The sequence below is a fragment of the Leptodactylus fuscus genome, chromosome 6, assembly GCF_031893055.1.
Source record: "Leptodactylus fuscus isolate aLepFus1 chromosome 6, aLepFus1.hap2, whole genome shotgun sequence".
In the NCBI taxonomy this organism is placed as follows: domain Eukaryota; kingdom Metazoa; phylum Chordata; class Amphibia; order Anura; family Leptodactylidae; genus Leptodactylus; species Leptodactylus fuscus.
The window spans coordinates 179,688,020-179,832,198 of record NC_134270.1 but is presented as its reverse complement, the minus strand read 5'-3'; the positions used below and the strand labels follow the sequence as shown (position 1 = coordinate 179,832,198).

Here is a 144,179-nt window from a genome sequence, read left to right as displayed (position 1 = left end):
CTATAGCTGGGGACTAGGATTGAGCTATCAGGATCGGAAAAGATCACAATCGCGATCAGAATTCCAATCCCGATCTTTTCCAGCGGGATCGAGGTCGGAGGTTATCTCAAGATCGGCCCAACCCTAAAAGTGACTTTTCCCTTAGAGAAGCATTGACTAGGGTTGAGAGATTGGTAAAGATCGGATTCCGATCGGCGATCGAGCAAATTTCACGATCGGGATCGGCTGGAAAATGATCAGAAATTGGATTTTAAAATCGATCCTGAAATCTCAAGATCGGCTCAACCCTACTGGGGACACAGAGACACTTTCCTTCTTGGTGCAGGATCAGACCAGATTAACAAGTATCGCCAATACAAGATCAAGGCTGAACAGAAATGTCCGTAATGATCAATAAAGTTTTATTTTACAATAATTCATCTCGCTGTTGAGTTGATCGGTAGATCTTGGGTTCTTTGATATCTGTCATCTTAGAGATACAAGAAATAGCCAAATCTACAATGTGTAGACCCAAGATGTAGATCCTACAGGGTGAACGTCCATGTGTGTGACCGGGCGTCTATATGTGCATTGGGATGAAGGTCCATATCAGTATGTAATAGTGTGCGCAGGTGTCCATGGGCTTCAGTGATGGGGATCTGAGATTGACATGGCGGGTCATATTCTGCACCGATTGCCCATGGACTGGTTTATGCAGCGATGGACGGAGCTGGTAACTCTCTATTACTACAGTAAATGTGGTGGATTCTCCGTTCGCCATGCTACAGTGTAAATTCTGCAAAGTACAGGTCCTGTATGGGGATACCTTATAGTTATAGGCTCTGGAGGGAGAGATGATCATGTGCAGTTATATGGGGCCACACGTGTCCACAACATGATCCGTCACACGACATGAATATGGTAAATAGACTGATCATAGAATTGTGTGTTTTTACAGAATGCAAAAAAACCCTTTTTTGCAACATTTACATTTACACTGTTTCCTTTTGTTGCAAAAAAATCCGACTTTACAGAATCCTAAAATAAAATAAAAAATAAAAAATAAAATTAAGGTATAAAAAAACACAAAAAAATATAAAAATTCTAATCACCCCCCTTTTCCAATTTTCATATAAAAATAAATAGACTGAAAAGTTTACACATTCAAACACTTTTAAAAAAATTTAAAAAATTATCTTAGGGAAAAAAAATTAAATGGCCAAATCACCATTTTTTCAACATTTCACCTCCTGAAAATGTGATAAAGTTGTCAAATATTCTACAAAATGGTAAATAGGAACTGCACCCCACATAGAAAGACGCCCTATGCAAGCTCTATACACAAAAATATGGAAAAAAGTGTCAAAATATACCAATGACTCTACTATATCTTGTAGGATAAGGCTCTGTACACTGTAAGTAAGGTATTTCTTTCGACTGTACTATATCTTGTAGATAAGGCTCTGTATACTGTAAGTGAGGGAACTCTTTTGACTCTACTATATCTTGTAGGATAAGGCTCTGTACACTGTAAGTGAAGATACTCTTTTGACTCTACTATATCTTGTAGGATAAGGCTCTGTATACTGTAAGTGAGGGAACTCTTTGGACTCTACTATACCTTGTAGGATAAGGCTCTGTACACTAAGTGAAGATACTCTTTTGACTCTACTGTATCTTGTCGGATAAGGCTCTGTACACTGTAAGTGAGGGAATTCTTTTAACTCTGCTATATCATGTAGGATAAGGCTCTGCATACTGTAAGTGAGGGAACTCTTTTGACTCTACTATATCTTGTAGGATAAGGCTCTGTATACTGTAAGTAAGGTATCTCTTTTGACTCTACTATATCTTGTAGGACAAGGCTCTGTATACTGTAAGTGAGGGAACTCTTTTGACTCTACTATATCTTGTAGGATAAGGCTCTGTACACTGTAAGTAAGGTATCTCTTTTGACTCTACTATATCTTGTAGATAAGGCTCTGTATACTGTAAGTGAGGGAGTTCTTTTGACTCTACTATATCTTGTAGGATAAGGCTCTGTACACTGTAAGTGAAGATAGGTCAGTGAAAACCACATGCGTGCCATTTGTATGCAGGAGGCGTAAGGCTGAGGCCCCACATTGCAGAAACGCAGCGTTTTTGTTGCAGATTTTGATGCGGTTTATTTCAACCAAAGCTAAAAATGGCTACAGAAGGAATGGGAAATATATAGGAAGCTTCTTATACGTCTCCCTTCTGCTCAATCCACTCCTGGCTTAGGCTCAGAAAAACACAGCAAAATATGTAACAAAAAAAGCTGTGTTCCAACAACGTGGGGGCCTTAGGCTAAAGCCCCACGTTGCAGAAACAGCTTTTTTTCTTTGCAGATTTTGCTGGGGTTTTTTAGCCGAAGCCAGGAGTAGATTGAGCAGGAGGGAGACATATAAGAAGCTTCCTATATATTTCCCATTCGTTTTCTAGCCATTCTTGGCTTTGACGGAAAGAAAAACGCAGCCAAATCTGCAATAAAAAAGCTGCATTTTTGTAATGTGGGGCCTCAGCCTTAGTGTGATTCTATTGGGTGGTGACACTGTAACTAGATGCAATTAAAGCCAAATCCAGTCCCTGGGCACCAGTGCGGCCACTTTGTTGTAAGTGTGACACCCGTTAATTCCTGGCTGGGGTTTTGCTGTTACTGCACCACCAGGAACTAAAAGTGACAAGTTAATCTGCGTTTCACTTAGGGAGCGTTCACACTACCGTCGCTGTCCGACAGCTAGTGTCCACTGCTAATGTCTGTTCAAAATCTTGTGCGGATATTAGTATCGGACACTCGCTGTGTCTGTGACATTTTGCATTGATTTAAATGGACATTGGGTGCGTTCGTGGGTGTCCTTAAGTGTCCATTCCCAAAGATGTCCGACTTTTCAAGCGGACAGAAAAACCTACATGTCGGGTTTTGCTGTCCGCTTGAAAAGTCGGACATGTTATGTCAGTCCAGGTAGCTGCAACGGGGCTAAGGGATAGCAGTAGGGAATCTCGCCCTGCACTACTCCCACTAGCTATCCCGGTCCCTGCCTCACGGGTGTAGGTCGGCTGTTCTCAGGCTAAACCTGACCCCGACAGCTCCTCTCTCACTGACACCGTAGGCCTAGAGGGAAGTGGGAGAAGGAATGCCCTATAAGATCTCTAGGGACTGGAGACTAAAGGGGGTCACCCCTAACGAACAAGTGAAGCTGCAACTGACAGGGACTGACAAGGGTGTGCGCTGACTAACAACACAAGCAGCACACAGGAAACATGTAGGAAAGGAATTCCCCAAACCAATATGGGAAGGAACCGTACACTAGGAAACAAACACAGGGAAACTGAGTAGAAATCAAAGGATAAGGCAATTCACTCACACAGTCAATTATACACAGAGGGAGGATTGGTGAACACAGAAGGGAAAACACACAAACCAACTCGTTCACCCAAACCTCCCAAAAACCAACCACGGAACTTCCTCTATCCAAGATAACCACCTACTCCTCCTGCTAAGGCCTAGCTCTGTAAAAGCGACACTCAGCACAGAACCATGGGAGGCATGGGTTTATATACAGAGTAGAGACCACTCCTCCCAGGTGCAAATGGGAGGACAGACTAATGAACCAGGAAATCAAGCTGCCTACCAACAGTGCGTGCGAGCAAGTCAGAAGGTGTGCACCAATACCCACGACACAAAATACTCCTAACAGGATCCTCCCCTCAAGGAGAAGACTCCGGATTCTCTAGGAGCATCCTTCTTCGGGAACTCCTTGTGGAATTTCTCCACGAGTCTGGGGGCTGACATATCCGACTCCAGAACCCAAGAATTATCTTCAGGACCGTATCCCTTCCATGCCACCAGATACCGTAGCTTCCCCCGAACATATTTGCTATCCAGAACTCGGGATATCTCATACTCCCCGGACTCAGAAACTGGTGGAACTTTAACTGGAGACGTTCCCTTCTTGGCCTTCTTTAACAAGGAGACATGAAACACCCGGTTTATCTTCCACCTTTTAGGTAGTTGCAGCTGCGCCGCCACTTCATTTACCATCTTGATGATCTTAAAAGGACCCACAAACCTGGGACTCAGCTTCTTGCTAGGAACCTTCAACCTGATATTCTTGGTGGACAACCAAACCATCTCACCAGGGAAGAACTGCAACTCCCCTCTCTTCCTATCCGCCTGGACCTTAGCCTGGTGCGACGCCCGCACCAGATTCTCTCGGATACGGGACCATACCCCTTGCAGCTTTTTAGAAAATAGCTCCTCCTCCGGAACTGGGGACGAAATGGAAGAAAATACTCCGAAAACAGGATGTCTACCACCGGAGCAAAAAAAAGGTGTGGTACCTGTGGCGTTGGAATCATGGTTGTTTAAGGAAAATTCTGCCAGGGGAAGAAAGTCAGCCCAATTATTCTGATTCTCTCGAACAAAACACCTCAAAAACTGTTCCACATCCTGATTCTTCCTCTCTGTTTGCCCGTTAGACTCCGGGTGAAACCCGGAGGAAAACGACAGTGTAACTCCCAACCTGCTGCAAAAAGCCCGCCAGAATTTAGCCACAAATTGCGGACCCCTGTCCGAAACGATCTCCTCAGGAAGACCATGCAACCTTACAATTTCTTTAATAAATGACCCTGATAGTGTCTTGGCACATGGCAGCCTGGAAAACGGGATCAAATGGCACATTTTCGTGAAGCGGTCAACGACTACCCAAATGACCGTGAAACCCTTAGACACTGGAAGGCCCGTGATGAAATCCATAGACAGATGAGTCCAAGGTGCCTTAGGAGGTTCTAACGGATGTAGAAGACCGTGGGGACGGGTATGCGACGCCTTGGCTCTTGCACAGACCGAACAATTTTGAACAAACTGCAAGACATCCTTACTCCACCCTGGCCACCAAAAATTCCTAGACACCAATCTCATGGTCTCTGAAACCCCCGGGTGACCAGCAAGAACCGACTCGTGACACTCCCTCAGTAGACTTTGTCGGAGAGTAGTTGGGACAAACAGCTTGTTTCTAGGTATCTTGGAAGGTGCAGCGTGTTGCGCTTCGATCAAGGCTTTCTCCAATTTCGTGCCCAATACTGCTACCACCACTCCATCCCCAAGAATAGTGGCCGGCGCCTCTCGTTCCTCCTCAGTCGACATATACCGGGATAACGCATCAGCCTTAACATTCTTTGAACCCGGCACATAAGTCACGGTAAAATGGAACCGCGCAAAAAAATAGAGCCCATCTGGCCTGCCGTGCATTTAATCTCTTCGCCGACCCAAGATAAACCAAATTCTTGTGGTCAGTAAATACCTGGACTGGCCTTCTGGCCCCCTCCAGGAAATGACGCCAATGTTCGAACGCTAGTTTTATTGCCAGTAGTTCTCTATCTCCGATGTCATAATTCCGTTCAGAGGCAGAGAATTTCTTAGAAAAGAAGGCACAGGGATGCGTACCCTCCTCGAACTCCTGAGAAAGTACTGCACCCACCCCCACCGAGGAGGCATCCACCTCCACTCGGAAGGCCAACCTCTCATCCGGCTGTCTCAAAATGGGAGCGGAGGAGAATCGCTTCTTCAATTCTTCAAACGCGGCTAGCGCCTCTGGCGACCACTTCGCACAGTCAGCCCCCTTCTTAGTCAAGTCCGAGATGGGTTTCACAACCTCAGAAAATCCCTTGATAAACTGGCGATAATAGTTGGAGAACCCCAAGAACCGTTGGACCGCCTTTAGTTTCTCGGGTCGCGGCCACTCCAAGACTGCCCTGACCTTCTCAGGGTCCATCTCAAACCCCTTGTCTGATAGGATATAGCCAAGGAAACATAATTTATTGACCGCGAACACACATTTCTCCAGCTTAGCACTTAATTGGTTAACCCTCAGGAGATCTAAAACCTCTCTCACTCTCTCCCAATGAGTCTCCAAATCCGGGGTGTAAATGAGTATATCGTCCAGATAGACCACAACCCCCCTCCCTATGACGGCACTTAGTACATCATTAATAAAATTCTGAAAAAACGCGGGCGCATTGGTTAGACCGAAAGGCATCACCAGATTCTCAAAGTGTCCTAGGGGTGTGTTAAACGCTGTTTTCCACTCATCCCCCTTCTTGATTCTCAGCAAGTTATACGCCCCACGTAAATCTATTTTACTAAACCAGCGAGCTCCCGTAATCTGGCTGAATAGATCCGAGATCAACGGAATGGGATAGGGATTCCGCACCGTGATTTTATTAATCTCCCTAAAATCCAAACAAGGGCGCAACCCTCCATCTTTCTTCTTTACAAAGAAAAACCCCACTGCTACTGGGGACTTAGATGGGCGAATATGCCCCACCTCTAGACTCCCCTCAATATACTCTTTGAGCGCCTCCCTCTCCGGAATAGTGAGATTGTACAACCTTGTCTTGGGTAGCACAGCATTTGGTATAAATTTAATCGAGCAATCATAGGTGCGATGTGGTGGTAATGTCTTGGCTGCCCTTTCCTCAAAGACCTCCCTGAACTCACATATTTCTTGAGGCAAATTATCTATAGACAAAGACATCACGGATATGGGCAGACATCGACCATTACACCCCTGCCCCCAAGAAACTACTGTCTCGGTCTCCCAGTTGATAATAGGGTTATGCTGCTTCAGCCAGGGCCACCCCAACACTACTTGTGCTGGTAATTTAGACAACAAGAACAAGTCAATCTCTTCCCTGTGGCCACCCACAATAAACTCCAAACCCTCCACCTGTTTGGAGATGACAGATTGCTGTAGAGGGGTCTTATCAATAGCCCACACCGGTATCTGAGACTTCAAGACCAAAGGACTCACCCTTAGTTGCTCGCAAAACTCTGAGTCAATAAGGTTGACTGCCGAACCACAGTCAACCAAAATCCGGCACTTCTGCCCATTTACCCATCCATCAAGGGTCAACCCGGCAGTCTGAGTACAGGAAATATGCACACCTCCCTCCTTAGTAGGTTTTCTCCCCTTACTCTCAATAGACCTGGGGTTATTACCCTCCTTGGCGAACCATTCTCTAGAGGGGCATACCCTTGCTAAATGTCCCATTCCTCCACACACAAAACAGCGTACTGTGCGGGACCCTTCACTCTTGGGTCTAGCACTTCGCACAGTGGCCCCAATCTGCATGGGTTGGTCCCCCGGGTCCTCTCCAAAAACAGAGAATTGAGGAGGGCTAACCCCCCCAGGACTCTTGTCTCCACGCTCCCGGAGGCGCCGTCCAACTCTAATTGCCAGCTGCATGGCCTCATCTAGATCTCCAGGAACAGGGTGAGAAACTAGATGATCTTTAACCTGGTCCGAGAGCCCTGTCTCAAACTGACTAAGTAGAGCGGGGTCATTCCAGTGTACTTCTGCTGCCCACCTACGAAACTCTGTGCAATATTTCTCTATAGCGTGATCCCCTTGCACCACACGTCGTAGGTTATACTCAGCCGTGCGTACCCTGTCTGGGTCGTCATACAGTAACCACATTGTGGAGAAAAACGCCTCTACAGTTAGTAAGCAAGCTGAGTTGGCTGGTAACGAATGTGCCCAGATGAGGGGATCATCTCTCAATAAAGTAATAATAATCCCAACTCTCTGTACCTCAGAACCGGAGGAAAACGGCCGTAGCCGGAAATACAAAAGACAGTCCTTTTGAAATCGGAAAAAATCTGACCTCTTACCTCGGAAGGGTTCAGGTAAGCTGACTTTTGGCTCCAGAGGCCGACCCACAGGGGCGCTACTCACCTGCCTCTGTATGCCCTCCACCTGAGAGGCTGTGTGTTGAGCCAACTGCTGTACTTGAGATACGCCAGAAGCTTGGATGGCATCCATTCGTAGCTTGATCCCCTCCATCTCAGTGGAGATCTGCTGCACCGCCTGGTACAACTGTTTCAGGTCCGTCATAATGCAAACGAACCTTTTTTTTTTTTACCGGCTGAGTGTACTGTTATGTCAGTCCAGGTAGCTGCAACGGGGCTAAGGGATTGCAGTAGGGAATCTCGCCCTGCACTACTCCCACTAGCTAACCCGGTCCCTGCCTCACGGGTGTAGGTCGGCTGTTCTCAGCCTAAACCTGACCCCGACAGCTCCTCTCTCACTGATACCGTAGGCCTAGAGGGAAGTGGGAGAAGGAATGCCCTATAAGATCTCTAGGGACTGGAGACTAAAGGGGGTCACCCCTAACGAACAAGTGAAGCTGCAACTGACAGGGACTGACAAGGGTGTGCGCTGACTAACAACACAAGCAGCACACAGGAAACATGTAGGAAAGGAATTCCCCAAACCAATATGGGAAGGAACCGTACACTAGGAAACAAACACAGGGAAACTGAGTAGAAATCAAAGGATAAGGCAATTCACTCACACAGTCAATTATACACAGAGGGAGGATTGGTGAACACAGAAGGGAAAACACACAAACCAACTTGTTCACCCAAAACCTCCCAAAAACCAACCACGGAACTTCCTCTATCCAAGATAACCACCTACTCCTCCTGCTAAGGCCTAGCTCTGTAAAAGCGACACTCAGCACAGAACCATGGGAGGCATGGGTTTAAATACAGAGTAGAGACCACTCCTCCCAGGTGCAAATGGGAGGACAGACTAATGAACCAGGAAATCAAGCTGCCTACCAACAGTGCGTGCGTGCAAGTCAGAAGGTGTGCACCAATACCCACGACACAAAATACTCCTAACAGGACATCTTTGTGAACGGACACCAGCTAGTGTCCGATACTAATATCCGCACAAGATTTTGAACAGACATTAGTAGCGGACACTAGCTGTCGGACACCGACGGTAGTGTGAACGCTCCCTTACAGAAAACTGAAGTTACTAACGGCCAAGGACTGGATGGAGCATACAGGTACATTGTGTGTCAGCTCTTTACAGGTATGACCTTACTCTGCTCCCAGTCACATACATTACCACTAATTGTGGGTTACGCATGTACTTACATTGCTTCTAAAGGAAAAGAACATGTGTATCCAGGCAAATAGTGGTAAGCGCATGTGGCTGGGAGCGCAGTATGACAGCACCCCTATATTGTGGTTTGTGCTATATGACTTTAGTGTAGGTGTCGTCAGCTTTACAATTATTGACCGGCACTCCGAGGACCTCATCTTTGATTTTTTAATTTAAATCGGCACACCGAACAGAAAAGGTTGCCTACCCCTGCTCTATATTATAAAATTGAATTCTCGTCTATCTGTCTGTCTGTCCTTCTGTCTGTCTGTCTGTCTGTTCTCTAATGCAAACCAAACGACTGGACCGATCTTCACCAAATTTGGTACAGAGATACTTCAGATATTCGGGAAGGTTTAAGATGAGACTCCAACTCGCTCGGATGTACCGTTGCTGAGATACAGCATTCCAAACACAATGCCCCCCCCCTTAGCCAATACAAACCTGCAAGTCTTTCACTCATATTCCAACTGCAATACACACGGTCACTCCACATGCACAATACAACACTGATATCCAAACTGAGATACATGCATCAGAGGATTAGATACACAGATCAGCACACAGTATCACACGCCAGAGGATTAGATACACGCATCTGCACACAGTCCCACACACCACAGGGGAGGATTAGATACGTGTGTCTGCACACAGTACCACAAGCCAGAGAATTAGATACGCATCTCAGCACACAGTACCACAGTCTATGCAGAGGAACAATGACAATGTTCTTTAATGGCCATCCCAGTCCCCAGACCTGAATATCATTGAACATCTGTGGGATGATTGGAAGCGGGCTGTCCATGCTCGGCCACCATCAAACTGAACTGAACTTGAATTGTTTTGTAAAGAGGAATGGTCCAAAATCCCTTCATCCAGGATCCAGGAACTGATTAAAAGCTACAGGAAGCGACTAGAGGCAAAAGGAGGAGCTACTAAATATTACTGGCACTTTTCTGTTGAGGTGCCCAGACTTTTGCACCGGTCAAATTTTGGTGTAATGCATATTGCACATTCTCTGTTAGTACAATAAACCTCATTCCAATCCTGAAATATTACTGTGTCCATCAGTTATTAGATAGATCAGACTGACATGGCAAACACCAAAATATTTACAACTAACAATGATTAAGATTAATAGGGGGGCAGTAACTTTTTCATAGGACTGTATATATACACCTTTATCCAGTGTCTGAGAATGTGACTATTATATTTTGGGTGGTTATGTGGCGATCCCATTGTGAGTCTCCACTGCTCCACTTTTTAATATCTTTATAAATGATCTGGACGATTGAATTATTGGGGAACTCATAAAATTTGCAGATGATACGAAGATAGGAGGAATAGCCAACACTAGAGAGGAGAGAGAGTGTATTCAAAAGGACTTAGACACACTGGAACAATGGGCTGAGGCAAACAAAATGGGATTTAACAGGGACAAATGCAAAGTTCTACATCTGGGTAACAGAAATGTAAAAAACATATATAGTATGGGAGGAATAGAACTAAGTGATAGCATAGGGGAAAAGGACTTGGGCATAATAGTAGATCACAAATTCAACATGAGCCAACAGTGCGGTGCTGCTGCAAAAAAGGCTAATAAAATTCTGGGATGTATTAAGACAAGCATTGAATCTAGATGAAGAGAGGTCATTATTCCGCTGTACTCTTCCCTGGTCAGACCACACCTGGAATACTGTGTACAGTTCTGGGCGCCTCAATTCAAGAAAGACATCGATATATTGGAGCAAGTCCAGAGAAGAGCAACCAAAATGGTGGAAGGTCTGCAAACCATGTCCTATGAGGAGCGGCTAAAAGAACTGGGATTGTTTAGTTTGCAGAAGAGAAGGCTGAGGGGAGATTTAATAGCAGTCTACAAATATCTGAAAGGTAGTCACAGTGCAGAGGGATCTCCCCTATTCTCATTAGCACAAGGAAGTACAAGAAGCAATGGGATGAAACTAAAGGGAAAGAGATACAGATTAGACATTAGGAAAAACTTTCTGACAGTGAGGGGAGTGAGAGAGTGGAATAGGCTGCCACGGGAGGTGGTGGGCGCTCCATCAATGGAAATCTGCAAGCGGAATCTGGATAAACATATAGCTGGGATGATTTAGGGAAACCTGCACTCGCAGGGGGTTGGACCCGATGGCCCTTGAGGTCCCTTCCAACTCTACCATAAGATAAGATAGCTTGTATGCGGTAGTACGATTACTGTTGCCACGCCACTTTACTTCATATTTGTCAACATTAAATTTCATTTGCCACGTTCTTGCTTATACTCAGGGCCGGCATCAGCACCCAGCCAACCTGGGTAAGTTCTGGGGCCCCAAGCTCCTGAGGGGCCCACTTGGCTGCTGGGTGCTGACTGCTTCACTCCCTTCCCCTACTTTACTTACCTTTGATGTTCATCTGTGTTCCCTCCTCCTGCTCTTCCTCCTTCTTTCCCAGTACAGATCATTGTGGTCTCAACTGCTTTCCATACAGCACCTTATGGTCCTTATTGCTCCCAGTACAGATTATTGGGGTCTCCAGTGTTCCCAGTACAGATCCTTGTGGTCTCCACTGCTCCCAGTACATATCCTTGGGGTCTCCAGTGTTCCCAGTACAGATCATTGTGGTGTCTACTCTTCCTAGTACATATCCTTGGGGTCTCCAGTGTTCCCAGTACAGATCATTGTGGTGTCTACTCTTCCTAGTACATATCCTTGGGGTCTCCAGTGTTCCCAGTACAGATCATTGTGGTGTCTACTCTTCCTAGTACATATCCTTGGGGTCTTCAGTGTTCCCAGCACAGATCCTTGTGGTCTCCACTGCTACCAGTACAGATCCTTGTGGTCTCCACTGCTCCCAGTACATATCCTTGGGGTCTCCAGTGTTCCCAGTACAGATCATTGTGGTGTCTACTCTTCCTAGTACATATCCTTGGGGTCTTCAGTGTTCCCAGCACAGATTCTTGTGGTCTCCACTGCTACCAGTACAGATCCTTGTGGTCTCCACTGTTCCCAGTACATATCCTTCGGGTCTTCAGTGTTCCCAGTACAGATCCTTATGGTCTCCACTGCTCCCAGTACAAAGTCTTATGGTACCCTACTATTGACTTTTGTCCATTCTGAAAAGGGACCATTCAGAAAGCCTCTATACTCTCCTGAGCAATTCCTTTCCTATCCCCTTGTCTTGCAACTGTAATTTTAGGACATGGCTGTTGCATATTATTAAATACTTTTGCTCAGCCGCAGTCCCAGCTCCTTCGCTTGCTATTCTCGTTCTGATTTCTTACCATGTCAGCTTGGCAAGAGACGACCAGAGCGCCGCTCTCCACATATATAGGAAATGCTCGCAGTGTCTGATGGGTGGAGGTCAGCCGCTAGGACCCTTGTTGATCTTTATGTAAATGGCAATATAATCTGATCTCTCTACCCGTCTTCACACTGAAGACATATCTGTCACTGAACCAAGCAGTTTACCAGGCAGGAGAAAAAACAGATTTATTTACAAAACATCATTGAAACACCCGATCCACTTTACTAGAAACTTATTAGACAATTTTTTTCTATCGCAGTCTACCTGATCTTTGTTCTCACCAGTTCTTATCTTTCTACAAGCAAAGCGTTCACCAAAGAAAAAGTACAAAAAATGACATCAACTAAAAGACCCACTGAGTCCAACGAGGAAATGAAAGAAGATTTTGCCCTTAATTTAGAAGAAGAGGGAGAAGTCAAGTCAAGTAACCTCAATAAAGCAGCTGAAGCAATCAAAAAGTCCCTTAAGGAAATGGAGAATATCCCATTAAACATTGCCATCACGGGAGAGTCAGGAACAGGGAAGTCCTCCTTTGTTAATGCCATCCGTAGCATGGGTGATGAAGAAGAAGGATCTGCCGCAACTGGGGTGGTGGAGACAACGGAGGAGCCAATGCGATACCCCCATCCAAAGTATCCCAATGTGACTATTTGGGATCTTCCAGGAATAGGAACTCCAAATTTTAAAGCAGACCGTTATCTTCAATCTGTTAAATTCAGTCAATATGACTTCTTCATCATTATGTCATCAGGTCGTTTCAAGCAGAATGACATTGAGCTAGCGAAGGCGATTCAAGCTATGGGCAAGAAATTCTACTTTGTAAGGTCCAAGGTTGACTCTGACCTGCATGCCTCCAAGAAACGAAGGAAGAAGACGTACAATGAAGAGAACATACTTAATGAAATCCGACAGAACTGCATTCAGAGTCTAGAAAAAGAGGGAATCTCCGATCCCAAAGTGTTTCTCCTCTCATGTATGGAGCTGGAGAAGTACGACTTCAACAAAATGCTTGACACTCTAAAAAAGGAGCTTCCGAAACATAAAAGACATGCATTCCTGCTCTCTCTACCTAACCTTTCCAGGCCAATTCTTGAGAAGAAGCGTGAGGCTTTGAAGAAGGATATCTGGAAGCGAGCTCTTACATCTTGTGGAGTCGCGGCAGTCCCCATTCCAGGACTGTGTATAGCTTGTGATGTAGGAATCCTAATAGATGCCATGATAGATTACCAGAAAGCTTTTGGTTTGGATGAACAATCCCTACAACAGTTGGCCAACAAGACTGGTATAGACGTCAGTGAGCTGAAATCTGTGATCAAGTCTCCTTTAGTTTTACGAGAGATAAATAAGGAGTTTGTCATCTCTTTACTGGGTAGAGGGGCCGCGGGGGCGCTCAGGGTAGCAGAGTTAGCTCTCAACTGGATCCCAATATTGGGCAGTATAGCAGCAGAGGCCCTTTCATATTCCACCACTTCCCAGATGCTCAATGAATTTCTCGAAGACATTGCTGAAGATGCAGTGCAAGTTCTTAATAGGGTCTTACAGTCATCTGTATAAGTAGGAAAAACCTCCAGATATGGGATACAAAAAAAAAATATATATATCGTAGACAGTAATAAATAATTCAATGATTTTACAGTATCTAGATTTTTATTGTGTTTTTGACATTTTTTAATGTCCTCCTTTTCTTCACGTAGAAATATATAATATAATGGATTTCTATAGTCAAAGCTAAAAATGAGACATGACCGGTGTGACCTGCATCGCATCCTTCTCTCTCCCGCTTATAGTCCCGGGGTGCAGAGATATAGTCTGCTGTACGCTGTATCCGCTCACAATGGTGAGGGGAAAAAATATCTGTGTAAAGAGAGATATTAGTTTTAACCATGTGTTAACTCATGTATTGCTTATGCACGTATTTATCATTTGTGAATGCCCATTTTGTACTCTGACCAATGCTAATTCATATTTCTATAGGATGCAGTTTGTTATGCCTAAATTAGCATACAGCCATTATTCCTCTATATAAGCTAACCACTATAAGATAAGATAAGATGCTTCCCCAGGAGCTATAGGATGCAGGGGTGAACTGGGTCTTTCTGCCGCCTGAAGCGGCATCAGAAAGCCACGCCCCCCCCTGGATGATGGGTGGAGCTGAGGGGGTGGGGTCACAAGAAAGGGGTGGGGCCGAGTTGAAAGGGGGCGGGGTCGATCTGAAAGGGAGCGTGGCCGCTCGGAGCGAGCAGCGTTCACAGGCAGGGAGAGGACCTGCTCTGTGCCTGAGTGTGAGGGGCCGCCGCTAGCGGGAAAAAAAAGCCCAGCGGTCTACATAGACCGCCATTGTAAAGGGGCGGATTTTGAAGCGAAATCCACTGTCAAAATCCACCCCTTTGCCCACGTGTGAACTAGCCCTTAAAGGGAATCTGTCACCAAGAACCTTGCTATAAAACCAGACACGGTGCTTTATAAGGGACATCATACTGAGCGCCATCATACCTTTCAGTAGTCCAATAGCCTTCCTATTGGGCTCGGGTGCAATGCAAGGGGCCGATGGCATTATGAAAAGAGCCCTCAGCCCCCTCACCTCATAAACCACTTATAAGTCATGGTCAAGTGGTCAAGACTGCAGCATCCAAAGGGTTAACCAAGGGAGAACAGATTAATGTATTTCATGGCTATTACATAGGGAACCTGGATATCAGGGACATGGGGGGATCCCAGGGTGATCACCAGAGATTGGTGAACCTCACAACACTCGTTCCATCAATACTTGTGGTTCATCTGTCAGTTCTGTTTTCGGTCCAGACCAGTTTATAACCAGGATTCATTATGAACTTCCCAAACTTTTTGGTTTTGCGTGAACTACCAATTTTTGAGGTTTGTTGTGTCACTGACATTGCAGAAGTGGCTTCCCTATATCTGAAGTGGAGTCTTCTCCCTTCTCTGGTGTGACCATAGACCAGGAGCCTCAGGGTAAGAGGGGACACATCTGCCTTGGCTTTACGCAGTAGACAACCGGCTGAAATGTCTCCGATTGGTCCCCGAACCGATCAGAGGCATTAACTCCTCTGGTGCCGCGGTCAAAGGCGCCGGAGGTGCCAGTTTCCCGGCGGCGCATGGGTGCCACCATTTTGCCGGTGATCGCCGGCACCTGGAGCAAGCTCCAGGGCCAACATGTTGCCATGACCGGCCGGTCTGCAGCCTCTTTCTTTTGCAGGCTGGTCTATGCAGTCTGCAAAAGAAATGATGATTTTTTGCAATGCATTGTAATGCATTAGCATTGTAATGGATTGCATTAGTGATCAGACCCCCTGGGGTTCAACACCCCTAGGGGGTCTAATAAATGCAAAAAAAAAAATATTAAAAGTATTAAAAATTCAAATCACCCCCCTTTCCCTAGAACACATATAAAAGTAGTTAAATCCTGTGAAACACATACATGTTAGGTATCCCCGTGTCCGAAATCGCCCGCTCTACAAATCTATAAAAATATTTTTCCTGTTTGGTAAACGCTGTAATGGGAAAAATAGTCAAAAGTGTCAAACCGCCGTTTTTTCACTGTTTTGATTCCGATAAAAATTTTAATAAAAAGCGATCAAAGCAAGAACATTTCCCAAAAATGGTAGAACTACAAAGTACACCCGGCCCCGCAAAAACAGACGCCCTATGCATCCCCGTACACGGACGTATAAAAAAGTTACGGCTGTCAGAATATGGCGACTTGTAGAAAAAAAATTTTTAACACAATTTTGGATTTTTTTTAAGGGGTCAAAATGTAAATAAAACCATATAAATTTGGTATCCCCAGAACTGTACCGAAACACAGAATACAGGGGACATGTCATTTTGGCTGAACAGTGAACGCCGTAAAACCGAAGCCCGTAAGAAAGTCGCAGAAATGCATTTTTTCTTCAAATCCCCCCCATTCTGAATTTTTTTCCAGCTTCCCAGGACATTATACAGAATAATTAATGGCGGCATCATGAAGAAAAATTTGTCCCGCAAAGATTAAGACCTCATATGGCTCTGAGAGCGGAGAAATAAAAAAAGTTATGGGGTTTAGAAGGAGGGGAGTCAAAAAACGAAGAACGAAAATCAAAAATTAATAAAAACCAAATCTCTCCCCATCTCACTGGTTTATGGTCACCAGGTAAACCAATAGAACAACACAAAATATAGCTGTAATGTCCCATATGGCCATTATTTCTGTGTACGTTGGGTCTTTGTGTGCCACTGGCCAATGCTCTGCAGAGGGATATTAGTCAGCGCTGTCACCTTATATAATAGAGTGTAATGGCTTCCTATTCTCATTACATTACACCACATTACCTCACATTAGGTTTATTGTGTTGCTGCCACCTACTGACCAAAATGACACATTGATCTGTCTGCATAAGTATTGGTTTATTCCTTGCTTGTAATGGTACGTGCCAAAAGTCTGTCACATGATCCTTTCAGCCAATGGCATCTGCTGATGCCTCTGAAGGTTCTAGAATCTGCTAGATTTTCACCCCTCCGTCCTGAGGAGAGGATGCGGTTCCTTCAGTAGTGAGTGGGGGCCTGTGCTAAGACAGAGCAGCATCACCTCATCGTGTCTCCCCCTCAGACGTCTCCTCTGCTCCTCCATTACATTGTTCAGCTGCCAAGTCTCCTCCAGTAGCCCCGGCTGAGGTGTTTATGAAGAGGTTGTATCCAGGGGTCAGGCCTAGCCAAATCTGCTGACCAGGGCCGGCGTCAGTGCACGGCATAGTCAGGCAAGTGCTGGGGCCCACAGAGCCTACAGGGGGCCCCCCGGCACTTGCCCGCCCCAGCACTTGCCTGTCCCGAGGAGGTTTATACTGTGTGGGAGCACATGATAAATGAATAAGACTGGGCGGAGTCAACATAAAAGTGGGTGGAGCCAAAATTGCCGCGGCGTGCAGAGCACATTTTGCTCCTCTTTCTGCTCTTTAAAAATTGGGAGGTATGGCGTTGGTGACACCACACTCCTGCGTGATGTCACTTGCTTCATCTGCGACGCACAGTGTCTCGACTCCCCCGCCTCCTCCACAAGGGGGCCCACTGAGGCTCTGTCGCCCAAGGGCCCATAAAAACCTGGAGCCGGCCCTGCTGCTGACCCCTGATCCTTAGGACAACCTGTGCTGGATTACTGCTGTGTACAGAAATCCCTTGTGATTCCTTGTAAGACTTGGCCAAGCTTCTCTCCTGTCATCCAGTCCTCACCAGAAGAGCATCTTCCTGGTATCTCAGAGTCAGAGGGGATAATCCTATGTCCAGGGCCCCTTTGAATGTTCCAGGCCTGTAATGGTTCCTCCAGCCCGGACTCCATACAGTCTACATCCACATATATGTAACTACTGTACATTTACACGCTGAGCCAAGGCGTGAAGGTTCTTCATAGGCAGAAACCTTGTTACTTGGACTGTGTATTTCTTAAGTCATCACCCCTAGCAAACAAGTATATTGCCTGCTCCAAGCAGAAGTTACTATAGGAGAGTGTGTACAGACTATTGCATGTACCTTCCATTTTTGGTACCACGGACTGTACTTACATCTAAAGCGATTTTTCCTCTGCACATCTATGTCTGGATTACAGTTGTGTTATGCACAATCCTTCAGTAAAGAACTGTTACCTGGATTACTCCAACCTTGTGTGCAGAAGTCAATGGCCTGCACATTGCACACGGGTATTCCAGAAGAATCTAGGGTTGTGGAACACCAGAAACACGAGGGCTGCATATAATCTGCCACGTGACCTTACATACCCAGCCAGCCTAAACAGTGTTGCCCCTGATTACCACATAGAAAAAAAACATTTCTGACAAAAACTCAGTGACCTATATAGCCACCTTTATGATGACACAAGCCTTCCATCCATAGATTGTGTCAGTTGCTTGATCTGTTTCCGTTGTGTGCAGCAGCCATCACAGCCGCCCAGACACTGCTTTATCTCCCTGTAGATTTCACATTTTATGAGGGACCACAGGTTCTCCATGGGGTTCAGATCAGGTGAACAAGGGGACCATGCCATTATAATTTCTTCTTTTAGACCTTTACTGGCCAGCCACGCTGTGGAGTATTCGGACACATGTGACGGAGCATTGTCCTGCATGAAAATCATGTTTTTCTTGAACGATACTGACTTCTTCCTGTACCTCTGCTTCGAGAAGGCGTCTTCCAGAAACTGGCAGTAGGTCTGGGAGTTGAGCTTCACTCCATCCTCAACCCGAAAAGGTCCCACAAGTTCATCTTTGATGATACCAGTACCCCACCTCCGCCTTGCTGGAGCTCTCTGCCCTTTACTGATCCAGCCTCGGTCCCATCAAGAGCCGCTCTCATTTCATTAGTCCATAAAACCTTAAAAAATCAGTATTAAGATATTTCTTGGTCCAGTCTTGACGTTTTATCTTATGTTTCTGGTTTTTCAGCCTTCCTTACCTTGGTCGTGTCCCTGAGTATCGCACACCTTGTGCTTTTTGATACTCCAGTAACGTTGCAGCTCTGAAATATGGTAAAACTGGTGGCAAATGGCATCTTGGCAGCTTCACGCTTGATTTTCCTCAATTCATGGGCAATTATTTTGTGCCTTTTTTATCAATATGTTTCTTGCGACCCTGTTGACTATTTGCCATGAAACGCTTGATTGTGATCACGCTTCAAAAGTTTTGCAATTTCAAGACTGCTGCCTCCCTCTGCAAGACATCCCACCATTTGTGACTTTTCAGACTCCGTCACATCTCTCTTCTGACCCATTTTGCCAAAGGAAAGGAAGTTGCCTAATAATTAAGCACACCTTATATAGGGTGTTGATGTCATTAGACCACACCCCTCCTCATTACGGAGATGCAAATCACCTGATTTACATAATTGGTAGTTGGTTTTCAAGCCTATACAGCTTGGAGTAGGAAAACATGTATAACAAGGAGGATGTGATCAAAATACTCATGTGCCTAATACGGTGCATCCAGTCTCTAGATGCGGACTCCAAAGGAAACTGAAGCCCTCATCATGAGAAACACTGAAACTATCGGACCTGAAGGAGAACTGTAACCGCAAATAGCGGACCTAAAAGAGAACAGTCTAGAATAAGCGAACCTAAAGAAAAACTAAAGGCATCGCTACAAATACCTGTCTGTCTCAGCAACCTCGGAGAGCGATACACCGCGTAACACAAGATCAAATGAGTTATTATGTAACCCAAAAATAAAAGATGGTAAATACATGAACCACTCCGGCGCCATCTTACTTTATATAACTTATATAGATAAAAGGACCAGGAACTTGGATCAGCAGATACAAAGTCACAACGAGTAGCCGAGCCTTTTGCATGGGAAGAAGCAAGAACCAATACTTATCCTTATAATACTCCTAGAAATACGTTCTAACCATTTAGTGGAAGCCCTTTCAGTCTTGAGACACCAAGAGGGAACATATCAAAGTATCCCAATGGTAAGACTCTATATTAATCCCTGCATCCTTATATACTAAAGGAAGACACTCATGTCACTTTTATCATTTAGCCCCAAGGGTCTCGTAGCATTTGCTTTAATAATACATCTTGTTTCTTTTTGAAGAAGCCAGTTGTTTTTCTATCACCACCTTGAGGAGGCAGTAAACCTTGTAGAATAGCGAGAAATCTCATACAGTCTGTGTCACCGTCATGTTCTTCAATTATGAACCTTTTCCAGAACTGATTGATTTAAAATTCTCACAAAACCTTCCATAATGGCGTCCGATGTAGAAAAACCCCGCAGGGTTAGGTCTCAGTAATGTCACCTTTATTTTTTGTCTTTTTCAATGTATAATAATATCAATATTACCACTAATAATAACTACTATAACTAATAATATGAATATATTATAGTATGTCTTAGTGGGGCATTATACTGTGTGGGGGCCAGGAAAGGTGACTTTATGTCATGGGGGTGGACCCCAAGTCAAAAGTTTGCTATGGGGTCCAGTCTTTTCTAGTTAGGCCCCTGAATAGCAGTACACACAGATGTCCAGAAGCCTCTGGGGCAGCACTTCTGTGTTATGGACTGTACTATATGACTTTAGTATAGGGGTCGTCAGCCTTACAATCATTGCCCGACACTCCGAGGACCTCATCTTTGATCTTTCAATTGAAATTGGCACACTGAACAAAAATGGGTTCCCTAGCCCAGTACTAAAGCTTCTACTAGGACTACTGGGATACATCACTACCTATATAACTGTTGTAAGATTGTATTACACTTAATATTGTAATCAGATATAGTTACATAGTAGATGAGGTTGGATGAAGACATCAGTCCATCAAGTCCATCCTATAACCCTGCACTACACCACAGTGGGTCTGCCATGTATGGTCTGGTTTGTTATATGCAGGGATGGATCGGTGCACTTGCGCTGTTTCTGCTGTCACACTCTTTACAGGCGTCTTAGACTAAATAAAACCCAGAAACTTCCTGTTTTGCAACATATACAAAGAAGCGTATCCTGTAGATCCTGACACTGTGTTATATAACACTAATGTTAGGGATTGCTAGGACAGCAGTTCCCAAGTGCTGATGAACCCTGGAGGAAGGGGCACAAGAGACAGTGAGCCCTAAGCTGCAGCCCCCCACTGTCCCCTCCTGCTTGCCGATCCTATCCTAGGTAATAGGCGACAACTTGGAGACGGGCCCTTCCTATATACGTGACACACAAAACACAGATAAGACAAACAATGACAAGGGAGGTCAGCTATCCAGGGGTCAGTAACAGTCGAGCAATGCATTGCCAAATCGAAGTGCAAAAGAATAGACAATAGGGAAAGCCAGAGGTCAAGAATCAGAATACAAGAACAAACAGCAAGAGGAAAGCCAGCACGCACAAGGCAATAGCAAGCACCAGTGTGAATGTGAGCCAAGAATAAATAGGGAGGAAAAACCCGCCCTGGAGTTGATAGGCGGACTGGCTGTCAATCACACGGCAAGACTAGAATTAACCACTTAATGACCAGAGGCAAACAAGGGCAGAAGACGGGTGTGGTGGAAATTCAATTACAGAACTAGAGCCGTGTACACACAGCAAAACCAAAAACTCTAAACAAGGAATTAAACTGCACACGCCTCCTGCTTCGCCAACATGTGAGCAGAGGGTGGCGCAGTGACCCGAACAGGCAGAGACATTACAACTACGCTATATATTCGAGTTTACCCCTTATACAACCACAAACATCTGAATCACATCCAGGAAAGTAACAAATTATAAGACAGCAGAGAACTTGTCTCCGAGACAGATCTTGTCTCCTTATTAATCTAATTACCTTGGTTTTAGCTGACCTGCGATGTGACCCATAGATAAGTGATCTATGCCGTGTCCTCTCTAGCCCTGGCCCGGCTACTACACAAGCCCTCACTAATACATCGAGCTCAGTAAATGTTGTTTTTCATTTTTGCTCTCATTTCTTATTTCTGGCTGACAAAACGCGGTTTCTCTTCCTATTTTTTCCTCCTTTGTGAATGTCGGTGTAACAGGACGCTTCCTCATGTAGTGTTACGTGATCTTCTGGTTCTTGTCCTTGATCTTCCCCAACAATCTACTAAGATCTATTCTCAATGGTGCTGAAAATATCTTCTCTTAATATCTTCTAAATGGAGTCTCCTATGGGGCGAAGCTGAGACATTGGGATGTGGCCTCTTCTTGGTATAAGAGATATAGTTGAGGGTCGGGTAGCCCTCAGGAGGGTCCATGTTCACGGAGGGGCTGACCACTTACCCCACATGGCTCACGTCGCCTGGACCCTGCCATACCACACAGCTAACCTGTATGATCCAAGGAAGTAGCCCCTTACTCTCACGTTGAGCGTCCTCTTTCTTGGCTATGACCTTCAGCCTTGTCCTCTGCTCCTTATCGGTTTTGGACTCCTTGCTCTCTTCTCTCCACCATGATAAGTTTAGGCCTCACTACTCCCCTTCCACCATTGGAGTAACCCTTTCTCTTCCATTTTCCCCACATGGCCCTGTTTCCGTTCCTTTGCCCTCCCTATGACTATGACCTTTATCCCATAATTCTTCTCTCCATGACTATATATCCTGTCTCTCTGCCGTACTTACAGTTTATTTTCTATCAGCATCAGACCGGATCACTTGACCTTTGGGACACTCTCCTGACTGTTACACATCCGGTTAACCAGACATGTCAAGCAGTTTTGGACGTACCATGTATTATTGTCCTTGTGCCAATGGGCGGAACCTATGAGACTGATTTACAGGAACTCCGCTTCCTTGTAAAGACCGCGCCACAATCACTGGATCCTCACGGTTTTGGCTCAGTTGCTGATTCTCAGAAGTGTTGATCCTTTTATAGTAATGCAGCGGTTCCTGTCTCTTGTTTATATGATGTATATGAGGCGGTTATATCACATGTACACATAATGTATCAATCAGTTAATGGGTGTGTTTTTTAATGGGATGGGGGTTTTCAAAGGACTAGGACTAAAGAACGGAAAGCTTCCGAAACGCGTCGGTCTAACCCATGGACTTTTTTTTGATCATGGTTGTTTGTATCCTTGTTTTTTTTAATGTATCAAAATTAAAAGTTAAGTTTTAATTGTTATTAGATTCCTTCTCAATTGCTGGACCCAGTTTTTGCTTCTTCTTTCCTTACAACGTTGCCCCATGCCGAGGACGTCAAGATCCATGCACAGGAGTGTCTATATATGAGTTGGTTCATATTTCATATTTGGCTTATTCTTATGTTTCATAGGCCTCTTAAACATCCCGGAGCCCGGCCGGAGGATGGTGGGCCACATTATTATTGGTGGCACGTCTGCTCTTGGCTCGGTCCTGGAAATCACCGGCACCACTTACTCTTAGAGCGCTCATCTCGTTGTTACAATTGGATTATTCCATGGAGGGAATGTCTTGGAATGGATTGGATGTCGTGGGGACAGAAATATTTCATGACCCCTACAATCGCCTCCTCTGCTCACCATGTAACGTTCCACACACATTACACCATGGGGCGCCAGTTACCTTATTCTAGTGGAGACGTTGTACCTTTCTGTGTTCCTCGGACTGGATGTAACTTTCTATACTTCGTCTAGATCTCGGTGTAATTTTGCATTTGCATCGTCTGTTGCTATTTACTGATATAATATCATTGGATTGGGTAATTCTTTTATAAATATTTGTATTCTATGAAAATCGTAAATGAAACTGGAAATTGAAGAAACAAACAAACCTGAGAAGTGCAACGCTCCTTCCCTCCTGAGCCCTGCCGTCTGCCCAAACATCAGTATAAATCCTCATGGGGGGAATTTTTGTAAAATAGGCAACCATTTCTAGTACATTCCCCCACTAGTCTGCACTGTCTTGGGCTTGGCACAGGATTAGCGAATGAACGTGACCCACCACCACAATTAGACTGTGAGACAGTTTCGAATAGTATTCGCTCATCTCTACCCAAGACTAATCCCAAATTGTTTGTTTTTGGTAAAAACTGAACAATTTGGAATATTCAGGATAAACCTCTCTCATTGTGAGACGATTCGCCAACTCTACTAGTTAGTAGGACTGGGTTCACTTCTGTGTAGGAGACTCTGCTACAGATTTCAGAGAGGAAAGTCCTGCAAGTCGATATACAAATGGTGGAAACCAAGTGGACCCTATTATAGTCTACGGGGTCCGCGGGAGTCTGTGGGTATCTGTTTTTTATGCAGAGAGGCTTTCCGTCTTTCAGGTAGACCCCAATGACGGAGAGACGAATGCTAGTGTGATCCCAGCAATCGTACTACTCTAGACTAGGGTTGAGCCAATCTTGAGATTTCAGGATCGATTTTAAAATCCGATTTCCGATCATTTTCCAGCCGATCGCGATCATGAAATTTGCTTGATTGCTGATCGGGATCCGATCTTTCCTGATACCGATCTCTCAACCCTAGTCAATGCTTCTCTATGGGTAAAGTCACTTTTGGGGCTGAGCCGATCTTGAGATTTCAATATCTGATTTCCGATCATTTTCCAGCCGATCACGATCGTGAAATTTGCTCGATTGCCGATCGGGATCTGATCTCTTCCGATCCTGATCACTCAACCCTACTCAAGACTGAAGAGACCGAGTCCTGAGTAGTCATGATTTACAGGATTTACAATTCCCGGGCCATGGCAGCAGAGAAGCCACCATTGTGTGCAGATTAGACTAGGTGTGTTTTGGGTCGTGGCCAGTAAATTTTTAATAGATTGTTTTGAGCACAAGGCTCCTCCTGTGACACATCCCGTTGCCCTGAGAGTCAAGTACAAGCAGTGAGAGATGCAACAAACATAAAGGTACAGTTCATACCCGACATCTTTATTACACACCAGCGGATGTGGGGCACAGCCCATGGCCGGAAATGGGTGAAGTACACCGTACCCTCGTGCAGGATATAAAATAAGAGGAAGATATCTGTGTGCAGAGAGCGAGAGAGGAAGAGACAGAGGTAAGAACATTGCACAGAAACTTCTCCTGTATTACGGTATTATTTCTTACACCTAGTGCAGTTTTTGGATATAAAATCTTCTGCTCTCTAGAATCCCCTACATTTATATACCTGCCATTGACAGATCCCATTCTGGGTGTATTTGCAGTCTCCGCACATTACTATGAATGTCCAGGGCTCTGATGATGTTTCAGGTGATCACCACAGATTTGCACCCAGGGCCACAATCTAGTGCAGGAGGAGCAGTGGCCGGCCAAGCAATCTTACCTGCTCATAAATGGGAGTCTTCTATGACATGTATAAGTCTTCATGAGACCACCACAAGAACACACAAAATCTGAGTACTATGTAACGCTGGATTGGAACACATCGGGCTGACCATGGACTCTGTCTGTGCCGGCTCTTCCACCATAGACTTGAATGGCCTCATATAGATTGCACTGAAGGGTCAGGTCATCTATAAGGAGCTATAGGTTACTGACGGTAACGTGTAATAGACCCTCACTAGCAGATAGGAGGTCTCTGGAGGCAGCGGGTCCCATCTGCCTTATATTTAGGTGGAGACAATAAATGCAGAATCCCCCACCCATGAAGAACCCAATTCTTATCCAAGAAGACAATGGCTGAAGACTTTACAGTTACTGACTATATAACCCAAGTTACACGGAGGTCGAGCCTCTCCACTATGGAATGGACTGGAATCCATGTCCAGGTTTTGGGTTTGATTATAGACCCGGGCTCAGAGCTCTACTCCTGGGTTTGGTTAAAGCCAAAATGGAAGCCTTAACCCTGCCCAGATAGGAGGTCAGGGCTCACTCTCCTTCTGGCTGCTGACAGTGGAACCCGAGCACCAAACACTGTGACTGTGTGGAGAACCAAAAGTGGAGGCAAAGTGCCAACCCGGTGAGCGTGTGGGACTGCTTTGTGCTATCGGTGTCCTCGCCACTTGGCTGCCCTATTGTTTGAGTTGCCTTTTTGCTGCTGGAAGCTATTTTGTGTTTGGAGTTTGTAAAATGCACCCAATAAAAGCACTGGTGTGAATTTGCAGAAGCCCTCTACGCTAGTACGGCAGATGCCGGAAGTTTAAACATGGCGGCCGCCATAGTGGCCAGGTGTCCGCCAATCGCGGGCATTAACCCCTACGGCACCTCGGTCAACATCCTCCATTCACTTCCATAGGAGTTCTAAGAACAGCAGAGACAGTATGCATGCTGGGAGTTGTATTTTGCAACAGCTAGTACGTTCCCTACCCCTGTGTTAGAGGAAAGTTTCAGCCATTACCCACAAGGCTTGGTGTCCATACAATTTCTGTGAGCACACCATGCTTCCGATGTAATAGTGCGGAGATTTGTGGGAAATCCTTCCCGGCTGTGCTGTAGTAATATGGCGGATGTCAGGAAGGGGTTAATAAGCGGTGACGAAAACAGATCTCTATACGCTATCTCTATATTGTAAAATGTCTTATATGTACCTGTACTATTCATCCCAACAGTAAACACAAGACCCCAATATAACTTCCCTGGACAGGACAAACACAGGACCCCAATATAACCCCCCTGGACAGGACAAACACAAGACCCCAATATAACCCCCTCCACTCCTGGCCAGGACAAACACAAGACCCCAATACACCCCCCCCCCTGGACCGGACAAACACAAGACCCCAATATAAACCCCCCTGGACCGGACAAACACAAGACCCCAATATAACCCCCTCCCCTCCTGGCCAGGACAAACACAAGACCCCAATACACCCCCCCCTCCCCCCTGGACCGGACGAACACAAGACCCCAATATAAACCCCCCTGGACCGGACAAACACAAGACCCCAATATAAACCCCCCTGGACCGGACAAACACAAGACCCCAATATAACCCCCCCTGGACAGGACAAACACAAGACCCCAATATAAACCCCCCTGGACCGGACAAACACAAGACCCCAATATAACCCCCTCCCCTCCTGGCCAGGACAAACACAAGACCCCAATACACACACCCCCCCCCCCCTCCCCCCTGGACCGGACGAACACAAGACCCCAATATAAACCCCCCTGGACAGGACAAACACAAGACCCCAATATAAACCCCCCTGGACCGGACAAACACAAGACCCCAATATAACCCCCCCTGGACAGGACAAACACAAGACCCCAATATAAACCCTGCACAGGAGACCTTGTTAGATTTCTAATTCCTGTGATATTTATCTATTTCTCTTTTAGGTAAGGCTCAGGATGGATTTGGCCGATATCACTTGACCTTCTACAGCTCTGGATGACGATAACCGGTAGGTCCATATTCTTCGTTCTTCACTAAGTCAGAATCATCCAGGTAAGGGTTAATGATGGGTGACCGTCGCGAGATTTGTTTCACGAATATCTGCAAGAGTCGCACAGGCGTTCTGGAGAGCCCGGGACATAACCCGCAGATCCCCGGGTAGGTGGGCACATAATAATATCACATGGGTACTCACCTCACCCCCTCTCTCTGGTTTCTTAATCATTGTCCAGTCTTCGCTGCAGGCTCTTGTTGGGGGTGCAGGGAGCGCTGACATCATCATGATCGGGTCAATGTGCCATAAATTAGGATTCTTATAATCCTGGATATTGTAATCCAGACTCAGGCATGGTAACCCATTAAAGGGGGTCTCCAGACAATAATATCGGTGACCTTTCCTTAGTACAGGTCACATCTATGGCTGAACACGGCCCAGCTTTTGTATTCGATGCAACGATAACCAGAGATTGGTCTGTGGGCAATGATATTATAAGGCCGTCACAATGTAACCGGACCCAGGGGTGGTCAAACTAGGACACCCCAGAGAATATTTCGGGGCGTTCATGGGGAGGTGAGTAAATATAACAGGCCTATATTTTCCTAATGGCGCTTGAGTGGCCCAGCTGACCACTGAGGCCTAATAACAATACTATTGACTATAGAATACTATGTATAATATGCAGAATATGAAGCTTCTCTATTTCCTCCAGCTCAGAAGATTCATGGCAAGTCCCAGGAGAGACGTCTTCCTCCTCGTCTTGTGTCTTCTGCTCAGGAATGGTGAGTGTGACCCTAGGCCTTGGTGTTAGAGGACATACATAGGGGTCCTGTAATGGGGGCTCTATGGGTGCTATTACTTCTAGTGTCTCCAATAGGGGTACGAGGACAACCTATACCCATACCAGAGAAGGGAGACTCTCCTCAAATCCAGGGATTATTACAGTTATATCGGCTCATATTCAGGGTATTACGGGGTTAAATCTTGGGGCTAAAATAGGATTGAACAACACCAGGGGCCAGCGGCACAGCTAAGGGGTCAGGACAGAGAGGAAGGGGCACATGTCTTGTACTGACTGCCATGACCACTCCATTCACCCGTGTCTTGTATCTATAAAGTTTGTAACACGCACGCCTTTGATGATCTCCTAGCCCTCGTTTCCCAAATCTACACAAAGTCCCCCATTCTGCTGCTAAAATATATCATAGGAAAATTCCCTGGAAATAATAATCTTTTCAGACCCCCGAGTATTACTGTTACTTACCACTCCTGGCAGGCTTCGGGCCTACTTGTGTGACATCCCTGACGTCACATGACCGGGGCCCACGTCCTTATGCGTTGCCACTATGGGACATAATACTGTGTGCAGGGGCCACTATGGGGTATAATACTGTGTGCAGGGGCCACTATGGGACATAATACTGTGTGCAGGGGCCACTATGGGGCATAATACTGTGTGCAGAGGACACTATGGGACATAATACTGTGTGCAGGGGCCACTATGGGACATAATACTGTGTGCAGGGGTCACTATGGGGTATAATACTGTGTGCAGGGGTCACTATGGGACATAATACTGTGTGCAGGGGTCACTATGGGGGATAATACTGTATGCAGGGGCCACTATGGGACATAATACTGTGTGCAGGGGCCACTATGGGGGATAATACTGTATGCAGGGGTCACTATGGGGGATAATACTGTGTGCAGGGGCCACTATGGGACATAATACTGTGTGCAGGGGACACTATGGGGTATAATACTGTATGCAGGGGTCACTATGGGGGATAATACTGTGTTCAGGGGCCACTATGGGACATAATACTGTGTGCAGGGGTCACTATGGGACATAATACTGTGTGCAGGGGTCACTATGGGACATAATACTGTGTGCAGGGGCCACTATGGGACATAATACTGTGTGCAGGGGTCACTATGGGGTATAATACTGTGTGCAGGGGCCACTATGGGACATAATACTGTGTGCAGGGGCCACTATGGGGTATAATACTGTGTGCAGGGGCCACTATGGGACATAATACTGTGTGCAGGGGCCACTATGGGACATAATACTGTGTGCAGGGGCCACTATGGGACATAATACTGTGTGCAGGGGCCACTATGGGACATAATACTGTGTGCAGGGGCCACTATGGGGCATAATACTGTGTGCAGGGGCCACTATGGGGCATAATACTGTGTGCAGGGGCCACTATGGGACATAATACTGTGTGCAGGGGCCACTATGGGGGATAATACTGTGTGCAGGGGCCACTATGGGACATAATACTGTGTGCAGGGGCCACTATGGGGTATAATACTGTGTGCAGGGGCCACTATGGGACATAATACTGTGTGCAGGGGCCACTATGGGGGATACTACTGTGTGCAGGGGCCACTATGGGACATAATACTGTGTGCAGGGGCCACTATGGGACATAATACTGTGTGCAGGGGCCACTATGGGACATAATACTGTGTGCAGGGGCCACTATGGGACATAATACTGTGTGCAGGGGCCACTATGGGACATAATACTGTGTGCAGGGGCCACTATGGGACATAATACTGTGTGCAGGGGCCACTATGGGGTATAATACTGTGTGCAGGGGCCACTATGGGACATAATACTGTGTGCAGGGGCCACTATGGGACATAATACTGTGTGCAGGGGCCACTATGGGGGATAATACTGTGTGCAGGGGCCACTATGGGACATAATACTGTGTGCAGGGGCCACTATGGGGGATAATACTGTGTGCAGGGGCCACCATGGGGCATAATACTGTGTGCAGGGGCCACTATGGGGGATAATACTGTGTGCAGGGGCCACTATGGGGCATAATACTGTGTGCAGGGGCCACTATGGGGCATAATACTGTGTGCAGGGGCCACTATGGGACATAATACTGTGTGCAGGGGCCACTATGGGGGATAATACTGTGTGCAGGGGCCACTATGGGGGATAATACTGTGTGCAGGGGCCACTATGGGGCATAATACTGTGTGCAGGGGCCACTATGGGACATAATACTGTGTGCAGGGGCCACTATGGGACATAATACTGTGTGCAGGGGCCACTATGGGGTATAATACTGTGTGCAGGGGCCACTATGGGACATAATACTGTGTGCAGGGGCCACTATGGGACATAATACTGTGTGCAGGGGCCACTATGGGACATAATACTGTGTGCAGGGGCCACTATGGGGGATACTACTGTGTGCAGGGGCCACTATGGGGGATAATACTGTGTGCAGGGGCCACCATGGGGCATAATACTGTGTGCAGGGGCCACCATGGGACATAATACTGTGTGCAGGGGCCACTATGGGGCATAATACTGTGTGCAGGGGCCACTATGGGGGATAATACTGTGTGCAGGGGCCACTATGGGGGATACTACTGTGTGCAGGGGCCACTATGGGGGATAATACTGTGTGCAGGGGCCACCATGGGGCATAATACTGTGTGCAGGGGCCACCATGGGACATAATACTGTGTGCAGGGGCCACTATGGGACATAATACTGTGTGCAGGGGCCACTATGGGACATAATACTGTGTGCAGGGGCCACTATGGGACATAATACTGTGTGCAGGGGCCACTATGGGGGATAATACTGTGTGCAGGGGCCACTATGGGGGATAATACTGTGTGCAGGGGCCACTATGGGGGATACTACTGTGTGCAGGGGCCACTATGGGGGATAATACTGTGTGCAGGGGCCACCATGGGGCATAATACTGTGTGCAGGGGCCACCATGGGACATAATACTGTGTGCAGGGGCCACTATGGGACATAATACTGTGTGCAGGGGCCACTATGGGGTATAATACTGTGTGCAGGGGCCACTATGGGACATAATACTGTGTGCAGGGGCCACTATGGGACATAATACTGTGTGCAGGGGCCACTATGGGGGATAATACTGTGTGCAGGGGCCACTATGGGACATAATACTGTGTGCAGGGGCCACTATGGGGGATAATACTGTGTGCAGGGGCCACCATGGGGCATAATACTGTGTGCAGGGGCCACTATGGGGGATAATACTGTGTGCAGGGGCCACTATGGGACATAATACTGTGTGCAGGGGCCACTATGGGACATAATACTGTGTGCAGGGGCCACTATGGGGTATAATACTGTGTGCAGGGGCCACTATGGGACATAATACTGTGTGCAGGGGCCACTATGGGACATAATACTGTGTGCAGGGGCCACTATGGGACATAATACTGTGTGCAGGGGCCACTATGGGGGATACTACTGTGTGCAGGGGCCACTATGGGGGATAATACTGTGTGCAGGGGCCACCATGGGGCATAATACTGTGTGCAGGGGCCACCATGGGACATAATACTGTGTGCAGGGGCCACTATGGGGCATAATACTGTGTGCAGGGGCCACTATGGGGGATAATACTGTGTGCAGGGGCCACTATGGGGGATACTACTGTGTGCAGGGGCCACTATGGGGGATAATACTGTGTGCAGGGGCCACCATGGGGCATAATACTGTGTGCAGGGGCCACCATGGGACATAATACTGTGTGCAGGGGCCACTATGGGACATAATACTGTGTGCAGGGGCCACTATGGGACATAATACTGTGTGCAGGGGCCACTATGGGGGATAATACTGTGTGCAGGGGCCACTATGGGGGATAATACTGTGTGCAGGGGCCACTATGGGGGATAATACTGTGTGCAGGGGCCACTATGGGACATAATACTATGTGCAGGGGCCACTATGGGGGATAATACTGTGTGCAGGGGCCACTATGGGACATAATACTGTGTGCAGGGGCCACTATGGGACATAATACTATGTGCAGGGGCCACTATGGGGGATAATACTGTGTGCAGGGGCCACTATGGTACATAATACTGTGTGCAGGGGCCTCTATGGGGGATAATACTGTGTGCAGGGGCCACTATGGGACATAATACTGTGTGCAGGGGCCACTATGGGACATAATACTGTGTGCAGGGACCACTATGGGACATAATAATGTGTGCAGGGGCCACTATGGGACATAATACTGTGTGCAGGGGCCACTATGGGACATAATACTGTGTGCAGGGGCCACTATGGGGGATAATACTGTGTGCAGGGGTCACTATGGGACATAATACTGTGTGCAGGGGCCACTATGGGACATAATACTGTGTGCAGGGGCCACTATGGGGGATAATACTGTGTGCAGGGGCCACTATGGGGCATAATAGTGTGCAGAGGACACTATGGGACATAATACTGTGTGCAGGGGTCACTATGAGACATAATACTGTGTGCAGGGGCCACTATGGGACATAATACTGTGTGCAGGGGCAACTATGGGACATAATACTGTGTGCAGGGGCCACTATGGGACATAATACTGTGTCAAAGGTTCGCCATAGAGCCCCGTCATTCCTAGTTAGGCCACTGATTGTAGGTTTGCCCCGTTATAGTTACTATCTATCAATCACAGACATATACAGCAACTCTGAGGTAACATGATGGTATCAGCTTGGAGAGAAAGTGACTATGATATCCAATACTTATGGCGTTATATTGGACCCCCCCTCCCATAGGATGTTGTACAATCTGCCCCATCACCACCAGCATAGAGAAGCGTCCATCCTTGTGTTACATCCTTCAGTCCTTCCCCTCCTGACATCAGTGGTTTTGTGATTTATTGCTATGATGTTGTGGTCCATTGATGGCCGCTCTCTCCAACCCCATACGCACATGACTCTGCCTCCAGCAATGGCCGTACCGTCACTCATTGAGTCTTTCTCTTCCAGTTCACAACCAGGTTGCGATGGGCGATATCTATACTGTGGACGGAGTGCTGTACCAGAGCGCCAAGTTACCGTGCGCCATCTCCATACCAAGCAACTGGAAGTACGACCAACTTCACGTTATGTGGTTCAAAAATTTTACTGAGAAGTTATTGGATTGCGAAATGAAAATCGACAAGGTGCCAGATTGTCGCTCATCTCGGAACTCATCCTGGGGTCACATCTCATGGAAATACTTTGGTCATGCCGATTTAGAGATTTCTGCTCTACAAGAATCAGATGGTGGAGAGTATCAGTGCTGGATCATCCTCTCAGACACCTACCGCAGAAGAGACATCCGCCTCACAATCCAGGGTAACCCAAATCTCTCACCATTAGTTTCCAGTATGGTGGATACATAGTATTGGATGTTCTGGGTTTGCCATGATCAGATCCTTATAGAGCCAAAGTCTAGTGTCCTATGGGATACTCGGCTTCTAATGGGTGGTGAGGGCAAAGGCATCACATTTTAGGTTATTGGGAGTCTTGTCAGAGGTCCTCTGCTCATACCTATCTATCTTCTCTTGTCTACAGGGGTCCACAGCGATGGTGAAGGGAAGGACACCAGTGGTCAGAGGTTTGGACTGGCAGAGACACTATCTTCCTGGACCATCTTTCTACTCAGCGGCTGGCCAGTTGCCATGTTCTTGGCTGGACTACTCCTGGCCCGAAGACTATGTGTTATTAGGAGACAGAGGAAGTGTCGTCTCATTAACATGACATAAGGGGATGGATGTGTGCGACCTTGAGAGGCTGGAACATGAGATGGACTGGGACATCCATGGAGGAGATCAATGGAGGAGTTACGTAGTAGATGAGGTTGGATGAAGACATCAGTCCATCAAGTCCAACCTATAACCCTACAGTCCCGTTTGTCTAGTTTCTTTTATTTTTTAAGGTAGGTCCTCCACACTTGGGTACACGCACTTTTGTTTACGGTGGTGTACGTTGTCTTGGGGGGGGACAGACATAGAACAACTCTTTAAGGGTTAATTGATTGGTAAATACACATTATCATGTATATGTATTAGTAACAGAAGTCATGATGCCTTAAAACCAGATATCGTTCAGATATTGATTAGCATTCATATGAATCATGATATGGTTCGGCTTGGGATCGCAAGATAACTGTCAGCATGGAGTCTCACTATCTTTATGAACATCTGGATTTCTGCCTTTTAAGAGCGGATTCATGATGTAGAGAAATAGGGAGGGTGTTACTTTGCATCATAGAGATTAGTTCACACCCTGCGTTGTTTATACCTAATAGCAGTAATTGGTTATATTGCCTGGATAGTGGATTATTCACACCCTGCGTTTCTATACATCTGCGGGTGAGGCTGACAGTTTCCCACAATGATCCTGCAGTTTGGCTCTAGTATAGAGATGATAATGCCATATGGATGATAAACATGAACGATACTTTCCGTATCAATATTCTGACCAGGGGCTCGTTTAGATACAGGGTGCATATTCATGATTCTGTGAGCCTGGAGATTTTCACTATACTTACCTATTGAGATCCCTTTTTCCGATGAACGAACGCGATCTTCATCTAGCCGTGCTGAAAGTACGCCCATGGACACTCCCCTCTAGTCACGTGACAGTTAGGAGCCGCCTCGTAATACGCGATTGGACGCTCCAGTGAGGGGGCGGGCACTTACTCCGCTCAAGGACTATATAAGAGCGGGGTAGTAGTAACGAAGTGTCAGACCTTATGAAAGTAGCGGCACCCACCACAAGGGTCCCACGAACTGCGGTTATGACCGCACACCAATATCTAGGTGGCAAAATTTGAACCTGAACTTAATAGGCAGGGATTGTGAAGTCTCCTGATGAGTTTTATAAGAAAACGAAACGCGTAGAGACTAGACTTCTTGCAATAACAGGAGTGAATTGCTGCTAATTATCAAGGCAGTAACTCCGTGTACCGGTCAGGTGCCCTTTGAACCTAGGGACAGCGCTATTACTGACAGGGAGAGTTGTTTCTAGATGACTGTTGGAAACAATTTTTCCAGGATTTAGGTGTGCTGTCATAAGGTGTTTAAGAGCTGTTAGGTATCGGTAACAGCAGAATTAACCCCATAGTGCTTTGTATGGTTTAGTGTGGAAACGAATATTGATATACTTGACCAGTTAGCACTAGTGTGGAGTTCTTTTTGGATCGGTGCTCTCTTTTATAGGGAACAACACAGTATTTTAAGACAATTTTAATATACCAATAAAAGTTATATTTTATTTATTTTTTGCTTTGGGAGGGACACAATTTGGTTGGATATATACTCTAGTCACCTCTGATCCTATAGAGTGAATCCCTACAGTGTTAAAGGACTTATCCAGGATTAGAAGACATGGCTGCCTACTTCCAGAAAGACCTCCTTGTCCTCTTCTCAGGCACTGGTCACAGCTCGGTCATATTCAAAGACAAAGGGAAAACAGTCTTATTAGGTTATAGAGCTACAGGGAACGTGTCATAGTTTTAGGTTTCTAGTGATGTTTTCTTCTTTATCTCACCCTCCCCGGCGTCCTCGCCAAAATTGGGTGATCCTGGACCGCTCCTTTAATGGAAATAATTATTTATTTATTTTTATTTATTTTTAAAGTAAGATCCTGAATTGAGGTGGGGTACGGAGGGGAGGTTTGGGTAGCCGTATAGGGGTGAATTTCTATTTTTTTTTTAATGGAATTCATTGATTTTGTCTTTATATGATATTGATGTATTTATTACAAAATGAAAGAAAAAAAAAAACATTGTTTTCGTACCTGGAATTTCAGTATTTGCTACAAATAACAAAAACCTCAGCGATGTCTGATAACTTATAGAAAGACATTGAGCCCCCTGGAATATGCAGGTGTCACCTAGTACCAGAATCTCATCCCATTTCAGTGTTCGCCTCCAGTTCTAAATGTATTTGTCAGAATTACACGATTATGAAGTGATACATTCCTCATGAACATTCTGCTGCATCACATCTGGGTAGTCTATAGGACTTGGCTAAAAGCTTGTGATCTGCTCACACCAGTATTGCTGTAATTTACTTCACTTATTCTGCCATCTATTGGCCAAAACATGTATTGCAGTTAGTAAACCTTTGCTTCACTGTTGTGTAATATAACAATACAAAGATTTAATAAGTTACTATCCAAACACACCAGGGATCATAGTAATAGCGGTTGTGTGTGTAGGTCTACGACCTTCTGTAAGAGAACTAGGGATATGCTTAGGTGCCTAGGAGCCCTAAGAGTATTCTACACTATGTATTATAGATAGGTCCCTAGGAGTCCTAAGAGTATTCTACACTATGTATTATAGATAGGTTCCTAGGAGTCCTAAGAGTATTCTACACTATGTTTTATAGATAGGTTCCTAGGAGCCCTAAGAGTATTCTACACTATGTATTATAGATAGGTTCCTAGGAGTCCTAAGAGTATTCTACACTATGTATTATAGATAGGTTCCTATTAGTCCTAAGAGTATTCTACACTATATATTATAGAGAGATTACTAGGAGTCCTAAGAGTATTCTACACTATGTTTATAGATAGGTTCCTATTAGTCCTAAGAGTATTCTACACTATGTTTATAGATAGGTTCCTAGGAGTCCTAAGAGTATTCTACACTATGTATTATAGATAGGTTCCTAGGAGCCCTAAGAGTATTCTACACTATGTATTATAGATAGGTTCCTAGGAGTCCTAAGAGTATTCTACACTATGGTTTATATATAGGTTCCTAGGAGTCCTAAGAGTATTCTACACTATATATTATAGATAGGTTCCTATTAGTCCTAAGAGTATTCTACACTATGTTTTATAGATAGGTTGCTAGGAGTCCTAAGAGTATTCTACACTATGGTTTATAGATAGGTTCCTAGGAGTCCTAAGAGTATTCTACACTATGTTTTATAGATAGGTTCCTAGGAGCCCTAAGAGTATTCTACACTATGTATTATAGATAGGTTCCTAGGAGCCCTAAGAGTATTCTACACTATGTATTATAGATAGGTTCCTAGGAGCCCTAAGAGTATTCTACACTATGTATTATAGATAGGTTCCTAGGAGTCCTAAGAGTATTCTACACTATGTATTATAGATAGGTTCCTCGGTGTCCTAAGAGTATTCTACACTATGTATTATAGATAGGTTCCTAGGAGCCCTAAGAGTATTCTACACTATGTATTATAGATAGGTTCCTAGAAGTCCTAAGAGTATTCTACACTATGTTTTATAGATAGGTTCCTAGAAGCTCTAAGAGTATTCTACACTATGTATTATAGATAGGTTCCTAGGAGTCCTAAGAGTATTCTACACTATGTATTATAGATAGGTTCCTAGGAGTCCTAAGAGTATTCTACACTATGTATTATAGATAGGTTCCTCATAGTGTTCTATATTATGTTCTAAGCCAATTCTATGTCCGGGTCCCTGAAACATAACATGGACTTGAGCCGCTGAATCCAAAATGAAATGAATCCTGAGCGTTTCAACCATCTCTAGTTTTTACTTTATTTCTTATCCCCCAGGCATTTAACAGAAAGTGATGAAAACAATTTCCAAAATGTTACAAATAAAAACTACACATATTTATACGGTGAGTAAAATAATTTTTTCTTCTCCACTTTCGCTCCCTCAGGACTGGCTGAGCTTATATAAGGGATCATCGTACATCACACCTGGGTCGTAGGTCATGTTTTCACTTGGTGTTGACCATTTGGGGTTTCGGAGGATGCCACTTGTGGTTAGAGAAGACTCCAATGACAGGCGTTTAACCTTTCACGTGCTGTGGTGAGATGCGGCCATGACATCTGACAGGCTGTCTTACTTCCATTATTATTTGGGGGACTGGGCAGCTCCCATGTATCGAGATCATGGGATTAGTTTGGTGGCCATAGCTAGGAGACTTCTAAGGACTCCCAAGCCACATGAGATCGATGATGTCACTTACATATGTCACTGACCCTTCTCCAGCGACTGCGGATTGGTCTCAGCGGTCACATGGGGTGCAAGGGTCCCAAGGATCGAAGCACAGAGAGCGACCAAACAAACTGCAGCAGTGGACACCAGAGCGCCCGGGAATTTGTTGGGGGTTTTTTATGTTACATTTGCCCCGGGCCTCTCCGGAGTTTGTCCAAATCCTGATGGCCTATAGGCTGAGGAGTCAGTGGCTTGTGAGTGTGATGGCGGCTCTCTGCTTGTGTATTACAATTTCTGATTATGAGAGATTTTTGCAGATTTCTGTGTTGACCATGTGCACAGTGAGCAGACAGCGCCCCTTACAGTCCATATAGTCCATGGCGTCGTAATGATCTGTATGGTACAGGGTGATCCTCTGGCAGCTATCTATGACAGAGTAGTGTCCGGGTGCAGCTGAGTTTGGTGCTGGAATCCCCGGGGCCCGGTGCAGGGGCTGCCTGTTGCATGTTAGAGATGTATAACATTTGCACATCCCCTTTCCTTCCATGGAGCAGGCACCGCACACATTGCAGTCTAGACTTTGCTTTGCAGTAGCCTCTCCCGCCCCGTCCCCCTCCTCTTTCACATAACTTCTGTCACTGACATCACGTACAAGCACCGCCCTGCCATGTCACATCCACAACTCGAATAGAAGGAAGAAGGAGCAGAGAGTAGGGTAAGTACAATGAGGTCGTCCATCTTTAAGACCCCGGGCATCGAAGGAAGGGGGAAAAGGATTATCTTATCTTATCTTAAATAACTAAAATCAGGGAAGCCACAGAAAACGTGCGGGGTCAAGGCTTATAAGACACAACCGGGCAAGACTAGGAAGATCTCTGAACGTCTGCACTTTCAGTTTCGTTACAAAACAGGAACCTGACACATTGCATTTTTGCAATACTATTGTTTATAGTGCAGATTCCTTGAAGAAGTCTATGGGATCTTAAAGCGCTGTCCAAAAACTTGCACACCCTGCGCTCGCTTTGCTGCATGTATACTAAAGTTGGAACGATATTAGATTAACATGGACGCTGCGCAACGACAACATGCAAATCCCAAAAAACAGGCCTGAGCTAGAATGAATGTGTCGGGCTCGGCAGGTTCCAACTACCTAAGTGACCATGTACGGGCGCTCCCTATGAAATCAGATGCGATTCATGGTTAAGGGTGTGTAAACTTCTGCAAAATGTGTCCTTATTGTATCAATAATAATAGTAAGAAGAAAAACGTAGCGACTTTGTAAGTAGTCTTGTGCAGTCCTGTGCAAAAGATTTAGGTGTGTCCTTGTAATAATGCATTTCCTTTGTAATACAAATCTATAGCCAGAAGACGTGTCCCGGGGGTGACTAGGACGAGGGAAGTTGTTATATTCGGCGAAACCCCGTTATAGCAACTGATGAGGAAGTCGTCTGGCGGTAATTTCTGTATAGACATGGACAGAGATGTTCCCTTTGTTCGCTGTCTGCACTGAAGGTCAACCACAATGTGGAGTTCTTGACTATTGTCTCTTACCTTCCTTCTTCTCACATCCTATTGTTCTTCTTTCCCACAGCCCATAAGATTGAAGAATTATCCGGATATGGATTACAAATATTCCATTTCGGAAGATGAACTTCAGGAGATGAAAAACTTTTTTGCAAACAGAGATTTTGCAGAAGCCATTGAAGGTGTGAAAAAATGTCTTGAAGACATTGACCGAGTCCCGTTGAACATTGCCGTCACTGGAGAATCGGGATCGGGGAAGTCAACTTTTATCAACGTTCTACGTGGTGTGGGCGATGAAGAAGAAGGTTCGGCCAAGACCGGAGTGGTGGAGACGACCAAGGTCCCAACTTCTTACTTCCACCCATATCACAGAAACGTGAGGTACTGGGACCTTCCCGGGATTGGAACTCCGGGGTTTAAGGCAACGGATTATCTCAAGTTGGTAAATTTTGACCAATACGACTTCTTTTTGATCATCACCACCGAGCGCTTCAAAGAATGTCACATCCTCCTGGCCCAAGCTATCAAGGCCATGGGGAAGAAGTTCTACTTTCTCAGGTCCAAAATAGACTCGGTGTTGAACGGATACAGACGAGGAAAGACGAGGAACTACGAGGAGGAAGACGTGTTGAAGGAAATCCGTGAGGACTGTATAAAGGGTCTACGAGCTGGAGGTATTCAAAGCCCTCAAGTGTTTCTCCTCTCCTGCCTGGAGCCAGAAAAATATGACTTCTACCTCGTCCAGAAGACCATAGAGGAAGATCTTCCACGTCAGAAGAGACACGTCTTCCTTTTGTCTCAACCCAATTTTTTCCAGCAGGCCCTGGATCAGAAAAGACGGACGTTTGCGTTGCAGATATGGAAGTGGTCCATTGTCTCGGTGATGAACATTACCACGTGGTCGGGGGCAAATACGACATCGGTTGTGCCATACTTATCTGCCAACGGTGATCTCACCCTCATGGTCAACGTACTGGAAGAATACAAGAAGGCTTTCGGACTGGATACAAGATCCCTTCAACTATTGGCAGACACCTTTGGTAAAGATCTTGAAGATCTGAGATCGGTGATGAGATCCCCCGCCGCTTCTCAGGAGATCACTCAACAACTGGTTTACCATCACATCAAGGGCCAAGGAGTGACAGATATGGGCCGAATAGTCACAGCTTGTGTAAGCCAATGTTTCCCAAAGATAAGCATGCTGGCAAGTGGAGGTGTTGCCTTCGGGACAACTTTTTGGATTCTCCGGAGCTTCCTACAGGATATGGCAGAAGATGCGACAAGGGTGTTGTCTAAGGCGTTAGAGACTTCGGATTAAAGTGCAAATATCGGAATTTTCGGTCCTCGTTCTGAATGGAGCCCTGGCCGGGCAGCGCATGCGCCGCTCAATTGGTTTCAATGGGAGTGGTGGGACAGCCAAAGACATGCGCATGCGCCACCCGACCACCAATTCATTCAGAATGGGGGATATTGGTCCCCCGTTCTCCTGATCAGTGGGGGCCCGAGCGGTCGGACTGATCTATGGACACAGGATAACTTGTCTTGGTGTAAATCCTCTTTAACCATATCATCGCAGGTTATACCAAAAATGACCAATAGGGTAATCGGCATCACATGACCCACTTGGGTAAATTCTGTAACATATTTTACATTTTCTGTCTCCTTTCTGTGACATCTTGTTGTCCAAGAGATGGGTCATTAGTATAAGATTGGTCTGGATCCAACACCCAGCCCCCGCACTGATCAGCTGGAAGCAGCCCTGCTCGTATTCAGTTGTGGGCACCACCACTGCAGGGCTGGAAGCTGTATAGTGTATGGTGCTCTGTATACTGTGTTGTTGGTCGTTTCTGGCTAACATGCAGCTTCTAGTGCCCAAAACAGCTGATCAGCGCAGGTTGTCAGATCTCGACTGGTCTAATACTGTGGATACATCATCAGTATCACTTGTGCGTCTTGTGTCCTTTATATCCAGTTCTGTCCCTTGTTTATTCCTCTCTCCTGTAATCTATATCCTGCTAGAGTACAGGTATACGGCTCTTGTGTAATGCAGGGAAGCTGAGTTTTGGGGATATGAAGGTCTCTATAACTGGATGTCCACATGGCGGACTGGCCGTATTACTGAGCCGTAGGCCCTTGTACTGCTGCTATCGGGGCCTTCTCCATTACAAGGGGGGAAAAGTTTCCAAACAAAGACATGGCATGATCCAAACCTCATGCCTCTCTGTATGTGTGCCAATGTCTGCCTATGCACCGCCGGGGGTTTTCTGGGACCCAGGTGGTCTATCTTATACTTAGGTCATCAGTATCCAGTCAGTGGAGTCCGACATCCTGACCCTTCTCCAGTAATAGGAGCGGAGTTGCAGCCCCATCCTCTGTCTAGTGGTGGCCGCGGGTACTGCAGCGCTGTGACTATTACTTGAATAGTGTCAGGAGGCAGCTGTATCAGCTGATCGGTGTAGGGTCTGGGTGTCTGTGTCACTCCAATCAGTATAAAGATAAGAACATCTGGGGACCGGAAAATTCCTTTAAGTGAAAAAATGTAAATGTTTATTTAGAGTTGGATGATCAAAAAGATGTTAAAACAAAAAAATTGTATTTTTCTGCATTCACTGATATAAAATTTTACACATCTCAATGCAGTACGACGTTACCTGCGGCCACCAGATAGACTGCAGGGCGAGGAACCATTTTGGGGACAACTGAGTGCCCCTCCTTTAATGTCTCCTGCACTGCGGGTGGCGGGGTGCGGCTGCGCAGGAGACATTCATTCACAGAGGGTGGCCAGGGTGCAGCTGCGCAGGAGACATTCATTCACTCCATTCACAGAGGGTGGCCAGGGTGCAGCTGCGCAGGAGGCATTCATTCACTCCATTCACAGAGGGTGGCCAGGGTGCAGCTGCGCAGGAAACATTCATTCACTCCATTCACAGAGGGTGGCCAGGGTGCAGCTGCGCAGGAGGCATTCATTCACTCCATTCACAGAGGGTGGCCAGGGTGCAGCTGCGCATGAGACATTCATTCACTCCATTCACAGCGGGTGGCCAGGGTGCGGCTGCACAGGAAACATTCATTCACTGCATTCACAGCGGGTGGCCAGGGTGCAGCTGCGCAGAATCCATTCATTCACAGCGGGTGGCCAGGGTGCAGCTGCGCAGGATCCATTCATTCACAGCGGGTGGCCAGGGTGCAGTGGTGTAAGGACAGACAGGGGCCCGTAGTACTGATTCAGCATTGCAGCCCTTTCACTTTCAGGACTGGTGGGGGCCCGGGGGCCATCACTTTATGAGATTAGAACAGGACACATCTCCCTCCACCTATATGGAGCCTGCACATCCTCAGGTCTATATCTTCTTGCTGGAAAAAGGGGTCTTGGTCTAGCGCCACCTAGGTTTCAGGAAAGCCACTAATTTACAGAGAGCTTCTTCCAAAAGGAGGCGCTAGAACAAGATCTTTTTTTAATTCCAATGTCTTATTTGCATATTCCTTACCCAGCATTCCCAGCAGGCCTTCCCAGGATGCACTGAGGTATAGATGGCGGCCATAGCGGTATAAACCACGGGATCGTGTTGTTGCATTCATTTTATTGTAATTCATTTCCTGACGTCAGCGCTGCCTGTAGCGCCCCCTGCCAGATCTGGTCATTGGTATTTACAAAGTCTCATGATCAGTACACATGAAATACTCCTCAGTCATCAGAGATCTACCATGAGCGGACGGTACCGTCATCTGCAGCCGAAAGGAGACTCTTACCCCCCTCTGCCTGGTACAGAAGGGTAAGACGGCCATGACAGGGCTCCTCCTGGAAGGCATAAGGTGCCCTGTGTACCCCGGACTCCTTATAACGTGACCTCTCGTCCTGTCTACCGAGCAGAGCGCAGGTCACCAGTGCCGTAGTGACCGCGAGCCTCGCCTAGCCCAGTAACCTGCTGTACTCAGACAGTGCCGACGACTTCTTCACCCCGTCCCAGATACGCGCGGCGTAGTGAAACCTGAGCGACAGAACAAGGGTCAGTCAGTGATTCCTCCCGCCCCGGCCTCTAGAGGGCGTCACCCTCTGTTACCCACATAATCCCCTTACCAGTTCTTCTCCGTCAGGATGGTATGTGAAAGCTGCGGCCGCGGCATGGACATCATCTGGCTCCGGAGCTTGCTGATCATGGTGTGGAAAGTGGGGTGGCCCTTGTAAGCGGGCATGAGGGGGAAGACGGGGTTACTTGCTGAGCCTGCCCAAATAGAACAACATTCATATAATATATACAGTATTCAGTACATGGAGAAAAGATACTGAGCCCCCAATAGTCCCTTGAGCCCCCCAACAAGGAGGTGACAAACAAAAAATAATATGGCGGGTCTAACAGGACCGGTCTGTGACTACCCCATATACACAAGCTGTGATGTCCTGACACCTTATATCATAGTCAGGGGTCAGCATGGACGCTCGGTCATTTCTCACCCCTGGCAGACATGTTATGTCGTAGTCAATGGTATCTCAGCTGCAGATTTGGGAGTGTATAGTGCCGCACCTGTTCTGGCCTCATCCACATCATTCTCCATGGTTGGTATTAGAAATAAATTCACCTCCGACTCCAGGAAGTCATAGGGCAACCCCGGAAATATATTACAGTCCAACATGGAGACTGTGCCTAAAAGAAAACAGGATATAGCAGGGGTTAAATTACGGCAAATGAACATAGACGTAGCTGAGGGCTCTGTGCGCCTGTACCACCGGCTGAGGCCTCTGTGCGCCTGTACCTCCGGCTGAGGCCACTGTGCGCCTGTACCTCCGGCTGAGGCCTCTGTGCGCCTGTACCCCCGGCTGAGGCCTCTGTGCGCCTGTACCCCCGGCTGAGGCCTCTGTGCGCCTGTACCCCCGGCTGAGGCCTCTGCGCGCCTGTACCCCCGGCTGAGGCCTCTGCGCCCCTGTACCCCCGGCTGAGGCCTCTGCGCCCCTGTACCCCCGGCTGAGGCCTCTGCCCCCTGTACCCCCGGCTGAGGCCTCTGTGCCCCTGTACCCCCGGCTGAGGCCTCTGTGCCCCTGTACCCCCGGCTGAGGCCTCTGTGCGCCTGTACCCCCGGCTGAGGCCTCTGTGCGCCTGTACCCCCGGCTGAGGCCTCTGCGCCCCTGTACCCCCGGCTGAGGCCTCTGCGCCCCTGTACCCCCGGCTGAGGCCTCTGCGCGCCTGTACCCCCGGCTGAGGCCTCTGTGCCCCTGTACCCCCGGCTGAGGCCTCTGCCCCCTGTACCCCCGGCTGAGGCCTCTGTGCGCCTGTACCCCCGGCTGAGGCCTCTGTGCCCCTGTACCCCCGGCTGAGGCCTCTGTGCCCCTGTACCCCCGGCTGAGGCCTCTGTGCCCCTGTACCCCCGGCTGAGGCCTCTGTGCCCCTGTACCCCCGGCTGAGGCCTCTGTGCCCCTGTACCCCCGGCTGAGGCCTCTGTGCCCCTGTACCCCCGGCTGATGCCTCTGTGCGCCTGTACCCCCAGCCGATTCCTCTGTGCGCCTGTACCCCCGGCTGAGGGTGTCCGTACCTTTATAGCGCAGGCGGGAGTGGAGCATGAGCTTGTCGATCACCATGTTCATCTGCTTCAGGGTGCGGGGACAGAAATCTTCTCTTTTGGCTTTATTCTGTAGGAACACTGCAGGAGAGAAGAATAATGCACGGGAAACAGGCAGTGGAAGGGTTAATATATACCACCAACCAGAGCCCCGCCCAGTATGACATCACATGTACCTGTCAGGTGTTATACAGGGGTCTGGGCAAATGTCCCAACCAGTGTGCAGGTACATCCCATCATACAGTAATGCCCGCTGTCCCTGGCAGCCCATTATAATGACAGTATACCTGGCAGCCCAGTGTAATGCCCACTATCCCCGGCGGCCCAGTGTAATGCCCGCTATCTGTGGTGGCCCAGTGTAATGCCCTCTATCCCGATGGCACAGTGTAATGCCCACTATCCCCGGCGGCCCAGTGTAATGCCCGCTATCTGTGGTGGCCCAGTGTAATGCCCTCTATCCCGATGGCACAGTGTAATGCCCACTATCCCCGGCGGCCCAGTGTAATACCCGCTATCTGTGGTGGCCCAGTGTAATGCCCACTATCCCCGGCGGCCCAGTGTAATGCCCGCTGTCCCCGGCGGCCCAGTGTAATGCCCGCTGTCCCCGGCGGCCCAGTGTAATGCCCGCTGTCCCCGGCGGCCCAGTGTAATGCCCGCTATCCCCGGCGGCCCAGTGTAATGCCCGCTGTCTCCGGTGGCCCAGTGTAATGCCCGCTATCTCTGGCGGCCCAGTGTAATGCCCCCTATCCCCGGCGGCCCAGTGTAATGCCCTCTATCCTGGTGGCACAGTGTAATGCCCCCTATCCTCGGCGGCCCAGTGTAATGCCCCCTATCCCCAGCGGCCCAGTGTAATGCCCCCTATCCCTGGCGGCCCAGTGTAATGCCCCCTATCCCTGGCGGCCCAGTGTAATGCCCTCTATCCCGGTGGCACAGTGTAATGCTATCCCTGGTGGGCTAGTTATAGATGTCATGTAGCCGGTGGTCTGTTATTTGGTTGGAGCCCCCTGACACAATAGTCCTGCGCTCTGTAGTCACTACAACATTCCTTTAGCTAGTAGTCAGAGCCCTGTGATCCCAAGATTAACCCCTTCTATACAGCACGTCAGGACTCACCTATGTGGGGGTAATACTCAATGCCTTCATCTCCTCCGGATGAGCCGCTGGACTCATGGCTAGGAGATGGGGTGGACGGCTTCAGCATCTCAGCCGTCTGCAGGAACCTGGCAATGAAGGGAAGTGACCTGGGTGAGGGTAAGCACACATACATAGAGGTCTATGAGGCCGTACAGAGACATCTCCAAACCGGCTGAGGGGGTAAATGTCTACCCCTTGGGATAGGTCACCAGTATGTGATCGATGGGGCCCGACGCCTGGACCCCACACTGATCAGCTGACCACTCGGCTTCCATGTTCAGAGCGATCACAGTGAGCACATATTGACAGGATGATTAAAGTTGTTTGTATTGAAGGGGCTGCGCCCAGGGGAATGCTGCAGCCTGCACGACGTCCTTGGCGTGGCCCCGGGCTCTCCACTCCTCATCCTCATCCTGTTCTCAGTAAATGGAGATTCTCCTCTCACGGTGATGGGGGGCCAATCTAGGACAGAGATCATTCTGGAACAAGTGACGCCTTTAGGGCAACTTACCGGTACAAGTTAAAGTCCGTGAACCAGTCCTGGACCACGACGACCACGTGACACACCGTGAACAAGAAGGCCGCGATCTGCAAAGACTGACAATAAGAACGGAAGGAAAGTTAAAGATTATCCGCGGGGTGGGAGGAGTTTCTGACACTTCAGCCCGCTGGTGGCGCGGAGGCTCTGAGGTCACCGCTCTCACCCTGCCGGGGTCACTGGCTTCACTCTGGGTGTGAGGATTGGGTATTTGTTTCTAGTTACACCAAAATCCTTGAATCTCTGCAGTAAAGGGTTAATCCCCATTTCGGGGCCTCATCCCAGCACCCACATGACCTGCACGCTTGCACCATCTAGTGGCCTGAAGCAGTCAGTACATGCCCATATCATACAGTTACTCTGTGCTGCCACCTGGTGGCTCCCCCACTCACCTGCATCTCCACATAGGTGTGCGGCAGGTTGTACTCCGGGGGCAGCTTACGGTCATTATTGATGAGATGGTCCAATATGGCCGGACTCAGAATGGGCTGAAACACAGAAGTGGATGTGAATTTATCGCCCCCTAGAGGGACGTAACACTACGCTTACCGAACAGCAGGCGGCGCTCTTTACGTATCGGGATCGAGGCTCCGCCATTTACCTGCGTATCCAGGAAGATGATCCTCTCCTGACTGATGAAGAAATCGATGCCGCTGGTCTGGTTCCCGGCTCGCTCCCGCACCTCCTGACTCTGCATCCTGAAGACGTACGACCTGGAGTGCACAGGGAGGAGGTAAGTGGGGGGGCAAGGGGGTCGGGGCCTGGCAGTGACCCAGCAAATATGGAGATCCATCCGCTGAGATCTCAACAACTGGGTGTGCAAACAGCCCAGGAGAACAGAGCTGTAGTGGGCATGCTCAGCAGTCAATACTAAGCCCATAGAAGTGAGCGCTCGCCGAGCATGCCCACTACAGCTCTGCTCACATGTACTAACCACACCTCAAATAAAAGACTTAAAGGGGCATGCCCCTTATTTGTGATCCTGCACCATCCTCTAGAACGGGGGATGGGGGGAATCTCTAACCCTCGTCCCTCCATTTGCCCGGGTCACATCCCAGATCCCGCCATGTTCCTGTGCTGTGAATAGGATTGGAGGGAAATTTGCTCCTGTACAAGTGAAAGGCACAGGGCTGCAGTACTCCGGCGCCACCAGTGGAGGGGGCTGCAGCTCTGCGTCTATTACACAAACAGGACCCGAGCTGCCTCCTGCCCTGTCCACTGCTGTAGCTTCAGGCGTCAGGTCAGCTGATGTGTGAGGGGTCCGGGTGTTAGGCCATCACATATCGGGTACTAATCCCTTTAAGAGAAGGACAGTTTCCGGTTTTTGCCGCACACCGGGGGGCGCTCACCTCTGGTCGTCGTCTGGAGAGTTGGCGGATAGAAGAGACATCATGGTGGACTTGCCGGTGCCCTGAGAGCCGAGGATGCCGACAACCAGGACGTCTGTCTGATCCAGCAGAAACTGAAAGAAGATTGTAGTAAGTACAAGAGGCCAGAAGAGGGCGACACCAACACCCTACAGTGTGAACTGGACCAAAGGGGCTCATCTATGGCTGCCTGATTAATAGACAACCTGCAACTGCACTGTGAGGTCAACAGGGGGCAGTGGGGGCCCAGAACCCACCAGTGCAGGAAGAGGGACAAATTACTGGGAGGTATACAGGAATATACAGAGAGTACAGGAATATACAGAGAGTACAGGAATATACAGAGAGTAGAGGTATATACAGAGAGTAGAGGTATACAGAACAGGAGTCACCTACCTCTATAGCGCTGTCACACCAGTTCATGTACTCATCTACCAGCTTAATACTGTGCTTCATCTTCTGAGGGGGCAACAACTTGGCCTGACCGACCACAGCTGTAAGGAATATATATACAGCAGAATAGTGAGCGCAGCTCTGGAGTATAATACAGGATAAGTAATGTAATGTATGTACACAGTGACTGTACCAGCAGAATAGTGAGCGCAGCTCTGGAGTATAATACAGGATAAGTAATGTAATGTATGTACACAGTGACTGCACCAGCAGAATAGTGAGCGCAGCTCTGGAGTATAATACAGGATAAGTAATGTAATGTATGTACACAGTGACTGCACCAGCAGAATAGTGAGCGCAGCTCTGGAGTATAACACCGGATAAGTAATGTAATTATGTACACAGTGACTGTACCAGCAGAATAGTGAGCGCAGCTCTGGAGTATAATACAGGATAAGTAATGTAATGTATGTACACAGTGACTGTACCAGCAGAATAGTGAGCGCAGCTCTGGGGTATAATACAGGATAAGTAATGTATGTACACAGTGACTGCACCAGCAGAATAGTGAGCGCAGCTCTGGAGTGTAATACAGGATAAGTAATGTAATGTATGTACACAGTGACTGTACCAGCAGAATAGTGAGCGCAGCTCTGGAGTGTAATACAGGATAAGTAATGTAATGTACACAGTGACTGCACCAGCAGAATAGTGAGCGCAGCTCTGGAGTATAATACAGGATAAGTAATGTAATGTATGTACACAGTGACTGTACCAGCAGAATAGTGAGCGCAGCTCTGGAGTGTAATACAGGATAAGTAATGTAATGTATGTACACAGTGACTGTACCAGCAGAATAGTGAGCGCAGCTCTGGAGTGTAATACAGGATAAGTAATGTAATGTATGTACACAGTGACTGCACCAGCAGAATAGTGAGTGCAGCTCTGGAGTATAATACAGGATAAGTAATGTAATGTATGTACACAGTGACTGTACCAGCAGAATAGTGAGCGCAGCTCTGGAGTATAATACAGGATAAGTAATGTAATGTATGTACACAGTGACTGTACCAGCAGAATAGTGAGCGCAGCTCTGGAGTATAATACAGGATAAGTAATGTAACGTATGTACACAGTGACTGTACCAGCAGAATAGTGAGCGCAGCTCTGGAGTATAATACAGGATAAGTAATGTAACGTATGTACACAGTGACTGTACCAGCAGAATAGTGAGCGCAGCTCTGGAGTATAATACAGGAGAAGTAATGTAACGTATGTACACAGTGACTGTACCAGCAGAATAGTGAGCGCAGCTCTGGAGTATAATACAGGAGAAGTAATGTAATGTATGTACACAGTGACTGCACCAGCAGAATAGTGAGCGCAGCTCTGGAGTATAATACAGGATAAGTAATGTAATGTATGTACACAGTGACTGCACCAGCAGAATAGTGAGTGCAGCTCTGGAGTATAATACAGGATAAGTAATGTAATGTATGTACACAGTGACTGTACCAGCAGAATAGTGAGCGCAGCTCTGGAGTATAATACAGGATAAGTAATGTAATGTATGTACACAGTGACTGCACCAGCAGAATAGTGAGCGCAGCTCTGGAGTATAATACAGGATAAGTAATGTAATGTATGTACACAGTGACTGCACCAGCAGAATAGTGAGTGCAGCTCTGGAGTATAATACAGGATAAGTAATGTAATGTAATGTATGTACACAGTGACTGTACCAGCAGAATAGTGAGCGCAGCTCTGGAGTATAATACATGATAAGTAATGTAATGTATGTACACAGTGACTGCACCAGCAGAATAGTGAGCGCAGCTCTGGAGTATAATACAGGATAAGTAATTTAATGTATGTACACAGTGACTGCACCAGCAGAATAGTGAGCGCAGCTCTGGAGTATAATACAGGATAAGTAATGTAATGTATGTACACAGTGACTGCACCAGCAGAATAGTGAGCGCAGCTCTGGAGTATAATACAGGATAAGTAATGTAATGTATGTACACAGTGACTGTACCAGCAGAATAGTGAGCGCAGCTCTGGAGTATAACACATGAATGCAGTGGAGTACAGTAGATAATAAGTACTTACGATCCACGTTACCGCTGGCATTTGCCGCTGCGGCTGCCATGCCCCTGTTCTGTATCTGATACACGGGCTGTGTCGGGCGCTGTCCCTCCTTCTCCACCTTTGCTGTGGCGGCAGTAGGGGGCAGGTTAGCGCCCTCTGCTGTCGGTGGCGGCTTCCCCTCTTCTCTGGCCTTCATTAGTACAATGGGTTTCTCCAGCACAGGCGGAGCGGACGACGGCTTTGGCTGAAATAGTAAAGAGAAAGAGATTAACGACATGACGCTCCCCTATACTGGGCCATAGACGCCCCCTGTGCGAGGGCTCTGGGGCTGCTCCTGACCCTCTGGTGAATTTGGTCACGTAACCTGGCAGAGAGAGACCCCACATTATTAACCAATTGAGATTAGGGGCATTTACTAATCCAGACATGACACTCCTACCTCCCCCACTTACCCGCTCGGCCGCAGGCTTGGCCAGGATGATGGGGGTTTTCTGCATGGTGTAGCCCGAGGGGTCGTCATTTCCATCCTGAAATAATACAAAAATTATCTCATATTCATATACAGCAAAAGCGAGTGAAAGAGGAGTAAGTACATAACAACTGTGCAGACCTGCAGGAAAGCTGGGTGACAGCCCCTACTACACAGCGTCACACATAATATGCATTATAGGCCTCCATGTGACCCTCTCTCTGTACTCACCCATCGGTCCTGCTCCCGATCCCGCACCATGGGGTCTCGCTCCCGGCCTGGCTCAGACAGGTTGAGATTCCCGGAGGGGCCCTGGTCCATCCAGCGACGCCTCCTGTTGCGCCCGGGGACGTACATACTGGGCTGGCTGTGTCCAGAGTCCGACATGATTCTGTCCAGGGGGGTCTCCCGTTTCTTCTGCAAGTTCCTAATTTCTGTATTTATCCAAGATGGCTGACGGTCACTGACTGCCGGCGGAGGGCCTGGAAAGGATGAGACACAAAGCATGACAGAAATATGCAGGGGTATAAAGCTTCCCCTAAAATAAGATAAAATGCTTCTTGAGTACTCAGCTTTCCCAGACTCCTGAAAGTCAGATCTACAGTGTACAGGGACATGAGAGATGGTTGTAGCTATAAAGGAAGATTTCCCTGCCCCGGACTCTCATCCAGCACTGATGAGGAAGGTGCTGCAGCCAGGTCTGTTGTGGGGGTGCACCGGTGCAGGGGTCACTGTGTCCTGCACCAGTGCAGGGGGCGCTGTCGGTGATGTAAATGGAAACTCCTGAGCCCCAGTGCAAAATCTGAAAAAGGGCCCCCACCTATCTTAGAATAGTAGTATATTTTGGGTGGCAAAGGAACCTCTAGGGCCCGTTTAGGATCCTGCGCCCAATAGTGACTGCGACCTCTGCACCAGCAATAGCAGCAATCCGGGGTGCAGGGTCCCGCACAAGGTTGCTGGCAGGACCACTTTAACTATAGGACAAATGCTGGGGGCGGTGTTGCACCTGGCACTGTTGCTGGGGGCGGTGTTGCACCTGGCACTGTTGCTGGGGGCGGTGTTGCACCTGGCACTGTTGCTGGGGGCGGTGTTGCACCTGGCACGGTTGCTGGGGGCGGTGTTGCACCTGGCACGGTTGCTGGGGGCGGTGTTGCACCTGGCACGGTTGCTGGGGGCGGTGTTGCACCTGGCACTGCTGATGGGGGCGGTGCCGTGTCTGGCACTGTTGCAGGGGGAGTGGTGTTGCACCTGGCACTGTTGCTGGGGGCGGTGTTGTGTCTGACACTGTTGCTGGGGGTGGTGTTGCACCTGGCACTGTTGCTGGGGGTGGTGTTGCACCTGGCACGGTTGCTGGGGGCGGTGTTGCACCTGGCACGGTTGCTGGGGGTGGTGCCGTGTCTGGCACTGTTGCAGGGGGAGCGGTGTTGCACCTGGCACGGTTGCTGGGGGCGGTGTTGCACCTGGCACTGCTGATGGGGGCGGTGCCGTGTCTGGCACTGTTGCAGGGGGAGCGGTGTTGCACCTGGATCTGTCCCCTTCCCTATCAGCGCAGGATTCTTTCTACACATGATCAGACCCCTCTGAAGATCTTTCTCTGCCAGTGACACTATCCAGGGGAAGACATTCTCAGGGCACACCATGCCAGTGTCTTACCAGGAGCAGGTCCGGTACTTCCGGTGTGTTACCGCGGTTATTCCCCCAGTTCTGCCCCATCCTCTCCTCCTGTATCTGCCCCCCGAGCCCCCCGGTCCCCCCTGTGTCACTCACCAGCTCTCTCCTCTCATCCGCTCCTCACTGAAATCAGTCGCTGCCCAAACCGGAAACACCGGACGCGCAGAAGGTTCCGGGACAGAAAGGTTCCTATCAGAGCGCGAGGTCGCCATAACGACAGAGCCGCAGCGCCTGAGGAGGGCGCACTGACCCCTGGCGGCCGCGGGTGGGAACTGCAATGTGGAACTTTCTATGACTTAGAATCGCGTCAAAATCAGAAAAACGCAACCATGAAATGTAAAATATCTGAAGGCCACGAAATGGCGAGAAATCTGCTGATGACTGATAGACAGTCACGTGACCGCAGTGTCGGAGAGGGGCGGGGTTTACATGAGACGTTCTGGTCGGTGTTCACACTGTGCAGTCCCTGCTCCGGCACTTTGCAGATAGTAGAAGTGTGTCCCCTGCCAGCCCCTGTACACCCGCGGTGCGCAGTACAAGGCATGCTGGGAGATGTAGTCCCGCCGCCCTGTGTCAGGTTTCCGGACTACAGCTCCCAGCATGCTCTGTGATAACTTCCAGGTCACGTGTCTCTCTTCTCTGACACTTTCTTGGAGTGTTTGCGATGTTTTAGGGGCGAAAACCGCGCTGTGATTGGTCAGGGGGCGGCGTCACGTGACTGAGCGCTGAGGTGAGTGCCTGCTGGGACTTGTGGTCCATCAGTGGTGGTGTGAAGGAGGCTGTATATAGGAGTATACAGGAGTGTATAGCAGTATATAGGAGTATACAGGAGTGTCAGCTACTGCCCCCTGTTATCAGCCAGGAGGGGTCTGGGGTGGTGACCAGAGAGTGCCCCAAATCACTGACATAGACTGTCACCGTATGTATGGTGGGGTCTGACCCTGACAACCCTTCTAGTCCTGAATCCTGACCCTGACTACTACATAGCCGGTGTCAGGAGGGGCCGCAGAGCTGACTACTAGGTGTCCTCCATAGCCGGTGTCAGGAGGGGCCGCAGTGCTGACTACTAGGTGTCCTCCATAGCCGGTGTCAGGAGGGGCCGCAGAGCTGACTACTAGGTGTCCTCCATAGCCGGTGTCAGGAGAGGCCGCAGTGCTGACTACTAGGTGTCCTCCATAGCCGGTGTCAGGAGGGGCCGCAGAGCTGACTACTAGGTGTCCTCCATAGCCGGTGTCAGGAGAGGCCGCAGTGTGACTACTAGGTGTCCTCCATAGCCGGTGTCAGGAGGGGCCGCAGCGCTGACTACTAGGTGTCCTCCATAGCCGGTGTCAGGAGAGGCCGCAGTGCTGACTACTAGGTGTCCTCCATAGCCGGTGTCAGGAGGGGCCGCAGCGCTGACTACTAGGTGTCCTCCATAGCCGGTGTCAGGAGGGGCCGCAGAGCTGACTACTAGGTGTCCTCCATAGCCGGTGTCAGGAGGGGCCGCAGAGCTGACTACTAGGTGTCCTCCATAGCCGGTGTCAGGAGAGGCCGCAGTGTGACTACTAGGTGTCCTCCATAGCCGGTGTCAGGAGGGGCCGCAGTGCTGACTACTAGGTGTCCTCCATAGCCGGTGTCAGGAGGGGCCGCAGCGCTGACTACTAGGTGTCCTCCATAGCCGGTGTCAGGAGGGGCCGCAGCGCTGACTACTAGGTGTCCTCCATAGCCGGTGTCAGGAGGGGCCGCAGAGCTGACTACTAGGTGTCCTCCATAGCCGGTGTCAGGAGGGGCCGCAGTGTGACTACTAGGTGTCCTCCATAGCCGGTGTCAGGAGGGGCCGCAGTGCTGACTACTAGGTGTCCTCCATAGCCGGTGTCAGGAGGGGCCGCAGCGCTGACTACTAGGTGTCCTCCATAGCCGGTGTCAGGAGGGGCCGCAGTGCTGACTACTAGGTGTCCTCCATAGCCGGTGTCAGGAGGGGCCGCAGCGCTGACTACTAGGTGTCCTCCATAGCCGGTGTCAGGAGGGGCCGCAGTGCTGACTACTAGGTGTCCTCCATAGCCGGTGTCAGGAGAGGCCGCAGTGCTGACTACTAGGTGTCCTCCATAGCCGGTGTCAGGAGGGGCCGCAGCGCTGACTACTAGGTGTCCTCCATAGCCGGTGTCAGGAGGGGCCGCAGTGCTGACTACTAGGTGTCCTCCATACCCGGTGTCAGGAGGGGCCGCAGTGTGACTACTAGGTGTCCTCCATAGCCGGTGTCAGGAGAGGCCGCAGTGCTGACTACTAGGTGTCCTCCATAGCCGGTGTCAGGAGGGGCCGCAGTGTGACTACTAGGTGTCCTCCATAGCCGGTGTCGGGAGGGGCCGCAGTGCTGACTACTAGGTGTCCTCCATAGCCGGTGTCGGGAGAGGCCGCAGTGCTGACTACTAGGTGTCCTCCATAGCCGGTGTCAGGAGGGGCCGCAGCGCTGACTACTAGGTGTCCTCCATAGCCGGTGTCAGGAGGGGCCGCAGCGCTGACTACTAGGTGTCCTCCATAGCCGGTGTCAGGAGGGGCCGCAGCGCTGACTACTAGGTGTCCTCCATAGCCGGTGTCAGGAGGGGCCGCAGCGCTGACTACTAGGTGTCCTCCATAGCCGGTGTCAGGAGAGGCCGCAGTGTGACTACTAGGTGTCCTCCATAGCCGGTGTCAGGAGAGGCCGCAGTGCTGACTACTAGGTGTCCTCCATAGCCGGTGTCAGGAGAGGCCGCAGAGCTGACTACTAGGTGTCCTCCATAGCCGGTGTCAGGAGAGGCCGCAGTGCTGACTACTAGGTGTCCTCCATAGCCGGTGTCAGGAGGGGCCGCAGTGCTGACTACTAGGTGTCCTCCATAGCCGGTGTCAGGAGGGGCCGCAGCGCTGACTACTAGGTGTCCTCCATAGCCGGTGTCAGGAGGGGCCGCAGCGCTGACTACTAGGTGTCCTCCATAGCCGGTGTCAGGAGGGGCCGCAGCGCTGACTACTAGGTGTCCTCCATAGCCGGTGTCAGGAGGGGCCACAGCGCTGACTACTAGGTGTCCTCCATAGCCGGTGTCAGGAGGGGCCGCAGCGCTGACTACTAGGTGTCCTCCATAGCCGGTGTCAGGAGGGGCCGCAGCGCTGACTACTAGGTGTCCTCCATAGCCGGTGTCAAGAGGGGCCGCAGCGCTGACTACTAGGTGTCCTCCATAGCCGGTGTCAGGAGGGGCCGCAGCGCTGACTACTAGGTGTCCTCCATAGCCGGTGTCAGGAGGGGCCGCAGCGCTGACTACTAGGTGTCCTCCATAGCCGGTGTCAGGAGGGGCCACAGCGCTGACTACTAGGTGTCCTCCATAGCCGGTGTCAGGAGGGGCCGCAGAGCTGACTACTAGGTGTCCTCCATAGCCGGTGTCAGGAGGGGTCGCAGAGCTGACTACTAGGTGTCCTCCATAGCCGGTGTCAGGAGGGGCCGCAGCGCTGACTACTAGGTGTCCTCCATAGCCGGTGTCAGGAGGGGCCGCATCGCTGACTACTAGGTGTCCTCCATAGCCGGTGTCAGGAGGGGCCGCAGCGCTGACTACTAGGTGTCCTCCATAGCCGGTGTCAGGAGGGGCCGCAGAGCTGACTACTAGGTGTCCTCCATAGCCGGTGTCAGGAGGGGCCGCAGCGCTGACTACTAGGTGTCCTCCATAGCCGGTGTCAGGAGAGGCCGCAGCGCTGACTACTAGGTGTCCTCCATAGCCGGTGTCAGGAGGGGCCGCAGCGCTGACTACTAGGTGTCCTCCATAGCCGGTGTCAGGAGGGGCCGCAGCGCTGACTACTAGGTGTCCTCCATAGCCGGTGTCAGGAGGGGCCGCAGCGCTGACTACTAGGTGTCCTCCATAGCCGGTGTCAGGAGGGGCCGCAGCGCTGACTACTAGGTGTCCTCCATAGCCGGTGTCAGGAGGGGCCGCAGAGCTGACTACTAGGTGTCCTCCATAGCCGGTGTCAGGAGGGGCCGCAGCGCTGACTACTAGGTGTCCTCCATAGCCGGTGTCAGGAGGGGCCGCAGCGCTGACTACTAGGTGTCCTCCATAGCCGGTGTCAGGAGGGGCCGCAGTTCTGACTACTAGGTGTCCTCCATACCCGGTGTCAGGAGGGGCCGCAGTGCTGACTACTAGGTGTCCTCCATAGCCGGTGTCAAGAGGGGCCGCAGCGCTGACTACTAGGTGTCCTCCATAGCCGGTGTCAAGAGGGGCCGCAGCGCTGACTACTAGGTGTCCTCCATAGCCGGTGTCAGGAGAGGCCGCAGTGCTGACTACTAGGTGTCCTCCATAGCCGGTGTCAGGAGGGGCCGCAGTGCTGACTACTAGGTGTCCTCCATAGCCGGTGTCAGGAGGGGCCGCAGTGCTGACTACTAGGTGTCCTCCATAGCCGGTGTCAAGAGGGGCCGCAGCGCTGACTGCTAGGTGTCCTCCATAGCCGGTGTCAGGAGGGGCCGCAGCGCTGACTGCTAGGTGTCCTCCATAGCCGGTGTCAGGAGAGGCCGCAGTGCTGACTACTAGGTGTCCTCCATAGCAGGTGACTGTACCAGCAGAATAGTGAGCGCAGCTCTGGGGTATAATACAGGATAAGTAATGTAATATATGTACACAGTGACTGTACCAGCAGAATAGTGAGCGCAGCTCTGGAGTATAATACAGGATAAGTAATGTAATGTATGTACACAGTGACTGTACCAGCAGAATAGTGAGCGCAGCTCTGGAGTATAATACAGGATAAGTAATGTAATGTATGTACACAGTGACTGTACCAGCAGAATAGTGAGCGCAGCTCTGGAGTATAATACAGGATAAGTAATGTAATGTATGTACACAGTGACTGTACCAGCAGAATAGTGAGCGCAGCTCTGGAGTATAATACAGGATAAGTAATGTATGTACACAGTGACTGTACCAGCAGAATAGTGAGCACAGCTCTGGTATATAATACAGGATAAGTAATGTAATGTATGTACACAGTGACTGTACCAGCAGAATAGTGAGCGCAGCTCTGGAGTATAATACAGGATAAGTAATGTAATGTATGTACACAGTGACTGTACCAGCAGAATAGTGAGCGCAGCTCTGGAGTATAATACAGGATAAGTAATGTAATGTATGTACACAGTGACTGTACCAGCAGAATAGTGAGCGCAGCTCTGGAGTATAATACAGGATAAGTAATGTAATGTATGTACACAGTGACTGTACCAGCAGAATAATGAGCGCAGCTCTGGAGTATAATACAGGATAAGTAATGTAATGTATGTACACAGTGACTGCACCAGCAGAATAGTGAGCGCAGCTCTGGAGTGTAATACAGGATACTTAATGTAATGTATGTACACAGTGACTGTACCAGCAGAATAATGAGCGCAGCTCTGGGGTATAATACAGGATAAGTAATGTAATGTATGTACACAGTGACTGCACCAGCAGAATAGTTATCGCAGCTCAGGAATATAATACAGGATGTTACTCCTATATATACCATCCGTGTGTGTGTATACATTGAGTGCCCTCTTCTCCTCCTCCAGGTTGTCTTCTCCAGTGTTTCTCCTTTGGTTATGGATTCTTATCAGGGATTTGAAGTTGGTGCTGAAGTAGAATTAAATGACAGCGCTCCGGTGCTGGAGGACTCGCCCACCGTTATAGTGGTACGTCCGGTGCTCTGTGCAGTATTGTGCACTGCCTCTGTCCCCCCCAGCCTACTTTGTACCATTCCCCTTCTGCCCTCTTCTGTCCCGTCCCCCTTCTTTCTGGCCTCCTCTGTCCCGTCCCCCTTCTTTCTGGCCTCCTCTGTCCCGTCCCCCTTCTTTCTGGCCTCCTCTGTCCCGTCCCCCTTCTTTCTGGCCTCCTCTGTCTTGGTCCCCTTCTTTCTGGCCTCCTCTGTCCCGTCCCCCTTCCTTCTGGCCTCCTCTGTTCCGCCCCCTTCTTTCTGGCCTCCTCTGTTCCGCCCCCTTCTTTCTGGCCTCCTCTGTCCTGTCCCCCTTCTTTCTGGTCTACTCTGTCCCGTCCCCCTTCTTTCTGGCCTCCTCTGTCCCGTCCCCCTTCTTTCTGGCCTCCTCTGTCCCGTCCCCCTTCTTTCTGGCCTCCTCTGTCCCGTCCCCCTTCTTTCTGGCCTCCTCTGTCCCGCCCCCCTTCTTTCTGGCCTCCTCTGTCCCGCCCCCCTTCTTTCTGGCCTCCTCTGTCCCGCCCCCCTTCTTTCTGGCCTCCTCTGTCCCGTCCCCCTTCTTTCTGGCCTCCTCTGTCCCGTCCCCCTTCCTTCTGGCCTCCTCTGTCTTGTTCCCCTTCTTTCTGGCCTCCTCTGTCCCGTCCCCCTTCTTTCTGGCCTCCTCTGTCCCGTCCCCCTTCTTTCTGGCCTCCTCTGTCCCGTCCCCCTTCTTTCTGGCCTCCTCTGTCCCGTCCCCCTTCTTTCTGGCCTCCTCTGTCCCGTCCCCCTTGTTTCTGGCCTCCTCTGTCTTGGTCCCCTTCTTTCTGGCCTCCTCTGTCCCGTCCCCCTTCCTTTTGGCCTCCTCTGTTCCGCCCCCTTCTTTCTGGCCTCCTCTGTTCCGCCTCCTTCTTTCTGGCCTCCTCTGTCCTGTCCCCCTTCTTTCTGGTCTACTCTGTCCCGTCCCCCTTCTTTCTGGCCTCCTCTGTCCCGTCCCCCTTCTTTCTGGCCTCCTCTGTCCCGTCCCCCTTCTTTCTGGCCTCCTCTGTCCCGTCCCCCTTCTTTCTGGCCTCCTCTGTCCCGTCCCCCTTCTTTCTGGCCTCCTCTGTCCCGTCCCCCTTCTTTCTGGCCTCCTCTGTCCCGTCCCCCCTCCTTCTGGCCTCCTCTGTCTTGTTCCCCTTCTTTCTGGCCTCCTCTGTCCCGTCCCCTTCTTTCTGGCCTCCTCCGTCCCGTCCTTTTTTCCAACCTCTTCTCTCTTGCTCACCCACTTCGACACCATTATGTCCCCACCATCCCTCCAGGCTGTTCTGCTTTTGCTTACCTTCCGGCCTCCTTTGCCTTGTGCCCTCTCTTTCTCTTCCTGAGGCTTCCCCTTACTCCATGGACCTCTGTTGCCCTTACCTGACTCCTCTGTCAAAAACTTGTCCTCCCTGATATAAGACATTATTGTATTGCTAGATATAACATCACGCCGTCACCCAGATCTTTACATAGTTGAGTTATTAGCACTGAGCTTCCGGTTCTGACTCCTCTCCATCATGTCTTGGTTCTTCTTCTAGGAGAATAAGCAGGACTTGCCAGCCTGGCATCATCTCCATTACATTGATGAATCGAGTAGCGATGAAAGCCTGGATCACCATCGAGTGTCCTCCACATCTCCTGAGAACATGGAAATACTCAAGTATTTGCCTAATGTCGAGGCCCCACTTACATGGAGCAGCCAAAAGGAGAGGACGATGTTCTCCCCCTCTGAAGGTCTCTATACAAAGCCTCCGCTTCATGTTATAGAGCGAGACCACCCATCGGTGCTGTGGAGCCATGGGCACCATCCAGGTCAGGACCAGACATGTCCATTGGGAATAGGGTTGGAAGAAACGGAGATCTCACACTTGAACACTCTACCAGCATTGACTTTTAGTCCTTCCCCGACTCTACCTCCGGAGCTGTATTCCGAGATGGTGCTGAGCCAGGACGGTGATGAAGCAGAGCTGTATGGGAGATACAGCTTCTATAATGCTAAAACCCAATCTATGGGAACGGTAAAGCCCTGGGTGCGGAGCCACAAATGTACAAAGTGCGGGCGCCAGTTTGGACGTCTGTACAACCTGGAGAGTCATATGTGCATCAAGACGGCCTTGACCAGGGTTAATATGGGTGATATAATGCCCATTAACAAGCCACTCAAGTCCAAAAAGAGTAGCCTACGCAAAAAGTGCGAACAAAGTGAAGAGTCGATGAACAGACTGGAACGAATGTGTGCGGAGGCGCAGAGGGAACTTCAGAACCTGCAGGAACTATACAAGAAGGAGGACAAACCTCTGCTCGGAATTTTGTTGGAAAGTCAAGAAGAAACCGCTCAAGTAGATGAATCTGTTCCTGATAAAGTATCGAAGCCTAAACGTACTTATCGTTGTGAGCGTTGCGGGCGCCAGTTTAGGAGAAAGTTCTATCTGGGGAGCCATGTCTGCTGCAGTGACCCTCTCAATACCAACGATTCAGTCGCGGGGCACGTTCTCAATCGAGAAGGTCCACCTAACTCAGGTCAGGATATACGTCCAACGGGTCAAAGCCAAGATGGCACCGAGGAAGTGAAAGTGTACAAGTGCCATTATTGTGAGAAAGTGTATAACAGACACGCCTCGTACGGGACCCACCTGCGATGGCATATGAAGGAGAAAGACCTGGTGTCCTCTGTGAATGAGTCCCTTGCGACAGGCGACCTTGGACCTCTCCTAACCAACATTAATATGACTTCTCTGGGGTTAAAGAAGAAAACGGGGCCAACCTTTACGTGCCAGGAATGTGGCAGAGTCTTCAGTAAGCAGTGCTCGTACTCGACCCATATCCTCTGGCATATTAAAAGAAGAAACTCTACGTTGACTGTGCCGTCTATGAAGCAAGTAGAGGAGAGGAGGCCACCAGAAGTCCAAGGACCCTCCATATCTGCTGAACATCAGGCAAAGACTGTCACGGACAATACGTTCACTTGCCAGGAATGTGGCAGGGTGTTCTCTAAGCGAACGGCTTATTCTAGCCATACCCGTTGGCACAAAAAAGAAAGAGAACTCGAGCTAAGTTTTAGAGCGCAGGCCAAATCCATGGGGCATCATCCAAAGACTTCCAGTGGTGGCAGTAGTGGAGAGATGTCTACTTCTAGCCATGTCGTTGACAATTTTGAAGGATACTCTTTAGAGCAACCAAACCTTTACATAAATGAAGGAGGGACTCTAGATAATCCAGTAGACCTTGGACAACAAAGGGTTCCTACTGAGGTCCCAGAATTCGTCTTTGAGCTGGTAGTGGGGACAGAGAGTTTCCACCAGGACTTCACGAGCAAAGATGTGGAGGAGACAATGTCAAGAACTCTGATCGATTCCTTGACTTCCACCACCAAGGAACCCGATGAGACACCTGTTCCTTGTTCTCTGGCCTTACCCAACAAATTATTGGGTCGCCATCTAAAAAGACCAAAGCCACCGCACAGATGTCAGGACTGCGGCGCTTGCTTTTCCGAGTCCCGGAAGTTAAAATGTCATCAACGCAAAAGCAAGTCTCGGTGGAAGAAGCGCAGATGTGATTGTGGCCGATCCCTGGTGGGTTTGTTGCACCTCCTCCGTCACCAGCTGCAGCATCTGAACGGGACGGCTTTCATCTGTGCCGCCTGCGGGAAGTTGTTGAGAGGTTACCAGCAGCTTCGAGCCCACAGTTGGGTGCACCCGCTGGTATCCCAGTTCCAGTGCCGATGCGGGGCACGGTTTACCCAATTGCCGAGGTACCTTTGGCATTCCTTATTGAATAAGACAAGATTGAGAAGAAGATACAAAGAAAGGAGATGTCTCGACACGTGACGGGACAATTCCAAGGACTGCCAAGATAGTGATTTATGCAAAAATATAAAAAAATCTTATATTGTACATAAACCAGATTAAATCTTAAATTTGCAGCTTGTGTGTATGGCATCCACTAATTCATGGGAATCGGGGCAAACGTACGAAACCTTGTCGGTGGCGTGATCAATATTATTGCAGCAGATCTTTACAAAAAGACTCCTGAGCATTTATCATAGTCCCGGGGGGAAATGGGTCAAAAACAAATTTTACAAAAAATTTTAAAACAAATGTAAAATTTCACATCTCCTTTCCCTAGACCAAAAATAAACGTAAACACCGTAGGCATTCCTGCATCCAAAAATACCCAAAGCACAACCCTATAAAAATATTTTCCTACGGTGAACCCCGTAGCAGGAAAAAAAAAATCAAAATGGCCAAACAGCTGTTTTTTGTCATTTTTCTTCCACCAAAAAATTTAATGAAATGTGGTCAAAAATTAAGACATTCCGAAAGAATTTTTTAAAATTTGGGGATTTTTGTTTAAGGTTTTAAAACATAACAAAAGCTATATAAATTTGGTATCAATGGAATCCTGACGATTTACAGATTGCGGGTAGAATGTCATTTTTGTCAATAGTGAAGGCGGTAAGAAACAAAAACATTTTTTTAAAAAAAGGGCACAAATACTTCTTTTTTTGTAAATTTACACCCCCAAGTTCGGATTTTTTTTTTCCAGCTTCCCAGTATGAAATACTCCACCACTTCCTATGAAATATTAAATGGTACCGTTAGGTTTGAGACGATCTTGAGATTTCAGGATCGATTTTAAAATCCGATTTCCGATCATTTTCCAGCCGATCGCAAAATTTGCTCGATTGCCAATCGGAATCCGATCTTTCCCAATCGCTCAACCCTAGTCAATGACTCTCTATGAGAAAAGTCGCTTTTAGGGTTGAGCTGATCTTGAGATTTCAAAATCCGATTTCCGATCATTTTCCAGCCGATCGCGATCGTGAAATTTGCTCGATCTGATCTTTTCCGATCCCGATCGCTCAACCCTTGGTACCATTATAAAGTTCAAATTGTCCCACAAAAATGAAGCAATTCTCGATTATCAGCTGGACTCGGGGCAAAATATTTTTCTCTTTTACGTTGCACCCGTGTGTTTTTCCAAAAATTTGGTCCCAATGTCCAAATTTTGAAGGATTTTTAATCCATGAGCAGAATCGCTGATGATCCAGATAACGGTCTAATTCCTGTAACTTGCACCCTCTGTCCCATGTGTACTGGGTTCTAAATACTACATGGAAGGAGCCCATGATCCGCTTCTGTGGCCTGTATTACCAGCACTCTACCACAAGGGGGCACTGCACTGCTTCTAATACCAAAATCTGCCGTTGGAGGATTAAACATAGGATGGTAAAATTTCCAAATAAATTAATAGGAATAAAAAAAAATCTTTAATTTTTTTTTTAATTTTTAAAAAAAATGTCTTTGATTTCAGTATAAATTTAAACTTTTGGTGAAAAATAATCTGATTTTTGAATCGAAGCAATGCAAGACACACCAGAGAGAATGAGCCAATCCAGAATTTATTTCTATAAAAGTTACATTTAAAAAATTTCAATTTTAAATAGTAAAATTTTACAAAATAGTGTACAAATAAAGGAGATGAAGCACAACGTGTCATGTGACCAGTCATCCATTATGGTATAGTGAAGGCCACAAGGTGTGACGGTCAGCGCTATTCAGCTATCCGGGGATGGGTTAGCAATTTTGCAACTTTTTGTTTGTTTTTGGCCTAAGCAGCTGCAGTTGCAGACACCAACTTTTTGTGATAATATTTCCTAGTAGACCCTTCCCGAACCTTCTTCAGGATGTTGTGTCTGCAATACTAACCCTGATCCTAAGGGTCAGTTCACACGTGAAAACCGCCTAGCTTATTTGTGCGAGGTAAAAAACCTCGAGGAGTTTTTTTGACGCTGTTTTTTGCATTCCGCGCGGTTTTTGACGAGGTTTTTGACGCGGTTTTCGCTAGCGGTTTTCGCTAGGTTTTTTTTTCCTATATGTGCTATAGAAACTGCAGGCGAAAACCGCGCGGTTTTTTGCAAAAAACCGCGCGGTTTTTGTGTGCAAAAAACCGCGCGGTTTTTTACCGCGCGGTTTTCGCCTCCCATTCACTTCTATGCAATTCTTCAGGCGTTTTCCGCCTGAAGAAAGGTCATGTCGCTTCTTCAGGCGGAAAACGCTAGGAGGAAAAAAAAAGCTAGTGGTCTACATAGACCACCATGTTAAAGGAGAGGTTTTTGAAGCGAATTCCGCTGTCAAAAACCTCCCCTTTGCCCACGTGTGAACTAGCCCTAAGACGTTCCATCCATGGAAGATAATATTGGAGGAAAACAAAAACATTTCTGTGGTAGCTCCAGATATTTTGTCTTCATTCTGGAGATCTCCATCTCGGAAATCTTCAAAGTCGGCCCTATAGCTTGTTTGGGCAAAGGTTACCGTGCCCGGTGCAAGGCCGAGAGGATAGAAGGAGAGACCGTGCCCAAACTCCTCTCTCTTCTAGGACAAAAAGATTAGAAATCTGCCCGATCCTTATCTACTCTGACATCTTGGGTGCCACATTAGATGGTCTAGATTTTCGGGATCGGCCCGGGACACTTACAAGGTGTATGCCTAGTTTTAGTCATCGTAGAGGGCTGATGTTGACACTGTCACCTGGCTGTAAGTGTTCTACTTCCCTGCACTGCCCCCACAGGGGAAATTAAGCATTACACAGTGTCCATTCACCTCAATGGGTTGTCTTTGTTATAAAGCTCCACCCCCTCTGTAATTCTAAATGCAATCTGTCAGTCTATACTGTCACTGTGGCATTCTATTCATGATCTAGGTGAACAGTGCAGTGCATTGTTGTGACTACCTCCTGGAACATGACTAATCATTGCTTGGGAGATACCTTTGGAATTAGCCAAGAATTATCTTTATTACCTTGGATATTGATACAAGCCTCACTCCACCCACCATGGTGATCCAGGTGCCATAGCCGACCTGACGTGACATCGACATCCCTGCTTTTGCCATTGGAACTAAAGAGCAATTATCGTAAGTCCTGTGAATGAGCCATTGTTCCCTGTTATCGGCCACAACAAGATGGGCAGTGCTTGACTGTAGTGTTGTAAACCCATATGGCTACATCCTTGACCCCCCTACTTGATGTTTCGGATCTCCAGTAGTGATCAGCCCTTGTGTCGTCCCCTTATTTTCTAGGACACCTAGCTGACAACCATTATGGCAGCCATTACTGCTCCCTGAGGGTTGTCACAGGTGACCCGAATGGAAAATCTGGCTAGTTTTGTATGTTGAGTGGCCATTAAGGAGTTAAATCTGTTTGACAATCCCTGTAGCAGCAGACATACTGGTTGTCACCCAGCACTCCCATAGACAGAGTGGCTTAATAGAAAGTTTGATTGAATTTTAAGGGTAAGGGCACTTTAAATGGGGGTTCAGGAATATTCATGGATGACCTATCCTTGGGCAATCGATAGATATTCCTGGCACAGAACACAACTCTATACACAAAAATCTAAAAACAGCTACAAAATACTTTATTTCTCGGTATTGCATAGTTACTGTGAATTGTCAGATTGTATTGATGCATCCTCTTAAATAGTCTCATAAACCCCACCCCCTTGTACAATAAACACAGACGGACAGTTAGATCAAGTCTAGACATTTTTCCAAAAATTTGGTCCAGTTTACAGCCCTTTATAGTATAGAAATCTTGTCCTATATTTCTAAAATTCTCAACTACAACGTAAGAACGGGAGTCAAGATCCAAAAAATTACATTGTTTACTGTTTACAAACTTCATTTAGGTAAAAATTGCACTTAAAGGTTCTTCACTTCTACTCATGTCAGTGGATTGACCAAGGCCCCGACTTTACTCCATCATCTTAAGAAAAACTCCTCTTTGGCTTACCATTTTAACCAAGGCACAGCCTTGGCTCCACCACTTCAGTTTGGTTCCATCTCTCAAATGAAGCCCCAGTTTAGCTCAACTTTTTTGACCAAGCTCAAATCAGATCCACATTTTAAACCAAGGTCCAACCTTGGCTCCATCTTTTTAGACAAGGACCCAATTTGGCTCTGCTTTTTCAACCAAGGCCCCACTTTGACTCCATCCTTTCAATCAAAGTTCAACCAAGGCCCTGTCCCAGTTTGACTCCATCTTTTCAACCAATGCACAATATTGGCTCCACTTTTTCAACCAAAACCCTATGCTCCAATTAAGGCCACACTTTGGCTCCATCCTTTCAACCAAATTTCAACTTTGGCTCCACTTTTTAAACTAAGGCCTCATTTTGGCTCTATCTTCTTAGCCGAAGACCCAATTTGGCTGCAGTTTTACAACCATGGCCCCACACTCTCCATGAAGGCCCCCAACTTGGCTCCATCATTTCAACCAAAATTCAACTTTGGATCCACTCAAGGTCTCACATTCTTACTAAGACTCCACTTTGGATCCACCTTTAAACCATGGCCCTACTTTGGCTACCCTTTTTAACCGAAGCCCCAACACTGACTTTATCTTTTTAACCAAGGCACAGCCTTGGCTTCACCTTTTCAGTTTGGCTCCGCACTTCAATGAAGACCCCACTTTGGCTCCACCATCTCCTTAAAGGTTCCTCTTTGGCAGTAATCATATTTTCTACGCATCTATTGTAGATCTACTAATCTCCCATTTCAATTGCTATATACGCCATCTTAAGATGGACATGAAAGCTTATGATCCAGGCTTCAAATGTGCAATCTAAATTGTTCATGAAGGCCACCATTTGGCGTCATATCTTGGAAGACATCATCAGTAGTTTTGAAGACAAGTCAACTACATAATCTAGTGGTCCCGTGGAGGCTCCGAGCAGCCAGCATTTGCATTTTCCCCTTTGGACCCTTCGAACAATGAAGGAGGGGAACGTTAAGAGGAAGACGATTATTCAGTGGTAAACAAAGTGACAGAGGAGTCCGAGAACTTCGAGAGGACCTTCCAAGTATCTTGGGTTGTCCGTGTCAGTGTGATAACTGTGGAGACTCTATAGCTGTCATTATTAAACGGCTGATCTCGTCCAGTTTCTTGTCCAGTTGGTCGATCCTTTTCTCCAGGTCATGGTGTGAGGAGGTAAAGTTGCAGTCTAGGTCGGTCATGATCATCTGCATCTGGAGAACATAACATATCACTGAAGGACACCCATACCTTTCGGCATAAAGAACATCACCGTATAATAATTTACTCCCGCACCCTTCCACCCAACACTTGACTTCTACGTACTTTTGAAATGTCGACCATGGCGTTGACCTGATCCTTGAGATTTTTGTGCTTTATCCTTTTACGACGGAATCTGCAAAAATAATTGTAAGGGTTAAACCTTCCATCGATCGGTGGAGGTCCAGGTGCGAAACGAAGAAACAATAGCACTCTGCCTTCAACGGTCTTGGTTGACTCTCTTTGGGGAGGTAGAGCTATTGGTGTACAGATCCATGGCAAGCTAGGAATCTGTCCACCACAATCTTGGATCTCCGACTTATGCTGACCAAAGGTGGTCACCGTCGAAGAGGTTTGGTGGGGAGCTTCTGCCCCTTCATTTCAGAGATCGGTGAGTCTCCAATGGACCTGACCAAAATTTTTAACAAAAATTTTTCCAAAATGGTAAATAGACTTTAAAAATCCCACTTTTGTTTCTACCGTCATGACATTGCCGCACCCCATGGGACCACTTAGCTCCAATCACAGGCCTCATCGGTGACCCTGGGGCACGTGATGTCGCCCATCCCCTGGGCCTCTACTTATACTCTAAGATCAGAAGAGACCGGAGAGTCTAATGGATTCACTTCTGGTTGACCGGTGATGAACACCAACATTTCAGGTTTGAGTTGGACTCAATACTTTTTGGAAAAATTGGGTCAACTTAGGTTCAATCCAAAGCACTTGGGTCATCTTTACTTCGGATACATTTTGGCATTTTGACTATTAGACCCCGAGATGTTTTTGAGGTTGGACTCACACATGAATGGCCCCCAGCAGCTGCCGCTGGTGTAGTCGTATCTTGGACATGTCTCCGTGCTTAGTGTGTTTATGGAGCAGCCAGGCCTCCCCCAGGACATTGGCCGCTGCACATTTAATCTAAAAGACAAAACAAACACAAATCGAGGTAAGAAACAAAAAACATGAAAAAAAAACTTATCGGATCTGGAAGAACTCTAGCTCCATCTTTCTTCCAAAATGACACAACCCTGGCAAAAACAGCCGACTGTGATCGCCTTATATCTGTGCCCACTAGAGGGAGCTCCTTATACGAATCTTTTTTAATTCGATGGGACTGGTATGAATCCAATCCCGAGAGCGCCCTCTCATGGAAGCTGCAAACAGATAAAATCTATCATCCAACTCGATTAATAAGGGAAGCAGAGGATTTTTACAACTCCCCCATGAATTACTTTAGGTTAAAGTAAATTATACACTTTCACTACCCTAGACCACCAGGGATAATCGGAATTCCACATGACACTCCAGACCACCAGGGATAATATGAATACTATAAACCATTCCAAGCCTCCAAGGTGTGTTATAAATAACCCATACACCATGTAATAATACACTATATAATTATAATATATAATCAACCACTAACCCCCCTAGACCAACTGGGATATTAGATATTAAACCTTTAGATCACAATGGATAATGGACATCAATATAAAAAAAACTTTACTGCCCTGGACCCCCAGGGATACTAGGAATTCTGTAAACCACTCCAGACCACCAGGGATACTACAAGTTCCATAAACTACTCCAGACCACCAGGGATACTACAAGTTCCATAAACTACTCCAGACCACCAGGGATACTACAAGTTCCATAAACTACTCCAGACCACCAGGAGTATGGCATGTGTACCATAATTATCCTATACACCATGTAATAACACATCATTGATCACTTACCACCCCCACCAAAAAAAAACAAAACCCAAACCCTCCAGGTATAATAGATATTTACACACCAGACACTCACTACCCTAGACCATCAGGGATACTAGGACTTCCATAAACCCCAGGAGTATGGCTACTATGTAATAATACACTATAGAATTCTATCTAATTAACCGCACTAGAACCCCAGGGATATTACATATTATCCCACTAGACTACAATACATAATGAGCGTCAATATTAACACCTTCACAACCCTAGACCACCAGGGATACTAGGACTTCCATAAACCACTCCAGACCACCAGGAGTATGGCAGGTGCACCACAACTAACCCATAAACAACCCTGTGTAATAGTGAACAACATAGTTTGTTTTTGTGGGGAGGGGTAGTCTATAAAGTATAATTTACACGGTCACTCACAAGAGTTGGGTTCACTTCTATAAGACTCCCCCCGGCCGATTCCTAATCCTGTCCCTGGTGGTCTCCATTGTGGATCTGCCACAACACGATTCATTAAATGTCTCTTTTCCTGAATGGAAATCTTAATTGTTTCCTGTGAGGAAGCGCGAGTCTTCTGACCAGACTAAATTAAGAAACTGAAGGTCACGCCCTCTGCGTCGCCCTCCCTGTATTGTGTGACCACCAAAGGCACCTTAGGGACCTTAACAGATTTGGAGATGGATAAAAAGCCTCCATGGCCTGTATTAATAGAATGGCCGGGCCCTTATCAGGAGGTCACAATGTGTACGGCCGCTCCGGGCCTCTTCGGTGGCGTGACTCGAGTTTCCTAAACTATTATACAATTCTACAAGACAACGCTTTGTGTGTCCTGTACTCTGCCCGGCAGAACAACACGGCCGGCAGGGCAGGCGCCAACTGGCATAGGGCGGGTTACTGAGATGACAGGTGCTCCATATATTGGAGTCCAGTCTGTGATGATGTCACCGGCCCACAAGGTGCTTGTGAGGGGCACATTCAGATAATGGCACTGTATGGTGCTACGGATCTGGCCGCTCTATGACACTATAGGTATAGACACTATATGGAAATATTAATTTGGACACAATGTGGCAATATTGGTATGCACACTATATGATACTATAGATCCGGCACTATTAATATTAACACCATATGGCACTATTGATATTGACACCATGTGGCACTATAGACATGGGCACCATATAGCACTGTTGATCTGAGCACTATATGGCACTATAGACATGGACACCATATGGCACTATTGATATTGACACCATATGGCATTATTGATCTGAGCACTATATGGCACTATAGACATGGGCACCATATGGCACTATTGATATTGACATCATATGGCACTATTGATCTGAGCACTATATGGCACTATAGACATGGGCACCATATGGCACTATTGATATTGACATCATATGGCACTATTGATCTGAGTACTATATGGCACTATAGACATGGGCACCATATGGCACTATTGGACTGAGCACTATATGGCACTATAGACATGGACACCATATGGCACTATTGATATTGACACTATATGGCATTATTGATCTGAGCACTATATGGCACTATAGACATGGGCACCATATGGCACGGATGATAGAGTGAGACCTGTGCTGCACTGTACATGATGCGTAATCCGGTTTAGTGTCTCTGGCTACGTTGGCTGCTATGAACATGAGATCTGTCACCGCGGTTGTGTTACCGGATGTCGGCACTTACTGTAATAGCTCAGTTCTCATGGCGCAGTGCGGCTTTATTCACAGCACAGGTAGGATGTAGGAGCGCGGCTGGCAGATGAGCTCACTATTGTACTCTGGGCGGCTGATGGTCCCGCTAGTCCCAGGACCGGATCTGTATTGTTTGCTGATCCCACTATATACAGTCTGGGCTCCCTGTGTTGTGCCAACTGTTACTGTTATGAGTCACGTTATGTCCGAAAGAGCCAAATTTAGGACTCAAAGGGTCCAAAATGTGATTTATAAGAACCAGCGCAAGGAAAAACATTGACGGATTGTCCTATGAAAAACTGTAAGATCTCGTCCCTATATCGCCAACATATCCCGCAGCCCTGCACAGACCGGACTTACCTGCTTCATATAGCGAATATCCATCATGAAGTTATGGACGTGTTTCTCTGCCTTAGTAAATTCCAGTTTCTGAGCAGCAACAGCAACGATCAGAGCCGTACACCCGACCCCCTGAAAGCGAGGCACAAGGTGAGACCGTATAACAGTGAACCCCATATATATATTGTACATGGAGCCATATTATACCCGGCAAAGGTAGACTGATGTGACCTCCATTATAAATGTTCCACCATTACCCATCACCCCATACTCTGAGCCTTGTATTTACCATAACTCCTGTGAAGAGACAGACCATCTTCCCACAAACCGACTGAGGCACCATATCACCGTAACCAATGGTCAGGAAGGTGATAGGAATAAGCCACATAGCGCTGGAGAGATTACCTGTACTCTGGGAGTCCCTGCAAGAAGGAATGTGGAGAGGTTATATATCTGTATAGAATAATATCCTGTATAATACAGCCCCTAAGTACAGAAATAGAACTACTATAATACTGCCCCTATGTACAAGAATATAACTACTATAATACTGCTCCTATGTACAAGAATATAACTACTATAATACTACTCCTATGTACAAGAATATAACTACTATAATACTGCTCCTATGTACAAGAATATAACTACTATAATACTACTCCTATGTACAAGAATATAACTACTATAATACTACCTCCTATGTACAAGAATATAACTACTATAATACTACCTCCTATGTACAAGAATATAACTACTATAATACTGCTCCTATGTACAAGAATATAACTACTATAATACTACCTCCTATGTACAAGAATATAACTACTATAATACTGCTCCTATGTACAAGAATATAACTACTATAATACTACTCCTATGTACAAGAATATAACGACTATAATACTACCTCCTATGTACAAGAATATAACTACTATAATACTACCTCCTATGTACAAGAATATAACTACTATAATACTGCTCCTATGTACAAGAATATAACTACTATAATACTACTCCTATGTACAAGAATATAACTACTATAATACTACCCCTATATACAAGAATATAACTACTATAATACTACTCCTATATACAAGAATATAACTACCATAATACTACTCCTATGTACAAGGATATAACTACTATAATACTACTCCTATATACAAGAATATAACTACTATAATACTACACCTACGTACAAGAATATAACTACTATAATGCTACCTCCTATGTACAAGAATATAACTACTATAATACTACCTCCTACGTACAAGAATATAACTACTATAATACTACCTCCTATGTACAAGAATATAACTACTATAATACTACTCCTACGTACAAGAATATAACTACTATAATACTGCTCCTATATACAAGAATATAACTACTATAATACTACCTCCTATGTACAAGAATATAACTACTATAATACTACCTCCTATGTACAAGAATATAACTACTATAATACTACTCCTATGTACAAGAATATAACTACTATAATACTACTCCTATATACAAGAATATAACTACTATAATACTACTCCTATATACAAGAATATAACTACTATAATGCTACACCTACGTACAAGAATATAACTACTATAATGCTACCTCCTATGTACAAGAATATAACTACTATAATACTACCTCCTACGTACAAGAATATAACTGCTATAATACTACTCCTATGTACAAGAATATAACTACTATAATACTACCTCCTATGTACAAGAATATAACTACTATAATACTACCTCCTATGTACAAGAATATAACTACTATAATACTACCTCCTATGTACAAGAATATAACTACTATAATACTGCTCTTATGTACAAGAATGTAACTAATATAATACTACTCCTATATACAAGAATATAACTACTATAATACTACCTCCTATGTACAAGAATATAACTACTATAATACTACCTCCTATGTACAAGAATATAACTACTATAATACTACCTCCTACGTACAAGAATATAACTACTATAATACTACCTCCTATGTACAAGAATATAACTACTATAATACTACTCCTATATATAAGACTATAACTACTATAATACTACCTCCTATGTACAAGAATATAACTACTATAATACTACCTCATATGTACAAAATATAACTACTATAATACTACCTCCTATGTACAAGAATATAACTACTATAATACTACTCCTATGTACAAGAATATAACTACTATAAAACTACTCCTATGTACAAGAATATAACTACTATAATACTGCTCCTATGTACAAGAATATAACTACTATAATACTACCTCCTATGTACAAGAATATAACTACTATAATACTACTCCTATGTACAAGAATATAACTACTATAATACTCCTCCTATGCACAAGAATATAACTACTATAATACTACCTCCTATGTACAAGAATATAACTACTATAATACTACCTCCTATATACAAGAATATAACTACTATAATACTACCTCCTATGTACAAGAATATAACTACTATAAGACTCCTCCTATGCACAAGAATATAACTACTATAATACTACCTCCTATGTACAAGAATATAACTACTATAATACTGCTCCTATGTACAAGAATATAACTACTATAATACTGCTCCTATGTACAAGAATATAACTACTATAATACTACTCCTATGTACAAGAATATAACTACTATAATACTACTCCTATGTACAAGAATATAACTACTATAATACTACCTCCTATGTACAAGAATATAACTACTATAATACTACTCCTATATACAAGAATATAACTACTATAATACTACTCCTATGTACAAGAATATAACTACTATAATACTACTCCTATATACAAGAATATAACTACTATAATACTACCTCCTATGTACAAGAATATAACTACTATAATGCTACTCCTACGTACAAGAATATAACTACTATAATGCTACCTCCTATGTACAAGAATATAACTACTATAATACTACCTCCTATGTACAAGAATATAACTACTATAATACTACTCCTATGTACAAGAATATAACTACTATAATACTACCTCCTATGTACAAGAATATAACTACTATAATACTACTCCTATGTACAAGAATATAACTACTATAATACTGCTCCTATGTACAAGAATATAACTACTATAATACTGCTCTTATGTACAAGAATATAACTACTATAATACTGCTCCTATGTACAAGAATATAACTACTATAATACTGCTCCTATGTGCAAGAATATAACTACTATAATACTGCTCCTATGTACAAGAATATAACTACTATAATACTGCTCCTATGTACAAGAATATAACTACTATAATACTGCTCCTATGTACAAGAATGTAACTACTATAATACTACTCCTATGTACAAGAATATAACTACTATAATACTACCACCTATGTACAAGAATATAACTACTATAATACTGCTCCTATGTACAAGAATATAACTACTATAATACTTCTCCTATGTACAAGAATATAACTACTATAATACTACTCCTATGTACAAGAATATAACTACTATAATACTGCTCCTATGTACAAGAATATAACTACTATAATACTGCTCCTATGTACAAGAATATAACTACTATAATACTGCTCCTATGTACAAGAATATAACTACTATAATACTACTCCTATGTACAAGAATATAACTACTATAATACTACTCCTATGTACAAGAATATAACTACTATAATACTACCTCCTATGTACAAGAATATAACTACTATAATACTACCTCCTATGTACAAGAATATAGCTACTATAATACTACCTCCTATGTACAAGAATATAACTACTATAATACTACTCCTATGTACAAGAATATAACTACTATAATACTACTCCTATGTACAAGAATATAACTACTATAATACTACTCCTATATACAAGAATATAACTACTATAATACTACTCCTATGTACAAGAATATAACTACTATAATACTACTCCTATGTACAAGAATATAACTACTATAATACTGCTCCTATGTACAAGAATATAACTACTATAATACTACTCCTATGTACAAGAATATAACTACTATAATACTACCTCCTATGTACAAGAATATAACTACTATAATACTACCTCCTATGTACAAGAATATAACTACTATAATACTACCTCCTATGTACAAGAATATAACTACTATAATACTACTCCTATGTACAAGAATATAACTACTATAATACTGCTTCTATGTACAAGAATATAACTACTATAATACTACTCCTATGTACAAGAATATAACTACTATAATACTACCCCTATGTACAAGAATATAACTACTATAATACTACCTCCTATGTACAAGAATATAACTACTATAATACTACCTCCTATGTACAAGAATATAACTACTATAATACTACCACCTATGTACAAGAATATAACTACTATAATACTGCTCCTATGTACAAGAATATAACTACTATAATACTGCTCCTATGTACAAGAATATAACTACTATAATACTACTCCTATGTACAAGAATATAACTACTATAATACTGCTCCTATGTACAAGAATATAACTACTATAATACTACTCCTATGTACAAGAATATAACTACTATAATACTGCTCCTATGTACAAGAATATAACTACTATAATACTGCTCTTATGTACAAGAATATAACTACTATAATACTGCTCCTATGTACAAGAATATAACTACTATAATACTGCTCCTATGTGCAAGAATATAACTACTATAATACTGCTCCTATGTACAAGAATATAACTACTATAATACTGCTCCTATGTACAAGAATATAACTACTATAATACTGCTCCTATGTACAAGAATGTAACTACTATAATACTACTCCTATGTACAAGAATATAACTACTATAATACTACCACCTATGTACAAGAATATAACTACTATAATACTGCTCCTATGTACAAGAATATAACTACTATAATACTTCTCCTATGTACAAGAATATAACTACTATAATACTACTCCTATGTACAAGAATATAACTACTATAATACTGCTCCTATGTACAAGAATATAACTACTATAATACTGCTCCTATGTACAAGAATATAACTACTATAATACTGCTCCTATGTACAAGAATATAACTACTATAATACTACTCCTATGTACAAGAATATAACTACTATAATACTACTCCTATGTACAAGAATATAACTACTATAATACTACCTCCTATGTACAAGAATATAACTACTATAATACTACCTCCTATGTACAAGAATATAGCTACTATAATACTACCTCCTATGTACAAGAATATAACTACTATAATACTACTCCTATGTACAAGAATATAACTACTATAATACTACTCCTATGTACAAGAATATAACTACTATAATACTACTCCTATGTACAAGAATATAACTACTATAATACTACTCCTATGTACAAGAATATAACTACTATAATACTACTCCTATGTACAAGAATATAACTACTATAATACTGCTCCTATGTACAAGAATATAACTACTATAATACTACTCCTATGTACAAGAATATAACTACTATAATACTACTCCTATGTACAAGAATATAACTACTATAATACTGCTCCTATGTACAAGAATATAACTACTATAATACTACCTCCTATGTACAAGAATATAACTACTATAATACTGCTCCTATATACAAGAATATAACTACTATAATACTGCTCCTATGTACAAGAATATAACTACTATAATACTACTCCTATGTACAAGAATATAACTACTATAATACTGCTCCTATGTACAAGAATATAACTACTATAATACTACCTCCTATGTACAAGAATATAACTACTATAATACTGCTCCTATATACAAGAATATAACTACTATAATACTGCTCCTATATACAAGAATATAACTACTATAATACTGCTCCTATGTACAAGAATATAACTACTATAATACTACTCCTATGTACAAGAATATAACTACTATAATACTACCTCCTATGTACAAGAATATAACTACTATAATACTACTCCTATGTACATGATTTCGATGGTTTCGCTCCGTCTTCCCCCAGGACTTCCTCTTACGTAGCTCGCCCTTTATGGGGTCACATTAGTCGCCCTCTTACCTTTCGCACACAGACAGGACCCAGGAGGACACGACCCAGAGACTGATGGTCAGTATCAGTAGGACTCGGCCTGGGCAGGTGTTCATCAGGATCTTCACGACAAACTGATACTGGAATTTGATCTTGTTGAGGGCCCCGATGCTCCTGTAGGAGGCGTCTACGAGCACCTTGCTATGGAGCAGCACTGTCCGGGGCAGCAGGTAGACCCGCAGGAACATCAGGATGGACAGGAATATGTCGACTTCTGACATGAAGACCATGGGCTCCGACTGCTTCACCTCCTTTTCTTTACACCGCTGCTCATAGGGGAACGGGTGGATGGCACAAACCAAAATTTCCAGAAAAATCCACCCCAACATCTTAGAATTCACAGCGATGCGCCAGTGCACGAGAGAGTTGTCTGTCATGAAGAGCTGAGAAGAAGACAACACAACATCTTGTATTAGCTCATGTCTAAGACGTATTGGAAACAAAGGGGGGACTTAGAGGGAACTGCAAGAGGGGCTCAGGAAAGAGGGGTACCTGCAACTGCCACTAGAGGGAGCTCAGGAAAGAGGGCTACCTGCAACTGCCACTAGAGGGAGCTCAGGAAATGGGGGTACCTGCAACTGCCACTAGAGGGAGCTCTTTTTTGTGATTTTCAATATTCTGCTATTCACATATTAGTTTGTCGTTTAACTATTCGATTTCTTGCATATTTTTTCTATCTTAAATTTTCTGCCATTCACATTTTTTATTGTTTTTTTTGCTTTTAATTTTCCGCAACTTTTTTTCTCATTTTAAATGATCAGTCATTGACGTATTTTTTTGTTTAAATTTTTTTGCTGTTTACCTATTTTTTTTTTATTCACTTTTTTATTTATTTATATTTACAGTTATTTTTTTTATTTAAAATTTTCAAAAATTCACGTTTTTTTAACGATTAATCTTTTGGCGTTCACTTTTTTTAAAAAAAATTTCTATTTACCTATTTAAGCTTTACATTTTCTGTTCAAATTTTTTCCATCGGAAATTTTTAATCCATTTATTCACATTTATTGTTACATTTTAAATTTTCGTTTTAATGTTTTTGTAACATTTCATCCATTTTTTTTTTTTTTTTTTTTTGGTCGTGTCATCACTTGATTGTTCTGTTTTATGCCAGATGTTTTTTTATTACACCCCACCTACATTATAGGCAGATGGGGGACAGAGGGGGGCGCCCTCTTCTGTTTAACCATTGCAATGCCGGGGTTTATACTGATCACAGCATTTAAGAGGTTAATCGCCCTGGATCAGAGTCGTCTTTGATCGTGGTCATTGCAGCAGGGTGTAAAGCAGTTCACGGCTACGCCCCGCCCCCAGCTGTGCTATACATATACGGTGCGGGGGTAGGATATATATTATGCTACAAGATTTTTGACTTATTTACACAAAAATTTCAAAAATTATCGTCCAATTTTATTTTATTTTTTTGCAAATTTTGGATCTGACTCTCGTTATAGTCCCTACTGGGTTGTCATCCAGCTTTCCCAGGCTACTGCATCACAGATATATTGGAAAGTCGGGTGACACCCTGTGAGCGCTGGTTATGTTATCATCACTCAGCTTTCCCGGGCACAGATAATTTAGGATCAATCAGATTTCTTGATATGTCCTATCATGAGCACACAGGCCATAGGTGCGGTCCTCGTATCTCCCCAGTAACCGGTATACACGCGGAGCCGCCCGGCTGTGTACAGGGTGCCAGGGGAGCGGGCGCAGGGTAACCCGCACACAGAGACGGTGACACATCTAGAATAATAGAACTTGTGCCAGAATATCCTTCTGTACATAGAAGCGGCAGAAATCTGAGTCACCGGGAGGGGCGACATACTGGGGGAAAGCCGTCATGGCCGACACATGTCTCATCGTAAATGTCACGTATGTATCACTGGAAGGATCTGGAATTATACTGATGTATCAGCAGGCTATGATGGCGGCTGGAACATAGGGGGCGCCATCTCCTAAACCTAAATCCATGGAGGAAGACGTGACGGGTAATTATCAGACCTCACCTGAGGAAAGATCCGGAATGTTCTACTGATAGACAATAATAAACCGTCTCTCATTGGATTCTTATCTATAATATCAGAAATCGAGATTCCACCTTCCCCCGAAGGCTGATGAAGGGATTCCTAGAAATACTCCCCCCGCCCCTCGCACGGGTACACGGGGCCAGGAATGACTGCAGGCCCTGCTGGAACGTGCAAGGCTCTCGTCTTAGAAGTTCATTCATGAAAAGTCAAGGAAGCGGACGAGAATCTGATAACCAGATTATGGAAAGTTCTGGATTAGACGTTCTAGAATAATGTATCACCCGCCATTCTAGGTAATCTGGCTTGGCTCTCTCTCTGGAGATCGGAGATTACACATTATCGGAATTTCCAGAATATCAGATGCCAGATGAAATAAATTTTTCTGTATTTTACAATTTCTCTCTTTCTTTAGTTTAGATTTTCTTGCATATTTTAAGCATAAATTTGAAATCTTAAAGGGGACGTCCACCTAAAATAGAGTTTTCCTTAATCCTATACCTCTAGTGATTGAGAGCCGTCACCCCTTTGCTATATTTCGGGTCCCCGTTGATGCCACTTACACATATTCACCAACCAATAGAGATAACATCCATGAGCCATCGGTCACCCTGTAATGTTCTACATAATCCAGAAGGACCAGAAAAGTTCTTTCTACAATGTGATGGAATATTCTTAGTACTACAGAACCTCTCAGTCACATGTGGCTGATAACAGAATACAATAGCTGGCTCTACACTGATGGATGGATAGATGGATAGATAGATAGATAGGAGATAGATAGATAGATAGATAGATAGGAGATAGATAGATAGATAGATAGGAGATAGATAGATAAATAGATAGATAGGAGATAGAAAGATATCTTTCTCCTATCTATCTATCTATCTATCTATCTATCTATCTATCTATCTATCTATCTATCTCCTATCTATCTATCTAGCTATCCATCTCCTATCTATCTATCTATCTATCCATCTCCTATCTATCTATCTATCTATCTATCTATCTATCTATCTCCTATCTATCTATCTATCCATCTCCTATCTATCTATCTATCTATCTATCTATCTATCTATCTCCTATCTATCTATCTATCTATCCATCTATCCATCCATCTCCTATCTATCTATCTATCTATCTATCTATCTATCTATCTATCTATCTCCTATCTATCTATCTATCTATCTATCTATCTATCTATCTATCTCCTATCTATCTATCTATCTATCTATCTATCTATCCATCTCCTATCTATCTATCTATCTATCTCCTATCTATCTATCTATCTATCTATCTCCTATCTATCTATCTATCTATCTATCTATCTATCTATCTATCTATCTCCTATCTATCTATCTATCTATCTATCTCCTATCTATCTATCTATCTATCTCTCTATCTATCTCCTATCTATCTATCTATCTATCTATCTATCTATCTATCTATCTATCTATCTATCTATCTCCTAGATAGATAGATAGATAGATAGATAGATAGATAGATAGATAGATAGATAGATAGGAGATAGAAAGATATCTTTCTCCTATCTATCTATCTATCTATCTATCTATCTATCTATCTATCTATCTATCTATCTACCTATCTATCTCCTATCTATCTATCTATCTATCTATCTATCTATCTATCTATCTATCTATCTATCTAGTATATAACAGATCAGATACATTCCTACAGTGTTGCAGAGCAGACGCAGCAGAATGTGACTTTGTAGCCTATTGCAGTGTTCTGTGCCGTGCAGGGTGTGCAGAAAGCTGGGTATCCATTATAAGCAGGCGGCTATAGGTGAGTAATGGCTGGCAGGATATTATGAGCCGCGCTCTCTCGCAGACTTTCCATCCGCCCACTAATAAGGATAGGTTATATTCTGGAGAAGCCGCAGAGCTCCTTGTGATCCTCTGCCCTGTTATTTGTCAGGCTCCATTTCTAGCAGCGAGGACTTGGCCCGGCCGCCGGGGCCCCACCTGCTAAGCACACACAGTCACCCAGCTCATGGCTCACTCACATCCGGCTCACTCTCACTGCATTAACTGCCTGCAGTGGAGGAGACCTGGACCCGCAGCCCTGGAGGGGCCAAGTGTAGGGATCACCCCACCTATAGCACCTACTGAGACTAGACTACGGATGCAGATGAGCTACATTTCTGAACATAAAGGGGGGCCCCGAGACTTTCATAGCGATGACCTATCCTTAGAATATCTGACCTGTCCGGCTCTCAGCACCCCTGCCGATCGGCTGATTGAGGGGCCCGAGCTGTCAGGTGACTCTTTCCTCTTTTTCTATCACATACTTAATTAATGTTTAAATCCCACCCTTGGGACCACCCATGTTAAGGTGGGGGTGATGTTGTAAGCCACACCCCTTCTGGATCAGGATATGGGTTTCCCAAATTTACGGACTGTAATGGAAAATTTAAAACAGTCGGAACCTATGAACCACCCCATGGTTCTGGTGAATGGGGTTGAGCTGCAATACCAGACATGGCCACTATATAATGTATGGCGCTATACCTGGTATACAAATGAGAAGGCTGCGGCACTCGCCCTTAACTGGGGGGTGGGGGGACCAGGAGTCGCAACCTCACTGATCTGACATGGACGAGTCTAAGGATAAGTCTCAAAGGGCCCCATTAAGATAAGATAATGCCCTCCCATTTGCCCTCATTGATCCCCAGGACTCTCCCTGTTCCCAGCTCTGAGTGGGCGGGGCTACAGAGTGATTGACAGTCCTGCTCTGAATGTCCTCCTATGTCACAGTCCTTTGTCAGGAGTCATCCAGTACCTTCTCTCCATCCATGGACATCTCTGTTGGATACCAAATATCAACTTTTTCCTAGTGATGGCCGAAACTCACAAAATTCGTTTTACAAGGTTCACCGGGAATTTTTGTTTCAGTCCAAACCAGAAGTACGTGGGCCAATGAGGAAGGAAACAAGAACAGATGGGTCAGGTTAGTCACAGGACGAGTTTGTTACAAATTTTACAAAAATTTCACTTTCGTCTGAATCCAAAATTTTTGCCAATCTTGCAGTGTTGTAGAGAGACCTTTGGGCCCCTTCAGGCTCCAGACACCTTATTATTATGCCACGATTGGTTTCTGAGTGGCTAATCCCAAAAATTTCAAGTTCAGCCAAATCTAAAATTTTGGGAAAATTTGCTACCAACCAGTTTGCCTCCCAATCCTGAGCGCAGAGTGGCGCTCTACCAGCTGCTAGTCTGGACCAAACAAGTATCATGAAAGCTTGATGCCGTTGACCCGCCATGTGACCGGAGGCCGGAGACATGACAGGTCGCCCAGGAGCCCATGAACATGTTTTCCATGACCCTGGCCTGATGAGACCCCATAGTATAATAATCAACTTTGGTGGATTTGTGGCTGGTAAAACTCAAAAAGTTCCAGGTTTGGCAGAACCCTAACTTTTTGGAAAATTGGTAACAAACTCAACTCATCACGAACTGCTTCACCCATCTCGGCGTGTTTCCTATTGTAGGGTATAGGATTGTACTTGCCTCCACCAGCTGCCAGTCTTCGCACCACGGTAAGATGGCCGACGTTGCCATTGTTCGTGGTACGATTAATGAGTCATTTTTGGAGAGGTTCTCCAGCGCCCTTTCATGGAGTAAAGGTTAATGGCTCGGCTCTTCATTCCTCTGCCCAGCTAAGTCTATTAATCCTCGAAAAGTCAATACGCCAGGTTGACTCCCGGCCAGTTCCTTAAGTACCTCGATGATGGTAGACAAATACAGTGAGCCGGGCTCCTGGCACAGCGGGCGTCTCTGGCCTCCAAACATAATAGGACACTTCGTTTTTCACAGTCTGTACAGGGTCTTAGTACAACGTCGATAGAAAAAAGGCCACAATGTAACAATAGAGAGAACCCCGCGGCCAAAGAAAACAGCCAAGAATTCAATGGTCTTTTTGGCCTCGCTGCACAAATCTGACCCGGTGTTAATTGACTCTTTTCCTTTCGCTGAGAATTTTTCACAAGTTACTTCATGTAGAAAAGTGAAAGGTCGTTCGCTTACGTCGATGGTTAGAGGGTGCAGGTTGGGTAGGAACGCTCCTCGTACTACCTGGCCCTGTGGGCAGCTGCCGGTCACTTGGCTATACACATTAGATTCATGGTGGCCAAAATGACAGATTGACCATCTCGTGATTGTCCCGGGTGGTGAATATTGGGGAAAGAAGGATCATTGACTAAGCTGGACCACCTACATTTTGGTGTGGTTTTGGAAACCATTGCCCCATATTCCCGTCTTAGTTGACATGGCCTCCTCAAAGGGCTCTAGGAGGAATATTTGGCTACATTTTGTAGCCCCCTTATTCCCCCGGTGAACTATTGGTTACCTTGATCTCCTTGACATGGAAGGCGATGATGAGAATGAGGAGGATGATGGTGGAGAAACTGATGGTGCATTTCATCAGGTACAGGTAGACAAACCACTGCAAAACAAGAAAACACAGAATTTAATAGAGAAGGAGAAGAAGAAGAAGAAGAAGAAGAAGAAGAAGAAGAAGATGCCGTAAACATTCTGGAGGATCATCGATTTCTAGTATCAAAAACATTTGGTTGTATGAATGTGTGTAGTTGTAAGATGTAGACCACCAAAAGATCTGAGGAGCCTCCACCACTGCATGGCAGGTCCTCGTAGATGTCGGCGTCTTCTGTCCACGAGACCAAGGGTTATCAGAAATATGACCTCTAGAGGGCACTGTACTCAGGCCAGCTTGGGATTCTGGGGGCAGCGAGGTACCTGCTATAGCGGTAAAGTAAAAGCTGCCACATCTTGGCATGTTTATGGCTACTTATGTCCTCTGGAGGAAATGTCTAGCCGATGACACAGCTTTATACTCGAGGTGACCTGAGGTGACACTTCTGTGGTTCTCACTAAATATAAAGTGGTTGAACAAGATCATTCGTGAATCTGTCTACAATTTACAAAGATAAGTAGTATACGGTACACCAATGGTGCTACACAATGGCCGGATAAGTAGTACATGTATATCGTGCCCAGATAATACCGCACAATGCCCAGATAATACAGCACAATGCCCAGATAAATAGTACATGTATATAGTGCCCAGATAATACCGCACAATGGCCGGATAAGTAGTACATGTATATAGTGCCCATATAATACCGCACAATGCCCAAATAAATAGTACGTGTATATAGTGCCCAGATAATACCGCACAATGCCCAGATATGTAGTACATGTATATAGTGCCCATATAATACCGCACAATGCCCAAATAAATAGTACGTGTATATAGTGCCCAGATAATACCGCACAATGCCCAGATAAGTAATACATGTATATAGTGCCCAGATAATACCGCACAATGGCCGGATAAGTAGTACATGTATATAGTGCCCAGATAATACCGCACAATGCCCAGATAAATAGTACATGTATATAGTGCCCAGATAATACCGCACAATGCCCAGATAAGTAGTACATGTATATAGTGCCCATATAATACCGCACAATGCCCAGATAAATAGTACATGTATATAGTGCCCAGATAATACCGCACAATGCCCAGATAAGTAGTACATGTATATAGTGCCCAGATAATACAGCACAATGCCCAGATAAATAGTACATGTATATAGTGCCCAGATAATACCGCACAATGGCCGGATAAGTAGTACATGTATATAGTGCCGATATAATACCGCACAATGCCCAAATAAATAGTACGTGTATATAGTGCCCAGATAATACCGCACAATGCCCAGATATGTAGTACATGTATATAGTGCCCAGATAATACCGCACAATGCCCAGATAAGTAGTACATGTATATAGTGCCCAGATAATACCGCACAATGCCCAGATAAGTAGTACATGTATATAGTGCCCAGATAATATCGCACAATGCCCAGATAAGTAGTACATGTATATAGTGCCCAGATAATACCGCACAATGCCCAGATAAGTAGTACATGTATATAGTGCCCAGATAATATCGCACAATGCCCAGATAAATAGTACATGTATATAGTGCCCAGATAATACCACACAATGCCCAGATAAATAGTACATGTATATAGTGCCCAGATAATACCACACAATGCCCAGATAAGTAGTACATGTATATAGTGCCCAGATAATACCGAACAATGCCCAGATAAGTAGTACATGTATATAGTGCCCAGGTAATACCGCACAATGCCCAGATAAGTAGTACATGTTTATAGTGCCCAGATAATACCGCACAATGCCCAGATAAGTAGTACATGTATATAGTGCCAAGATAATACCGCACAATGCCCAGATATGTAGTACATGTATATAATGCCCATATAATACCGCACAATACCCAGATAAGTAGTACATGTATATAGTGCCCATATAATACCGCACAATGCCCAGATATGTAGTACATGTATATAGTGTTCATATAATACCGCACAATACCCAGATAAGTAGTACATGTATATAGTGCCCATATAATACCGCACAATGCCCAGATATGTAGTACATGTATATAGTGTTCATATAATACCGCACAATACCCAAATAAGTAGTACATGTATATTGTGCCCATATAATACCGCACAATGCCCAGATAAGTAATACATGTATATAGTGCCCAGATAATACCGCACAATGCCCAGATAAATAGTACATGTATATAGTGCCCAGATAATACCGCACAATGCCCAGATATGTAGTACATGTATATAGTGTTCATATAATACCGCACAATACCCAGATAAGTAGTACATGTATATAGTGCCCATATAATACCGCACAATGCCCAGATATGTAGTACATGTATATAGTGTTCATATAATACCGCACAATACCCAAATAAGTAGTACATGTATATTGTGCCCATATAATACCGCACAATGCCCAGATAAGTAATACATGTATATAGTGCCCAGATAATACCGCACAATGCCCAGATAAATAGTACATGTATATAGTGCCCAGATAATACCGCACAATGCCCAGATAAGTAGTACATGTATATAGTGCCCATATAATACCGCACAATGCCCAGATAAGTAGTACATGTATATAGTGCCCATATAATACCGCACAATGCCCAGATAAGTAGTACATGTATATAGTGCCCAGATAATACTGCACAATGCCCAGATAAGTAGTACATGTATATAGTGTTCATATAATACCGCACAATACCCAAATAAGTAGTACATGTATATAGTGTTCATATAATACTGCACAATGCCCAGATAAGTAATACATGTATATAGTGCCCAGATAATACCGCACAATGCCCAGATAAGTAGTACATGTATATAGTGCCCATATAAGACCGCACAATGCCCAGATAAATAGTACATGTATATAGTGCCCATATAATACCGCACAATGCCCAGATATGTAGTACATGTATATAGTGCCCATATAATACCGCACAATACCCAGATTAGTATTACATGTATATAGTGCCCAGATAATACCACACAATGCCCAGATAAATTGTACTTGTATATAGTGCCCAGATAATACCGCACAATGCCCAGATAAGTAGTACATGTATATTGTGCCCATATAATACCGCACAATGCCCAGATAAGTAGTACATGTATATAGTGCCCATATAATGACACACAATGCCCAGATAAGTAGTACATGTATATAATGCCCATATAATACCGCACAATGCCCAGATAAATAGTACATGTATATAGTGCCCAGATAATACCGTACAATGCCCAGATATGTAGTACATGTATATAGTGTCCAGATAATACCGCACAATACCCAGATAAATAATACATGTATATAGTGCCCAGATAATACCGCACAATGCCCAGATTAGTAATACATGTATATAGTGCCCAGATAATACCGCACAAAACACTCCCCGGCCTTGGCTCCCACACCACGGTCAATGTGAGAGCGACAACTTGTGCGTTATTCAGGTTATATCTTACAGCACCTAGATAAGGTCGTGTTCACACCACGCCAGTCATTGTAAACCAAACAGGTGCACAATTGTTTGCTGGGAGAGAAGAGCGGACGAGGAGACAGCGGATATTTATTAGGATTATTTGTAATATTTTATTTAAAGGGGAAGTCCTCTTTAAGTCTCTGACTTTCTCCTTCTCCTGGCGCAGTCCTTTACATGATATTGACTCTTGGCAGTGACAGGAGGAGCCGTCCCGGTACCATCAGGGTAAACATTGTGTTTGCAGAGTGACAGAATGTCCGTCCTTCACCCCGGGCCATGATTTACATTAGGAGTCTCCGGCTTCCTGGTCCTACGTCCTGAGTGTACAGACGCCTCCTCTCCTGACTGTATATACTCTGACATCACGTATACCAGTGCGCCAACAATTACTACTAACCGGAATTATAAAAATAATAATAATAATTTGGGCAAAAACAGATCCCGCCTAAATTGGTCCTATAGGGACGGATTTATGAATCCGTCTTGTCCGTGGTGATTTATGAATCCGTCTTGTCCATGTTGGTTTATGAATCCGTCTTGTCCATGTTGGTTTATGAATCCGTCTTGTCCATGTTGGTTTATGAATCCGTCTTGTCCGTGGTGATTTATGAATCCGTCTTGTCCATGTTGGTTTATGAATCCGTCTTGTCCATGTTGGTTTATGAATCCGTCTTGTCCGTGGTGATTTATGAATCCGTCTTGTCCGTGGTGATTTATGAATCCGTCTTGTCCATGTTGGTTTATGAATCCGTCTTGTCCATGAAGATTTATAAATCCGTCTTGTCCGTGGTGATTTATGAATCCGTCTTGTCCATGTTGGTTTATGAATCCGTCTTGTCCATGTTGGTTTATGAATCCGTCTTGTCCATGTTGGTTTATGAATCCGTCTTGTCCGTGGTGATTTATGAATCCGTCTTGTCCATGTTGGTTTATGAATCCGTCTTGTCCGTGGTGATTTATGAATCCGTCTTGTCCATGTTGGTTTATGAATCCGTCTTGTCCGTGGTGATTTATGAATCCGTCTTGTCCATGTTGGTTTATGAATCCGTCTTGTCCGTGGTGATTTATGAATCCGTCTTGTCCATGTTGGTTTATGAATCCGTCTTGTCCGTGGTGATTTATGAATCCGTCTTGTCCATGTTGGTTTATGAATCCGTCTTGTCCGTGGTGATTTATGAATCCGTCTTGTCCGTGGTGATTTATGAATCCGTCTTGCCCGTGGTGATTTATGAATCCGTCTTGTCCATGTTGGTTTATGAATCCGTCTTGTCCATGAAGATTTATAAATCCGTCTTGTCCGTGGTGATTTATGAATCCGTCTTGTCCATGTTGGTTTATGAATCCGTCTTGTCCATGTTGGTTTATGAATCCGTCTTGTCCGTGGTGATTTATGAATCCGTCTTGTCCATGTTGGTTTATGAATCCGTCTTGTCCGTGGTGATTTATGAATCCGTCTTGTCCATGTTGGTTTATGAATCCGTCTTGTCCATGTTGGTTTATGAATCCGTCTTGTCCATGTTGGTTTATGAATCCGTCTTGTCCGTGGTGATTTATGAATCCGTCTTGTCCGTGGTGATTTATGAATCCGTCTTGCCCGTGGTGATTTATGAATCCGTCTTGTCCATGTTGGTTTATGAATCCGTCTTGTCCATGTTGGTTTATGAATCCGTCTTGTCCATGAAGATTTATAAATCCGTCTTGTCCGTGGTGATTTATGAATCCGTCTTGTCCATGTTGGTTTATGAATCCGTCTTGTCCATGTTGGTTTATGAATCCGTCTTGTCCATGTTGGTTTATGAATCCGTCTTGTCCATGAAGATTTATAAATCCGTCTTGTCCTTTGAAACTTATGAATCCGTCTTGACCAATCAGAGCGCCGCTATCAAGGCTTTGCTGTGATTGGTTGCTATTGGCAAAGCAAGTTTTTGTGAAATTTTAGGAATATTCCTGGTACGACGTATCCGAATCTGTAATAAGATGGTCTTAGTTTCACATTACTCTGCGACAAGGAATGCTGTGAACTCATTGGTTGGCATAGGCAACAAGGAAAGTGATGCTGTTAGGACTTGTTCACACTGCCTTTTTGGTGCAGATTTTTAGATTTATTCTGCCTCGAAATCAGCGACAAAAAAGTCATTGATTTTAATGGGAATCAAAAAAATAATACAATGTATCAAAATCACCAAATTGAATCACTACGGCAAAAAATATCTGAAAATTTGCTGATTTTTGAGGCAGTTTTTTTTCCAGCTTGGCAGGAACAACAGTGTGAATAAGCCCTTAGACTATAGTCACATCACTATGGTAAAAAACTTAAAAATTTATAAAATTGTACATTTTTCACAGCCATTTTGTATCCATGTTACATATTTTTGTCCATTTTACGACCCTCTGGCTGTTTTTTGCATCGAAAACTACGTCATGCCTTTGGCTGCGGCGCCTACGTGTGGCCAAACATGGCGGAATATTACTCTGGTCTTCGCAACCAATGTACGAAAGAGAATTGGGCTTCAAAAAGTTGCCACAACCAAGACACAATGACCTACAAAGCCCACAATGGACAACGTCACTATGTAGGCCTGGCCTGAGTCTGTTGTGATAAATGAGGCCCAAAGTGTCATGTCATGCTGGGGTCAGAGGGGGCAGTACATGAGGCCTGTGTGTTAGGGAGAACGTTAGAGGATGGCCGCTCCTCTTTTGGTGACTAGGGTTGAACCGATCTTGAGATTTCAAAATCCAATTTCCAATCATTTTCCAGCTCGTGAAATTTGCTCGATCGCCGATCGGGATCTGATCTTTTCCGATCCCGATCGCTCAACCCTATTGGGAAGCTGGTCACACCCCCTATTAGTGACGCGGGTACAAACATGTGCCGACCATGGCCCTTTTTGTTGACGGAACCGGAACATAACATGTCCACCTTGTGGATGTAGGAACGTCGCTCCAGGACCAAGGAATGTGGCAGCTCTTCTGAGACTTTGTATTTTGGGAACCTCCTGGACATTCCGAGAGAGGTTCCGAATATGTTACGGGTAAATATACTTACAAGGTGGACAACCCCTTTAAGGAACTGGCCCAACCCAATTGTCAGGTAAGACCACACACAAGGTCTGTTTGTAGTCTGTAACCATGACCTAGTTCCAACACTGCCCGGTTCTTTATTTTGTTAGTATCGTATTTATGGCGCTCGCGAGCGGTTCTGTTTGCCGTGGCTCGCTCAGGCGGCCGGCAGGATCTCCTCGGCTCACAATACAATGGCGTCTTTGTGGCCTCGCACTGTTTAGACAGGGCTGGATAATCTTTGATCAGCGGTTCAGGATGCGGAGCGCTGGGCCAGGGCATTGTCTATAGAAATGTATATGTTTGTTCACCAGGAGAACAGGCTATAGGTCAACAGTCAGGACTGTGGGAAACCTGATGAAAAGTGAACGGAAAGCTGAGGTTTACGGGGGTGACCCAGGTGGCATCTGGGGTTCTGCAGCCAAAAAACCCAACTGGGGCGACCAATATAGACCATGGTGGTGACTACACCCCCTGCTAGTTCAGGTTCTGCATGGAGAACTTGCAAAACTTCAACTAGACGGCCAAACATAGCACTCGAAAGGGAGGGTCTAGCTAATTTTTGGAGGCCAGGCAGGGGTTAATAGTTTAGCATTAACACCCTGTGAGATTAGGACGGGTTGTAGCTCCAGATCTGCTCACCAGCTCAGCAACAAAACGTTTGTTCTCCCCTGATAAGACTCCAGCAGTGCCAGGCCTGTAGATAGCAACAAAACAGACCCACCTAAAGTGGAGGCCGCCTGACTACCGATCACCAAAACCTCTGTCTATTGTACCTTCTGAATGGGCCACCAGGGAGCAGAGTCCTACGAGAGTCCTAAGGCTACGTTTGAGTCTACATCGGAGTCTTCCCTCAGAGTCCATCGGAAATCTTGGACAATAAAGTCCTACAAGTCCAACTAGGCAAAAATGATGGACACCCAATATAGTCAATGAGCTCCCTTGGTGTCCCTTGTTGTCCACCATTAGACAGACCAGAAGATTGGACAGAAGGACACAGACGTGAACGCAACCTTCTACGTCTTTTGGTCTCTCTTTCCAATATGACCTACCAAGGTAGATGGAACTAAAAGAAGGAAGAGTCCACAGTCAGGACCCCCCAACTAATCAGAGGAGCAAAGAGTGGTCTTCATTGTAGAGGACCATTGGTAACCTCCAAGTGTATGAGTCATGAGTGGCCTTAAAGGGAGTGACAACCACTGGAGATGGGGACATGTCATCCTTTAAATATCAGGACCTGAAGCCTAAGGATGGGGTTCTACAATTTTTGGCACTGTATAATTGTATGACACTATATGGGACACCAGAGGCGGAGGGGAAGGGTGTCAATAAATGATATTGTACTGGGCACCACCCATGATAAGCACAACTTTCACTTTAACGTTAACGCCTGGGAGGTTTCCGAAAAACGAGGTGACCTGGACTTCCAAAAGGGCTGGCAAATCTCACAGGCCTAGTGAAAGGTTCCATCATCTGTCGGGATGTCAGTTATACATATGATGGGCACTGTATGTTCCCTTTAAGCTTCCCAGTATAATGTGCGGATTAGATCTAGATGCACAAAGTAAAATGTGGAGATGCACTTTAAGGAGGACCTTTCACCACCTCCACCAGAGTCCCCCTTAAAAGGGACCTGTCACCACCTCCACCCCTTCGTAACTTTCAATAGCCTCCGATCCACTGATTCCGATGCAGCTGGAATTTTTTCTCTAGCCCTCACCATTCCCGAGCAATCATGTATTTTAGTTTCTACACTCCATATGTTAATTAGCCTCTCTATTTTCAGGTGGGCGGTCCCAGACTACCTACTCCAGCCAAGGACCGCCCACCTAACAGAATATTGAATGCTGAAACTAACAGCACTGAATTCTCAGGAACGGTAAGAGCTAGAGAAAAAATTCCAACTGCGTCAGAATCAGTGGGACGGCGCCTATTGATGGATGCAAAGAGGTGGAGGTGTGACTGGTCCATTTTAAAGGGGAACTCTAACAGAATATGTTAATTTGTAGATTTAATATGGCCACCACTCTCTAATGTTCAGTCAAAGTTGGATCTTTTTCAACAATAGGTGTGGGCCGCCCAGCAAAATACTGTCTCAGTATCGGAGTGCTCCTTTAAGGGTTTGTTTATTATTCTCTATAATTTTTCCAAAACGTCCACATTGAATTCCACAGGCTGATGTTTTTCTGAGTTTCCTTCATCCAGTTCACATGCACTGAGTGTCCTTTGCCTCCGCTGCCCATGGGCACTTTCTGATTTCACACATTTCGGCTTCCCGTGTATCTAAATAAACTCCACCGCTTCTATAACAAACGTTATCTCTCCCACAAGATCTCAAACAATGGGGAGTTCCTGCTTCCGAGGAGAGTTAAAAACAGAAGCTTTCCAACGCAGATGAGGAGACGTCATCTAAACACGGGCTGCTTTTCACACGCATGGCTGAGACTTGGCTCTGACACCGGGTCATCCAACAATGGCGCTACCTACAGCGGTCTCTGGGGACGCGGAAATCGGAGAAAGTCTGGGATTATTGTTATTATTTTTCTCATGGCTCATTGACTTTCCCTGGTCTTCATAGACCTCCGCCATCTTCTGGACATCTCCACCGCCTACCATAGGACTGTTCAGGGCAGGGACTTATTACAAGTCCCAGATACACCAACATCCACAGCCTGTGCTTCAGTAGGGTATGTAGGTATCATTTGTGCGGCCTTGGCGGTATTATTTATAAGCTGTAGATCTCTGTATAGTCTATGGGAACTGAGCCAATAGTACTTGTACATGGTGTGATAACATTACTGAAGCACATTATGGCGGTATTATTTGTGCAGTCTTTGAACACTATGGAGGTATTATTTGAGTATTATGTGAAGGCAGATATTATTGCAACACTGTATTGTATTTTTTGTTTCTGATAATGTAATTTACATGTTATGTAGGGGTAATATATAGGCAGTATATGGTAGTATTATTTAGTTACTGTATGATAGTATAGTTTGGGCATTATTTACATATATGGCAATGCCACTGGATATTGTATGGTGCTATTAATTGTGTAATGTTTGGTGGTACAGACACCTCTGGAGAGATAGCTGCACTTTACAACATCCAAAAAGCCCCCAGTACAGAGGACATCTGCTCCAGAAACTCCAGCAAATACCTTGTACAGGAAGAATTTACAGAAAACATTCTGAATCATTTACCCAGAGCATAATACAGGGTAAGTAATGTACAGTGTTGGCCAAAAGTATTAGCACCCCTGCAATTCTGTCAGATAATACTCCTGTTCTTCCAGATAATGATTACAATCACAAATTCTTTGGTAATATCTTGATTTAATTTGTCTTCAATGGAAAACCACAAAAAGAATTGTCAAAAAGCCAAATTGGATATAATTCCACAGCAAACATAAAAAAGGGGGTGGACAAAAGTATTGGCACTGTTTGAAAAATCATGTGATGCTTCTCTAATTTATGTAATTAATAGCACCTGTTACTTACCTGAGGCACCTAACAGGTGGTGGCAATAACTAAATCACACTTGCAGCCAGTTGAAATGGATTAAAGTTGACTCCAAAATTCCAGCAGAGCCTTGTAAGAAACTCATTGCTGGTTAGCGGAAGCGGTTGTGCGCAGTTATTGTGTCTAAAGGTTGTGCTACCAAGTATTAGGCTGAGGGCGCCAATACTTCTGTCCGCACCAGTTTTGGAGTTTGGTGTAAAATGATCAATGATGTGAATTTTTTTTCATTCTCTTTTGTATTTTTTCATTGCAAGCAAAATAAATAAAGATATTACCAAAGAGTTTGTGTTTGTAATCATTATCTGGGGGACAGCAAGGATTATCTGACAGGACTGCAGGGGGGGGCCAATACTTATGGCCAACACTGTATGTACACAGTGACTGCACCAGCAGAATAGTGAGTGCAGCTCTGGAGTATAATACAGGATAAGTAATGTAATGTATGTACACAGTGACTGTACCAGCAGAATAGTGAGCGCAGCTCTGGAGTATAATACAGGATAAGTAATGTAATGTATGTACACAGTGACTGTACCAGCAGAATAGTGAGCGCAGCTCTGGAGTATAATACAGGATAAGTAATGTAATGTATGTACACAGTGACTGCACCAGCAGAATAGTGAGCGCAGCTCTGGAGTATAATACAGGATAAGTAATGTAATGTATGTACACAGTGACTGTACCAGCAGAATAGTGAGCGCAGCTCTGGAGTATAATACAGGATAAGTAGTGTAATGTATATGCACAGTGACTGCACCAGCAGAATAGTGAGCGCAGCTCTGGAGTATAATACAGGATAAGTAATGTAATGTATGTACACAGTGACTGCACCAGCAGAATAGTGAGCGCAGCTCTGGAGTATAATACAGGATAAGTAATGTAATGTATGTACACAGTGACTGCACCAGCAGAATAGTGAGCGCAGCTCTGGAGTATAATACAGGATAAGTAGTGTAATGTATATGCACAGTGACTGCACCAGCAGAATAGTGAGCGCAGCTCTGGAGTATAATACAGGATAAGTAATGTAATGTATGTACACAGTGACTGCACCAGCAGAATAGTGAGCGCAGCTCTGGAGTATAATACAGGATAAGTAATGTAATGTATGTACACAGTGACTGCACCAGCAGAATAGTGAGCGCAGCTCTGGAGTATAATACAGGATAAGTAATGTAATGTATGTACACAGTGACTGCACCAGCAGAATAGTGAGTGCAGCTCTGGAGTATAATAAAGGATAAGTAATGTAATGTATGTACACAGTGACTGCACCAGCAGAATAGTGAGCGCAGCTCTGGAGTATAATACAGGATAAGTAGTGTAATGTATATGCACAGTGACTGCACCAGCAGAATAGTGAGCGCAGCTCTGGAGTATAATACAGGATAAGTAATGTAATGTATGTACACAGTGACTGCACCAGCAGAATAGTGAGCGCAGCTCTGGAGTATAATACAGGATAAGTAATGTAATGTATGTACACAGTGACTGCACCAGCAGAATAGTGAGCGCAGCTCTGGAGTATAATACAGGATAAGTAATGTAATGTATGTACACAGTGACTGTACCAGTAGAATAGTGAGCACAGCTCTGGAGTATAATACAGGATAAGTAATGTAATGTATGTACACAGTGACTGCACCAGCAGAATAGTGAGCGCAGCTCTGGAGTATAATACAGGATAAGTAATGTAATGTATGTACACAGTGACTGCACCAGCAGAATAGTGAGTGCAGCTCTGGATTATAATACAGGATAAGTAATGTAATGTATGTACACAGTGACTGCACCAGCAGAATAGTGAGCGCAGCTCTGGAGTATAATACAGGATAAGTAATATAATGTATGTACACAGTGACTGTACCAGCAGAATAGTGAGTGCAGCTCTGGAGTATAATACAGGATAAGTAATGTAATGTATGTACACAGTGACTGCACCAGCAGAATAGTGAGTGCAGCTCTGGAGTATAATCCTATTAATATTATAAATGTGAAAGTTTGTGAGTTTGTGGGTTTGTGGGTTTGTGTGTTTGGATGTTTGCATGTTCGGATGTTTGTTCCTCAATCACGGAAAAACCGCTCCACCGATTTGGCTGAAATTTTCCACAAACATAGTTAATACACCCGATTAAATAATAGGCTACTTTTTGTCACAATAGCGCACATACGTTTTTCCCAGGACCCCCACAAAACCCAAACTCACACCACTATCTCTGGAATCTCACACACTTTGGACCCCGATTTGGCTGAAATTTTCCACAAACATAGTCCCTACACTCGATTGCGCAATAGGCTACTTTTCGTCACAATAGCGCACATACGTTTTTCCCAGGACCCTTTGGATGTTCGGATGTTTGGCGGTCAATCACGCAAAAACCGCTCCACCGATTTGGCTGAAATTTTCCACAAACATAGTTATTACACTCGATTAAACAATAGGCTACTTTTCGTCACAATAGCGCACATACGTTTGTGCCAGGACCCCCACAAAACCCAAACTCACACCACCACCTCTGCAATCTCACACACTTTGGACCATAGCAAGCCACAAAATTCCTATTGCCCTCTACAGCCTCGCCCCTAACCCCACACAATCACATATACATATACTTTACCACTTTGCCCCTCACCTTAACGATACTCCAGGAGGCTCTCTTTAACGCTCCGGAGCAGCCATGTTTGCCGACCCCCACCGCTCTGACAATCCGCGACACCACCCACCCATGTCAATACCCCTAGGCGGTCTAATAAATGCAAAAAAAAAAGTTTAAAAAAAGTAAAAAAAAAATATAAAAAAAATAAATAAAAATTCAAATCACCCCCCTTTCCCTAGAACACATATAAAAGTAGTTAAAAACTGTGAAACACATACATGTTAGGTATCCCCACGTCCAAAATCGCCCGCTCTACAAAGCTATAAAAATATTTTTCCTGTTCGGTAAACGCCGTAGCGGGAAAAATGCTCAAAAGTGCCAAACTGCCATTTTTTCACTGTTTTGATTCTGCTAAAAATTTGAATAAAAAGTGATCAAAGCAATAACATTTCCCAAAAATGGTAGAACTACAAAGTACACCCGTTCCCGCAAAAAAAGACGCCCTATACATCCCCGTACACGCAAGTATAAAAAATTTACGGCTGTCGGAATATGGCGAGTTTTCAAAAAATAATTTTTTAACACAGTTTTGGATTTTTTTAAGGGGTCAAAATGTAAATAAAACCATATAAATTTGGTATCCCCGGAACCGTACCGAAACACAGAATACAGGGGACATGTCATTTTGGTTGCACAGTGAACGCCGTAAAACCAAAGCCCGTAAGAAAGTCGCAGAAATGCATTTTTTCTTCAAATCCACCCCATTTTGAATTTTTTCCCTGCTTCCCAGTACATTATATAGAATAAATAATGGTGGCATCATGAAGAAAAATTTGTCCCAGGAAAAATTAAGATCTCATATGGCTCTGGGAGCGGAGAAATAAAAAAGTTATGGGGTTTAGAAGGAGGGGAGTCAAAAACGAAAATCAAAAAATGCCATCGGCGGGAAAGGGTTAACTTCAAATCCCTCTGTCCCAAAGTCACTATGTAAAGTTTCTCACAACACCGTATATATAGCAGCTCTAATACAAAGTAACTGCAACACAAAAGTCTCACGTATTCTCTGAATTACAGCAACAACAAGATACAAAGTTACATTACATATCCCAGACCTTATACACAGTACGAAAACCTTACCCGCACCTGTATATACCCACTGCTACAATCACCGCAGACCAAGTCGCGGGTACCAGCTAGTACAGGATAAGTAATGTAATGTATGTACACAGTGACTGCACCAGCAGAATAGTGAGCGCAGCTCTGGAGTATAATACAGGATAAGTAATGTAATGTATGTACACAGTGACTGTACCAGCAGAATAGTGAGCGCAGCTCTGGAGTATAATACAGGATAAGTAATGTAATGTATGTACACAGTGACTGTACCAGCAGAATAGTGAGCGCAGCTCTGGAGTATAATACAGGATAAGTAATGTAATGTATGTACACAGTGACTGTACCAGCAGAATAGTGAGCGCAGCTCTGCAGTATAATACAGGATGTAACTCCGGATCAGTACAATATGACTTAGGGCATGTAATGTACGCTGCTGAATGGTGGACATTCCCTTTAAGGCAGATTATAAGACAAACCTAAGAGTACATTATGACATCTTGAGCGTCACTTTCTAGGATATTGTTTTGTTCTTTTCTGGAGAACAGCTTCTAGATTAATAACCAGATGTAATTCTCTGGACTTCTGACAGATTGAAGGTTAAATACAGGATATCCTGCAATGCACAGGCTCGCGGGGAGGACAGCGGCGGTGCGGTGCGCACTTGTAAACAGCCGATCACTGCCTGATACACAGGAACAGTAACCGGAGGCCGCGCCGAAGGCTTCGATGTATAGACACAACATGGGAAACAATGAAGTAATCTGTCACATGTCTATGTGTGGACCAGAGCCAGCCATGCTATGTGCCGCCATATGGAACCACATCTTCATGTGCCCTATAAGAAGCAGGAGATGGGACGAGGCGCTGATGCCGCAACATAACACTCATAGTCTTTCCTAAACATAAAGAATAGAGATGAGCGAACACTAAAATGTTCGAGGTTCGAAATTCGATTCGAACAGCCGCTCAATGTTCGTGTGTTCGAACGTGTTTCGAACCCCATTATAGTCTATGGGGAACAGATACTCGTTAAGGGGGAAACCCAAATCCGTGTCTGGAGGGTCACCAAGTCCACTATGACACCCCAGGAAATGATGCCAACACCTCTGGAATGACACTGGGACAGCAGGGGAAGCATGTCTGGGGGCATCTAACACACCAAAGACCCTCTATTACCCCAACATCACAGCCTAACAACTACACACTTTACACACTCAATACCACCTCTCTGACAGTAGGAAAACACCTTGAAACATGTGTATTTGGCACTTGCAGTGAGGAGAGCTTGTCACCAGCAGTGAATTTGGCCCTTGTAGTAAGTTGAGGTTGGCACCAACATTTGTTTTGAAAATCAGGGTGGATTGAGCCTCTAACCAGCAGAGTTTGGGCAAATTCATGGTGGAGGGAGCCTCTAAACACCCCAGTTTGGGCAAATTCATGGTGGAGGGAGCCTCTAAAAACCCCAGTTTGGACCAATTCATGGTGGAGGGAGCCTCTAACCAGCCCAGTGTGGGCAAATTCATGGTGGAGGGAGCCTCTAAAAAACCCAGTTTGGACCAATTCATGGTGGAGGGAGCCTCTAACCAGCCCAGTTTGGGCAAATTCATAGTGGAGGGAGCCTCTAACCAGCCCAGTTTGGACCAATTAATGGTGGAGGGAGCCTCTAACCACCCCAGTTTGGACCAATTCATGGTGGAGGGAGCCTCTAAACAGCCCAGTTTGGGCAAATTCATGGTGGAGGGAGCCTCTAAAAAACCCAGTTTGGACCAATTCATGGTGGAGGGAGCCTCTAACCAGCCCAGTTTGGACCAATTAATGGTGGAGGGAGCCTCTAAACAGCCAAGTTTGGACCAATTCATGGTGGAGGGAGCCTCTAAAAACCCCAGTTTGGACCAATTCATGGTGGAGGGAGCCTCTAACCAGCCCAGTTTGGACCAATTAATGGTGGAGGGAGCCTCTAACCAGCCCAGTTTGGACCAATTAATGGTGGAGGGAGCCTCTAACCACCCCAGTTTGGACCAATTCATGGTGGAGGGAGCCTCTAAACAGCCCAGTTTGGGCAAATTCATGGTGGATGGAGCCTCTAAAAAACCCAGTTTGGACCAATTCATGGTGGAGGGAGCCTCTAACCAGCCCAGTTTGGACCAATTAATGGTGGAGGGAGCCTCTAAACAGCCAAGTTTGGACCAATTCATGGTGGAGGGAGCCTCTAAAAACCCCAGTTTGGACCAATTCATGGTGGAGGGAGCCTCTAACCAGCCCAGTTTGGGCAAATTCATGGTGGAGGGAGCCTCTAACCAGCCCAGTTTGGACCAATTAATGGTGGAGGGAGCCTCTAACCAGCCCAGTTTGGACCAATTCATGGTGGAGGGAGCCTCTAAAAACCCCAGTTTGGACCAATTCATGGTGGAGGGAGCCTCTAAACAGCCCAGTTTGGGCAAATTCATGGTGGAGGGAGCCTCTAACCAGCCCAGTTTGGACCAATTAATGGTGGAGGGAGCCTCTAACCAGCCCAGTTTGGACCAATTCATGGTGGAGGGAGCCTCTAACCAGCCCAGTTTGGACCAATTAATGGTGGAGGGAGCCTCTAACCACCCCAGTTTGGACCAATTCATGGTGGAGGGAGCCTCTAACCAGCCCAGTTTGGACCAATTCATGGTGGAGGGAGCCTCTAAAAAACCCAGTTTGGACCAATTCATGGTGGAGGGAGCCTCTAAACAGCCCAGTTTGGGCAAATTCATGGTGGAGGGAGCCTCTAAAAAACCCAGTTTGGACCAATTCATGGTGGAGGGAGCCTCTAACCAGCCCAGTTTGGACCAATTAATGGTGGAGGGAGCCTCTAAACAGCCAAGTTTGGACCAATTCATGGTGGAGGGAGCCTCTAAAAACCCCAGTTTGGACCAATTCATGGTGGAGGGAGCCTCTAACCAGCCCAGTTTGGACCAATTAATGGTGGAGGGAGCCTCTAACCAGCCCAGTTTGGACCAATTAATGGTGGAGGGAGCCTCTAACCACCCCAGTTTGGACCAATTCATGGTGGAGGGAGCCTCTAAACAGCCAAGTTTGGACCAATTCATGGTGAAGGGAGCCTCTAAAAACCCGTTTGGACCAATTCATGGTGGAGGGAGCCTCTAACCAGCCCAGTTTGGGCAAATTCATGGTGGAGGGAGCCTCTAAACAGCCCAGTTTGGGCAAATTCATGGTGGAGGGAGCCTCTAACCAGCCCAGTTTGGACCAATTAATGGTGGAGGGAGCCTCTAACCAGCCCAGTTTGGACCAATTAATGGTGGAGGGAGCCTCTAACCAGCCCAGTTTGGACCAATTAATGGTGGAGGGAGCCTCTAACCACCCCAGTTTGGACCAATTCATGGTGGAGGGAGCCTCTAACCAGCCCAGTTTGGACCAATTCATGGTGGAGGGAGCCTCTAAAAAACCCAGTTTGGACCAATTCATGGTGGAGGGAGCCTCTAAACAGCCCAGTTTGGGCAAATTCATGGTGGAGGGAGCCTCTAAAAAACCCAGTTTGGACCAATTCATGGTGGAGGGAGCCTCTAACCAGCCCAGTTTGGACCAATTAATGGTGGAGGGAGCCTCTAAACAGCCAAGTTTGGACCAATTCATGGTGGAGGGAGCCTCTAAAAACCCCAGTTTGGACCAATTCATGGTGGAGGGAGCCTCTAACCAGCCCAGTTTGGACCAATTAATGGTGGAGGGAGCCTCTAACCAGCCCAGTTTGGACCAATTAATGGTGGAGGGAGCCTCTAACCAGCCCAGTTTGGACCAATTAATGGTGGAGGGAGCCTCTAACCACCCCAGTTTGGATCAATTCATGGTGGAGGGAGCCTCTAACCAGCCCAGTTTGGACCAATTCATGGTGGAGGGAGCCTCTAAAAAACCCAGTTTGGACCAATTCATGGTGGAGGGAGCCTCTAAACAGCCCAGTTTGGGCAAATTCATGGTGGAGGGAGCCTCTAAACAGCCCAGTTTGGGCAAATTCATGGTGGAGGGAGCCTCTAACCAGCCCAGTTTGGACCAATTAATGGTGGAGGGAGCCTCTAAACAGCCCAGTTTGGACCAATTCATGGTGGAGGGAGCCTCTAAACAGCCCAGTTTGGACCAATTCATGGTGGAGGGAGCCTCTAAACAGCCAAGTTTGGACCAATTCATGGTGGAGGGAGCCTCTAAAAACCCCAGTTTGGACCAATTCATGGTGGAGGGAGCCTCTAACCAGCCCAGTTTGGACCAATTAATGGTGGAGGGAGCCTCTAACCAGCCCAGTTTGGACCAATTAATGGTGGAGGGAGCCTCTAACCACCCCAGTTTGGACCAATTCATGGTGGAGGGAGCCTCTAACCAGCCCAGTTTGGACCAATTCATGGTGGAGGGAGCCTCTAAAAAACCCAGTTTGGACCAATTCATGGTGGAGGGAGCCTCTAAACAGCCCAGTTTGGGCAAATTCATGGTGGAGGGAGCCTCTAAAAAACCCAGTTTGGACCAATTCATGGTGGAGGGAGCCTCTAACCAGCCCAGTTTGGACCAATTAATGGTGGAGGGAGCCTCTAAACAGCCAAGTTTGGACCAATTCATGGTGGAGGGAGCCTCTAAAAACCCCAGTTTGGACCAATTCATGGTGGAGGGAGCCTCTAACCAGCCCAGTTTGGACCAATTAATGGTGGAGGGAGCCTCTAACCAGCCCAGTTTGGACCAATTAATGGTGGAGGGAGCCTCTAACCAGCCCAGTTTGGACCAATTAATGGTGGAGGGAGCCTCTAACCACCCCAGTTTGGATCAATTCATGGTGGAGGGAGCCTCTAACCAGCCCAGTTTGGACCAATTCATGGTGGAGGGAGCCTCTAAAAAACCCAGTTTGGACCAATTCATGGTGGAGGGAGCCTCTAAACAGCCCAGTTTGGGCAAATTCATGGTGGAGGGAGCCTCTAAACAGCCCAGTTTGGGCAAATTCATGGTGGAGGGAGCCTCTAACCAGCCCAGTTTGGACCAATTAATGGTGGAGGGAGCCTCTAACCAGCCCAGTTTGGACCAATTCATGGTGGAGGGAGCCTCTAAACAGCCCAGTTTTGGCAAATTCATGGTGGAAGGAGCCTCTAACCAGCAGAGTTGTGGGAAAGCAGGGTGGAGGGAGCCTCTAACCAGCAGAGTTGGTGGAAATCAGGGTGGAGGGAGCCTAGTATTAGCAGAATTGTGCAACGCTTATGGTGGATGAGTATGAGGATGCGGAGGAATTGGAGAGGTTGAGTACAGACATGGAGTTTCATGTTGGGGTGCTTTACACAGGTGGGCACAAAAATGAAGGCTCTATCCAGTGGTGGTTCATTTTTATCAAAGTGAGCCGGTCGGCACTCTCAGCTGACAGACGGGTGCGCTTGTCAGTGATGATGCCACCGGCTGCACTGAACACCCTCTCAGATAGGACGCTGGCGGCAGGACAGGACAGCACCTCCAAGGCATATAGGGCAAGTTCAAGCCACAGGTCCAACTTCGACACCCAATACGTGTAGGGCGCAGAGGGGTCGGAGAGGACAGGGCTGTGGTCGGAAAGGTATTCCCGCAACATGCGCCTATACTTCTCACGCCTGGTGACACTAGGACCCTCCGTGGCGGCACTTTGGCGAGGGGGTGCCATCAAGGTGTCCCAGACCTTAGACAGTGTGCCCCTCGTTTGTGTGGACCGGTGAGAACTTGGTTGCCTACTGGAGGAACTGCCCTCCCTGCCGCCAACGTCACATGCTGGAAACATCTCCATCATATTCTGCACCAATTGCCTGTGGCAAGCATTGATGCGATTGGCCCTCCCCTCTACCGGAATAAAAGACGAGATGTTGTTTTTATACCGGGGGTCAAGGATAGCAAAGATCCAGTACTGGTTGTCCTCCATGATTTTGACAATACGCTTGTCGGTTGTAAAGCACCCCAACATGAACTCAGCCATGTCTGCCACAGTGTTAGTTGGCATGACTCCTCTGGCCCCACCGGAAAGTTCAATCTCCATTTCCTCCTCATCCTCCATGTCTACCCATCCGCGCTGCAACAATGGGACGATTCGAAGTTGCCCGGAAGCCTCCTGTATCACCATCACATCATCGGACAACTCTTCTTCCTCCTCCTCCTCCTCCTCCTCCTCCATTAAACGCAGTGAAGCGGACAGATGTGTGGACCTACTCTCCAGCTGTGACGGATCGGATGCTATCCCTAACTCCTCTGTGTGATCTGAGTTATCCCTGATGTCAATCAGGGATTCTCTCAGAACACACAAGAGCGGGATTGTAAGGCTCACCATCGCATCCTCAGAGCTCACCCTCCTTGTGGACTCCTCAAAGACCCGTAGGATGTCACAAAGGTCTCTCATCCATGGCCACTCATGGATGTGAAACTGAGGCAGCTGACTTTGTGGCACCCTAGGGTTTTGTAGCTGGTATTCCATCAAAGGTCTCTGCTGCTCAACCACTCTATTCAACATCTGAAACGTTGAGTTCCAGCGTGTGGGGACGTCGCACAAAAGCCGGTGTTGTGGCACATGCAGGCGTTGCTGGAGAGATTTTAAGCTAGCAGCGGCTACTGTCGACTTGCGAAAGTGGGCGCACATGCGCCGCACTTTCACCAGTAGCTCTGGAACATTGGGGTAGCTCTTTAGGAAACGTTGCACCACTAGGTTGAAGACGTGGGCCAGGCATGGAACATGTTGGAGTCCGGCAAGCTCCAGAGCTGCTACCAGGTTCCGGCCGTTATCACAAACGACCATGCCTGGGCCCAGGTGCAGCGGCTCAAACCATATTGCCGTCTCATCGAGGAGGGCATCCCTCACCTCGGAGGCAGTGTGCTGTCTGTCCCCCAAGCTGATCAGCTTCAGCACAGCCTGCTGACGTCTACCAACGCCAGTGCTGCAACGTTTCCAACTCGTAGCTGGGGTCAATCTAACAGCGGAGGAGGAGGCGGTGGCGGAGGAGGAGGCGGTGGCGGAGGAGGAGGCGGTAGAGGAGGAGGAGGAGGGGGGTGTTCTTCTCGTGTCCCTGCCAGGAATGTTAGGCGGGGAGACGAGGTACACCGGGCCAGTTTGGGAAGCAGTCCCAGCCTCAACTACATTCACCCAGTGTGCCGTCAGTGAAATGTAGCGTCCCTGTCCGCATGCACTTGACCACGCGTCGGTGGTCAAGTGGACCTTTGTGCAAAGCGCGGAACTAAGGGCCCGCCTGATGTTGAGTGACACGTGCTGGTGCAAGGCGGGGACGGCACACCGGGAGAAGTAGTGACGGCTAGGGACGGCATAGCGAGGTGCCGCAGTTGCCATCAGGTCCAGGAAGGCGGGAGTTTCAACAAGCCGGAACGCCAACATCTCCTGGGCCAGCAGTTTAGCGATGTTGGCGTTCAAGGCTTGCGCGTGTGGGTGGTTAGCAGTGTATTTCTGCCGCCGCTCCAATGTCTGAGAGATGGTGGGTTGTTGTAAAGAAACGCCTGATGGTGCCTTTGATGGTGCAGGAGAAGGAGATAAGACAGGACCAGGGGAGGATGAGGTAGAAGTCAACAAAGTGGCGGAGGCAGATGAAGTGGTGTCCTGGCTCGTCCTCTGGAGTGCATCGCCAGCACAGTCAGCAGTGGCAGTGGCAGAGGCAGAGGCAGTGGCAGAGGCAGTGGCAGTGGCGTGAACGGCAGGCGGCCTTTGTCCTGCCGTTGCTGCCTGCCACTGATTCCAGTGCTTGGATTCCAAATGACGGCGCATTGAAGTGGTGGACAGGTTGCTCTTCTCAGAGCCCCTAATCAATTTCGAGAGGCAAATTGTGCAGACAACACTATATCTGTCCTCGGCGCATTCCTTGAAAAAACTCCACACCTTCGAGAAACGTGCCCTCGAGGTGGGAGTTTTTCGGGGCTGGGTACGAACTGGAACATCTTGGGAGATTCCGGGTGTGGCCTGGCTTCGCCTAAGCTGCTGACCTCTGCCTCTGCCTCTAGCTACCCTTTTTGGTGCTGCACCTGCCTCAACATCCACACTACTTTCCCCGCTTGACATCCCCCCTGTCCAGGTCGGGTCAGTGTCCTCATCATCCACCACTTCCTCTTCCAACTCCTGTCTCATCTCCTCCTCCCGCACAATGCGCCGGTCAACTGGATGCCCTAACGGCAACTGCGTCACATCATCGTCGATGAGGGTGGGTTGCTGGTCATCTGGGGAGCAGGGACAGTTGGGGTTATTGTTCTGTGAAGCTTGGGAATTTTGGGAGGAAGGAGGACAAGACTGTTGGGTAATAGGAGGAGAGGAGGCAGAGTCTGACTGGCTGCTGGACAATGTGCTGTCAGCGTTCTCTGACAGCCATTGCAAGACCTGTTCCTGGTTCTCGGGCCTACTAAGGTTTGTACCCTGCAGTTTAGTTAATGTGGCAAGCAACCCTGGCACTGTGGAGTGGCGCAATGCTTGCTGCCCCACAGGAGTAGGCACGGGACGCCCTGTGGCTTCACTGCTACCTTGCTCCCCAGAACCATTCCCCCGACCTCGCCCACGGCCTCGTCCACGTCCCTTTCCGGGAGCCTTGCGCATTTTGAATTCCTAGTTAGAAATTGGCACTGTATACCAGTAGTAAAAATTGTGGGTGCACGTAACCCCAATATATTCTTTGAATTCCCAGTCAGAAACTGGCACTATATGGCAGTAGCAAGAAATGAGGGTATTTGTATTCCCAATATACTCTTTGAATTCCCAGTCAGACAATGGCACTGTATACCAGTAGTAAAAATTGTGGGTGCACGTAACCCCAATATATTCTTTGAATTCCCAGTCAGAAACTGGCACTATATGGCAGTAGCAAGAAATGAGGGTATTTGTATTCCCAATATACTCTTTGAATTCCCAGTCAGACAATGGCACTGTATACCAGTAGTAAAAATTGTGGGTGCACGTAACCCCAATATATTCTTTGAATTCCCAGTCAGACACTGGCACTATATGGCAGTAGCAAGAAATGAGGGTATTTGTATTCCCAATATATTCTTTGAATTCCCAGTCAGACAATGGCACTGTATACCAGTAGTAAAAATTGTGGGTGTATATAGCCCCAATTCTATTGCTAGGGGACTTGCAGGGTATTTCTGGGGTGAAGGTGGGGGGGCACACCGTTGGAACGGGTATCGGGGTATATATCGGGTATACGGGAATACACTGACAGTGTATTCCATTCAGGATCCTGGGAAAGCTGGGTTGCGGCGATTGAGCCCGTCAGTGCCACGTTACACTGACAAGCTTCTCCCTGGAATTTAGCTCTTACAAGAGCTGTTGGTTGTCTTCTCCTTCCTATCCTAGCCTGTCCCTGCCTACCCAGAATCTAAGCCCTAGCTAACTGGACGGAAACCTCCGTCCTCGGTGAATTGCAAGCTCAGAATGACGCGAAGCTGGGCGGCGCTGTTCTTTTAAATTAGAGGTCACATGTTTTCGGCAGCCAATGGGTTTTGCCTACTTTTTTCAACGTCACCGGTGTCGTAGTTCCTGTCCCACCTACCCTGCGCTGTTATTGGAGCAAAAAAGGCGCCAGGGAAGGTGGGAGGGGAATCGAGTAATGGCGCACTTTACCACGCGGTGTTCGATTCAAACATGCCGAACAGCCTAATATCCGATCGAACATGAGTTCGATAGAACACTGTTCGCTCATCTCTAATAAAGAACTGACAGGACTGTATAAGATGCTGCTGATCCTCAAGGATCGTCTCTATACTAAAGGGGTCCTCCGCCATTAGACAAACATGGCTGCTTTATTTGGAAAGCAGCGCCACCACTGTCCAGAAATCGTGCATGGAAAATCAGCTCAGCCCCATTCAACTCAATGGTTCAGACCTGCAATACCGGACACAACCTATCGACAGGTGTGGCGCTGTCACTGGTAGAAAGATGCCAATGCTTGGATGGCTATGGCTCTAGAACAAGTCATGTCTATTGTTCAGGAGTCTAGGAAAGCTGAGTGATAACATCCAGGAGAGGGGACAGGCACTTACTTTACATATCAGGCCCTGGGGGCTAAGCATGGGGTGTTGGGCTGTGAAGTAGAAGGAGGCTCCTCCCCTTTAGGCCCACCCCTGCTTTGTAATATGGTAAATCAGGAGATATTTATCAAAATGGTTCCTTAAAGGGAATGTCACCAGAACCCAACATGACAACCCAGCGCAGCCGATAGGTAGGTTAGGGTCATCCGAATTGATCTGCTTTTACCCCTTGTGAATCGGTGACTCCGTTGCTGAGATATCAATGTTTTTGCAAATATGCAAATAAGCTTTTTAGAGTAACGAGGGTTGCCATTGCTTCAAATACGTCATTTGCACATCGACAAAAAACGCAATACCTCAGCAATGGAGACCGCGATGCACCCAAGGATGGCGCTGTTTGATTCAGGTGACCCTATGCATAGCTCCCAACCGTCCCAGATCCGCCAGGACAATCCTGATTTTGAACTGCTGTCCCGCCGTCCCGGATAGCTTACGGTTTGTCCTGCTATCCCCCGGAAGTGTTTTGCTGTTAACAAACTTTGTTAGTGTAGGGTGAAGGCTAAATGGTAGATGCTAAATCCTAGTGGGACCTTTGATGACGTCATGACCATATGATCAGAGTCTTGTGTGGGCGGAGCTATTCTGGATACTACAGGAGAGTGCGGTGTTACGCATAATGAGGAAGCTGCTGGGAACGGAGACTGATGAAAGGTAAGGATGAGAGAAGAGACAGCAAGTGTGAGCAAGAGGGGGGAACTGGGGGGGCGATGGTGGGGGCAAATAAACTGGAGGTAGATGAAGGGGGCAATTAAACTGGAGGCAGATAAAGGGGGACATTAAGCTGGTGGAAGATAAAGGGGGACATTAAACTGGAGGCAGATAAAGGGGGACATTAAAATGGAGGCAGATAAAGGGGGCATTAAGCTGGTGGCAGATGGAGGGGGACATTAAACTGGAGTTAGATGAAGGTGGACATTAAGCTGGTGGCAGATAAAGGAGGACATTAAACTGGAAGTAGATGAATGGGGCAATTAAACTGGTGGAAGATAAAGGGGGACATTAAACTGGAGGTAGATAAAGGGGGACATTAAACTGGGGGCAGATAAAGGAGGACATTAAGCTGGAGGCAGATAAAGGGGGAGATTGAGCTGGTGGCAGATAAAGGGGGACATTAAGCTGGTGGCAGATAAAGGGGGACATTAAGCTGGTGGCAGATAAAGGGGGACATTAAGCTGGTGGCAGATAAAGGGGGACATTAAACTGGGGGCAGATAAAGGAGGACATTAAACTGGGGGCAGATAAAGGAGGACATTAAGCTGGTGGCAGATATAGGGGGACATTAAACTGGAGGTAGATAAAGGGGGACATTAAACTGGGGGCAGATAAAGGAGGACATTAAGCTGGAGGCAGATAAAGGGGGACATTAAGCTGGTGGCAGATAAAGGGGGACATTAAGCTGGTGGCAGATAAAGGGGGACATTAAACTGGGGGCAGATAAAGGAGGACATTAAGCTGGTGGCAGATAAAGGGGGACATTAAACTGGAGGTAGATGAAGGGGGACATTAAACTGGGGGTAGATGAAGTCGGACATTAAACTGGGGGCAGATAAAGGGGGACATTAAACTGGTGGCAGAGAAAGGGGGACATTAAAATGGAGGTAGATGAAGAGGGGCATTAAACTGGGGACAGATGGAGGGGACATTAAATTGCAGGGGGGTAGCTGGAGAGGAACATATCTGCCTTTAGTTGCCCCCAGTTTATGTCACCCTCCAGCTACCCCCAAGTTTAATGTCTACTCCACGATCTGTCCCTAGTTTAATGCCCCCCACCATCTGTTCCTGCACATTTTTCCCCTCTTTCTGTCCTGTGAAAGTTTGGAGGTAAGTCTGTAAGGCAAACTGTCTATGGAGGAAATTGTTTGTGACAATTTGTTTATTGAGAATTTTTGGTGCGTTGTTTGTCTTTCAGAGCGATCTTCCTGATCTGTCGGTACGTGCAGTTTTTGGGTGTGGGCTGATCGGCCACATTCTGCAGTGACAGTGCAGCTCGGGGCCCGCGGCTTCCAGTCAGCAGCACAAAAAAATCTGATAAAAAATTGACAGCTCGGCATAAACAGGCAGCCCTCATCCTGCAGCACCTGCCGCTGAGCACCATCGCAGAGAATCACTGGGGAGACTTGTGCTTAGGTTTATTAAGAAATTCTGCCCCTAAAACCCAAAGAGTCTCAAGTGGAGGAAAGAATAAAATCTGCGACTGATCTTCTAGATGGCATTTGTAGCTGGCACTCTGGTGGGCACCTGTGGCTGGCACTCTGGTGGGCACCTGTGGCTGGCACTCTGGTGGGGACCTGTGGCTGGCACTCTGATAAGTGACTGTGGCTGGCACTCTGGTGGGGACCTGTGGCTGGCACTCTGGTGGGGACCTGTGGTTGGCACTCTGGTTGGGACCTGTGGTTGGCACTTTGGTAAGCACCTGTGGTTGGCACTCTGGTGGGCACTTGTGGCTGGCGCTCTGGTGGGGACCTGTGGTTGGCACTCTGGTGGGCACCTGTGACTGGTACTCTGGTGGGCACCTGTGGCTGGTACTCTGGTGGGTACCTGTGACTGGTACTCTGGTGGGCACCTGTGGCTGGTACTCTGGTGGAGACCTTTGGCTGGTACTCTGGTGGGCACCTGTGGCTGGCACTCTGGTGGGGACCTGTGGCTGGTACTCTGGTGGGGACCTGTGGCTGGCACTCTGGTAAGTGCCTGTGGCTGGCATTCTGGTGGGCACCTTTGGCTGGCACTCTGGTAAGCACCTGTAGTTGGCACTCTGTGGGGACTTGTGGTTGGCACTCTGGTGGGCACTTTTGGCTGGCACTCTGGTAAGCACCTGTGGTTGGCACTCTGGTGGGGAACTATGGCTGGCACTCTGGTAAGTACCTGTGGCTGGCACTCTGGTGGGGACCTGTGGCTGGCACTCTGGTAAGTACCTGTGGTTGGCACTCTGGTAAGTACCTGTGGCTGGCATTCTGGTGGGCACCTATGGCTGGCACTCTGGTAAGCACCTGTGGCTGGCACTCTTTAGGCATCTCTGAATTGCATATTTGGTGGTATTTGTGGCAGATAATCTGGAAAGCATCTGTGGCCGGCTTGCTAATAGGAGTCTGTGATTGTGCCAACTTAACGGGACCCATGAATGGCATTCTAACATTCTTTGGTAGACAATTTAGAAGACAATCTAAGGCTGGCACTACTGGGGACATCTGAGTCTCAGGCTCTGTATGGGGTACAGTTGAAGTACTTATGGGGTATCTATAGCCAAAATGCTGATAGTTAATTTTATTGCACCACTTGGTTCCTTATAATATATAGTGCACGGGAAATCTCTACCCCTAATATGTCAACACAGCCCAGGCGGGCAAACCACAGATATTACTATAGAGGGGAAGATTCCGGAAATGTCGCTCAGAAGCCTCGTCATCACGAAAACAAAAATCCCATGAGGCCGTCGTGTCCTAGCGGAGGGTAATGTGGACAGAGATTACACTCTCGGGTTATATCAGTGTATTATATATATACCTACAGTATGGACCGCGTGTCAGAGGCTTCTTGTATGGTCAGGTTGGCTCAGCAGCGTGCCAGGCAATCCTCCAATGGGACCAACAATCTGACACAATAATGGACACCAAACAGGCAATTCTCTTTGGACGTAACTTTGGAGCATTGAACCCTCAACCAGGGCGGAAAATATCCCAAACCCTATAGGCATAAAGTGCCGGAGGCTTCCAGAATGTGAGCGCAACGTGGCACTGGCCAACTATGTGATATAAGGGCAAGATACTTGTCTTCAATGTCCCCATGACAGCCACAATGCCCACATGACAGCCACAATACCCCATGACAGCCACAATACCCCATGACAGCCACAATACCCCATATACCAGCCACAATGCCCTTTAGTGCCCTCTTTTTAACCCCAATGCCCCTCACCGTTGCCTAAGGCCAGTCTAAGCTTTTTTGCTCTGGGCCGGTTCTCTCTACGTCTTACGTTCCGCACATGTCTACACATCCCACTGAGCCCAGCACCAATTCACCCCTGGTACCCATTGCTATCACATCCACCCCCTCGTATGCCATGGATCGGCTGATCCTTCTCCTAAACGCTGAGGTTTTGTTCCAGTCTCAGCACTTTCTCCTCGCTGGGGCTGCCGAGAAATACGTTCCATTGTTTCCTATGAAGGGAAATGTTTCGGCTATTTGTAGCTTTCCATAACAAACAATGAAACCTTCTTATCAGCTGCAACATGTCCTGGGAATGGCCGAAATAATGGCACCGGGGCAGAACTAAAAATGTACCGATGCCCGGACACCAGGACGACAGAGAGTGATAAAGGACATCCAATATGGCAGCTGGAACCCATTGATTGATAGTGACCCAAAGGACAACCAATATGGCAGCTGGAACCCATTGATCGATATCGACCCAAAGGACAACCAATATGGCAGCTGGAACCCATTGATCGATAATGACCCAAAGGACAACCAATATGGCAGCTGGAACCCAATGATCGATAGTGACCCAAAGGACAACCAATATGGCAGCTGGAACCCAATGATCGATAGTGACCCAAAGGACAACCAATATGGCAGCTGGAACCCAATGATCGATATCGACCCAAAGGACAACCAATATGGCAGCTGGAACCCAATGATCGATATCGACCCAAAGGACAACCAATATGGCAGCTGGAACCCATTGATCGATAATGACCCAAAGGACAACCAATATGGCAGCTGGAACCCAATGATCGATAGTGACCCAAAGGACAACCAATATGGCAGCTGGAACCCAATGATCGATAGTGACCCAAAGGACAACCAATATGGCAGCTGGAACCCAATGATCGATATCGACCCAAAGGACAACCAATATGGCAGCTGGAACCCAATGATCGATATCGACCCAAAGGACAACCAATATGGCAGCTGGAACCCAATGATCGATAGTGACCCAAAGGACAACCAATATGGCAGCTGGAACCCATTGATCGATAGTGACCCAAAGGACAACCAATATGGCAGCTGGAACCCATTGATCGATATGGACCCAAAAGACAACCAATATGGCAGCTGGACCCATTGATCGATATCGACCCAAAGGACAACCAATATGGCAGCTGGAACCCATTGATCGATAATGACCCAAAGGACAACCAATATGGCAGCTGGAACCCATTGATCGATAGCGACCCAAAGGACAACCAATATGGCAGCTGGAACCCATTGATCGATATCGACCCAAAGGACATCCAATATGGCAGCTGGAACCCATTGATCGATAGTGACCTAAAGGACAACCAATATGGCAGCTGGAACCCATTGATCGATAGTGACCCAATGCAGATTCCATAGGAGAGAGAAAAGAAACCCAATGGACACCCAGCCGATCTCATTACAGTCTATGGGGCCCGCAGGTGTCCTTGGGTAACCTCTTTTTAAGCAGGCCGGCCCTCTGTTTTTTGGGTCCCAATGTAGACCTGAACAACGATGAGCCAAATATGTGTTTGAGTCTAGTGTCATGTCAATGGGGCAGAGAGTGAGGGATCCTGTAGGGCCCCATAGATCATACACAGTCAGGGGCCCATTTGCTGCAGAGCCCCATGTCCTCCATGTTGGCCCCTATCGATCCGGGTACTTGATGGTGAACATTTCCATACACAAGCCACAATGCAAATTCCGATTCTTATTTCCGTCCCGGTAATAGAAGTTCCTTTCATCTCTATCTCATCCATTAGTAATGGAAGACTGGACGCCGGACCCTACAGACCAGACCAGTTAACCCCTTTCCCACCCGTCTGTACAGACTGTTCTTATTAATGGGATTTTCTACCCATGATTGCTTTCAGGAGCATGTGATACACAGGAATAGGAGCCAGCGTGGAAGTTGGCACAGCAGGGCAGCACAGAGGGTGAAGACCTGAAATATTATAACCCATTCATTGCCAAATCAGTAGAGTCATCTGGAAGGAAAGAGTCAGGCTGCGTTCTTCTATCTCATCCCGACACAGTAACTATGTGTAGATATAAAATGTATACACACACATATGCTTAGATAATATTGCTGTGACTTCCTGCTGCGGTAGATGATAGAACGAGCGCATGTAACATAAGAGCGAGGAAAGTCACCAAGGTAGAAAAAGAAAGAATAACAAAGGTGAAGATACAAACCGCACGCAACGCACAAAAGCCAAGGAAGTCTCTGCGAGTGAGCGGGTGACTGTACCGAAGGCTCAGCGGGGCCTGATGTTTTTGGAGTCCTGTCTCTGGCCCAGTTATGGCAGTAATGTATCTGACTGCTGAGCGTGATGTGGCCGGCAGTGTTCTGTTATGGGGACACTCTGACTAGTCATCTTGGAAATGTTACGCGGGTATTTAAGGAAACACCCGGAGGGGTCACCGATCCTATATCCATAAGCTATCACAGTGACTAAGACCTCCGGAACGTGGAAGATGTCAGTAATTCTCACAAATGAGTTTTCCTTGAAGAATTACCTTTTCTAGGAAAACAGACATAAATATAGATCCCAAGTATAAATATAACCGCCATTATGTGTACAAGAATACCGGAACAATCGTAACCGGAGCGAAACACAGAACTATTCCTGGAAGATGAAGAAGAGTAAGACAATCCACTATGACAGGCTACAACCTAAATGTCACCTACAGGATGAGTATAGGAGAAATAGTATACACAGTGACTACCAGCAGAATAGTGAGCGCAGCTCTGGAGTATAATACAGGATAAGTAATGTAATGTATGTACACAGTGACTGTACCAGCAGAATAGTGAGCGCAGCTCTGGAGTATAATACAGGATAAGTAATGTAATGTATGTACACAGTGACTGCACCAGCAGAATAGTGAGCGCAGCTCTGGAGTATAATACAGGATAAGTAATGTAATGTATGTACACAGTGACTGTACCAGCAGAATAGTGAGCGCAGCTCTGGAGTATAATACAGGATAAGTAATGTAATGTATGTACACAGTTGACTGCAACAGCAGAATAGTGAGCGCAGCTCTGGAGTATAATACAGGATAAGTAATGTAATGTATGTACACAGTGACTGTACCAGCAGAATAGTGAGCGCAGCTCTGGAGTATAATACAGGATAAGTAATGTAATGTATGTACACAGTGACTGTACCAGCAGAATAGTGAGCGCAGCTCTGGAGTATAATACAGGATAAGTAATGTAAAGTATGTACACAGTGACTGCACCAGCAGAATAGTGAGCGCAGCTCTGGGGCATAATACAGGATAAGTAATGTAATGTATGTGCACAGTGACTGTACCAGCAGAATAGTGAGCGCAGCTCTGGAGTATAATACAGAATAAGTAATGTAATGTATGTACACAGTGACTGTACCAGCAGAATAGTGAGCGCAGCTCTGGAGTATAATACAGGATAAGTAATGTAATGTATGTACACAGTGACTGCACCAGCAGAATAGTGAGTGCAGCTCTGGAGTATAATACAGGATAAGTAATGTAATGTAGGTACACAGTAACTGTACCAGCAGAATAGTGAGCTCAGCTCTGGAGTATAATACAGGATAAGTAATGTAATGTATGTACACAGTGACTGTACCAGCAGAATAGTGAACGCAGCTCTGGAGTATAATGCAGGATAAGTAATGTAATGTATGTACACAGTGACTGTACCAGCAGAATAGAGAGCGCAGCTCTGGAGTATAATACAGGATATGTAATGTAATGTATGTACACAGTGACTGTACCAGCAGAATAGTGAGCGCAGCTCTGGAGTATAATACAGGATAAGTAATGTAATGTATGTACACAGTGACTACACCAGCAGAATAGTGAGCGCAGCTCTGGAGTATAATACAGGATAAGTAATGTAATGTATGTACACAGTGACTGCACCAGCAGAATAGTGAGCGCAGCTCTGGAGTATAATACAGGATAAGTAATGTAATGTATGTACACAGTGACTGCACCAGCAGAATAGTGAGCGCAGCTCTGGAGTATAATACAGGATGAGTAATGTAATGTATGTACACAGTGACTGTACCAGCAGAATAGTGAGTGCAGCTCTGGAGTATAATACAGGATAAGTAATGTAATGTATGTACACAGTGACTGCACCAGCAGAATAGTGAGCGCAGCTCTGGAGTATAATACAGGATAAGTAATGTAATGTATGTACACAGTGACTGTACCAGCAGAATAGTGAGCGCAGCTCTGGAGTATAATACAGGATAAGTAATGTAATGTATGTACACAGTGACTGCACCAGCAGAATAGTGAGCGCAGCTCTGGGGTATAATACAGGATAAGTAATATAATGTATGTACACAGTGACTGTACCAGCAGAATAGTGAGCGCAGCTCTGGAGTATAATACAGTATAAGTAATGTATGTACACAGTGACTGCACCAGCAGAATAATGAGCACAGCTCTGGAGTATAATACAGGATAAGTAATATAATGTATGTACACAGTGACTGTACCAGCAGAATAGTGAGCGCAGCTCTGGAGAATAATACAGGATAAGTAATGTAATGTATGTACACAGTGACTGTACCAGCAGAATAGTGAGCGCAGCTCTGGAGTATAATACAGGATAAGTAATGTAATTATGTACACAGTGACTGTACTAGCAGAATAGTGAGCGCAGCTCTGGAGTATAATACAGGATAAGTAATGTAATGTATGTACACAGTGACTGTACCAGCAGAAAAGTGAGCGCAGCTCTGGAGTATAATACAGGATAAGTAATGTAATGTATGTACACAGTGACTGTACTAGCAGAATAGTGAGCGCAGCTCTGGAGTATAATACAGTATAAGTAATGTATGTACACAGTGACTGCACCAGCAGAATAGTGAGCGCAGCTCTGGAGTATAATACAGGATAAGTAATGTAATGTATGTACACAGTGACTGTACCAGCAGAATAGTGAGCACAGCTCTGGAGTATAATACAGGATAAGTAATGTAATGTATGTACACAGTGACTGCACCAGCAGAATAGTGAGCGCAGCTCTGGGGTATAATACAGGATAAGTAATATAATGTATGTACACAGTGACTGTACCAGCAGAATAGTGAGCGCAGCTCTGGAGTGTAATACAGGATAAGTAATGTAATGTATGTACACAGTGACTGTACTAGCAGAATAGTGAGCGCAGCTCTGGAGTGTAATACAGGATAAGTAATGTAATGTATGTACACAGTGACTGTACTAGCAGAATAGTGAGCGCAGCTCTGGAGTATAACACAGTATAAGTAATGTATGTACACAGTGACTGCACCAGCAGAATAATGAGCGCAGCTCTGGAGTATAATACAGGATAAGTAATATAATGTATGTACACAGTGACTGTACCAGCAGAATAGTGAGCGCAGCTCTGGAGAATAATACAGGATAAGTAATGTAATGTATGTACACAGTGACTGTACCAGCAGAATAGTGAGCGCAGCTCTGGAGTATAATACAGGATAAGTAATGTAATTATGTACACAGTGACTGTACTAGCAGAATAGTGAGCGCAGCTCTGGAGTATAATACAGGTTAAGTAATGTAATGTATGTACACAGTGACTGTACCAGCAGAATAGTGAGCGCAGCTCTGGAGTATAATACAGGATAAGTAATGTAATGTATGTACACAGTGACTGTATCAGCAGAATAGTGAGCGCAGCTCTGGGGTATAATACAGGATAAGTAATATAATGTATGTACACAGTGACTGTACCAGCAGAATAGTGAGCGCAGCTCTGGAGTGTAATACAGGATAAGTAATGTAATGTATGTACACAGTGACTGTACCAGCAGAATAGTGAGCGCAGCTCTGGAGTATAATACAGGATAAGTAATGTAATGTATGTACACGGTGACTGTACCAGCAGAATAGTGAGCGCAGCTCTGGAGTATAATACAGGATAAGTAATGTAATGTATGTACACAGTGACTGTATCAGCAGAATAGTGAGCGCAGCTCTGGGGTATAATACAGGATAAGTAATATAATGTATGTACACAGTGACTGTACCAGCAGAATAGTGAGCGCAGCTCTGGAGTGTAATACAGGATAAGTAATGTAATGTATGTACACAGTGACTGTACTAGCAGTATAGTGAGCGCAGCTCTGGAGTATAATACAGTATAAGTAATGTATGTACACAGTGACTGCACCAGCAGAATAATGAGCGCAGCTCTGGAGTATAATACAGGATAAGTAATATAATGTATGTACACAGTGACTGTACCAGCAGAATAGTGAGCGCAGCACTGGAGAATAATACAGGATAAGTAATGTAATGTATGTACACAGTGACTGTACCAGCAGAATAGTGAGCGCAGCTCTGGAGTATAATACAGGATAAGTAATGTAATGTATGTACACAGTGACTGTACAAGCAGAATAGTGAGTGCAGCTCTGGAGTATAATACAGGATAAGTAATGTAATGTATGTACACAGTGACTGTACCAGCAGAATAGTGAGCGCAGCTCTGGAGTATAATACAGGATAAGTAATGTAATGTATGTACACAGTGACTGTACAAGCAGAATAGTGAGCGCAGCTCTGGAGTATAATACAGGATAAGTAATGTAATGTATGTACACAGTGACTGTACCAGCAGAATAGAGAGCGCAGCTCTGGAGTATAATACAGGATAAGTAATGTAATGTATGTACACAGTGACTGCACCAGGAGAATAGTGAGTGTAGCTCTGGAGTATAATACAGGATAAGTAATGTAATGTATGTACACAGTGACTGTACCAGCAGAATAATGAGCGCAGCTCTGGAGTATAATACAGGATAAGTAATGTAATTATGTACACAGTGACTGTACTAGCAGAATAGTGAGCGCAACTCTGGAGTATAATACAGGATAAGTAATGTAATGTATGTACACAGTGACTGTACCAGCAGAATAATGAGCGCAGCTCTGGAGTATAATACAGGATAAGTAATGTAATGTATGTACACAGTGACTGTACCAGCAGAATAGTGAGCGCAGCTCTGATGTATAATACAGGATAAGTAATGTAATGTATGTACACAGTGACTGTACCAGCAGAATAGTGAGCGCAGCTCTGGAGTATAATACAGTATAAGTAATGTAATGTATGTACACAGTGACTGCACCAGCAGAATAGTGAGCGCAGCTCTGCAGTATAATACAGGATAAGTAATGTAATGTATGTACACAGTAACTGTACCAGCAGAATAGTGAGCGCAGCTCTGGAGTATAATACAGGATAAGTAATGTAATGTATGTACACAGTGACTGTACCAGCAGAATAGTGAGCACAGCTCTGGAGTATAATACAGGATAAGTAATGTAATGTATGTACACAGTGACTGCACCAGCAGAATAGTGAGCGCAGCTCTGGAGTATAATACAGGATAAGTAATGTAATGGATGTACACAGTGACTGTACCAGCAGAATAGTGAGCGCAACTCTGGGGTATAATACAGGATAAGTAATGTAATGTATGTACACAGTGACTGCACCAGCAGAATAGTGATCGCAGCTCTGAAGTATAATACAGGATAAGTAATGTAATGTATGTACACAGTAACTGTACCAGCAGAATAGTGAGCGCAGCTCTGGAGTATAGTACAGGATAAGTAAGGTATGTACACAGTGACTGCACCAGCAGAATAGTGAGCACAGCTCTGGAGTATAATACAGGATAAGTAATGTAATGGATGTACACAGTGACTGTACCAGCAGAATAGTGAGCGCAGCTCTGGGGTATAATACAGGATAAGTAATGTAATGTATGTACACAGTAACTGTACCAGCAGAATAGTGAGCGCAGCTCTGGAGTATAATACAGGATAAGTAAGGTATGTACACATTGACTGCACCAGCAGAATAGTGAGTGCAGCTCTGGAGTATAATACAGGATAAGTAATGTAATGTATGTACACAGTGACTGTACCAGCAGAATAGTGAGCGCAGCTCTGGAGTATAATACAGGATAAGTATTGTAATGTATGTACACAGTGACTGCACCAGCAGAATAGTGAGCGCAGCTCTGCAGTATAATACAGGATAAGTAATGTAATGTATGTACACAGTGACTGTACCAGCAGAATAGTGAGCGCAGCTGTGGAGTATAATACAGGATAAGTAATGTAATGTATGTACACAGTGACTGTACCAGCAGAATCGTGAGCGCAGCTCTGGAGTATAATACAGGATAAGTAATGTAATGTATGTACACAGTGACGGCACCAGCAGAATAGTGAGCGCAGCTCTGGAGTATAATACAGGATAAGTAATGTAATGTATGTACACAGTGACTGCACCAGCAGAATAGTGAGCGCAGCTTTGGAGTATAATACAGGATAAGTAATGTAATGTATGTACACAGTGACTGTACCAGCAGAATAGTGAGCGCAGCTCTGGGGTATAATACAAGATAAGTAATGTAATGTATGTACACAGTGACTGCACCAGCAGAATAGTGAGCGCAGCTCTGGAGTATAATACAGGATAAGTAATGTAATGTATATACACAGTGACTGCACCAGCAGAATAGTGAGCGCAGCTCTGGTGTATAATACAGGATAAGTAATGTAATGTATGTACACAGTGACTGTACCAGCAGAATAGTGAGCGCAGCTCTGGAGTATAATACAGGATAAGTAATGTAATGTATGTACACAGTGACTGTACCAGCAGAATAGTGAGCGCAGCTTTGGAGTATAATACAGGATAAGTAATGTAATGTATGTACACAGTGACTGTACCAGCAGAATAGTGAGCGCAGCTCTGGGGTATAATACAAGATAAGTAATGTAATGTATGTACACAGTGACTGCACCAGCAGAATAGTGAGCGCAGCTCTGGAGTATAATACAGGATAAGTAATGTAATGTATATACACAGTGACTGCACCAGCAGAATAGTGAGCGCAGCTCTGGTGTATAATACAGGATAAGTAATGTAATGTATGTACACAGTGACTGCACCAGCAGAATAGTGAGCGCAGCTCTGGAGTATAATACAGGATAAGTAATGTAATGTATGTACACAGTGACTGTACCAGCAGAATAGTGAGCGCAGCTCTGGAGTATAATACAGGCGATATCTCGTGATCATTACACTACCTGTTGCTTTATTGCTGGAGTTTTTCTCTCTGTCTAGACGTACAATAAACTGGAGACACCCCCTCATTATCTACCCACCTTGAGTATATGACACCCTCCAGCTGCTGCACAACCTCTTGCGCTGCCATCCTCTTCTGATGTCAGTTCCCATTGTTACCCTTGAAGTCACACGCAGTTACCGGGCAGGATTTCAAGGAGTACAATGGGGATTGTGTGCGAGTGTTTTCCTCTGCCAGTCTGTTTATGTATAAACAGCTATTGATAGTCTGATTTGGGATTTGGCTCCGTCGCCCACAATCTGCTTTCACTAGAATAAGGGTAATTAGTCTGAACGCTGGCAGCGCAACGATCCGCCAAACCGCAACTTATTACTAATTATCAGACAGTGATGACTTCCTTTTATCTCCAGCCTGTACAGACTCACCGCAGAGGAGGTGTGACTATCTTAGGTCTCTCTCATTGTATACCTGTATAAGATGCCCCTTCCATGTATGTCCTATAAAATGACCCTGCAGTATATTCTCCTTACCGATCCCCACTGAGCGTACACCCCTTTATGACACCCATTTAGTATGTGCTCCCTTCTTCTGGAGAAAGTGGGTCAATTCACCTTACGGACTTCAAAACTCCTTCATACTGGACATTTAGGGCACTTGCACCCATTTGCACCTCTACATCAGGGCATCTTATTCAGAGACCTGCCAAATATCCTCCTGTATTTTAAAGGGGATCTTCCACCACCAAATCCAGTTCTTTGTATCCTGTAATAGCTGCTGTTCCACTGATTCCAGCACAGTTGGAATTTTTTCTCTAGCCCTCACCATTCCTGAGCAATCAGTAATTTTAGTTTCTGCTATCAAGTGGGCGTGTCTCAGACTACTTCCTCCAGTCAAGGACCGCCCACTAGAAAGTAGACAGCCTAATGAGTAAAATGGGTGCTACTCATAAACGGTGGGGGCTAGAGAAAAAATTCCAACTGTGCCAGAATCAGTAGAGTGCCACCTATTGGGGGATGCAAGGAGATGGAGTTGGTGGAGGTGGTGAAAGATCTCCTTTAAGCCACGTTACTTATCATGCAGGGGTCCAGGATGCCCAGACACATGATGTGAAGTGGAGATAATCAGTAGTTAACGGCAAACTTCACTTTCAAGATGTCTGCTTGCTGTCAGTGAAGGTAGAGATGGCTGAAACCCTAAACAGCATCTTGGTGAACAGTTCGTTACAGTGTAACATGATTTTGTGTGAGCAGGATATAGTCAGGGCTCATGGATGTTCATGGACAGCAAAATCTTGTAGGAGATATGGAAGGCTTAGACAGTAGAGAGCTTTGATGTGCTGCGCCCCGTGACAGTCTTTGCAGACACGCTATCCCAGCTGTCTCGTGCGTTACAGTCTCGTGCAGTGTGAAAATATCTAACCACAGAAATGTCACCACTAACTGGAGCGAGATGTGTCCTAATGCATACAACACGTATAGAGCCGCATGTGACGGAGCTGCCAGGAGATACCACGTCAGGATGGCATCAGCAAGGGAAATGCTGAACAGCTGGACTATCCCAACACACACTATACACAGAGGTAGCAGAGCTGAATGTGTGTTCTGAATGGGAACAGTGACTCAAAGTAACGTCACACCTGCAGAATCTCAGATTTCTAAGCTGTGCCAAATGACAAACTCCTTTCTGTCCATCTAACTCACTGGGCTCAGCTACATCTGGGAAAGTGTATTCAGATCTGTATAACATAAGAAACGAGATCTTAAGAACTTGGTAAATATACTTAGTGTAAGGGTGGATACTTCACACGTGGAAGAGCACCTCAAGAGATGTAGCAGAGCTGACTATGTTATCTTTTAGGTGGCAGCCTATGTGTATAGTTATGTCTCTCCAAAGTAGTTTTACCAACAGTCTTTGGTAAACTGACAAACTCTCCTCCACTACATCTGGTTTATTGAATGCTGTGTAGACTTCCAAATACACTTAGTGTGAAAATGGAGAGAGAAAATAGATACAGATGTAGCAGAGCTGAGTATGTTATGGTTTGCAACATGTGTGCATAGTAATGCCGCTCCAAAGCAGATCTGCATGGGACAAAGACAACACATTGTACCAAATGACAAACACACCTCTGCACATCTAACAGACTGGGCACAGCTACATCTGGAAAGGTTTATTCAGCGACATATAACATAATAAGCGAGAGCTTGAGTCCTCCTAATGTATACTTAGTGGAGAGTGAGAGAAGAGGTACGGATGTAGCAGAGTTGACTATGTTATCCTTAAGGCTGCAACATCTGTGCACACGATAACAAACGACAAAGTCGCCTCTACTCCATCGAATCTACACCTGGAAAGATTATTCAGCGCCGACCTTGAGAGAAGACATATAGATGTAGCAGAGCTGACTAGGTTATTCTTAAGGCTGTCACATCTGTGCATAGTCATGTCTCTCCAAAGCAGATATCCAGATGACAAACCCCCCTCTGCTCCATCTAACAGACTTGGCCCAGCTACATCTAGTAAGGTTTATTCAGTGCTGTATATAATAAGTGAGCCCTGCAGCAGCCTGGCAAAGCCGAGGTGAGAGAAGAGATACAGATGTAGCAGAGCCCACTGCGCTTTTATTGCAGCTGCTACATCCAAATTCAGTTTAAAAAAAAATCCCAAACAACAAATTCAGCTCTGCTACAACTGACTTGTGGTGAGACCCAATTCTCTAGTTATTACGACAACTGTCACGTCGTGTTGAATTTGCAAAAAGCTTCACAATAAGTTGCAGATAAGTCGCCCCCGCTATAGATCTGCAGATTAGAATCCTGCACAGCTCTGCTACATTTATGGTTCACACGACAGAGAAGAAACGTAACACTACACCCTGTCACACTGCAGACTATTCCTTATAGTGCAGTCCCTCAACATCATTAGGATCCTGGATCTGTCACCAGCAGCTTGTATACAGCCTCAGTATACTGCAGGGATAGTATATAGGATCAGGCTCTGTCACCAGTGTCAGCATGCTGCAAGGTGTTATATACTATCCAGGGCAAGGTGGACCCAGGCGGTGCCATTGCCCCTCTGCCCACTATATACCAGCTGCTGGAGATGCAGCCCAGATTCTATATACTGTCCATGGAAGTGTATGCCAGTACCCTTCTGTCTGCAGAGACATGTATGTAGTCTCTGGGCATAGACTGGCACAGCCTGGGTAAAAGCTGCCTGGACAGTATATAGAATGCAGGTAGCACAGTGCGGGTCTACATTCCATAGACAGTATATAGGATTCTGCAGTGCACAGAAGCTATATACAAGTGTCTGCAGTCAGAAGTTCACAGACAGAACCCCGGACAGTATATAGGATCCAGTCTCCGTCAACAACAGCCTGCAGTCTCAGTGTGCTGCAGGACCATATATACCGTCTATACGATGTAGACCCACACTATGCCACCTGCATTCTATATACTGTCCAGGCAACTTTGATTAAGGCTGTGCCAGGCTCTGCCCGCAGTGCCCTGAGACTGTATACAAGCTGATGGTGACAGACCCTGGATTCTATATACTGTCCAGGCAGTGCCAATGCCCCTCTGCCCACAGTGCCCTGAGTCTGTATACAAGCTGATGGTGACGGACCCTGGATTCTATATACTGTCCAGGCAATGCCAATGTCTCTCTGCCCGCAGTGCCCTGAGTCTGTATACAAGCTGATGGTGACGGACCTTGGATTCTATATACTGTCCAGGCAATGCCAATGCCCCTCTGCCCACAGTGCCCTGAGTCTGTATACAAGCTGATGGTGACGGACCCTGGATTCTATATACTGTCCAGGCAATGCCAATGTCTCTCTGCCCGCAGTGCCCTGAGTCTGTATACAAGCTGATGGTGATGGACCCTGTATTCTACATACTGTCCAGGCAGTGCCAATGCCCCTTGCCCGCAGTGCCCTGAGACTGTATACATGCTGATGGTGATGGACCCTGGATTCTATATACTGTCCAGGCAGTACCAATGTGCCTCTGCCCACAGTGCCCAGAGACTGTATACAAGCTGATGGTGACGGACCCTGGATTCTATATACTGTCCAGGCAGTACCAATGCCTCTCTGCCCACAGTGCCGTGAGACAAGTGTCTGCAGATAGAGAGGCACGGGCACAGCCTGGACAGTATACAGAATTCTGGATCCGTCACCAGAAGTTTGTTACCAGTCTGTTGCACTGTGGCCAGAGAGGCACGGTCACAGCCTGGACAGTATACAGAATATCACCCTGTGAAGATGCCACCAGTGAGGACCCCCCGGGGGTGCAGCCGGACTTTCCTACCTTGCAGTTGTCGAATCTGAGCAGCTCGGTGTGAACGACCATGAGCACGATGCCCAGCAGAGCCAGGAAGAGGATCCATGCGGACAGGCGCTTCTTCTGCTCCACCAGGACCTTCCTCTTCTTCAGCTTCCTCAGGTTCTCGGAGGCCGGCTCCCGTAGGATGTCCACCTTGGGTTTGGAGCTGAGGATGGAGATCTCGGTGAGCTCCTTGCTCTGCATGTCGTTTCGGGCTGATTTCCCTCGGGATGCAGGAAGGCATGTTGTAAACAGAGGGCAGCCGCTCCTTCCCATGTGCCGCTTTGGCAGCGTCTCCAGAGCCCCGGCCCAGTCCAGAGACAGCTAAGGAAACCGCAGCTTCCTGTGTTCTCGCTTGGCAGCGGGGAGGGGGGGGGGGGGAGCAGAGCCGAATCCTTCTCTCCGACCGCCGCTTACCTGACAACTTCTCTTCCCAAAAAAATTTGCCTTCCTTTTTTTTTCAGTTTTAGAAATTTTTGAAAATTTTGAAAATTGTGAAAGTTTTTGAAATTTTTTTCCCCTCTTCTTCAAGTTTCCTTCATCGTGCGGGGTAGACTTGTTAACCCTTGCCGTGCTCCTGTCCTGCCGCCGCTCGCTCTACCTTCCTCTGATGCCGTTCGCCCTGTAAAATATCTTATTTGTTTAGCTGCAGGGGGCGGGAGGGGAGGCGGCGGCTGAAAAAAAAAAAATTGCAAAAGTTGTGACTGAAGTTTATTGTGTGGTTATTATTGCAGGTTATAGGGCGGCCGCGGCGGCCCGTGTGTGTGACATCATCAGATTGGCTGGATTATCCGATGCCAGATTAAAGGAATGATTGAACTCCATGAATGGCTTCGGTTTCCAAACTCCATAGAGATGCCATTGTCCGCAGCGCCATCTAGTGGAAAAGCAGCGAATTACAGGTAACATTGTGTAGTGCAGCCTTACCGAGCTGTAATCCCCTGTGTGGTCGTAGGGAAATGATAGCTCTAGGGGGAGCTGACTGCATACGGTTATTGAACCCTGTATTAATATACAGTGAGCGCCCCCTAGTGGAGGCTGCAGATACAGAAATATAGAAAGCTCTGAGCATAGTAACTGTTTGTGCGCCAGACTTCGGCCATATTAGCTGCCACGGGTCTAGTATTCCCGTCACTGGCAGAAACTTTCTATGCTTTTTCACAAGGAATGCTGGGAGTTGTAGTCCTACAGTGACATCAGTAACTTCATCTCCTACAATAGAAGTCAATGTATCTACAGCCTGATACGGGATTTTTAATCTCTTTTGCCTTTTCCTATACACCCTGGACCATTGTCTTCAGATTTTGGGTTCATTTTTAGGTTATTCGGGGTCACAGATACATTTGCATAAGATTGTTTTGATTTGTATACTCTGTACCCCTCTACCCAGGAGGGGGCAGCAGTCTTTTTGGAGACCCTATAATGTATATGCACCATCATTTGATCACCATGGTTTACCTTTTTACAGACAGTTATGCTCCTACTTATTGGTCTGCGACTACTCTGCAGATACGAACTGGAGATTGGCAGCAGCAAATTCCAGATTCTGGTATAGGGATTTAAAGGGGACCTTTCACCAACTCCATCTCTTTGCATTATTTAATAGCTGCCCCTCCACTGATTCCGGAACAGTTGGAATTTTTTCTCTAGCCCGCACCGTTCCCGAGTAATCAAGGTTGTTAGTTGAGGACCAGTATGCTTCTCTCAGGTGGGTGGTCCTGGGCTAGTGCAAGTAGTCTGAGACCCGCCCACTTGATAGTAGAGAGCATAATCAGTACACCAGGCAGTGAAACTAACAACACTGATTGTTTGAGAACGGTGTGGGCTAGAGAAAAAATTCCAACTGTGCTGGAATCCGCAGGGCGGTGACTATTAAAGGATACAATGACCTGGATTTGGTGGAGGAGGTGAAAAGTCCCTTTTAAAGGATAAAAACCTACAGTCCCAAGGACTCTGCTATCCAGAGGTTGTCACACTCTCCTTTTATTCTAGTCGAATCTGAGATATTTGGGTCTCTTTGTAACCCAGTTTCGGCAGTATTCACATGAGGACAATTTATATGTATTTTTGTGCCCATATTTAGGCTTGTGCTTGTGTTACATCTGTGTGAATAAAGCCCTATTTATGAAAAGGGCTCAGGATCTATAACATGAGGTTTCCATTAGGTCAGATGGGAATAAGTCCCATAATAACATCATATGAGGCATTGCCATAAATATAGGGGGTTGAAGCTTGCACCAGGCCCATAAGGCAGGGGGCCCACAAGTCACTCTCACCACACTTGGACTGGTTAAGTTACTTTGGTCTCCTTTCTGGTTTCCTTTGGTAGCTGGCAGTCTCCATATTATAAATGCATCTTCTGCCCCCTGGTGCACTGTAGTGAGACGATGTATAATACACAGCCTTCCACTGTCAGAAAGGAGAACAATAACTATAGGGATTCTATAAGGAGGCTTTGGAACAATAGGGGTCTCGATTACTATAGGGGGGCACTAACAGGGGATAGGAACGATGGGAACCTGTGTGCGCAGACATGTTGTCATCATGGTGGTCTGGACCAGATGGAGAAGAAAAGAGGAATGTAACTACACTCACCGGCCACTTTATTAGGTACACCATGCTAGTAACGGGTTGGACCCCCTTTTGCCTTCAGAACTGCCTCAATTCTTCATGGCATAGATACAACAAGGTGCTGGAAGCATTCCTCAGAGATTTTGGTCCATATTGACATGATGGCATCACACAGTTGCAGTCTTGTCGGCTGCACATCCATGATGCGAATCTCCCGTTCCACCACATCCCAAAGATGCTCCTCTATTGGATTGAGATCTGGTGACTGTGGAGGCCATTGGAGTACAGTGAACTCATTGTCATGTTCAAGAAACCAGTCTGAGATGATTCCAGCTTTATGACATGGCATTGCATTATCCTGCTGAAAGTAGCCATCAGATGTTGGGTACATTGTGGTCATAAAGGGATGGACATGGTCAGCAACAATACTCAGGTAGGCTTTGGCGTTGCAACGATGCTCAATTGGTACCAAGGGGCCCAAAGAGTGCCAAGAAAATATTCCCCACACCATGACACCACCACCACCAGCCTGAACCGTTACCGATACAAGGCAGGATGGATCCATGCTTTCATGTTGTTGACGCCAAATTCTGACCCTACCATCCGAATGTCGCAGCAGAAATCGAGACTCATCAGACCAGGCAACGTTTTTCCAATCTTCAATTGTCCAATTTCGATGTGCAAATTGTAGCCTCAGTTTCCTGTTCTTAGCTGAAAGGAGTGGCACCCGGTGTGGTCTTCTGCTGCTGTAGCCCATCTGTAGCCTCAAAGTTGGACGTACTGTGCGGCGTTCAGAGATGCTCTTCTGGCTACCTTGGTTGTAACGGGTGGCTATTTGAGTCACTGTTGCCTTTCTATCAGCTCGAACCAGTCTGGCCATTCTCCTCTGACCTCTGGCATCAACAACGCATTTCCGCCCACAGAACTGCCGCTCACTGGATGTTTTTTCTTTTTCGGACCATTCTCTGTAAACCCTAGAGATGGTTGTGCGTGAAAATCCCAGTAGATCAGCAGTTTCTGAAATACTCAGACCAGCCATGACCAGCCAGAGTTGCCGCCATGTGATTGGCTGATTAGAAATTAAGTGTTAACGAGCAGTTGGACAGGTGTACCTAATAAAGTGGCCGGTGAGTGTATGTAGCGGTGATGGTTATGAGACGTTCTGCAGGGAGCCCAGGCTGAGATTTTGCACCAGGGCCCCTGTGCCTTTAGGGACCCCCCTCGTAGTATCAGGGTGTTGCTCCTTGTGTGGTTGCTCGCTCGCTCTTCCTCCAGGTGTTTGCAGCGTCTCATTTCTAAAGTTCACCGTCGTAGGAAAAACAAACTGGGTAATTTTCCAGAAGGAACTGAGAAGAGGATACCGGCAGGTGAATCGGAATGTCAAGTGTCGCCTCGGGCGGGAAGAGGAAGTCATTGTGACAGCTCATTTTAAGGCTTTTAATGAAGTCCTTTGTTTTGTCTTCTCCTTCGTCTTCCTCCAGGATCTGAGCAGATACAGCGAGACTCACACGTTTTACTAAATAAGGCTCAAACGTGACGCACTATAATCCTGCTACGAGGTGCCTCGACATCTGCGGTCAGTGACAGAGGGTCAGGCTGGACCTGTGCCTGTCAGGGAGATAAGCGGCACATGTCTGGTAAACGCTTATCTCCACCAGTCCTCCAATAAGGTCAATATCATAGGGGTGAGAGATTTCGCCCCATCAGTTGTTCTTTAGCCCTAAAGATGCCGCCAAACTGAGAAGGACTGCTCACTTCGGAGCAGTGCTTGAGTGCACCCGCCCCCTTTATACATGAGGACAAGTTGCCAACTTTCCCAGAACGCCCTTCACAGGAGATGTCTCAAATTCCCAGGAGAGCAGACAAATCTGCCCAATGGGGGCAACAAGGGGGTCTTTATAATGTGTAGAATCCAGTTAAAAGGAACTTTCAACACCTCCAACACTTTTTGCATTATTTGACAGGCGACGCTCCACTGATTCTGAAACAGTTGGAATTTTTTCCCTAGCCCTTACCGTTCCCGAGATATCATTCTATCATTACATCACTCAAACTGTTAACTAGGCTCCCTACTGTTAGGTGGGCGGTCCCAGACTACCTGCTGCAGCTCAGGACCGCCTACCTGAGAGGCTAATTAACATATTAGATACTGAAAATAACAGAGATGATTGCTCGGGAATGGTGGGGCCTAGAGAAAAAATTCCAACTGCGCCAGAATCAGTGGAGCGGCGCCGATTGGAGGATGCAAAGAGTTGGGGTTGGTGGACGTGGTTAAAGGTCCACTTTAAAGGGGCGTTATACTGTGTGGTGGCCAGCAGAGAGTATTATACTATAAGGCACTTGACCATTGGGCCAATTCTGCCCAGTACCTTTAAAGATAGGAGCTCTGAGGGGTGGCTGTCACCGAAACACATAGGGGATAGGGCCAATCATAGCTGGGGCCCCTCTCTTCAAGGGCCACGTAACTGCCACATAGTCCACCTCCATGGTATACATGCCCCTGGGAACAATGACCGTGATATAATGGTGCCACAATGGATGCAGATCTGATCAGTGAAGGTCCCCTCCGGCCGTTGCAGTACAATATGGCGGCAGACACGTGAGGACATAGTACCGCACTCCGCCTAGAGATGATGGCGGTATACACAGTCGTATCTAACACTTTCCAAAGCTTTTCATGAGATTTTTCCAAGGAAGGAAATTAGATCAATCAGATCTGAGTCACAGAATTATTCTTAGAAGTCAAAGCAGAGGCGACGGCGGAGAGAGCGCTTTCACGTGAGGCCGGAGCGTCCTGAGAGGGAGGTCACTAGAGGTCGGACGCTGGCCCTTTAAATAGAAGCGGCGCTGCGTGCAGGACCATGTGCTGTGGACAGAACACTGCAGCTCTGGAGGAACGAGGAATAAGATCCTGGGCTGGATCAGAAGACGCGGACATCTGTGATGGGGGACATAGGGCCGGTGAGGGGGAGGATCACCCTCCAGAATGGCCGTCCAGATGTAAGAAACAGGGTGGAAAGTACAGCGCCCCCATGAGGTCACTATAATAATGTCAGCTCCAGTATCCCCAATCCCCCATAACATCAACAGCTACAGAGCCCCATAACAAAACCAGCTACAGCGCCTCCATAACAATACCAGCTACAGCGCCCCCATAACAATACCAGCTACAGCGCCCCCATAACAATACCAGCTACAGCGCCCCCATAACAATACCAGCTACAGCGCCCCATAACATCAACAGCTACAGCACCCCCATAACATCAACAGCTACAGCGCCCTCATAACAATACCAGCTACAGCGCCCCCATAACAATACCAGCTACAGCGCCTCCATAACAATACCAGCTACAGCGCCCCCATAACAATACCAGCTACAGCGCCTCCATAACAATACCAGCTACAGCGCCCCCATAACAATACCAGCTACAGCGCCCCCATAACAATACCAGCTACAGCGCCCCATAACATCAACAGCTACAGCGCCCCATAACAATACCAGCTACAGCGCCCCATAACAACACCAGCTACAGCGCACCCATAACATCAACAGCTACAGCGCCCTCATAACAATACCAGCTACAGCGCCTCCATAACACCAGCTACAGTGCCCCCATAACAATACCAGCTACAGCGCCCCCATAACATCAACAGCTATAGCGCCCCCATAACAACACCAGTTACAGCGCCCCCATAACAACACCAGCTACAGCGCCCCATAACAATACCAGCTACAGCGCCCCATAACATCAACAGCTATAGCGCCCCCATAACAACACCAGCTACAGCGCCCCCATAACAACACCAGTTACAGCGCCCCCATAACAACACCAGCTACAGCGCCCCCATAACAACACCAGCTACAGCGCCCCCATAACAACACCAGTTACAGCGCCCCCATAACAATACCAGCTACAGCGCCCCCATAACAATACCAGCTACAGCGCCCCATAACATCAACAGCTATAGCGCCCCCATAACAACACCAGCTACAGCGCCCCCATAACAATACCAGCTACAGCGCCCCCATAACAACACCAGCTACAGCGCACCCATAACAATACCAGCTACAGCGCCCCATAACATCAACAGCTATAGCGCCCCCGTAACAACACCAGCTACAGCGCCCCCATAACAACACCAGCTACAGCGCCCCCATAACAATACCAGCTACAGCGCCCCCATAACAATACCAGCTACAGCGCCCCATAACATCAACAGCTATAGCGCCCCCATAACAATACCAGCTACAGCGCCCCATAACAATACCAGCTACATCGCCCCCATAACAATACCAGCTACAGCGCCCCATAAAAATACCAGCTACAGCGCCCCATAACAATACCAGCTACAGTGCCCCATAACAATACCAGCGCCCCATAACAATACCAGCTACAGCGCCCCCATAACAATACCAGCTACAGTGCCCCATAACAATACCAGCTACAGCGCCCCATAACAATACCAGCTACAGCGCCCCATAACAATACCAGCTACAGCGCCCCATAACAATACCAGCTACAGCGCCCCATAACAATACCAGCTACAGTGCCCCATAACAATACCAGCGCCCCATAACAATACCAGCTACAGCGCCCCATAACAATACCAGCTAAAGCGCCCCATAACAATACCAGCTACAGCGCCCCATAACAATACCAGCTACAGCGCCCCATAACAATACCAGCTACAGCGCCCCCATAACAATACCAGCTACAGCGCCCCCATAACAATACCAGCTACAGCGCCCCATAACAATACCAGCTACAGTGCCCCATAACAATACCAGCGCCCCCATAACAATACCAGCTACAGCGCCCCATAACAATACCAGCTACAGTGCCCCATAACAATACCAGCGCCCCATAACAATACCAGCTACAGCGCCCCATAACAATACCAGCTACAGCGCCCCATAACAATACCAGCTACAGCGCCCCCATAACAATACCAGCGCCCCATAACAACACCAGCTACAGCGCCCCATAACAATACCAGCTACAGCGCCCCCATAACATCACCAGCTACAGCGCCCCCATAACAACACCAGCTACAGCGCACCCATAACAATACCAGCTACAGCGCCCCCATAACAATACCAGCTACAGCGCCCCATAACAATACCAGCTACAGCGCCCCATAACAATACCAGCTACAGCACCCCATAACATCAACAGCTATAGCGCCCCCATAACAATACCAGACACAGCGCCCCCATAACAATACCAGCTACAGCGCCCCCATAACAATACCAGCTACAGTGCCCCATAACAATACCGTCTACAGTGCCCCATAACAATACCAGCTACAGCGCCCCATAACAATACCGGCTACAGTGCCCCATAACAATACCAGCTACAGCGCCCCATAACAATACCAGCTACAGCGCCCCCATAACAACACCAGCTACAGCGCCCCCATAACAATATCAGCTACAGCGCCCCATAACAATACCAGCTACAGCGCCCCCATAACATCACCAGCTACAGTGCCCCCATAACAACACCAGCTACAGCGCACCCATAACAATACCAGCTACAGCGCCCCCATAACAATACCAGCTACAGCGCCCCCATAACAATACCAGCTACAGCGCCCCATAACAATACCAGCTACAGCGCCCCATAACAATACCAACTACAGCGCCCCCATAACAATACCAGCTACAGCGCCCCATAACATCAACAGGTACAGCGCCCCCATAACATCAACAGCTATAGCGCCCCCATAACAACACCAGCTACAGTGCCCCATAACAATACCAGCTACAGCGCCCCATAACATCAACAGCTACAGCGCCCCCATAACAACACCAGCTACAGCGCACCCATAACATCAACAGCTACAGCGCCCCCATAACAATACCAGCTACAGCGCCCCCATAACAATACCAGCTACAGCGCACCCATAACAATACCAGCTACAGCGCCCCATAACATCAACAGCTATAGCGCCCCCATAACAACACCAGCTACAGCGCCCCCATAACAACACCAGCTACAGCGCCCCCATAACAATACCAGCTACAGCGCCCCCATAACAATACCAGCTACAGCGCCCCATAACATCAACAGCTATAGCGCCCCCATAACAATACCAGCTACAGCGCCCCATAACAATACCAGCTACAGCGCCCCATAACAATACCAGCTACAGCGCCCCATAACAATACCAGCTACAGCGCCCCATAACAATACCAGCTACAGTGCCCCATAACAATACCAGCGCCCCATAACAATACCAGCTACAGCGCCCCCATAACAATACCAGCTACAGTGCCCCATAACAATACCAGCTACAGCGCCCCATAACAATACCAGCTACAGCACCCCCATAACAATACCAGCTACAGCGCCCCCATAACAATACCAGCTACAGCGCCCCATAACAATACCAGCTACAGCGCCCCATAACAATACCAGCTACAGCACCCCCATAACAATACCAGCTACAGCGCCCCATAACAATACCAGCTACAGCGCCCCATAACAATACCAGCTACAGCGCCCCATAACAATACCAGCTACAGTGCCCCATAACAATACCAGCGCCCCATAACAATACCAGCTACAGCGCCCCATAACAATACCAGCTAAAGCGCCCCATAACAATACCAGCTACAGCGCCCCATAACAATACCAGCTACAGTGCCCCATAACAATACCAGCGCCCCATAACAATACCAGCTACAGCGCCCCCATAACAATACCAGCTACAGCGCCCCATAACAATACCAGCTACAGCGCCCCCATAACAATACCAGCTACAGCGCCCCATAACAATACCAGCTACAGTGCCCCATAACAATACCAGCGCCCCATAACAATACCAGCTACAGCGCCCCATAACAATACCAGCTACAGCGCCCCATAACAATACCAGCTACAGCGCCCCCATAACAATACCAGCTACAGCGCCCCATAACAATACCAGCTACAGTGCCCCATAACAATACCAGCGCCCCATAACAATACCAGCTACAGCGCCCCATAACAATACCAGCTACAGCGCCCCATAACAATACCAGCTACAGCGCCCCCATAACAATACCAGCGCCCCATAACAACACCAGCTACAGCGCCCCCATAACAATATCAGCTACAGCGCCCCATAACAATACCAGCTACAGCGCCCCCATAACATCACCAGCTACAGCGCCCCCATAACAACACCAGCTACAGCGCACCCATAACAATACCAGCTACAGCGCCCCCATAACAATACCAGCTACAGCCTCTCCATAACAATACCAGCTACAGCGCCCCATAACAATACCAGCTACAGCGCCCCATAACAATACCAGCTACAGCCTCTCCATAACAATACCAGCTACAGCGCCCCCATAACAATACCAGCTACAGCACCCCATAACAACACCAGCTACAGCGCCCCCATAACAATACCAGCTACAGCGCCCCCATAACAATACCAGCTACAGCGCCCCATAACAATACCGGCTACAGTGCCCCATAACAATACCAGCTACAGCGCCCCATAACAATACCAGCTACAGCGCCCCCATAACAATACCAGCGCCCCATAACAACACCAGCTACAGCGCCCCCATAACAATATCAGCTACAGCGCCCCATAACAATACCAGCTACAGCGCCCCATAACATCACCAGCTACAGCGCCCCCATAACAACACCAGCTACAGCGCACCCATAACAATACCAGCTACAGCGCCCCCATAACAATACCAGCTACAGCGCCCCCATAACAATACCAGCTACAGCGCCCCATAACAATACCAGCTACAGCGCCCCATAACAATACCAACTACAGCGCCCCCATAACAATACCAGCTACAGCGCCCCCATAACAATACCAGCTACAGCGCCCCCATAACAATACCAGCTACAGCGCCCCCATAACAATACCAGCTACAGCACCCCATAACATCAACAGCTATAGCGCCCCCATAACAATACCAGACACAGCGCCCCCATAACAATACCAGCTACAGCGCCCCCATAACAATACCAGCTACAGCGCCCCATAACAATACCAGCTACAGCGCCCCATAACAATACCAGCTACAGCGCCCCATAACAATACCAGCTACAGCGCCCCATAACAATACCAGCTACAGCGCCCCCATAGCAATACCAGCTACAGCGTCCCCATAACAACACCAGCTACAGCGCCCCCATAAGAATACCAGCTACAGCGCCCCATAACAATACCAGCTACAGAGCCCCATAACAATAATAGCTACAGCGCCCCATAACAATACCAGCTACAGCGCCCCCATAACAATACCAGCTACAGAGCCCCATAACAATACCAGCTACAGCGCCCCATAACAATACCAGCTACAGCGCCCCCATAACATCACCAGCTACAGCGCCCCCATAACAATACCAGCTACAGAGCCCCATAACAATACCAGCTACAGCGCCCCCATAACATCACCAGCTACAGCGCCCCCATAACAATACCAGCTACAGCGCCCCATAACAATACCAGCTACAGCGCCCCCATAACATCACCAGCTACAGCGCCCCCATAACAATACCAGCTACAGCGCCCCCATAACAATACCAGCTACAGCGCCCCATAACAATACCAGCTACAGCGCCCCATAACAATACCAGCTACAGCGCCCCATAACAATACCAGCTACAGCGCCCCCATAACAATACCAGCTACAGCGCCCCCATAACAATACCAGCTACAGCGCCCCCATAACAATACCAGCTACAGCGCCCCCATAACAATACCAGCTACAGCGCCCCCATAATAATACCAACTACAGCGCCCCATAACATGACCAGATACAGCGCCCCATAACAGGACCAGTCACAGCGCCCCCATAACAATACCAGCTACAGCGCCCCCATAACAATACCAGCTACAGCGCCCCATAACAATACCAGCTACAGCGCCCCCATAACAATACCAGCTACAGCGCCCCCATAACAATACCAGCTACAGCGCCCCCATAACAATACCAGCTACAGCGCCCCCATAACAATACCAGCTACAGCGCCCCCATAATCATACCAACTACAGCGCCCCATAACATGACCAGATACAGCGCCCCATAACAGGACCAGTCACAGCGCCCCCATAACAATACCAGCTACAGCGCCCCCATAACAATACCAGCTACAGCGCCCCATAACAACACCAGCTACAGCACCCCCATAACAACACCAGCTACAGCACCCCCATAACAATACCAGCTAAAGCGCCCCCATAACAATACCAGCTACAGAGCCCCATAACAATACCAGCTACAGCGCCCCCATAACAATACCAGCTACAGAGCCCCATAACAATACCAGCTACAGCGCCCCCATAACAATACCAGCTACAGCGCCCCCATAACAATACCAGCTACAGCGCCCCATAACATCAACAGCTACAGCGCCCCCATAACATCAACAGCTACAGCGCCCTCATACCAATACCAGCTACAGCGCCCCCATAACAATACCAGCTACAGCGCCCCCATAACATCACCAGCTACAGCACCCCCATAACAACACCAGCTACAGCACCCCCATAACAATACCAGCTAAAGCGCCCCCATAACAATACCAGCTATAGAGCCCCATAACAATACCAGCTACAGCGCCCCATAACAATACCAGCTACAGTGCCCCATAACAATACCAGCTACAGCGCCTCCATAACAATACCAGCTACAGCGCCCCATAACAATACCAGCTACAGCACCCCATAACAATACCAGCTACAGCGCCCCATAACAATACCAGCTACAGCGCCCCCATAACAATACCAGCTACAGCGCCCCCATAACAATACCAGCTACAGTGCCCCCATAACAATACCAGCTACAGCGCCCCATAACAATACCAGCTACAGTGCCCCCATAACAATACCAGCTACAGCGCCCCATAACAATACCAGCTACAGCACCCCATAACAATACCAGCTACAGCGCCCCCATAACAATACCAGCTACAGCGCCCCCATAACAATACCAGCTACAGCGCCCCCATAACAATACCAGCTACAGCGCCCCCATAATAATACCAACTACAGCGCCCCATAACATCACCAGCTACAGCGCCCCATAACAGGACCAGTCACAGCGCCCCCATAACAATACCAGCTACAGCACCCCATAACAATACCAGCTACAGTGCCCCCATAACAATACCAGCTAAAGCACCCCATAACAATACCAGCTACAGCGCCCCCATAACAACACCAGCTACAGCACCCCCATAACAACACCAGCTACAGCACCCCCATAACAACACCAGCTACAGCGCCCCCATAAGAATACCAGCTACAGCGCCCCCATAACAATACCAGCTACAGCGCCCCCATAACAATACCAGCTACAGCGCCCCCATAACAATACCAACTACAGCGCCCCATAAAAACACCAGCTACAGCGCCCCATAACAATACCAACTACAGCGCCCCATAACATCACCAGCTACAGCGCCCCATAACAATACCAGCTACAGCGCCCCATAACAATACCAACTACAGCGCCCCCATAACAATACCAGCTACAGCGCCCCCATAACAATTCCAGCTACAGCGCCCCCATAACATCACCAGCTACAGCGCCCCCATAACAATACCAGCTACAGCGCCCCCATAACATCACCAGCTACAGCACCCCATAACAATACCAACTACAGCGCCCCCGTAACAATACCAACTACAGCACCCCATAACAATACCAACTACAGCGCCCCCATAACATCACCAGCTACAGCGCCCCCATAACAATACCAGCTACAGCACCCCATAACAATACCAACTACAGCGCCCCCATAACAATACCAGCTACAGCGCCCCATAACAATACCAGCTACAGCGCCCCATAACAATACCAGCTACAGCGCCCCATAACAATACCAGCTACAGCGCCCCCATAACATCACCAGCTACAGCGCCCCCATAACAATACCAGCTACAGCACCCCATAACAATAACAACTACAGCGCCCCATAACAATACCAGCTACAGCGCCCCATAACAATACCAGCTACAGCGCCCCATAACAATACCAGCTACAGCGCCCCATAGCAATACCAGCGCCCCATAACAACACCAGCTACAGCGCCCCATAACAATACCAGCTACAGCGCCCCATAACAATACCAGCTACAGCGCCCCCATAACATCACCAGCTACAGCGCCCCCATAACAATACCAGCTACAGCGCCCCCATAACAATACCAGCTACAGCGCCCCCATAACAATATGAGCTACAGCGCCCCCATAACAATACCAGCTACAGCGCCCCCATAACATCAACAGCTACAGCGCCCCATAACAACACCAGCTACAGCACCCCATAACAATACCAGCTACAGCTCCCCCATAACAATACCAGCTACAGAGCCCCATAACAATACCAGCTACAGCGCCCCCATAACATCACCAGCTACAGCGCCCCCATAACAATACTAGCTACAGCGCCCCATAACAATACCAGCTACAGCGCCCCCATAAAAATACCAGCTACAGCGCCCCCATAACATCACCAGCTACAGCGCCCCATAACAATACCAGCTACAGCGCCCCCATAACAATACCAGCTACAGTGCCCCCATAACAATACCAGCTACAGCGCCCCATAACAACACCAGCTACAGCGCCCCATAACAATACCAGCTACAGTGCCCCCATAACAATACCAGCTACAGCGCCCCATAACAATACCAGCTACAGCGCCCCCATAACAATACCAGCTACATCGCCCCCATAACAATACCAGACACAGCGCCCCCATAACAATACCAGCTACAGCGCCCCCATAACAATACCAGACACAGCGCCCCCATAACAATACCAGCTACAGCGCCCCCATAACAACACCAGCTACAGTGCCCCCATAACAATACCAGCTACACCGTCTCCATAACAATACCAGACACAGCGCCCACCATAACAACACGAGCTACAGCGCCCCCATAACAACACCAGCTACAGCACCCCTATAACAATACCAGCTACAGCACCCCATAACATCAACAGCTACAGCGCCCCCATAACAATACCAGCTACAGCGCCCCCATAACAATACCAGCTACAGCGCCTCCATAACACCAGCTACAGCGCCCCATAACAATACCAGCGCCCCATAACAATACCAGCTACAGCGCCCCCATAACAATACCAGCTACAGCGTCTCCATAACAATACCAGCTACAGCGCACCATAACAATACCAGCTACAGCACCCCCATAACAATACCAGCTACAGCGCCCCATAACATCACCAGCTACAGCGCCCCATAACAATACCAGCTACAGCGCCCCCATAACAATACCAGACACAGCGCCCACCATAACAATACCAGCTACAGCGCCCCATAACAATACCAGCTACAGCGCCCCCATAACAATACCAGCTACAGCGCCCCATAACAATACCAGCTACAGCGCCCCCATAACAATACCAGACACAGCGCCCACCATAACAATACCAGCTACAGCGCCCCCATAACAATACCAGACACAGCACCCCCATAACAATACCAGCTACAGCGCCCCCATAACAATACCAGCTACAGCGCCCCCATAACATCACCAGCTACAGCGCCCCCATAACAATACCAGACACAGCACCCCCATAACAATACCAGCTACAGCGCCCCCATAACAATACCAGCTACAGCGCCCCCATAACAATACCAGCTACAGCGCCCCCATAATAATACCAACTACAGCGCCCCATAACAACACCAGCTACAGCGCCCCCATAACAGGACCAGTCACAGCGCCCCCATAACAATACCAGCTACAGCACCCCCATAACAATACCAGCTACAGCGCCCCCATAACAATACCAGCTACAGCACCCCATAACAACACCAGCTACAGCGCCCCCATAACAATACCAGCTACAGCGCCCCCATAACAATACCAGCTACAGCGCCCCCATAACAATACCAACTACAGCGCCCTATAAAAACACCAGCTACAGCGCCCCATAACAATACCAGCTACAGCGCCCCCATAAGAATACCAGCTACAGCACCCCATAAAAATACCAACTACAGCGCCCCCATAACAATACCAGCTACCGCGCCCCATAACAATACCAGCTACAGTGCCCCCCTAAACAATACCAGCTACAGCGCCCCCATAACAATACCAGCTACAGTGCCCCATAACAATACCAGCTACAGCGCCCCATAACAATACCAGCTACAGAGCCCCATAACAATACCAGCTACAGCGCCCCCATAACAATACCAGCTACAGCGCCCCATAACAATACCAGCTACAGCGCCCCCTTAACAATACCAGCTACAGCCTCTCCATAACAATACCAGCTACAGCGCCCCCATAACAATACCAGCTACAGCGCCCCCATAACAATACCAGCTACAGCGCCCCCATAACAACACCAGCTACAGCGCCCCATAACAATACCAGCTACAGCGCCCCATAACAATACCAGCTACAGCGCCCCCATAACAATACCAGCGCCCCATAAAAACACCAGCTACAGCGCCCCCATAACAATATCAGCTACAGCGCCCCATAACAATACCAGCTACAGCTCCCCCATAACATCACCAGCTACAGCGCCCCCATAACAATACCAGCGCCCCATAACAACACCAGCTACAGCGCCCCATAACATCACCAGCTACAGCGCCCCCATAACAATACCAGCTACAGCGCCCCCATAACAATACCAGCTACAGCGCCCCCATAACAATACCAGCTACAGCGCCCCATAACAACACCAGCTACAGCGCCCCATAACAATACCAGCTACAGAGCCCCATAACAATACCAGCTACAGCGCCCCCATAACAACACCAGCTACAGCGCCCCCATAACAATACCAGCTACAGCGCCCCATAACAATACCAGCTACAGCACCCCCATAACAATACCAGCTACAGCTCCCCCATAACATCACCAGATACAGCGCCCCCATAACAATACCGGCTACAGAGCCCCATAACAATACCAGCTACAGCGCCCCCATAACAATACCAGCTACAGCGCCCCATAACATCAACAGCGCCCCCATAACATCAACAGCTACAGCGCCCTCATACCAATACCAGCTACAGCGCCTCCATAACACCAGCTACAGCGCCCCCATAATAATACCAGCTACAGCACCCCCATAACAATACCAGCTACAGCTCCCCCATAACATCACCAGCTACAGCGCCCCCATAACAATACCAGCTACAGCGCCCCCATAACAATACCAGCTACAGCGCCCCCATAACAATATGAGCTACAGCGCCCCCATAACAATACCAGCTACAGCGCCCCCATAACATCAACAGCTACAGCGCCCCATAACAACACCAGCTACAGCACCCCATAACAATACCAGCTATAGCTCCCCCATAACAATACCAGCTACAGAGCCCCATAACAATACCAGCTACAGCGCCCCCATAACATCACCAGCTACAGCGCCCCCATAACAATACTAGCTACAGCGCCCCATAACAATACCAGCTACAGCGCCCCCATAAAAATACCAGCTACAGCGCCCCCATAACATCACCAGCTACAGCGCCCCATAACAATACCAGCTACAGCGCCCCCATAACAATACCAGCTACAGTGCCCCCATAACAATACCAGCTACAGCGCCCCATAACAACACCAGCTACAGCGCCCCATAACAATACCAGCTACAGTGCCCCCATAACAATACCAGCTACAGCGCCCCATAACAATACCAGCTACAGCGCCCCCATAACAATACCAGACACAGCGCCCCCATAACAATACCAGCTACAGCGCCCCCATAACAACACCAGCTACAGTGCCCCCATAACAATACCAGCTACACCGTCTCCATAACAATACCAGACACAGCGCCCCCATAACAACACCAGCTACAGCACCCCTATAACAATACCAGCTACAGCACCCCATAACATCAACAGCTACAGCGCCCCCATAACAATACCAGCTACAGCGCCCCCATAACAATACCAGCTACAGCGCCTCCATAACACCAGCTACAGCGCCCCATAACAATACCAGCGCCCCATAACAATACCAGCTACAGCGCCCCCATAACAATACCAGCTACAGCGTCTCCATAACAATACCAGCTACAGCGCCCCATAACAATACCAGCTACAGCACCCCCATAACAATACCAGCTACAGCGCCCCATAACATCACCAGCTACAGCGCCCCATAACAATACCAGCTACAGCGCCCCCATAACAATACCAGACACAGCGCCCACCATAACAATACCAGCTACAGCGCCCCATAACAATACCAGCTACAGCGCCCCCATAACAATACCAGCTACAGCGCCCCATAACAATACCAGCTACAGCGCCCCCATAACAATACCAGACACAGCGCCCACCATAACAATACCAGCTACAGCGCCCCCATAACAATACCAGACACAGCACCCCCATAACAATACCAGCTACAGCGCCCCCATAACAATACCAGCTACAGCGCCCCCATAACATCACCAGCTACAGCGCCCCCATAACAATACCAGACACAGCACCCCCATAACAATACCAGCTACAGCGCCCCCATAACAATACCAGCTACAGCGCCCCCATAACAATACCAGCTACAGCGCCCCCATAATAATACCAACTACAGCGCCCCATAACAACACCAGCTACAGCGCCCCCATAACAGGACCAGTCACAGCGCCCCCATAACAATACCAGCTACAGCACCCCCATAACAATACCAGCTACAGCGCCCCCATAACAATACCAGCTACAGCACCCCATAACAACACCAGCTACAGCGCCCCCATAACAATACCAGCTACAGCGCCCCCATAACAATACCAGCTACAGCGCCCCCATAACAATACCAACTACAGCGCCCTATAAAAACACCAGCTACAGCGCCCCATAACAATACCAGCTACAGCGCCCCCATAAGAATACCAGCTACAGCACCCCATAACAATACCAACTACAGCGCCCCCATAACAATACCAGCTACCGCGCCCCATAACAATACCAGCTACAGTGCCCCCCTAAACAATACCAGCTACAGCGCCCCCATAACAATACCAGCTACAGTGCCCCATAACAATACCAGCTACAGCGCCCCATAACAATACCAGCTACAGAGCCCCATAACAATACCAGCTACAGCGCCCCCATAACAATACCAGCTACAGCGCCCCATAACAATACCAGCTACAGCGCCCCCTTAACAATACCAGCTACAGCCTCTCCATAACAATACCAGCTACAGCGCCCCCATAACAATACCAGCTACAGCGCCCCCATAACAATACCAGCTACAGCGCCCCCATAACAACACCAGCTACAGCGCCCCATAACAATACCAGCTACAGCGCCCCATAACAATACCAGCTACAGCGCCCCCATAACAATACCAGCGCCCCATAAAAACACCAGCTACAGCGCCCCCATAACAATATCAGCTACAGCGCCCCATAACAATACCAGCTACAGCTCCCCCATAACATCACCAGCTACAGCGCCCCCATAACAATACCAGCGCCCCATAACAACACCAGCTACAGCGCCCCATAACATCACCAGCTACAGCGCCCCCATAACAATACCAGCTACAGCGCCCCCATAACAATACCAGCTACAGCGCCCCCATAACAATACCAGCTACAGCGCCCCATAACAACACCAGCTACAGCGCCCCATAACAATACCAGCTACAGAGCCCCATAACAATACCAGCTACAGCGCCCCATAACAACACCAGCTACAGCGCCCCATAACAATACCAGCTACAGAGCCCCATAACAATACCAGCTACAGCGCCCCCATAACAATACCAGCTACAGCGCCCCC

General features: G+C 46.7%; 5 protein-coding genes across 7 annotated transcripts; 3 read left to right on the top strand and 2 right to left on the bottom strand.

The window, feature by feature from the left end:
* The first annotated feature begins 12,590 nt into the window (after positions 1 to 12,590).
* LOC142210207 (interferon-inducible GTPase 5-like) lies at positions 12,591 to 13,811 on the top strand. The gene has a single exon (XM_075279231.1). The coding sequence runs from the start codon at positions 12,591 to 12,593 to the stop codon at positions 13,809 to 13,811; it is 1,221 nt and encodes a 406-aa protein (XP_075135332.1).
* A 24,589-nt stretch (positions 13,812 to 38,400) lies between these two features.
* On the top strand, positions 38,401 to 40,579 carry LOC142209902 (interferon-inducible GTPase 5-like). The gene is made up of 2 exons (XM_075278943.1): positions 38,401 to 38,438; positions 39,315 to 40,579. The coding sequence occupies exon 2, from the start codon at positions 39,342 to 39,344 to the stop codon at positions 40,563 to 40,565; it is 1,224 nt and encodes a 407-aa protein (XP_075135044.1). The 5' UTR covers positions 38,401 to 38,438; positions 39,315 to 39,341; the 3' UTR covers positions 40,566 to 40,579.
* Positions 40,580 to 42,820: 2,241 nt separating this feature from the next.
* On the bottom strand, positions 42,821 to 52,646 carry SMG9 (SMG9 nonsense mediated mRNA decay factor). Of its 2 annotated transcripts, none has more exons than XM_075277977.1 (14): positions 52,560 to 52,646; positions 51,024 to 51,274; positions 50,776 to 50,850; positions 50,345 to 50,567; positions 48,236 to 48,333; positions 47,822 to 47,934; positions 47,074 to 47,185; positions 46,865 to 46,960; positions 46,446 to 46,531; positions 45,914 to 46,020; positions 44,774 to 44,881; positions 43,771 to 43,890; positions 43,326 to 43,470; positions 42,821 to 43,236 (listed from the first exon to the last, which is right to left on the bottom strand). In XM_075277977.1, exons 2-14 carry the CDS (start codon positions 51,177 to 51,179, stop codon positions 43,158 to 43,160), a joined length of 1,518 nt encoding a protein of 505 aa, XP_075134078.1. In that variant the 5' UTR covers positions 51,180 to 51,274; positions 52,560 to 52,646; the 3' UTR covers positions 42,821 to 43,157. The 2 variants fall into 2 exon arrangements, with proteins under 2 accessions (XP_075134078.1, XP_075134079.1); XM_075277978.1 differs by lacking the exon at positions 52,560 to 52,646 and adding an exon at positions 52,161 to 52,328.
* Positions 52,647 to 53,083: 437 nt separating this feature from the next.
* LOC142209901 (uncharacterized) lies at positions 53,084 to 61,966 on the top strand. Its single transcript, XM_075278942.1, has 3 exons — positions 53,084 to 53,193; positions 57,997 to 58,116; positions 59,669 to 61,966. Exons 2-3 carry the CDS (start codon positions 58,027 to 58,029, stop codon positions 61,955 to 61,957), a joined length of 2,379 nt encoding a protein of 792 aa, XP_075135043.1. The 5' UTR covers positions 53,084 to 53,193; positions 57,997 to 58,026; the 3' UTR covers positions 61,958 to 61,966.
* Positions 61,967 to 66,095: 4,129 nt separating this feature from the next.
* KCNN4 (potassium calcium-activated channel subfamily N member 4) lies at positions 66,096 to 125,267 on the bottom strand. Of its 2 annotated transcripts, XR_012716928.1 has the most exons (9): positions 124,829 to 125,267; positions 83,508 to 83,603; positions 77,086 to 77,498; positions 71,285 to 71,417; positions 71,017 to 71,127; positions 68,002 to 68,120; positions 67,269 to 67,338; positions 66,600 to 67,156; positions 66,096 to 66,117 (listed from the first exon to the last, which is right to left on the bottom strand). XR_012716928.1 is itself a non-coding variant. In XM_075277975.1 (8 exons), the coding sequence occupies exons 1-8, from the start codon at positions 125,117 to 125,119 to the stop codon at positions 67,010 to 67,012; spliced, it is 1,380 nt and encodes a 459-aa protein (XP_075134076.1). In that variant the 5' UTR covers positions 125,120 to 125,267; the 3' UTR covers positions 66,283 to 67,009. The 2 variants fall into 2 exon arrangements, 1 of the variants encoding a protein (XP_075134076.1); XM_075277975.1 differs by lacking the exon at positions 66,096 to 66,117 and having other exon boundaries at positions 66,283 to 67,156.
* Positions 125,268 to 144,179: the final 18,912 nt, after the last annotated feature.

Excerpts from the sequence above, each read along its gene's own strand:
- SMG9 (XM_075277977.1), bottom strand. The coding sequence starts at position 51,179 with ATGTCGGACTCTGGACACAGCCAGCCCAGTATGTACGTCCCCGGGCGC. Across the intron at positions 47,186-47,821 it reads TCTCCAGACGACGACCAGAG|GTCGTACGTCTTCAGGATGC; the intron begins GTGAGCGCCCCC and ends TGTGCACTCCAG. Across the intron at positions 43,237-43,325 it reads ATCCTGACGGAGAAGAACTG|GTTTCACTACGCCGCGCGTA; the intron begins GTAAGGGGATTA and ends TCTGTCGCTCAG.
- LOC142209902 (XM_075278943.1), top strand. The coding sequence starts at position 39,342 with ATGGATTACAAATATTCCATTTCGGAAGATGAACTTCAGGAGATGAAA.
- LOC142210207 (XM_075279231.1), top strand. The coding sequence starts at position 12,591 with ATGACATCAACTAAAAGACCCACTGAGTCCAACGAGGAAATGAAAGAA.
- LOC142209901 (XM_075278942.1), top strand. The coding sequence starts at position 58,027 with ATGGATTCTTATCAGGGATTTGAAGTTGGTGCTGAAGTAGAATTAAAT. Across the intron at positions 58,117-59,668 it reads ACTCGCCCACCGTTATAGTG|GAGAATAAGCAGGACTTGCC; the intron begins GTACGTCCGGTG and ends TTCTTCTTCTAG.
- KCNN4 (XM_075277975.1), bottom strand. The coding sequence starts at position 125,119 with ATGGGAAGGAGCGGCTGCCCTCTGTTTACAACATGCCTTCCTGCATCC. Across the intron at positions 71,418-77,085 it reads GTCCTGTCTGTGTGCGAAAG|GGACTCCCAGAGTACAGGTA; the intron begins GTAAGAGGGCGA and ends TCCTTCTTGCAG. Across the intron at positions 71,128-71,284 it reads GTCTCTTCACAGGAGTTATG|GGGGTCGGGTGTACGGCTCT; the intron begins GTAAATACAAGG and ends CCTCGCTTTCAG.